The 113598-nt window shown below is 41.5% G+C and overlaps 5 protein-coding genes across 5 annotated transcripts; 3 read left to right on the top strand and 2 right to left on the bottom strand.

Annotated features, from left to right (window-relative positions):
• Nucleotides 1-25757: 25757 nt before the first annotated feature.
• On the bottom strand, nucleotides 25758-38569 carry LOC310932378 (transcription initiation factor TFIID subunit 4-like; the record flags this gene model as incomplete). The annotated part of the gene is given in 18 exon segments (XM_083895689.1): nucleotides 25758-25925; nucleotides 27067-27186; nucleotides 27275-27331; nucleotides 27569-27694; nucleotides 28747-28877; nucleotides 28986-29155; nucleotides 29599-29716; nucleotides 30013-30151; nucleotides 30246-30473; nucleotides 31354-31443; nucleotides 32625-32747; nucleotides 32840-32986; nucleotides 33926-34045; nucleotides 35149-35303; nucleotides 37370-38146; nucleotides 38308-38446; nucleotides 38449-38496; nucleotides 38498-38569. Coding segments are annotated over 18 exon segments (2928 nt in total).
• Nucleotides 38570-39227: 658 nt separating this feature from the next.
• On the top strand, nucleotides 39228-41396 carry lsm14b (LSM family member 14B; the record flags this gene model as incomplete). Its single annotated transcript, XM_083895742.1, has 8 exons — nucleotides 39228-39348; nucleotides 39437-39600; nucleotides 39691-39820; nucleotides 40239-40433; nucleotides 40588-40671; nucleotides 40753-40911; nucleotides 41023-41158; nucleotides 41216-41396. 8 exons carry the CDS (start codon nucleotides 39228-39230, stop codon nucleotides 41394-41396), a joined length of 1170 nt encoding a protein of 389 aa, XP_083751868.1.
• Nucleotides 41397-43889: 2493 nt separating this feature from the next.
• Nucleotides 43890-56305, top strand: LOC310931982 (calcium-responsive transactivator-like; the record flags this gene model as incomplete). The annotated part of the gene is made up of 11 exons (XM_083895236.1): nucleotides 43890-43958; nucleotides 44581-44657; nucleotides 44760-44844; nucleotides 45502-45634; nucleotides 47630-47890; nucleotides 50580-50744; nucleotides 53226-53327; nucleotides 53773-53868; nucleotides 55443-55586; nucleotides 55677-55804; nucleotides 56279-56305. The coding sequence occupies 11 exons, from the start codon at nucleotides 43890-43892 to the stop codon at nucleotides 56303-56305; spliced, it is 1287 nt and encodes a 428-aa protein (XP_083751362.1).
• A 3341-nt stretch (nucleotides 56306-59646) lies between these two features.
• Nucleotides 59647-64135, top strand: mtg2 (mitochondrial ribosome-associated GTPase 2). Its single transcript, XM_083895242.1, has 6 exons — nucleotides 59647-60088; nucleotides 61393-61540; nucleotides 61706-61821; nucleotides 61911-62129; nucleotides 62216-62354; nucleotides 63534-64135. The coding sequence occupies exons 1-6, from the start codon at nucleotides 59864-59866 to the stop codon at nucleotides 63923-63925; spliced, it is 1239 nt and encodes a 412-aa protein (XP_083751368.1). The 5' UTR covers nucleotides 59647-59863; the 3' UTR covers nucleotides 63926-64135.
• Nucleotides 64136-70086: 5951 nt separating this feature from the next.
• On the bottom strand, nucleotides 70087-80314 carry cdh26.1 (cadherin 26, tandem duplicate 1; the record flags this gene model as incomplete). The annotated part of the gene is made up of 19 exons (XM_083895016.1): nucleotides 70087-70326; nucleotides 70485-70559; nucleotides 70670-70708; nucleotides 71519-71599; nucleotides 71705-71764; nucleotides 72561-72635; nucleotides 72992-73116; nucleotides 74486-74707; nucleotides 74794-75024; nucleotides 75138-75280; nucleotides 75712-75983; nucleotides 77065-77250; nucleotides 77340-77468; nucleotides 77574-77743; nucleotides 78518-78665; nucleotides 78771-78932; nucleotides 79328-79420; nucleotides 79518-79577; nucleotides 80288-80314. The coding sequence occupies 19 exons, from the start codon at nucleotides 80312-80314 to the stop codon at nucleotides 70087-70089; spliced, it is 2538 nt and encodes an 845-aa protein (XP_083751142.1).
• Nucleotides 80315-113598: the final 33284 nt, after the last annotated feature.

Below are 113598 nucleotides of genomic sequence, written 5' to 3'. Positions count from 1 at the left end.
CTTCCGGGCCACCGTAGTTACCTCACCTTGATTGTCACATCCACATCCTACTTCTCAACATCAAAGCATGTTTACCGACTGTTACTTAAGGAAAAAAGGGGATAGAAAACTTAGAAAGGTAGGAAATAAATCTGTCAGGAAAGACGAGAAGAAGGGGCGGATGAGTCGAGCCTTATTCTGGATCTATCTAAGCACAGCAGGTCAATGAACCGAGAGCGGCCTGCGTCTCCTCCTCATTGATTAACCTGTCAGAGCACGTCGATGCACACGCAGACACGAGCAGCCCCGCTGTTACACACCGAACGCAAGGAATCCTCAAACAAACGAGAGAACCTGCTCCTGAACCTCTTTGCTTTCCCGCGCTGTGGCGTCGACACAATGAGTCAAAACGGATTAATTCCCGCTCGCTGTCACGTGCTCGCTGGAATAAGCCCACGCTGAAATGCGAACCCGTGTTAAACAACGCGGTGAAGTTACCTGCACAGCGACTCTCACTCTGCACATGAAGGTAATTCATTTTTTTCTCAAATGCCAGACTTGTCTGAAAAAGCAGTTTGCCGCGTGTCGGCAGGTTTGATGTGTTTGTTTCCTGGAAGTGAAATGAAAGCTTCACAGAGGAAGCACAGGAAAAGCTGTTTTCTCTGCAAATGCTGTCGTGATCTCTGACCTCAGGTCCTGGATGACATTTATTCAGTTTGGACTTTTGCAGAATTGAGGCTTTTGTTCCTTCTTTTTTGTTTTTTATTATTTTGTAGTTCCTCCCAGTATGTGTATACTTTTACTTCCTGTGGGTTTTTTTTTACACTTTCCCTCCACTTTAATGAGCTGTCGACAGAGGAGGCGACGGGGGTCTTCTTCTTCTTCTTCTTCTTCTAATAATAAATCTCGGCAGGTTGTACAGCGATAAGTTGAACGATGATCTCCACAGTTCAAAGGTCACAGACTGCTGCTTTAACCCCTGTTACATGCCAAACGTGCGCGTGCGTGTGTGTGTGTGTGTGTGTGTGTGTGTGTGTGTGTGTTTCTGCCTCCCCCCCCCTCCTTTCTGTTTCCTTCCCAGGTGCTAACAACCTGATTGGGATCCATCTGTGAAGCTGAGTTCCACCTGATGAGCTGGCCAATCAGAGGTGGACTGTTCCATGTCAAAAGGGCCCGCTGACAGGGTCTCCGCCTCTCTCTGCCACCTTGCCCTCATTGATTACGCTCAGTCTGGGAAAGTTTGAAAGTTTGACTTTCGTGTTGCTGTTGTTGTTAGGTAAGTTGGGTACCCTACATTTTGCAAAACGTAGGTTGGTATTTCTTTTTAAAGCTCCCATAGACCATAAGTTCTAAATTAACGCTGTTTTTTTGGTGTGTATCAGTGCCATTACCTTGTTTATGAAGCCTTGAAGTTTGGAAACAAACAGTGCTCCTTCGGTTGCGTACATTGAACCACAGAAGAAGAAGAATAACGTCCGTTGTGGAGGTGTTTCACGAGCGACAGTGTCTTCTGACTCTGGGTCAAAGTCATAAAAGGGACTGCAACGGGGAGTCGTGACGAAACTATTTTTAAACATTGTTAAAACAATGTTTTGATAATGAGTAGCAGTGCGTCCACCGTTCCAGAGGGGGGAGCTGCCCTTCTGAGAGCTGACGTGCTGATTACGTCACTTTCGGATATTGGCCAATCACAACACAGTCTGTCTTCTGGGGTTGAGATTTCAGTCTGAAACAGCGCGGCTGAGGAGAGCTTCAGCGAGGAGAGATTTTGATAGGTTTTGACCATAAAAACAAGTTAATGTATGTAAGTAGACCTCCATAACTCACATATATGTGCCATAAGACCACTCTATGGGAGCTTTAAAACCCTAGGGTTATTGGTTGGTGCGACACATGTATTTTTTGCCAAGACTCTTTGTTGATTATTAAGTTAGGCCTTTAGAATAGTAGAATAGTCGTGGTAGTTGTAAAATATATTGGCCTTATCTATTTCACTTTCCTGTATTTTCTGTCCATAACGTTCTTTTTTTTCCTCCGCGTGAATGACAGAAGTCATTATTTGCAGTTGTCACAGATTGATCAGGAACCACAAATGCTTTGATTCAGAACCAGTGCGTCGATGAATCACGCTATAAGTTTGGCTGAGTCCGCGTCCCCGCCACAGTCACGTTGATTAATTAAACATAGCAGGCTATGCTAACGACATCATTAATTAAGCTACTTAATGCCCTAATCTCTCTGTCAACATACTTATCATCATAAAACACACGAGTGGTACTTATATAAAACTTCATGTGTGAGAGTAATGGATCTAGATCTGAGACCAAATGATGCCTACAAGTGAAATCTGTCATATCAAGTGGTGGATTTAATTAAATAATGACGTGTGTGGATAAATCTGTTGCTGGGGGAAAAAAAGGCAAAGTCAGCAAAACATTAGATTTTCTTTTCTTCATCTCTCAACTCCAGAAGTACCATTTTTCCTTAAAGTAGACGTATTCCACCCTATTTCTCCAAGGTAACCTAGTTCCCTGGTGTCCTAATGAACATGTCTGTGACATGCTTTGGTCAAAATACCTTAAGGATGAAGCACCACAGCAGTTCAATCACTCTGCCAAAACAGCCCTGTTCAGAACGCTCTCTTTTCAGTGCCTGTCTCTTTAAATGCAAATGAGACACAGGAAACTACGTCAGCGTCACTGAGGCTAACGGCAGCTAACAGCAGTTAGCATTTGGAAAAGCCATCATTTGGCGACTCTAGACGGCACATTGCCGTCATATATAAAATGTAAATCCTCTGAGGCTGGAAGTTTGTGTAGAACTCTGTGCTGCACTGTGCAGCCAAGGATAGAACACTTCACAGGCTTCCGCTCTTCCGGATACTATTGCCCTCGCCTGCACTCGTGTTTTTTTAGGGACAAAGTGGAATCATTCCAGGAATCATTTGTCTGATGTCAGATACCCTGGGGAAGTCAACATCCCGTGTTTTATCTCCTGTACTTAGACTGAGGAGGACCACAAAAACATGACTGAGTCATCTTTTTTCACACTTTTGCCGACTCATAAGGCCTCCAGAGTCCCAAATATTAAGTATTAAAATGATTAAAAAGTTGATTTTGCATAGTATGTCCCCTTTAAGTATAAGTAGTAGTGCCACATAATGTATGCACTCTCTTTCATTCAAAATCGTTGGCTGGGGTCCAGACGTTAGTTGTCTGAACAAACTCGGGTAAATATGCTTAGCTGTGTATTCCACCATTGGATATGTGTGTTTTAGGATCTGAATATTGAATTATTGCACATAAACGCCAAGGGAGTCGCACGGCGGTGCAATGAAAACATTCCCTGCATGTTTGTGCAAGTTCAGTTACAACAATACAATATTTGCAGTTTATTCCCCAATGCGTGCATTTATCTTTTTTTTTTTTTTTACCACACCAAGATATTATTTCTACATGCGTTGGATAATTTTATCTGTATCAGTCATTGCCAGAGTTTGGATGGATGACAAAATATATTGGAATATTTTGTTTTTGACTTTCCCATAGACCATGAACTTCACATTTGTTAACAAATGTGAAGTTCAAAAGTTCAAAATGTTGGGGTCATGATACAATTTTTTTGTGTTTTCCATTAAAAGTCACACTTATTCATCAAAAGAGTTGTAAAACAAATAGAAAATATAGTCAGGACATTGACAAGATTAGAAATAATGATTTTTATTCCAAATAATCATTTTGCCCTTTCGTCAAAGAACCAGCATGTCTGTATATATATATGTGTATATGTATGTATATGTGTATATATGTATGTATATATGTATATATATATATATATATGTGTGTATATATGTATATATATATGTGTGTATATATGTATATATATATGTGTGTATATATATGTGTGTGTATATATATATGTGTGTATATATATGTGTGTGTATATATATGTATATATATATGTGTGTATATATTTATGTATATATATATATGTGTGTATATATATATGTATATATATGTGTGTATATATATATGTATATATATGAATGTGTGTATATATATATGTATATATATGAATGTGTGTATATATATATGTATATATATGTGTGTATATATATATATGTACAAATATATATCTTGCTTCTGGGGACTCTGTAGAAACAGTCCGACCAGTCATCCATCTCCCCATATGATATCCTCATATTCTCCATCAGTGACTTTCATTTCCTCTATTATAGCCTGAGGGTGTGAGGGACAGAAGAGGATGTGGGGGGGAAAAGACTGAATGGCTCAGGTCTGACTGTGTGAAAAACCATCTAATGACAGCTTTAGTGGACTGCTGTGCTGCCTCTGGACCCCGCACATATAGCTGTGTGCTATAGAAATAGCGGGAGGAGGCCTGCATCGTGACTCATCTGAAAGTAACATATTTACTCCAAACTAACCAAAGTGCGTTGCTCTGTGTAATAAGAATAAAACAAACAGCCTCACCCGCATTGACTTTATGGTCTCACAGCAATTGTGATTTATTTTACCCGCCACGTTGGCGCTATTGTATGTAGATTGCCTGATGCCCCTGTGGTGAACTCCTGGATCTAATCCTTTCACACAGAGTAACTGTACTGCAGAGGGAGGAGCGCGGGCTCTCTCCGGAGAAACGAGAGCAGGGTTCAAACAGTCAAGAAGAGCCCGCAAAAAAACATGCAGGGAAACAATCCTGGGAACTGTGCGCTGGCCTTTTCCACGGGTCACCGCGTCAACAAAGGATATCTGATTCGTACAGAGCTCTGTACAGTGTTGGTTGGTTGGGTTAGCAGGGGCAGGTAGGCACGATGAGTGTAACGATATGAGGGGAGTCGTGTCAGAGAGGCAGAGAGGCGTCTAAAAGCCCGGGATTGGAAGTGATAATGTTTCCTTCTGGGTCAGCGAGACCACACCCCAGAGAGAACAACGGCAGCTGACCACATTACGGCTGGCGAGGGACAGAGATAAAGGAGTGAAGCTCTGGGCCCATAGTACTCCCCTGAAATCAGATTTAGATTCCATTCCCGGCGCCGAAATCATATTACACTCCACAGCTATTCACAGAGTGTCTATCTATCACTCACACAGACACATACACTGTCAACATGATCCGACCATCTGTCAGTACTTACCTCGACAGAACCTTCAAGATATTGCCCTGATGGAGCCACTGCCTCAGCTGCCGTGTTGCTCCTCGATAGCAAATAGTATTAATAATAAATAAAACAATCCGCATCCACCAGACGATTTATTCCCCCCATTAAAGTGACACGCTTGATTTATGAGATCTTAGCGCCGGGAATAAACGCTTTGCTTTGGTGACGAAAATCTGCAACATTAATCTGGAGATACAGCGTTCGCAATTGTAGAGACGGACTGGGAAGACCCACGACAGTTTAAAAATGTTCTTATTGTTTTGCCCGGGTATGAATTGTCTCGCATCTCAAATCCCCTCTGTATTCGCACACTCGGCTCCAAATCTTCCATTTTCCTCATTACCATGCAAGATGACGCCTCGAGAGTGTGCGGTCTCCCTCATGAGGGACTTGACAAATTGCGTCTCTATCTTCCTTTGGCTTGTTTTATATTTCGACTGAGTTAACTAAATTTCATGATGGTTTGTGTAATCACCGCGGCCTCCAGGACAGGAAGTTTCGTCTTTTTTGTTTTTTTTTTATCCACGTATCTATTCCACATCTCCTCTCCCCCACTCCCCTGATGAAGATGTGCATCAAATCCATACTCCCCTCCCCTCCTGCTGTGTTTATGGCTGCGTCTGCAGTAAAAGGTCAGCTGTTGATTGGTGCACTGCACCGTGTGACCACATAATCAAGGAGGTGGATGATTTGCTCTGAGAAAGAGACACCATTAGAGTCAGGGAATAGGGTGCAGTATATCAACATTTTTTCCATATGCCTTTCCTTTATTCGTTGTGAAATCACACAAAGATGCGAGGAAACTGTCGTACTGCAAAAAAAATTCAATTGTAAATTACAAAATGAGTAGTAGACTCTAAGGAATAAAAGTGCCAAGTAGAACCGTATAAGGTTCTTCGGCTTGTCCTCATAGGAGAACCCTTTCTGGCTCCAGGTAGAACCTTTTTTATAAAGCTTCCACCTGGAACCCTTTTTGAGGGTTCCACCAAGAACCCTTTTAAAACCCTTTATTCAGGAAAGGGTTTTTCAGATGCAAATAGTTCCAGGGAGAATCTAAGCCCTTTTGGAACCATTTTTTCTAAGAGAATAGTAGTAGTAGTAGAAATGGATTTACAAATGTGAACTTTCATTCTCTTCACCACCTTTGGAAAAACACAAGCAGCTTGTAGTCTTGCATGCATCACAGTTTGCTCTAACATTTTTGAGGACAAAGTGTCCACAGAAAAAAACATTACTCCCGCTGTTAATTTGAACGTTTCAGGCGGCGAGCCGGCAGACATTACTTTTGTGCTCAATAGTTGGGTTTCCATTTCCATTTCCTCAAATTGCCCAGGACCTAAATATCGCAATGAAAACAGGTAATGGAAATGGCTACATTTCGGGAAAACCTCTCAAATATCGCGAACACGTTTAACCTCTCATGAGGTGGTTCTTCGGACGTGTCGATATAAAAGTTTATTGCGATTGCCAATGAAGAAGAGTTGATGGGACACAGGAAACACCGCCAGGAGATAAAGACGACAGGAAGTAACGATTTGGAAAGATCCAAACTCTCGTGAGAGTTTGACGCGTTCACTTGACCTCAGTTTTTAGTCATTCAAACCAACCGCAATCGAGTAGTGTGTAACTGTGTAACGACCCAACTGCAAACACATGTTGGCAACAGCCAATGAGAGTAGATGGGGGCACAGGAAACACTGTCAGAAGACGACAGGAAGTAATGGGAATATGAAAACTCTTGTGAGAGTTTGATGCGTTCACTTGACCTCAGTTGCAGTCAATCAAACAAACCACAATCGGGTGGTGAGTAACTGTGTAACTGTGTAATGACCCAACTGCAAGCAAATGTTGCCAACAGCCAATGAGAAAGAGTAGATGGGGACACAGGAAACTCAGTCAAAATACGACAGGAAGTAAGGGAAAGATCAAAACTCTCGTGAGAGTTTGATGCGTTCACTTGACCTCAGTTGCAGTCAATCAAACAAACAAACCACAATCGAGTAGTGTGTGACTGTATAACGACCCAACTGCAAACACATGTTGGCAACAGCCAATGAGAAAGAGTAGGTGTGGACACAGGAAACGCAGTCAGAAGACGACAGGAAGTAACGGGAATATGAAAACTCTTGTGAGAGTTTGATGCATTCACTTGGCCTCAGTCTCAGTCAATCATACAAACCACAATCGGGTGGTGTGTAACTGTGTAATGACCCAACTTGCAAGCAAATGTTGCCAACAGCCAATGAGAAAGAGTAGATGGGGACACAGGAAACACAGTCAAAATACGACAGGAATTAAGGGAAAGATCAAAACTCTTGTTGGAGTTTGATGCGTTCACTTGACCTCAGTTGCCGTCAATCAAACAAACAGCAATCAGGTAGTGTGTAATGACCCAACTGTAAACACATGTTGCCAACAGCCAATGAGAAAGAGTAGGTGGGGACACAGGAAACACCATCAGAAGACGACAGGAAGTGACTCTGGTGAGAGTTTGATGCGTTCACTTGGCTTCAGTCGGTTTGCCAACTGTTGACGTCTGTGATCCCTCATCAGGCGCAGTCATTAAATGTGTGATCCCCAGTCTTTCAGTCGTCTGCTAAAACCAGTCGATGACTGTGGACTCCAAGTCTTTTTCCAAATCGCAAACATCTGTGAAAGTTATCTAGTGTGAATGTGGAGAGCAACAAGCTTCCAAATGTAACCAGAGCCTGGACAGGAACCGTGCTGCTGCTGCTGCTGCTGCTGCTGCTGCTTGCCAGCGAGAAAGCACTGTTCGAGACCCTTTTTTTCTCATGTAAGAGAATGTGGTTTAACAAAGCCGAAGCAGCCATTTGGAAAGGCTACAGGCAGACGATAGCTGTAATTGATACACACTTGGCATGCTTTGTGCGTCCAGAGATTTGCAGAATCCATAAAATTAGATGTTGAGATAATTATGTTTGTCATCGTATAGTGAAAGCGGGAATCAGAAAGCTAATCAGAATGGCTGTCAGCTGTAGCACGCGCACGCTATCAGATCTCTTGTCCTCGACGATAACAATGAATGCGGGTCATTTTAACAGGTAACAGCTGCTCAGAGCTAATTTGTCCAATTATGCGCAGAGGATGCAGGCGGAGGTTGTTCCTTGGTCCTGAGGGAACCTCCTGTTTTCTCTCCCAGTGCTTCCAGAGTGAGCCAAGTAATGGAAATCCATATCCAACACATAAAGCATGTTGTAAAAAGCAGCACAAGTAAAAACGCTGGCTTCTACGATGAGAGCGGATGTTTCTGATGTTTTTAGAGAACAAAGTCAATGCTAATCAACTGACAGAATAATTACTGTGAGTGATCATTGGGCCCTGTTGTGGCTGCAGGTTGGAAATGCCGTCTCATGTGAGGTTTTTCCTTTATAAACGATCGACCGTGACCGGGGCTTTATGAGAGCGCCGCGTCGTACGTCCAGCAGTGACACGTTCATCACGAAAAACCACTGGATAGCCATTGCTGCCTTGCTGAGAGCGGTTAACGTCATCCAATAAACTGGAAAAATGCATTATGGGACGATGGTCATCACTCAGAATTGTAATGTTATTGTTAGCTGAGAGCCTGTTTAGCCCCAGATTGATTGAACGCCATGAAGTTTCCTCTGCAGCGTGGTTTTACGCTGACCTTTTCGGAGAAAGAATTTGATTTGGGAGCCCACCTCCTGCCACAGCTGCCAAGTCAGAGCAATTGGTAATCCAGACATTTTAAGTCAATGGCACAACTGCAAACAGTCAGTCATCAGTGGAAATAAGCACGGCCTTTCAAAACCCTCCAAATAACAGTTGTTGTTTAAAATCCAACAAGGGAAAACATGTTGAAAGGTTTGGGTTTTTTTGCAAATGATTGAATGCTTTAAAAACACAATCAACACCTCAATCATTACAGCTGATAACTGTGGCTGTTGTTAATTGTGCCTTTGTCTCTGATTTTCCCAGATCAAAAAAATACATTTGTGGACGACGTATTCAAAGGCTTGAATGTTTCTCGTTTTAATCCAAAACCCAAACCTTCAGATCTGACAGCTGCGCTCAGTCAAGTCTGACCCAAGTCGTTTCCCAAATTATCACTTTGGAAAGAAAGATAATATGTCTTAACGACTGTTTATTATAAAATTCCTTGGCGTCAAAATGATGTTGGTCTCTGCTTTTTTTCTTTTTGGCAGGCAGTCTGTGTATGTGTCATAACATTTCACTGCTGTGCTGCAGGTCTCTAACTGTGAGTTTATTTCAATAATTCAGTTATCAATTATTTATTTTGGTTAAATTTAGACAAGGGAGACACAATATTGTATTTATCTGTCTTCAAAGGTGCCGTATGTAAGAATGTGGCCAAAAAAAAATGGTTACTACATTCAAATTCAAAATACCCAGGTATTTTAGGTTTCGTTTTCTGACGTAACTGGCAACCCGTGGTTGCTCGGCAGCTGAGACTCTACTGACTGCAATGGTTGGTAGACTGCGGTAGGTGGCGCCACATGCCAAAACATGATTTCAAAACACAAAAAAAAAAAAAAATTTAATGCAAATATTTTGTCTGTACTGTTGTTGTTGGTGAGTTCAGTTTGTTATATGAACATTATTCCTGAGTCTCTGTGACATATTAGGAGGATTTTATGGCCAGTTGGTTTAGATTTATTATATAGTGCACCTTTAATGCCAGTTGTTGTCCAACTTTTTCGAGCTCACTTTCGAATGCCACTATAACAAAATCTTACTTTCCAGCAATAAAGCTTAGGAATAGTGCTCTCCGCTCACCTCGTCAGGCAGGGTTTGATTTTGAATCTCTTCATTTCCATTTTGTTTTCTAGTTGGTGTTGACTGTTGCTTTAAACTTGATGTTTTATTTACAGGGCATAAAAGGCATAACGCCCCCCCCCCCCCCTCCATGAGCCGGAGCTGGAGCTCCATCCACACCTTTTCCCCCTAACATCCCATTTCCCCCACTGATGGGAGCGGATTTCAAAATATAGATCAGCTCACAGTTGCAAGGCCAAAACCCTTTCAGGATGCCTCCTGATATCATCTGACAGAGGAGAGTCAGAAACAAAAACAAGCACTGGTGCTGCACCGGAGGGAGGGGGGGGGGATTTCTCTGCAAAACAGGTAAGCGCATCTTTTTTTCATGATGTTATCTAACAATCCCTGTTGGGGATACCTATCCATCTGTTCTGATCGCATGATAAGACTGATAACCAACTCTTTAACGCAGTAAATCACACATCACACAAAAGTTGAGCAGAGCACAGTGAGGAAAATATTGTCGACAGTAGTCCAGGTCCAGGCCTTATACAGTATGTGTGGTGCTTTTTTTCCGGGTTCTCCAACACACACAGAGGGGAACTGGACATTCCAAATTGCCAATATACAGAGTCAAACAACCATTTAAAACACTCGCGTTCACACCTTTGTTTAGAGTTTGAAACAGGCTGTTTGCACAGTACCCGTGTTTTTGACAGGTCACAGACGGAAAATCGCAGGTGTTAAGGCAGACCTAGACCAGAAGTTCCAATTAACTCTGTTTTTTAGTGTGTATCTGAGTCATTACCTTGTTTACTAAGCCCTGAAGGTTCTAAACAAACAGTTCAGCCACTGCTGAGAACGCTGTGTTTTATTGTCATCTCGTGCCCAGCGAGATCTCTGAAAAAACCCAGTCCGGTTACGAAAACATCGGTTCTCCTGAACAGAGGATCCTCCTGCTCCGGGCACTAGTCCGGGCACATCGAGTTGCGTAAAGAAGAATAACGTCCTTTGTAGAGGTGTTTCCCGAGCGACAGTGTCTTCTGACTCTGGGTCTGACTCCGGGTCAAAGTCATAAAAGGGACTGCGGCGGGGAGTCGTGACGAAACTATTTTTAAACATTGTTAAAACAATGTTTTGATAATGAGCAGCAGTACATCCACTGTTCCAGAGGGGGGAGCTGTGCTTCTGAGAGCAGGTGTGCTGATTATATCACTTCCGGGTATTGGCCAATCATAAGACAGTTGGGAAGGCTCTATGCTGGCTGGCCAATCACAAGACTCTGTCTTCTGGGTGAGAGAGTTGAGTCTCAAATATCATGGCTGGGAAACACCATCAGAAAACAGGATTTCTATCGGCACGTTCACAGCAACTAGGAGGTTTTTGACCATAAAAACAAGTTAAAGTATGCAAGTAGACCTCCATAACTCATATGTGCAACAGGACCACTCTATGTGAGCTTTAACAGTACATTAATGATGGCTAAGTTCCACCGAGCGCCCTCAGTATCAGGGCGCATGCCGTTCCTCTGTTACGCTGTCTTGACTCACATGAGCCGAACAGAGCCCTCGTTAATGAGATCCTCAGTGTTTTTCCTGTTAAAACGTGTCAAAATGGCTGCTGTGCAAAAGGGGTCAGTGAACAAACACTGGGTGAAGTACGATTCAAACAGGATTGCTACCGAATGGTACAGTTTGGAATGGCGCTGAATCCTCTTTTTGTCGTAATGTAAGGTGGCACAGTTTGGGCACCAGAGCCGGACAGGAACGGAGTACATTTACTTGAGTACAGCACTTAAGTACAATTTTGAGGGATCTGTACTTTTTCTTTACCCGAGTATAATTTTTGGGGAGTACTCATAACTTTACTCAAGTACATTTGAGAGGCAAATATTGTTACCGTTACTTCTTGGACTCCATGGTCATATTTAGTTGAGAGACGAAAACGGGGTCGTACCTATGTTCCCCGTTTTTCCCAAAAAAGGTCCTATGTTCCCCACTTTGTGGAAGCCTTGGTGTGGAGCTCCAGGGTATAGGGTTAGGGTAGGGTAGGGTAGGGTAAGGGTTAGGGCTAGGGTTGGGGTTGGGGTTGGGGTTGGGGTTGGGGTTGGGGTAAGGGTTAGGGTAAGGGGTAGAGTCCCATGTTCCCCGGGTCCTTTTGGGTGAAAGCGGGGAACATCGGACCCTTTTTTTAGAGAAAGGGTCCGATGTTCCCCGGTCACATACAAAGCGGGGAACATAGGACCCGGGGAACATAGATACGGTCCCCCGAAAAACAATGGATGAAGACGCAGTAGGTTCATCTCGGGAATGTACCAACGCCTGGCCCCACCTCGCCAGACTATTTCAATTTTCTGAACAAGTTTAATGATAGTGCCTACAAAAATTAATCTTCCAACTTGAGGAAGAATGTCAAGGTGCGTACATTGAAATAAACTTCCTTACATTTCTAAGCGAGAGCGTTGCCATTGTGCTATTGCCTTGTGGGCAAGTGAGAAATGTTAAATAAAACATGATAAAAAGATGAAAATGACTTATGATTCCTTTTACATTTTTCAAGGTATTTACATGAAAATGTTTCATAACTCCATGTAGGACGTTTCTATATGTAAATATAAGAACTGCGGCAGTATATGCAATATTTAGAAAATGTACTCTTGTACTCATGATACTCAAGTACTTTTTAAAACAAGTACTTCAGTACTTTTACTTAAGTAGACATCAGACTGTAATACTTTTACTTGTACTTGAGTAAGATTTAGCAAGGGGTGTCTGTACTTTTACTCGAGTAATGACGCTGTGTACTCTGTCCGCCTCTGTTGGGCACTTAGCGTGCCATGCTAAGTCACCAATACTACCGTAGCATGCAGATATTAGCATTTAATCAGCTACTTATAAATCACCGTGAAGCTAATGAGAATTCAATTTTGCCATCGGGGACAGAAAAATGTTGTTATATGCTCGATATTTTTGCAAATACCAAAACAGAAGTTGACAGGGACGGTGTACAGCTACGTAGCTGCACCAGAGTTAGCTGTAAGCTAGGCTTCATCTGGGCCAGAGAGAGAGAATAACATTTCTGATGGGCCTTGTTTACTGTAGACTGCAGCCCAAATTGGATTTTTAAGCCTATCCAGATTGTATCTAGCTTGGTTTTTTTTTTTTTTTTTTTCAGTCTGGACAGCTAAAATACACAAGACGTGATTTTTTCCAAAGCTGATTCAAAAGTGATGATTGTCTGTCGACTGTAGGTAGTCCAACAGAAGGGTGCCAAAAAGTGGAATGGTATGGATTAGGGTTGTTGTTTTTTTGAGTAACCTTTTATAAATTCTAAATTGCGTAAAATACTAAGATACTGAGTTGAACCGAACTGTACCAACAGTTAAAAAAAAATGAGGTTCACGTTGTTGGTCTCTCCACCACTATTGTCCTGACATGTCTATAATATTCATAATCATTAGAGATTGTTCATTGTTCCAGTCACCATGTAAAAAAAAAAATTGGGAAAACATTGGTGTTTATTGGTCTTCAGAACCCACAATTCATGCCACCTTGAATGGCCGTACTATCTAATGGCGGTGTCTCTAAATCCTGGTCGTGAGGACCTGCTTCCCTGCATGTTTTGGATGTTTCCCTTGCTCCAACACACCTGCTCCAAATGGTCAGCTCTGCAAAAGCCTGGTAATGACCCATCCATTTGAATCAGGTGTGCTGGAGCAGGAAAACGCCTGCACTAAACTTAAACCTCCTCAAATGATCCGTATTTTATTGCTTTTTATTTTTATTTTTTTTGTGTATTTTGTAAATATTTTATATTTTATCTGGAAATTATTTAAAATTTAAAATGTTATTTTATTTTATTGCTTCACAGTTGCACAGATGGATGTTTAAAAGTTTAGAGTTTATTTTTGCTGTTGTGTCTAGTTGGGTAACATAACCCTAGAAGTTTAGTACATTTGTTCATTAAAAAATTAATAGTTTGAGATTTATATCCCCTTGGATTGTCAGTTTCTACTTTTATTTGAGTATGCTTTTAGTAGGTTTTTCATCGACTAAGGGATTTACCAGACAGGATTTTCATTTGAGAGCATTTTCAAGCCTTTTTGATTTACATCCAGGTGTCACATCTGTTTCCAGCCATGTTTTCGGTGTCATTTCCTGTTTTTTTTAGTTGGCTGCATGTTTCACCTCTCATCCACCTCTCATCCAAGAAGCTTCTTCAGTTTCTGTTTTATTGTGAAAGTTAAATTCTTCTCGTACAGAAAATTTGACTTCATGCCATTGTTCCACTCCCACCAGTTGGATCGCGTGCCCCGCCTTGATTATTCCCACCTGTGTTCCATTAGCCACCTAATTACTTGCACTATTTAGTCTCCACTCACCATTCAGCCTCTGCCAGTCGGTCTGTTCAGTCATTCTGTGGGTGTTTTAGTTTTAGTGTGTGTTTTTTAATTTGACATTTTCTTTTGTGTTTAACCTGTGTCTGAGTGCCATAGCTGCTTTTGAATCTACTTCCTGCTTCATTTGTCACACAAGTCACCAACCATGCCTCAGCATGCCAACATTAGCATTTAGTCAGCTACGTATGTTCCCCCGTGAATTAAATTTTGCGACGGTATTAACAGCGTGGACAGAAAAATGTTGTAATATGCTAAATATTTTTTGGGCGAATACTGGGTACATAACAATTAACGGAAGTTGACAGGTGACTCGGTGTACAGCTACGTAGCTGCGCCAGAGTTAGCTATAAGCTAGGTTTCATCTGTTGTCTCTGGGCTGGAGAGAGAGAATAACGTGATTCTGATAGGAATTTGTTTAGACTGCAGCCCAAATTGGATAATCTAGCACACGTGTCAAACTCGTTATGTGGCCCGCGAGTGATTAATTTGTCTTAAAAATCTGTGTTAAAATAGGTCTATGCTGCTTTAAGGCGCGCGTAGACCATGAGCTACATTTCCCACAATGCAGGGCGATTGTGTTACCCGCAAAGTAACGGCATCCTGCCACTAGATCACAGTGTATCATTGCATATGCATCATGTGACGAGTGAAAATGAATGAGTACTAAATTCAGAAAGTTATTTAGCAATATGTTACAGAGTAGTTACCTTTATTAGACATTATATTTGGTTACATTTAGTTACATTTATTCTGTATGACAGTTACATCTGGCCCTTTGAGGGTAACCATTATGCTAATGTGGCCCTCAGTGAAAATGAGTTTGACACCCCTGATCTAGCATATCCAGGTTGTATCTCGCTTGATTTTCTTTACATGGGATCTGATTTGTCCAAAACCGATTCAAACCACATGCGGAACTGATTTCAAATGTGATTCCGATCAGATTTTTACGAATCTGTTAAATCTCGGTCGCTCAGATAGGATTTTAAAGTGTTTTATGCCGAGATTCCACAGAATACATATCAGTTACATTATCCTCTGTGTTGCGGTATCTGCTAGTCCCAGACTAGACGATAGAATTGGCCGGATTTTAGGTCCTGATCCGGGCCTTCCGACAGTCGTTGGTGCCTTACAATTTTAGGCCGATTTGGAACTGATTTTATGGCCAAATTGTCCTGTAGTGCGAGGGTTAACGCAATTTTTAGACACGATGAACTGCATGTGGCGTTGGTGATTCCGTCTTCTTCGCAGCCACAACTTTCTATCTTCATCAACAGAATTTTACGTTTCTCAGCCCAAAATCCCTGGAATCTTCTCCAAGAAGATGTGCGTGCGTGGGTGGGTGGTCCTGCGTACTGGATTGTCTAGTTTGTTGCTTTCTCCGCTGCGTGATGTAAAATACCCCTTGAGGTTTTCAACTAACATTATTGTAGTATGCAGGTGGGGAGAAATACAATATAAAAGAGTTTACTGATGCACCACAACTCCAGGGATTTATTGATATGTCGTCGTCTTCTTCTTCTTCTTCAGAGTGTGATTTAGAATGAGGACAGCCTCTGAAAAATGGGTCCATATAGTTCTTTAAAAGATTGCTTCCAGCAGCCGTGTTCATCGAGCACTGCAGCAGGAAACGAATGTAAGAAAAACAACTACATGACAAGTTTATTTGTTCATGTAACACGGCGGGGGGAGTTTAGGTGAATTTAAACTACACAAATATCATGAAGAGTGAATACGTTTTTATTAATTAAACCGTAAAAACCAGCTGCAGTGTCAAGCAACTTTGCTTTAACTTAGTTTTATTTTGCCCTATAGGTACCTAACATTTTTTTTTTTTTTTTATAAATACTGCGGCAAATTATTGGTTTAATCTCTTTATGTGCACGTATTATAATACAGAATGATGTGAAGAAATACTGCTACAGGTGTGTTTTACACACACTCTGCATCAGAGACAGTTTTCACATGATAAGCACTTCAATTTATCTTATTGTCCTATATTTTCACGGCACACTATAGTTCTAGTTGGCCTTGGAACAATAATCTGTGTTCCAAACTTTCCCCATCTGTTATATTTCAACCGACGCTATACGCACATCAGAGATCAACCGAGTTAGTTATCGCGCTGTTAGCCCGTGGCGTTTTCCACACTTGAAGAATATAGGAAAAATATGGGGGGGGGGATTTTATCCATCCATCTTAGTAGCTGTCACTCAAAGACATTATCCTGCGAGCAGCCCAGCAGCCGCTCATTATGCAAAATCAAACAAGACAGTGGAATTGAGTTGGGTGTCCCAGAGTAACGTGAGCAAACATAGCCTGACGATTCATATTGCACAAGACTTAAGACGGCGTGCCTTCGCCCGGATATCATGACAACCGAGACGGGGCGGGCGGTCCATCCAGAAAACGAGCGCGTGAGACACATTCGTCTGCTGAGGAGAATCGAGCAAACAACTCTCCGAGCCTCTGATCCAGCAAATCTGAGGAGAGTGTGTTGTTGGGAATCTTAACGGAGATGTCCATCTGTGCACAAAGAACTCTCTGATCCTCCATGAACCTCCACAAAGCAGAAGCCGGGATGTTCGGTTTGTGTTTGGAGAATCATATTGTCCCTGGTTTTCCTTAGAAACAAAAGTTACGGAAACGACAGCTTCATGACCCAGGTCACACGTGCTGTAGCAGCACACGCCTTGATCTCCGTGGTGACATGAGCGGTATCGTGAGGTGGTGCGACAGTGCCCTCCTGTGGAGCCGTGCTGGCTTACGCCCTGTGTTGTGTTCACCACTGACCAGAAAACATATATAAATGATGAAATCTCAGATAATTCCTCCTGACAGTCAACACAGTGAGATTTTAATAATAATAAAAAACAAGTTGAAATTTAAAACTTTGTTTCATAAATAACTGCAATTTTGAGCCAGTGCCTTGTCTCTACATCAACATAATTGCGCAGTTGCCAAAGAGCACTCGCTGTAGATGACTTTATAATATCCCAAATCCATAAAATGTCAGGCCTGCAAGTGAATAATGACGGTGGGAGTTTATAACTATCGCCCCATGAGCAGCTTCCTGCACTCACTCCCACAGTTCATGAATATTTCCGTTTTCTGCGATGACACAAAGTTGTCACCGAGATGCACCACCGTTCAAAAGCTTGGGGTCACGTATACAATTTGTTTGTGTTTTCCATTAAAAGTCACACTTTTATTCATCAAAAGAGTTGCAAAATGAATAGAAAATATAGTCAAGACATTGACAAGATCAGAAATAATGATTTTGCCCTTCCGTCAAAGAACCAGCAAAACTGTTTTCAGCTGTGCTAACATCATTGCACAAGGGTTTTCTAATCATCCAATAGTCTTCTAACGCCATTAGCAAACACAATGTACCATTAGAACACTGGAAATGGGCCTCTATACACCTATGTACATTTTCCATAAAAAACTAGACGTTTGCAGCGAGAATAGTCGTTTACCACATTAACAATGAATAGACCACATGTGTCAAACTCAAGGCCCGGGGGCCAGATGTGGCCCGCCACGCCATTTTATGTGGCCCCGCGAGTGATTAATTGGTCTTAAAAATCTGTGTTAAAATAGGTCTATGCTGCTTTAAGGCCATAAACTACATTTCCCACAATGCATGGCGATTGCGTTACCCGCAAAGTGACGGCAATCGTGCCACTAGATCGCAGTGTATCACACATGATATATACACATGATGCGACGAGTGACCGGGTCACATCTATAATGCATCATATTTGTAACTCGAATAAGTAATAAATACAGAAAGTTATTTAGCAATATGTTACGGAGTAGTTACCTTTATTTTACATTATATTTAGTTATTTATTCTGTTTGACAGTTGCATCTTGGCCCTTTGAGGGTAACCATTATGCTGATGTGGCCACATCCTTTGACACCCCTGGTATAGAGTGTATTTCTGATTCATTTAATGTTATATTCATTGAAAAAAAAAAAAAAAAAAGTGCTTTTCCTTCAAAATAAAGGACATTTCTAAGTGACTCCAACTTTTGAACTTGATTGATTTTTCCAGTTTGTTTCCAAAACAAATCCGATAACCAGACAGGCAATTAACTGCTCATCTTCTAACTAAATATATAAGAGAGGTTTTCAGAGACCAAATGATTAAAAATGGTATTCAATATGGAAAATAAAGCCTCCTTTTCATGCCGTTTTCTCAAGGTTGAAATTTGAAGTGCTTGGCCTCATCATTCTCCCTCTGTCGAAGGCATTCCACAACGAGGCGTTAAAAAGCAGTATTTGTAAAGCAGTTTCCATTTTGGCGACTCGTGTGAGCCACTAAAGACACGGCAGACTCTTTCTCTGCAAATATTTATGTCGTTCTGGAAGGGCTTTTTTTTTTTTTCTAGTGAGTGATGTGGTTATTATGGGAGCACAAAAGCCCAAAGTCAGAGATGATTTTAAGAATTAAGGGAAAAAAATAAATAAATATGAAGCACTGGAGCTTGTGAAGAATGGAAACCGTAAAATGATAAGTGTTCTTCAATGGAGGGGGTGTTATAAGCCAAGGGCCTGGGTGTCACAAGGGCTGATGTGCTTTTAAATGAGTCTGAGAGGAAAAGTCAGTGAAAGTGCTCTTTATGGATTGTTGGTGAATTTTCTCAATTTCAGTTTACAAAAGACCGAATATAGTCAATACAATATATTTTTGTTTTAACTGTGGAAAACTGCTACAGGAATAGGTTAGATTGTTTTGACATGATTTGAATGAGGCTATTTGTTTTGTAATAAAATTATTTCTAATCTTGTCAATGTCTTGACTTTATTTTCTATTCATTTTGCAACTCTTTTGACGAATAAAAGTGTGACTTTTAACGGAAAATTGTTTTGACATGAATTGAATGATTTGCTGGTGATGGGGTAAACTGATGTCAGATCAGATTTATATTCATATATATAAATTATATATATATATATATATATATATATATATATATATATAAAATAAATATATATATTCACATATTTCTGCTGTGTCGCTGTTAGACTACACTCTTAGACATAAGGGTTCCAAAAGGGTTCTCCTACAAGGGCTGAGGTTCTACCTGGAACCATTTGCTTCTGAAAAACCCTTTCCCGAACAAAGGCTTTTACAAGGGTTCTTGGTAGCACTAATGGTTCCAGTAAGAACCGTTTTGATCCAGAGAACCCTTTAAAACCCCTTTTCCTGGATAAAGGGTTTTAAAAGGGTTCTTGGTAACACTCAGGGTTCCTTATATAAAGGTTTCACCTGGAGCCAAAATGGGTTCTCCTATGAGGACAAGCCGAAGAACCTTATATGGTTCTACTTAGCACTTTTGTTTCCAAGAGTGTACTAGCAAGTAACCTACACCACTTCACAAAGTAAAAGTATAAAAAATATCTCCTGTATAGGATGTACATCACATTTTTGCATGAAAATTAGAAAATTATGATCCTGCAAATAATTTGCAATAAAAGCCAGTGTTCACATGCCTGCAGTGAGGTGTCTAATCATCAGTGTTGGTGTGATCTGTAGAATATACCAAGGTAACAACACATAGTATACAAATTATAATATATCATTTATGACTTTATGACTTATTATCAGATGTGGGAGGGAGGGTTAAAGACTACATTTGTAAACACAGCTGATTGTATCATATACATCAAGAAAATAAATATATATAAACAAAGAAGTAGAATCATTTCAACTTATATTTCTGCAAAAAAATAAAAATGATTTGATGGATATTTAAAGCTGATATACAAAGGGAATATAGGAAAAAGACAAGAGGATCAGTCACTTCAACAGGAAGTGAAATGTCACTCTCCCATCATCCTCCTCTCCAATGTCACCAAAGAGACCCCTAGTGGCAGAAACAAGATATTCAGTAAAATCTGATAAATGGGTTATTATTTTAGCTGAAAGAAGAATATGTTCATGTACTGGAGAGAACTCAAAGACCAGACGTGCAACAGTACTGAGATATTATAGAGATATTTAATTTTTCGAGAGAGAGCGATCGTTCTCTCTCTCTCTCTCTCAATCCATTATAAAATAGCAATTTAAAAACATCTCAATTCATTTATATTTACATATAAACAAGTGGCTGTGCAAAAAAAATGTACATCACATTGACAACAAAGCATCATATATTCCTCTTACATGACACCACGTGTAAATGACGACAGGTGTGTTCTTTTACAATTTGGAGTAAAAGGCAAACTTAAGTATAAATAGTCATAAAAATCTGTCCGTGAACATTCTTTCTGCAAAGACAAAAAAGGGTAGAAAGATCCAAATTATAATGATGTGCATTAAAAATATAAATGTTTGATCCTTTGATTGACTTGTTTTTTTTTAATATATAAAATTGACCTAACTTTGCATTCCATGCTCAGAATAACTAAACTTCACTCATTTATTACTAATTATAAATTCATATAAAAACAAACTTTTTGTGTTAATCACTAAAAATGTCTCCATTTCTAAAAAATACAGATTAGAGCACATGAGCCAAACCGTGCGGTTTACTTCACATCTCAGCCACTTTGACGACTACAAACGTACGACCAATAAAAACACGCTTTTTTCGTCAGATGTCACTTTGACATCGCAGGTCTCGCGTTTTTAAACTAAGGCTGCGTAATGTGACATTTTTTTTTATTTTTTTTTTAAAGTCGGAAAATGACTTTTTGTTTCTTTGTTCACGTGATTCGTTTCATAATTTGAACGTGTCGTCGTTCTTAGATCTAACTAAAATAACAAGTCGGTTACCTTGGCACCAGGGAAATCAAACGGGCTTCTCTGTAGATGACAGAAAAAATAGATTGTATGATTCAGAAAAGATGGGACAGGAATGTATATATGTAACCTCTGCAGTAAATGAGCTAGTCAAATGTCACTAAATATCAACACCTGTGATTAAACCGTGCACAATGCATGATATACACTACTGTTCAAAAGTTTGGGGTCACTTATTTTTGAAGGAAAAGCATGTTTTTTTTCAATGAATATAACATTAAATTAATCAGAAATACACTCTTTACATTGTTAAAGTGGTAAATGACGCATATGCAATGATACACTGCGATCTAGTGGCAGGATGCCGTCACTTTGCGGGTAACACAATCGCCATGCATTGTGGGAAATGTAGTTTATGGTCAACGCACGCCTTAAAGCAGCATAGACCTATTTTAACACAGATCTTTAAGACCAATTAATCACTCGCGGGCCAAATAAAATGCCGTGGTGGGCCACATCTGGCCCCCCGGCCTTGAGTTTGACACGTGCTCTATACATTGTTAATGTGGTAAACGACTATTCTAGCTGCAAATGTCTGGTTCTATTTAATCCTTACTGACTGCTAGAGGCGGTGCTTTAGCACTGAATGTCTCCATCTCGCGGATGCTCAGGTCGAGTGTTTATACCAACAAAGTCACACTTGACCCCTGATGACGCCGGCTAGCCTATATCTTCCGGTGACATCAGACGATCTGTTCCCTTTTCATCTTCTCGCTTTGCAGGCAGACGCATGTCAGCGAATTCTAGCTGAATTAAAGCGTTCATTGCCGCTTCGTCGCTGGTAGCCTTGCGACAATCTGTCGGAGCTGCGAGCTGCTCGCCCTCCAAGGGCTGCGACGAGCGGAGACGGAAGGTTCGTCGCGGTTTGCCGCGGACTCTCCGAAACAGAAGTTTGGATCAGCCAACGCTACTACGGGCTGAGTATACTTGAGGATATCTTACTTTGTTAATAAAGTCTGTGAAGGCGTTGTACTCGCTCCCTCTCCCGACATTTTCTGTTGTTGTGTTATTTGTTACGGGTGCTAGCGGTTAGCATTGCCTGCTTGAACTAGCGTCTGTATAACCGGTACACAGTTGGTGGTACCCGCTTTTTGTTGTAGTTATATGTTGGAGAGGCCAGTGTACTCGCTCCCCCTCCCGACATCAGTACTTCTACTATCTGTGGGTAGTTGTACAGCGTTTATCGCTCTCGTTTTACTTTCCAGCGTCGGTGAAAACAGCGTGCGCTCGCTCTCTCCCGACGCCTGTGCTTAATTACGGGCGTTCTATATATCGGTAAAGCCAGTGTACTCGCTACCTCTCCCGACATCAGTACTCCTGCTGTATCCGTGAGTAATCTTACAAGCGCGTACGGCTTTTTTTGTTTACTTTTACCAGGTCGGTGAAGACGGTGTGTGCACTCTCTCTCCCGACATTAAGGCTTTACGGCGCTAAAGGTTGATTGCCTGACTTATCATCTGTGTAATCGATACACCGCCGGGGGTACCCGTCTTCAGTTACGTACTACCGCTACCCGTGAGTAAACGTACGGTACCGGTGTGTTTTCTACTGTTTTGACCGTTAGCCTTGAACAATCTACCATCTACAAGCTAACTGTACTAAATGCCTGTTGGTGAAGCCAGTGTGTTCGCTCCCTCTCCCATCACAGGTGTATACACTACCCGAAGAGAGAAAGAGCGGTAACAGCAGCATATCGAGCTGCGTCTGCTCGGTGGTGACGGTCTGTATTTGGCGCAGCAAGCTGGTGAAGGCAGTGCTCTCGCTCCCGCTCCCAGCATAGGCGGACGCTGTTGGCCTCATAGTAAGTGTGAAGAACCACTAACCCTAACTACATTCGGCCGTGTGACACCTGTTGGTGAAGGCAGTGCTCTCGCTCCCTCTCCCAGCATGTTGCTTCTCCCACTCTACAGCCGCCGACTGTCACCATGCTTGGGGACCACTCCTGTGCGACCTGTATGGCCTCCCTGCAGCCGGAGGACGGTCATGATAGGTGCCCTCCGTGCCTTGGCCTCGAACACCTGAGGGAGGGGCTGACGGAGGATCCGTGCATGAACTGCAGCTTCATGCTCAGGGCAGTGCGGGTTGCCAGACTGGCTGAGGTTGAACACCTGCTGGGTCATGTTCCGGAACCGGACCAGCTGACCCCAGCCCAGCGACTGCCACCAGCACACCCTAACCGACCTAAGCGTCGGGCTGCAGAGGCTGTGGGCGCCTCCTCCGGGAAGAGGGTCAAGGAGTCTAGACTGGCCTCCAAGGTGGACCAGTTGACAGAGGAGTTAAACCAGATGAAGACCCTCTTCCTGGCCATCCAGTCTGGGACCAGTGCAGTGGACGTGGGTGCTCCTGCTCCCCCTGCCACAATGTTCGAACCAGATGAGGACGTGCTCTCTGTGGCAGCTTCAGCCACCGAGTTCACAGACTATGGGGCAGACCTGGTTCCCCAGGATGCTGCCTCTCATGCCTCTGGGGGGAGCTCCTGTTCCTCAGCTCGCAGTCGCGGTGCTGGGTCAGGGGATGACTCCATGGGTACCATCATTCGCATGGCCCTTGCCCGCCTGCAGGTGGATATCCCGCAGGCTCAACCGGCTCCCGCCAGTGCCTTTTTCAGGCGTGAACCAGCCCCTACCACCTTTACTGTGCCTCCATCAGATGAATACCTGAGAAAGCTGCACGCATGCTGGAGAGATACCAGAGCGCACTCCCACACAACAGCAGATGGCCGGGCCCTGGCAGCCATGCAGGACGCAGCCAAGTTCGGCTTGGCCCACATGCCTGCGGTCTAGCCAGCTATAGCGGCTCTCATTGTTTCACCTGATGAGGCTCTGAGACCGGACGCCAGATGCCTGCGTCCCCAGTGTCGGGCTACAGATGACCTGCTCTCTAGGGCCTACGAAGCAGCAGCATGCATGGGACGCATTAGCAATTTCCTGTCCCATCTGATGCTTGCTCTCTCAGCATCCCTCTAGGAGGCTACACTGGACTCTTCCATCCAGAGCCTTAGCGATGCATCTCTACAGGCATTTGGCCTGGTGTCCAGAGAGCTGGGGCGCCTAATGTCCACACTAGTTCAGGCTCGCCGCCAGGTGTGGCTGGCACAGTCACCTCTCACTGAGGCGTGCCGGAGAACCCTCCACAGCATCCCAGTGGAACCTGGTGAGGTCTTTGGGTCAGCCGCCGTACAGGCGCTTGAGCGCACAGTTCAGGCCAGGCAGACTCGACAGCAGCTCTCTGGGCTTCACAGAAGTATGCCTCCTCCAAACAGGCCCAGGGTCTCTCCAGCTCCCCCCAGGCGCCACTCCCATCCACAGACTCTCCCCAGTGGCTACCCCAGGTCTCGGCGACCGGTTCAACAGCCAGCTCAACGAGGGCCTCAGGCCTTTCGAGCCCCCGAACGATTGCCCCCTAGATATTCTCAGACCTTCGACGTTGCCCGTCGTCCCCCCAGGGCCCCTAGAGGCTAGCCGGCGTCATCAGGGGTCAAGGGTGACTTTGTTGGTATAAACATTCGACCTGCGCATGCGCGAGATGGAGACATTCAGTGCTAAAGCACCGCCTCTGGCGGTCATCCAGGATTCATAGAAACGTAGTTACATACGTAACTTTCGTTTTTAATGGAATATGTACATAGGTTTATAGAGGCCCATTTCCAGTGTTCTAATGGTACATTGTGTTTGCTAATGGCGTTAGAAGGCTATTGGATGATTAGAAAATCCTTGTGCAATGATGTTAGCACAGCTGAAAACAATTTTGCTGGTTCTTTGACAAAGAGGCATTATTATTTGGAATAAAAATCATTATTTCTATTCATTTTGCAACTCTTTTGATGAATAAAAGTGTGCCTTTTAGTGGAAAACAAACACAAAATGTGTATAGGTGACCCCAAACTTTTGAACGGTAATATAAATGTATCATTTGTATCAGGACAAAAAACAAAACAATAATGTACACAATCTCTCAAAACTGAAGGAACTGTTGAATCGATCAAATGTGACATACATTCTAATCCATATGGCTTAATCTAAAGAAGGCAACTCTGCAAGAGAGACGAGTCCAGATTAGTCTGTGTAAAAACGTGTGAAACTGTGATGGACTAAAAAAAAAATGTGTCATAAATAAAATCTGACATATCATGAGGATAAGAATTACTGCTGTTTTGTTAAAAAAAAAAACCTCACACAGTGAATCCCCGCAGAGATTCGCTGCTACAACTCTCGATTGTTAGTGCAGTGACACCGACGAGGTTTCTCAAATGTAAAGGGCTCGGTTCAGTCGGAGGCTTTTGTCTTTATGTGCAGCATGATGGAAGTGCGGTGTGGTCTCTGTAGAGCAAACAGAGCCGAGACAAAGGCTGAACTCTTAATATTTGCTCCGTCTGTGCTAGAAGGGAAGGGAAGGGAAGGGAAGGGAAGGGAAGGGAAGGGGGGGGCTATGCCTGAAGAGGCTTTTTAAAAGCCGACGTGTCTTCGTTGTTCAGGATAAATTCTCTCTTCCCAAAGACAGACGTCTTCCACATCCTGCGGTGAGTGATCAAAGAGAGCACCGGCAGAGTGGGACTGAGCCGACAGTCTTTCGGCGCCGCTTCCTTAATGCCACTGAGTGAGACGAGTCACTTTTTACTGCAGGTGCTATTTGAGGAAGCCTTTATAGAGCAGGTGTGAGTGACTGGTCCCTCTTTCATTCTCCAGGCAGAGGAGCAGGTCCCTGAGGTTGACTCTGGTAATGCGCTGTCGCATAAACTGTCTGGAGCCGGCTCCACCGGAGCCTGCGGGCGGGCACGGCCCTGATCCTGAGCCCTGGAGGGGGAAAACAAACAGTTAGTCATGGGTTCTTTTTGTGTGAATTTGATAAAAACAATGTCAGTAATTATTTATTTAGTGTGATGAGCACTGCGACAATTAATCAAAAAATGTAGTGATTTTAAATATAAACAAAATTAGTCTTACAACTGAACTTTAAATAGAATTTTTTGTCAGGAAAAACCTGGCGAGATAAACGAACTAAACTGTGAGGTGAAAAAAAAAGAAGAAGGTTAGCGTGAATAAAACGAGCGGTTTTGTCTCACTTTAGTGTGACTTGGCATTAGCGCTGAAGCTAAAGAGCAGAGACAAAAGCCAAAAAGTCTTTATTCTTCGTTTCATGAGCAGCAAATGACTTTAAGCAAAAACGGGCTCTCTGACTTACAGAATATTGTGACTTTACAAAGGCTTATTTTTTATTTCAGCTGAACAAATGTTTTCAGGCAAAACCTGACGAGATAGACAAAGTCAACTGTGAGGCAAAGGAAAAGGCTAGCGTGACTTAGCATCAGCGTTGAAGCTAAAGAGCAGAAACAAGAGCATCTAAAACGTCTTTATTCTCCGTTTCATGAGCAGCAAATGACTTTAAGCAAAAATGACTGTTAACTTATAAACTTAAAGGTGCATTACATAATAAATCTGAACCAACTGACCATAAAATCCACAGAGACTCAGGAATAATGTTCATATAACATACTGAACTCACCAACAACAACAGTACAGCCACCACAAATCATCTTTATGTTTTGAAATCATGTTTCGGCATGTGGCGCCACCTACCGCCATTGACCAATCAATGCAGTCAGTAGAGTCTCCGCTACCGAGCAACCACGGGTTGCCAGTTACGTCTGAGCTACAATGACGGAGAAAACGAAACCTAACCTAACCTCGGTATTAATTTGAGTGTAGTAGTTTTTGGCCACATTCTTACATATGGCGGCTTTAATTAACTTAATTTGTCTCACAACTGAACTTAATACAAACTTTAAATATGATTTTTGTAAAAAAAACACACTCTTTTAATCATAATTTCAAGATACTTTCATCATGTGTTGTTGAGTCGATTTGCTTTATGTCACGACAGCTGGAAACTGGTCGAAGTCTGACCAGCCGACATATACTCTGACGTATAACTCACCTCTGCACTGGCGCCTCGAACAGGAGAGTGCATTTTCCGCTTTTTCCTCGGGCCGATTGCCGCCAGCGCCGTGAGGTTGGCCTCTCTCTGCCTGATCTGAGCCAGTTCCTGCTGCTGCATCTGAAACAACGCATCACACACGCACACACACACGCGCGTCAAAATACGAAAGCAATTCATTAAGTCACGTTTAGAAGCATTTATTTACCTCTTTGGCCTTCTGTTTGAGTCGCAGCTGCTCAGGATCCTCTTGCCGTGACCGAGACTGCAGCAAAGTAGAGGACATTTTAATAATTCAAGATGGATGTGTTCAATTTATTCCCTCAATTGTTTTATTCATTCACTCACTCAAAGTTAGCATATCTTATCTGCGGCAGCCAAGGAAATGCATATTAACGACGCTGACCCGAGATCACTCACTTAGCTTCTCGGTGCAGTTCTGACAGTTTAGTATATAGTAATTACTATATATAGTGACGTGAGAGAGAGAGAGAATAGCTACCTTGGCAGCTTTCATGAGGATTTCTCGCTCCTGCTCCTCCTTCCTTTGCTTCTCCATCTGATCCAGTTGCTCAAAGAACTTGAGCTGACCTCGCACGTCGCCGACTTGCTGAGAGCGCTCGTCTTCCTGGATGGGTTCAAAGGGTCAGAAGGAGCAAGGAAGGACATAACATTACGACATGAAAACCAGAGGCACAGGAAACGGCAAACTCTGAAGACACTTAGTCCTTTCAGCCCTTAAAACACTAAAAAGAAAAAGACTTCTGAAGTGAACTGAACTCAGACCTACTTAGCAGGTGGTCTAAGTACAGTTCACTTTGGCTTTGTGTTATGGTTCACCTGTGCGTTGCGAAACACAAAGAACTCCAGGTTGACTTTTATCATTTACCAGATCGCATGTTTTTGCACTGGCACTGAACTCAAGAGGGCAGAGCAACAACAGCTGCAGCTCATGGAGTCTTCTGTGCTTCTCCAGATAAAAAATAAAATAATAACAACAAAAAACGAGGTCCACCGTCTACAAAGCACGATGAAACACAATCTTCATAAACAGCTATCAAATCTATCTATATGACCTAGGAGAGAGGGCAGACTGAGGAAGACGCACAGAAAACACCTCAATTGGGTGAGAGGGATATAACATACACCAATGTTCAAAAGTTTGGGGTCACCTATACAATTTTTGTTGCGTTTTTTCCATTAAAAGTCAGACTTTTATTCATCAAAAGAGTTGCAAAATGAATAGAAAATATAGTCAAGACATTGACAAGATTAAAAATAATTATTTTTATTCGAAATAAATCTGTTTTCAGCTGTGCTAACATCATTGCACAAGGGTTTTCTAATCATCCAATAGCCTTTTAATGCGATTAGCAAACACAATGTACCATAAGAACACTGGAAATGGGCCTCTATACAACTATGTACATATTCCATTAAAAACCAGACGTTTGCAGCTAGAATAGTCGTTTACCACATTAACAATTTATAGAGTGTATTTCTGATTCATTTAATGTTATATACATTGAAAAAAAAAGTGCTTTTCCTTCAAAAATAAGGACATTTCTAAGTGACCCCAAACTTTTGAACTGTAGTGTATGTATAATCCGTAAGAAAACTGGGGAGGAAAAGTCTGTGAGTCTGTTTTGCTTTGCTCCACTTTACAAAATTAACTGTCACCTTGAAATTTACGTTCTTCTGCTGCGCCGCCAGCGACACCTTTTCCAGCAGGTTTTGGAGCCGCTGCTGCGTCGCGTGGGAAATGAGGTTGATCACATCCGAGCCCAACTCGCCGATGCCAAACTTCTTACCTGTCACGACACGGAGGAGTGTGGATTAAAGCTTTTGCACAGAGCGAAACGGCGTCGACCTTTAAAACCCAAGAACGCACCGTTCCCTTTTCAGTTAATGTGCCTCACCGATCTCGAGGGCTCTCCGGGTGAGTAAGGTGGTGGAGAGGAAGGACTCGTCCTTACAGGAGCGAGTCACCGTGCCGACAAGTTCAGAGCTGGTTGCTAAGATACGGGCGCTCTCCTCCGACAAGTTGACTCCCGCCATGGAGGCCACGTCATTGATGTCGTCATCATCCCTACGAGAAACAACAACAATGAACACAAGTCACAACTGCTGTCGGTGCTCTCGAGTAAAACAAATACTCGCATAATAAATTTAGAGCTGTCTATTATTTTCACGATTAATCGATTAAATGCTCACAAAAACCAAAATGATTCAGTTTTAATGATTTCTTTATGTGGAGCAAAGAAACAAAGTAAAAATATTCACATTTAAGAAGCTGAAACGATCAGAAATCTTGTTTTTATCATGAAAAAAGCTTCAAACCGATTATCAAAATAGTTGATGATTAATTTAATAATTGATGAGTTGTTTCAGCTCTAAATAAATCGTACAAATTTTGGCAAAAGAGGAAGTGATTCTACGGACAAATACTGTGTAACGTGCCAAATTATTCTCCCTAATCATAGTATAAAAAACCCTGCACAAAGGCACCAACTAACTGGACTTGAGACACACCTGAAGGTTCCTCCTCCTGCTTCCTTCAGCTTGTTCTTCTGAGCAGCAGTGAGAGCCATCTGACTGATGAATTGTCCTCCTTTTGCCGCTGGAGCCAACATCTGTTTCACAGCTGGAACTGAAAGGAACAGAAGCCGGTTGAGACTTATGCCGATACGTGACAACAACGCCACGTTCATGCAGTGAAAACAGTTTAAAACGCCTCCGCAATATCAATATAAAGTCAGAAATTGGCATCTTTATCAAATACTGGATCTTATCCTGCAGTTATAGACAATATCCACAGGGTGGCAGCACTTCCATAGTGTTCACAGCAGCATTTAAAGAGACTTAAAAAGGAGCTTAGAGCATTTGCAGTGATTTGACATGCCCTCCGGTTAATAATGGAATAAAAAAAGAAAAAGGAACACACACCTGTCTGTAGTTGTTTGACGACCTGCGGCTGCTGACCCACAACGATGCGACTTTGAGGTTGTCCTCTCAGCGTTACCATGGGAGACTGAGCAACTGTCATCTGTGGCCTTGCCATCGCCCCCTGTTGTTGTGGCGCAATCTGACAAAAGAATGAGAAAGAAAAGAAAAATCAGAAGGATACACTTATATAAACTTCCACCTCCACGTGTCAATCACTGCAGAAATAAGATTACCAATCCTGATTTGCTGTGAGGCGTCTGAGTGAGGCTGATGACCGTGGTCTTGGTCGCAGCGGTGCTGGTGGCTGCAGTAGCTGCAGTGGAGATCGGCGGTCGCAGCACCACAGCGGCGAGGGCCGTAGAAGCAGCCGCAGCGGGCCGGGCGCTGGGCTGAGGCAGGAGGCTCTGCTGGATGAAGGCCTCAGAGTCTGGAGTCATCTGACGCAGTGCTGGGAGACTTCTCTGCAGGTCAACAGGCAGAGGGAACACAGACTATATGAACAAGTCTGCATAAACATGTTTCCTCTTCACACATATACACTACCGTTCAAAAGTTTGGGGTCACCATTGCACAAGGGTTTTTAAGGGTTTTTCTCATCATCCAATAGCCTTCTAATGCGATTAGCAAACGCAATGTACCATTAGAACACTGGAAATGGGCCTCTATACACCTATGTACCTATTCCATTAAAAACCAGACGTTTGCAGCTAGAATAGTCGTTTAGCACATTAACAATGTTTAGAGTGTATTTCTGATTCATTTAATGTTATGTTCATTGAAAAAAATAAGTAATTTCCTTTAAAAAAAATAAGGACATTTCTAAGTGACCCCAAACTTTTGAACGTTAGTGGATATTAGAAGATAGTGGCTGAGTGAGAACATGAAAAAATAACGATGGAATAAAGACGTTATTTGAAATCTAATTTTTCAACACTTGGGAAGTTTGTCAACAACACATTTTCACACTTAACTTCCAAAACAGTTCAACATATAACTGCTCAACGCTGCTAGGACAATGATTACATGACATAAAATTAAATAATAATACATAGAGATTGTGGTACAGAATATTTAAATGTGGAAAAAGTATGTATTTAAGTGCAAAATGGGAAACAAAAACAGCTTATTAGTGATTTAATGTGTGATTTTAAAAAGGTAATGTGCTACAAGAAACCTATCTCAATCTAACATTTGGCAATTTAACACAAGTTGCCTTCAGGCCTTTTCATGTGGCACTGAAACAGAAAATCTCTACAGACTGTACAGTCGAGCTGAAAGTGCCTGATCAGTGCAGTGTTTAGTCTACGCCACAAAGTGTAGAACATGTTAACCTGAACTTACCTTCAGGAAAGGCACAAGGTATGGCTGTGGTGAGGAGTTGAGCTCCTGGTATAACCTACTGGTGAAATCTTCAGGCTCTATCTTTCCTTCCTGTTGATCAAAAGAGAGAGAATCACATTTTTAATGCGACAGTCGCAGAGGAAAGAGACAAACCAAGTGCTCAAGTCGAGGCAAAAGAAAAAGGAAAGGTTTGTCTAAAATGTGTTACTTGATTGAAATTGCTTGTCACACTGTTGTTAGCTGTGGTTTAGCTCTGGAATTAGTCCCAGACCAGTAGTCACCTGCTGTGTTTACTCGTATTACTCTAAAAAAAAATAAAAAAATATCTGGCAAAGCCAATGACAAAAGTAACACAACACTATGACAAAAGCTTAAATTACACAAGCGTCAGCAATCACAGTGCATCACTATGGATGGGTGGACTTGTGTGTCTTCTCTCTATTGGCACGACTGTCTTTAGGCATGAGGAAGTGGCTCATTTAGTGATATATCTGTTCCATTGCCACCACATCGCACACACTGGTGCTCTTAGTAAGTCACATGCCAAGTTTGAACATTAGGTGAACATTATTGTGATTTAACAGATGGACAGACAGACGTTTCTTGAAATAGTAGACGAGTGACATTACGCTCCTTTACATCGAAGCTAGTGCTGGGCACTAGGTTAACGCATGGCGCGTTTCCATGATGATGGACCGGAAAAGGCGCCTGTGACGTCATGTTCACGTGCCGCGACACCGGAGTCCAGGCACCGTTTACCACTTAACCTCGTTAGCTGCATTAGCTCGTTTAGCGCCATTAGCGCACCTACAGTCGAACTGGAGCGGTCTGTTTATGAAACGAAAAGAGCAGCGCTACAAATATCCAGCGTACCTGTGTACTGCGTATGTGTGCCTCTGTTTTCAAAGTTTAGCGTGACTTAAGAGACTCATTTTAACAATCCGGAGTCACATAAACATAAACTTTTTCCAGTCGGTCGTCATGGAAACGCCTCATGCGTTAACGCGTTAATCAAAGCTTTATTAAAAACTATAAAGGACACTGAGATGTTTTGGTATTGGCACCCATAAGAAAAATGACTACCATCTTGATAATGTGCCCTTTAAATAACACTGAAGTGCTATTATGCCACTAATTACTGTCGGTGCCAGATTTGTATTAGAGAATCGTGATAGCTCTGTTGTGCTTGATGCTGCTTTTTGACAGAGTGTGAGACACGGCCAAGAGATTGGTAGATCGTGTGATGAAGGGCAAGTGGAAGAAAAACAAACCAGCAAATTTTTGACCAGCTCCTTCACGCTGGCCGTCGTCTCCGTGGACTGTTTCCCATTAGACGCCAGCTTAATCAGCGTGGACAGAAAGTTTCGGCATTTCTTCACATTCTCCAGCGTCTCCTGCAAGAACAGAGCGCACATTATATACACGTTAGATTTACAGTTGAAATTTATAGAACAAAACATATCTCCACCAAAGTTTTAGCACTTACAGCTGAGACAGCTATTGGAGGGGGGGCTGTCCTCAGGGGCCCGACCCTCGTCGTTACTGTAGTGGCTGCAGATCCAGCCTGTACGGTAGTGGACGTGCCCAGTGGCTGTTCTGGGGTGGTCGCCGCTCCTCCCATCATGATGGTATTCTATAAAAGTCAGTGAATATACAGTCGTGTCATCAGGACATCATACAATGTTTGATTTCCAAGTGTTATACATCCTTGGACGAGCGTGATATTGTATGTTTGCTGTCACAAAATGGGATGTGCAAGACAATTACACAATGGTATACACAAAGGTATTTGCAGGTAAAAACCGTATGACCACACAAACAATGAAACTGAAACTCAGAATTTAGGAGATGCAGAACTTTTCCCAGTATATAGACAAAGATCCACAAATAACAAAAACAGGAAAAAATTAAAAACACTTTTATCCAAAATCACAAGCTTCATCAAACATGTGCTGCAAGTTTTGCAGAATAATCCAATTTTGCAGTACATATTGTTGGCAATCGTAAGCGAAGCAATGCCAAACTGCCACACAGTGAGCGCAGCGACATTTGTGGACGATCCGTGGGAGGTGAGAGGGAACAAAAACTAAAAAAAAGGTCCATGAGTGAAACACTAGAGTTTAGGGAAAGTAAACCGTTAAAATGGTCACAGAGAAAAAGCAAAGGGAAATTATAAAGTTGATGCAATTATTATCAAGCTATGGCCTGATTCCAGAAGAGACAGGTTAAAAATTTTGAGTAAGAGGGAAAATGTACTTTATTATCTTATACCTCATACCACTGCCGTTACCATTGCTACAGTGCGCATTAAACTTTGGTGAATTATGCCAACAATTTAAGACAAATTTACCACTGTAAACGTGTGACAGTTTGCTTTATATTCATTGTCCAAGAGTGACAGACTCCCCAAGCCAGGTTTGATGTAATAACCAAGTCATTAAATAGGCATTAGTTACCATTAGCTTCTTGGTAACTAACTTCTTGAAGATGGAATGGACAGTAATAGTGGATTAATTTGATTTCATATTAAAAAAAAAAAAAACTGTCAAAGGAGACGTGTGATGTGAGTTACCTGCAACACAGGAGGCCTCTGCAGTTGCGTGGTGGCTGTCACAGAGGTCTGGGCTATGGACGCTTGTTTAATGATAGTGGTGGGGGCAACCGGACGAGTGAGCAGTGACGCAGTTGGAGCCTATAGGGATACGACATGTACACATAAGAAGTTGAACATTAACCAAATATAATCTGTTGCTGTTGCTTCATGTGAAATTAAGGACACTTTTTTTTAACAAAAAACATTGTCAAATGTCTCCCTGACACTTATCTTTTCAATGACCTCTTATGGTTCGTTAACTCGTTTGAATTTGAATCGATGAAACCACTCAGCCGTAGTGTGCATCAGCCAAAATGTCATTACATCAGACAATAATGTAAAATGTGTTTTTTATTTTTACTTTTGCACGGAGCAAAACAAAGCGTGTTTTTATATAGTGACAGATAGTTAAATGGCACTGAAACATTCAGTTCCGTTCAGTTCAGTTTATTTCGAACATGTGAATAATAACAACAACAACAACGAAAGAAGAAACATTGACTATTGATCACTCAAGAAGGTCAGTCAGCAACCACACTCCATCTATCCATCCATCCTTCCATCTTCTACCACTTTATCCTTCACATGAGGGTCACCCTAGGTTGCCAGTCCATCACAGGGACACATATAGAGACAAACAACCATTCACTCTCACACTCACACATACGGTCAAAGAGACGGCCCGGAGAAAAGAAATGTCCTTATTTTTGAAGGAAAAGCACTTTTTAAAAAAAATGAATAGAACATTAAATAAATCATAAATACACTCTATACATTGTTAATGTGGAAAATGACTATTCTAGCTGCAAAGGTCTGTTTTTTAATGGAATATGTGCATAGGTGTATAGAGGCCCATTTCCAGTGTACTAATAGTACATTTGCTAATGGCGTTAGAAGGCTATTGGATGATAGGAAAGCCCTTGAAAACCCTTGTGCAATTATCTTAGCACAGCTAGCTAGCTTGCTAATCATTCTTGTCATCTTGTCAATGTCTTGACTATATTTTCTATTCATTTTGCAACTCTTTTGATGAATAAAAAGTGACTTTTAATGGAAAACTTGGAAAAATTGTATAGGTGACCCCAAACTTTTGAACGGCAGTGTACATCTAGTGTATGATATTTGTGCATCACAGTCTAAAAGCTACGAGTCATATTCTGTGATTGTGACTGGGGCCATGCGTTCCACATCAGTACCGGTACCTGTAGAGAAGCGATGTGCACGGGCGGAGTGCTTGTGGGGGCGGCGGGTCGTGGCGTCATGGCGTTTTGGGACTGCGACTGCGCCTGCATCTGAGCCAAGGTCTGCTGGTGTATCATCAGCAGCTGCCCACTCTCACTGCGAACCAAGACCATGCCTGCAAACAGGCACAGGTCGCAGAGGGCGACACGGGTTAATGCTTCAACGTTTCTGACACGAGAGAGAGATTAATTACTCCAGAAGGTCTATCGATGTAGTTATATAAACATTAACAAGCACTGAAAAGTGACAATGAAATCTAGTTAATGGAAAATGCTATATTTTCTTTAACAGTGAGGAAAGTAATTAAGATGATTATGGTGAATAACAGGAAGCATAATGTTACTACCAATACTTTGAAGGAAGATTCAGCAGACTATAATTATCTCCTCAGGCTACAAGCACCACCTCCCATGTTGATGATTCTCTATTTGATTATTCCTTTCAAAAGTGATTTTTAGCTCCTGGAGCTGTAGCATCCTACTTTGATCATGTCCTTTTGCACAACAGAAGGAAAATCTAAAATTGACAGGGCAGAAAATAAAAACGGGTACAATGCCAGGGGGGGGGAGAATCTCTGTGTGTTAACAGTAAACAGGCACAACATTGAAACAGATAATTGGATTTAATGTTGTGGTTCATGGGTGAATACTGTTATATAAATCAAAGGCATTTAAAGCCCTGAAACGATGTGTAATTTCAGGGCACAGTTGAAAGTAAAAATCTACAACAAATTAGTACCAAAGAACAGAACAACAAAATTATTTAGTGCTGGGTTGTGGGAGAAAACATGCGTTTTAATATTATGCAAAATGTTTTTGAATAACAGTGTTTGTGGTTGTAGCATATTATGGTCTGAAGAGTCATTCTCTGGGTGGTGGAGGACACGATTCCGAAACCTGAACTCATTTCTAGCCACTAGTCATTTCTACATTTGTGTCACAAATTCTTAATTATTCCATTAAAAGCAAAATCTGCAATGTCAAGCTCTAGCGTTAGCCAAGATACAAGAGGAGTCTGACCATTATTCAAACTAAAACACACATGTGGGAGAGATGCTTAGTTACATAGTTCAATGCCACAGTTTGCCATTGTCTCATGGGCACGGTCTGTCCTCAAGGTTTCTAATCTGTTCTGCAGTTAGTACCTTGGCCATCTCCAATCTTTTATGTGTAGCCCTGGAAGAAAATCTATTCTGTGTCTTCTCTGCTTTCCACAATGTGTCTCAAACTATCTCTTACCTATTCGCACAAGAGAAACCAAGTAGAAATAAAACAATGGATGGTGCATTTGTGTTTAGAGTTAGTTTACGACCAAATTATTGCCTACAGGGGCTAAACCGTCTATGTGACATAGGTCATAGGCGGACCAAACAGTAGTCAGATTACAGGTGGATTACTGTCATGATAAATGTCTTAATCCGATTAATAACCTCTGAATAGGACACTGTCGTGTAAACAGCATTTACTGATTACCATAACCTGCATATGGTTAGACTCCAATATAATAATCAGATTATGACACATTCAAATGTAAATCACATTGATTAGACAAGTTTGCATTTGAATCAGATTATTGAATCCAATTTAAGATATCACAGCACTTGCCATAATGTAAACTGAGTCATAATCAGACAATGATATTCATTCATCTATGCATCTTTGCCAGACTGTAAAGCATTATGTATACACAGAACATGTAAGCATTTTACATTAGATTATAATGCATTGTGTTGGCATGAATACATCTTTTAATCCTTTTGTAATATCCTGTAGGAATATTCACAAGAATAAATGTGATTCATCAAAGCACTCCTGCTCTGAGACATGAAAATGCGTGAATGCTATATATTCTATTAGTAACTCGTGTAAAACAATGACGATGATGTTTTAAATCTTGCTTGTCCTTGTAATGTTGATGCAGTCTGATTGTTTGCGTCTGTTTCAAGTGTTTTATACTTATACTGTCTTTGCCTTGTCTAACCTTTTGCTTTTGTTAAGCACTTAAGATAAACTCCTGTTGTTATTAATGTGTCAAACACTATGACCTACATGTACTTATCATGTAAAGATGAATATGAATGGAATATTCTATTAGCAGTTCATAAAGATTAGAATCTGAAGCATATACTAAGGTCAGTAGTAGACAGATAATTGTTTTCCATGTAGACATAGTTAAGTTTACCTGGAGGCAGCTGGATGTTTTGGATATTTGGAGCGTTTGGTGCGTTTTGCTGAGGCTGAGTAAGTCGAGGGGCCAGCACCTGTGGAGCAATGGATCGGGCTACGCCAGGAGAAGGAGCAGCGATGGCTGATGGTACTGAAGTCCTCAGGTTCTGCAATACAGTCGGGCTCCTCATAGTCGCGATTGTCTGGGTCAAAACCGTTGAAGCGACGACGTGGGCACCGGTCTGCGCTACAGTCTTTGCGGAGTTAGCAACAGATCCAACCGTGACAGGTGCAGTTGTTAAGACCGTGGTAAGGTGCGAGGTGTTGCTGGGAGTTTGCATAGGTGGCCTCACGAGCGTGACCGTGGGAACACTTTTCACTGAGGACTGGGACGAAATCACAGGCGAGGTGACCGTGTTCTGTCCAGTCGAGGCTGGAGTCTGAATAATAGAGCAGTGAGGTGCTGCGCTGCCTTTGATCGCAGACGCGGGTCCGTTGTTTACAAGCGTGACAGCTGACTGAGAGTTGCTGTCACCGCTGCCGTCAGCTGGAATGTGACAGTTCATGACCACGACACTTCCATTTAAAGTCTGGACACCAGTCCTTCCTGGTTTCCCAACACAAGACGTTGCATCTGGTCCTTCCGAAAAGACTCCGCTCGCCGTCGCCGACTTGGACTCACTTGGCGGGGCTGTGGTGCTCAGTCTCGCCGGTGATGTTGTCCCGGCTGCTCCATCCATGCCTGAACTGCGGGATCCCGCACAGTTGACAACGCCGCCGTGCACTCCCGTCCCTACAGCAGCGGAGACACGTGAAAACAACCGAGTGTCCCAACACAACTCTCCGCTTCGCATTAGTTTCGGGAGCCGACACAAGTGAAGTTAGCTACAACCAGTTGAACAACGTGACCAAAATAAGCTAATGTTAGCTAACCGGAGCGGGCAGCTATCTTACCTGCCTTAGCAAGCTCTTGTTGTGAAAGTCCCATTTTTTTGCTGCACTGAACATTAGAATTGTTCTTTCCGACGTGATTCGCAGCACAGTGAATTCTCTCTGTTGTGCTGACGTGATCCGCGCACGTTAGCTCACACCCAACAACAACCCGACCACATTTCTAACTACTTTTTTCGCCACCCTTCGCGTACAACAAAACATTCTCCAGCGAATCGGAGCCCGCCGCCATCTTTGCCGAGCGACGCTCGCTCGCGAGACGCATGCGCCGATTGGATGTGGACTCAGTGACGTGGCCTCGCCGGGCGCTGTGATTGGCTCGTTGAGGAAAATAAATGCTGGATCCAAATAGTTGTGAGCTTCAGTCTGTGTGAGCGCAGTGTTACGGTAGTTACTGTACCAGGAAAACGACACCCAGCGTTGGCAGAGTTGCTCCCGGCGGGACTTCATGACAACGCGAACACTGTCTCGGGAAGTTTCTGTTCGGTATTAACACATATTTGTGGGGATTATGTATCGTATTGAAGCATTTGACTTTATCGTAGACGACCCAAAATGGCTGCTATTTTTTTTTTCCGGACACCCTGCAGCTGTCCCGAGCACTCAAGCTGTCATAAATATTATCCAGAAAAGAGTCCGAATAAAGTACTCCACACATGCTGTCCAAATAAATGTCACTGTTACAAATAATTATGACTACATTAAAAAAAAAAAAAACATAATAAATGCATAAAATGTCCAGCATCCGCAGTTACTGAGAGTGAATTAGTGCCAGGTGCGTTTCAGCCAATCAGTGGGCGTGGTTTCAGGTCACCTGTTGGACGCCTTTAAATGGTTCTGGTTCACCTATTGTTTGGGTGCTGCCACATGAGGCGGGTTGTTGTTGGAGTTTGCTAGCTAGCTGGCCTAACAATCGTGTAGCCATGACTTCAGTAAAGCCCTTCATCGGCTGTAAAATAGGGTTAATTTCACGAGCCCAAAATCGCTACGAGGGGATTTTGTACACAATTGATAAAGTGAACTCGACAGTGGTTCTGGCGAAAGGTGAGTGCTTTAGGCCCGTTTGCAGCAGGAGCGATATCATATCGCCGCTGGAATGTGTTTCTCAAAATGGCTGCCTTGTCTGCCCAAGTCAAGTGTTTTGGAACGGAGGGACGACCCACTGACAGACCCACGCCGCCCAAAGATGACATCTACGAGTACATCACGTTCCGGGGAAGTGATATTAAAGACATAGCGCTGTGTGAACTTCCCAGATCTCACCACGGCCTTCCTCCAGATCCTGCAATAGTACAGGTATATAAGAACAGCATTGACACACAGTGGGGACACATTGTATGAAGAGCCAGATGGTAAGAAAAGTAAAACTGTAACATCCCGGTTCAGTCATCCAGCGCAGGGTCTTCAGGCGTGTACTCGGCTCATGGACCGTTTAGCCCCATGAGGATGCCTGCCTATAACCAGCTCGCTGCCAACTCTCTGCTTAATCAACAATACGCAGCAGCTCTTGGACTTGGTAAGTCAATGATTACAAATTGTTCCTAATGGCTATATGTCCTGTGCAGAATATGTTACCATACTTTTACGATTAAGATGCACTCTAGTTCGGGTTGTATGAGATGTTGACACTATCAACAATGACTTTGCCAAGCGTGCTACCATTTCTGGAGAGCAGCCTTGGACAAGAACACCAGCATGGACCGAAAGGCTCAGCTAATAAAATCTAAGCCCTCTTCAAGACTGTGATATCTGTAAAGTATGTTTTTTAGATTTTAATTAAATTAGCTTTTTGTTAAGTGGCTCAAATTTGTTTCCTCTTCTGTAACTGCCGGTGGCCATGAGCAAGTGTGTGGGTCCCAGGCTGGTTCACGGAAATGGTGGCTTGCTCGAAAGTTGGTGTCCTCAACTCAAAAAATCAGAACTGTCCCCTTAAGGGCCTGTGATTCCTGGCTTGCATGTCAGAAGAGCCCCCATGGTGGAAAAGGCTGTTCAAACCCTCCAAATGGAAAGGTCTAGGCAGGGGAGAGACTTGACTGTATCCCAGGAGCGGGACCAGTACCAGGAGAGGAGGCAGCCCCAGAGGACCAGACGAGAAGGTTCCAGTCCCAGAAGGCCCACTGAAACCAACTGTAAGCATGGAGAACTGCAGTAATGAAAGGCAAAATTTAAATCTCCACAATTTAGAGCTTATTTTATTTTTGGCTTTGCGTGAGGACTTGAAGATCCTACGTTTGTGTAATTGCAAACCGTTTTAAGAGCGTAATTGTTCTCTTTGATTTCAAGTGAAGCTGGGCCAAGTTGGACCCAAAGCTCGCCAGGAAACTTGGCAAAGGAATGATGAAAATAGACCACCGCTCAGAAGACAAGGTAACCTAATGGAGACGGAGTCAAAAAAACACACTTTACTCATTGTAACCTCTTCTTCTCTAACTTTTTAATGAACCCTAGGACCTCGGAGGCGTAGGAACCGCAGTAGAGGACAGTTGATGGTGGCTAACACTCCATCAGCCACTCTGAAGTTTGACACAGACTTTGATTTTGATTCTTCAAACGCACAATTTATTGAGGAACTGGAGAGGGAAGGGCAGGACAAGATGAATGTGAAAGGTTGGTCTGTCAAAATCCTGCATTTTAGTTAAACCAGTTGTCATTCCAGTCAATGTTCTGAATTGCAGGTTAACTAACCAGTTCTCATTTAAAAAATACTTGTGTGTACAGGTGCAACTCAACAGGTAGATGAGAAGTTAAAGGAAGATTTACATTTGACCACAGACGACGATCAGTTTGGACCAAAGTGCTACTACGACAAAGCAAAGTCTTTCTTTGACAACATCTCGTCTGAAAACAAGTTCAGGTAAATTAGTTGTCACTTCCCAACGCTGTATAATGTGCTACTGTTGTGGAGCTACAGGTTGGTTTGTTTGTTTTTCAGATTAACATGGGCAGAGGAGCGGAAGCGCAATCTGGAGACATTCGGTGTCCCCGGACGCTTTCTGCGGGGCCGAGGCTTCAGAGGTGGATATACGGGAGCGAGAGGACGGGGCTCGGCTCAGATGTTTCCTTCTTACAGATCCAGAGGTGGACAGCTATAGAGGTTAGCATCTGATACCAGTGCCCCAAAGCCATTACTGTAATTATTTCCCATATGTACGACTGTAAGGGTTATTACCCAGTTACCTTTTCAGTATTTTTTTTCATGATGAGCACCTCTGTATGCATTTCTTTTTCCTACACGAGGCCAATATCCTGCACATAAATTACCAGGATTTTTTTTTTTGTGGCTCACTTAGTGGTCCCCTCAGGATATATTTGCTTGAGGACTTTTTGTTTTGTTTCCTTTTTTATTAAATGGGAGTTGGCTTTGTTTTGTTCTGCTTGTCAAATCTGACTCCTAAACGTGTCTGATCCGTGTTCATGACGGTGTCTTTTTTGGAGTGTGCATTATTATTTATGTTCCTTTTCGTGTAACAAATGTTGTAAACTGAATATCAACATCAAATGAACTAAACTTAAATGTATTTAACTGATAAATCTTGGCTAATGCTTTATTCTGCCCTACTGAAATGATGTGAATAAAGTGGATGATGCTCATGCACTTCTCATCTTCTGAGCCTGTACTATATTCTCCATTACAGTAGTTTTGGAAATAAATCTTGAGTGGACCTTTTAGAGAACATGGAGTGATCAACCATAATATTAAAACTGATTATCTTGCTGCAATAGAATTCCCTCCAGTGACAAATATTTAAATTTTGTGTTGCCATTTTATTATCACCCATTATTTTTATTTTTGTGCATCTCATGCTAATGTCATTTTAAAGCTATAATGGAACACAGATGAAGAGCGTTAATTATATTCTTGCTACACATGTATTTTAAAGTTAAACATTTTGAGTGCAACTTTATACTTCCGGTTCCATCTTAAAGATCCAGAAGGACGAATTGGTAACGTCTGATGGTGAGACCAAAAAAAACGGAGTACAACCTTCCCTTTTCCAGAGTTGCTATGTCCTGGAACTTCATTAAGACTCTCCTTCAAAATGCAAATTACTGGTTTGTCCATTTGGGCTGCTATAGGAACAAGGCCTTTGTCTGAAGTACACATGCATGAAAGGCTTATTTTAAGGCTACAAAAATTAATTTAACTTTAAAGCGACTATACGCCTATGGACAGTATATTCAATTTGCATCAATAAACCCTCAATCTTACTTACTGGTTATTTATTACTTTTTCCCCTTGTAAATGTCATTTATGTATATGTATATGTGCATATATATGTATATGCGCATATATATGTATGTGCGTATATGCGCATATATATGTATGTGCGTATATGCGCATATATATGTATGTGCGCATATATATGTATATGTGCATATATGTATGTGCGTATATGCGCATATATATGTATATGTATGTGCGTATATGCGCAAATATATGTATATGTGCATATATATGTATGTGCGTATATGCGCATATATATATATATGTATATGCATGTGCGCATATATATGTATATGCATGTGCGTATATGTATGTGCATATGTGTGTATATGCATGTATATGTGTGTATGTATATATACGTACGTGTGTATGTATATGTATGTGTATATGTGTGTATGTGTATATGTATGTGTATATATGTGTGTATATATATATATGTGTGTATATATATGTGTATATGTGTGTATATATGTGTATATATATATGTGTGTGTGTATATATATATATATATGTGTGTATGTATGTGTGTATATGTATGTTTGTGTGTATATGTATGTTTGTGTGTGTATATATATGTATGTATGTGTGTGTATATGTATGTATGTGTGTATATGTATGTTTGTATGTGTGTGTATATATATGTATGTATGTATATATGTGTGTATATATATATATAATATATATATATGTGTGTATATATGTATATATGTGTGTATATATATATATAATATATATATATGTGTGTATATATGTATATATGTGTATGTATGTATATATGTATAATATTTTCCCATAAGATATTAGATAAATGTCTAATAGACAGATAATTTATTTAATTTCACTTTATCTGATGCTTTGTAAATGTCAGATAACAAATATGAGCCTGTGCCATTAAAATGTGACATTCCCGTTTTTCTGCAGGTGCGAAAAAAAAGAAATTATAGCTACTCCTCGGAGATTTTGCGCACAAAGTGAGCTGATTGGCTTTCATGAATCAGAAATATACCCCAGACTATAGCCTACAGAGCAGGGAAGTGGTAGGTTACTCACTGTCTGGGCTGTACCATAAAACAGAGGGAGGGGGATTCTTCCCCTGTCTAGTAGAACTTTTATATACGCGCCATTATTTCCACGCAGATCATAATTAACACATTTCGACGAAGATTCTGTTTAATTACGTTCAAATCAATGCAGTTTTCCCCCTGTATTTTCTTCACTGGCCGCATATGAATGCGTTTCCAAAACCCGCCCCCCCCCACGTTTCCCACACAGTGGAGAAACTGTGCAACCAAATAGAGGGCAGCGCTCCAGATAATAAATATTAGAATAAAAGACGCGCTTTTATTTCACATATGACAAAATGTCGGTGGCATTTTCGTCGGCGCGCCCCAGGAGTAAAGGGGAGGTGACGCAGCAAACCATCCAAAAGGTAAATAAATAAATAAATAAAAACAATACATATTTATAATTGACACAGGTGGATGCGTTTGTTGTTGTAAGATGTTGTCTGTGATGGGAGTGAGTACGTGCTCATGGAAGTAACCTGTGGTGGTGATTATCACAAGAAACGGTTCGAAGGGGTGAAGCAAACAAAGCCATGACGGTGATGCAGGCGCTCAGCACTCATGGATGATGGTGAATGATGATGATGATGATGACTGTGATGCTATACTGATGCTTCTTTTATCTGATGATTAATAACACGCGTTTAAAAGTATTTTGTACAGTACAATATTTAATTTCCATTGCTCCCTACATGACATGGACTTAATGTCAAATGTGCAAATCATCTCCTCCTGTTTTATTTATTTATTATTAAAGGGCACTTATACTCATCACTGTGAGAACCTGCTGCTTTTATTTGACTCCATTATATATACAAAAGAAAAAAAAAAGGAGATGAAAGTGACCCAGAAAATTGTTCTAGGCTGGTTGAAGTTTCTGAGAATCCAGGACAACACGACTCTCTCTTTAAAAAAAAAAAGAACATTATGTTCAGAGCACTGTGACTTTACACCTCCATCTGAAGTCGTTTTCATTGTCTCCCGAAGATGTTGGACGAAAACCACCACTTAATACAGTGCATCATGGATTACCAAAGCAAAGGGAAGACGGCTGAATGCACACAGTGAGTGCTCCTCCTCTTTTGTTGCCTCCCTTGTAAAAATGTGTCATATTATCTTAATCGGCAATTAAGTCGAGCTGCGTTTGGTGTCCTCCCCTTTGACAGGTATCAGCAGATCCTGCACAGAAACCTTGTTTACTTGGCCACGATAGCGGATTCAAATCAGAACATGCAGTCGCTGCTACCTGCGGTGAGTCCTAAATCAGGCATAAATCTGGATTTGACAACACAACTGCTGTTCCCATCATCATTTCACCCCCAAAGGCACATCATACTGTAGACTTTATTGTTATTACAGAACATAAGCCAGTATTAAACTGTAAGGTGGTTCTCAGAAATGTGTTCCATCCCCTCATATGGCACCAAATTAAACACTTTATAAAGTACACAGAAGAGTTGAAAATTAATGGATGACCGCAAATATAAGGATCCGGCCCCTTGCCCTTTGCAGATTAGAGTATTAGATGAAGTTGTCCTGATTGTGATAAATTAAGAATGCAATAGCTGTTTGCGTCCCTTTAATTTAGCTTCCACTGTAACTGATGCCTAGAAAAACACCTGAAGAAGTTTTATTGCATATTTTTTTTTAGTTATGTTCTACTCTTGTTTCTGGTCTGTGTGTCAAAAATAGTGGCATTTTATAATAAGGGCTGAAAGATTTGTAGTTTTTGATGTAAGGCAGCTGTGCCAGTTTTTTTTTTAACTGGCATAAAACACTTTTATTTTATGTATTTGGATTGAAAATATTTGCCTAGACAGACAGCGGCACGTTTCAGTTACAGACAGACTGTGTTCAACACTGACATTTTGACTGCCACTGACACGTGTCTCGACCTCGACCTCCCAGCCTCCCACTTCCAACATGTCCATGGGTCCTGGAGGACTGGGTCCGAGTGGAGGACATGTTCCGAGCAACCTCAACGACGCCATGGCGCCGCTGCTGCCCCCCGCATCCGTAATGCCGAGCCCAATGAGCAACGGTGAGTTTCAACACAACTGTGCTCAGACCCAGACTCCATGTGCAAAGCTCTATGTTGTCCTGCATGCTTGTCTGACCATGACTTTGCTTGCATGACCATCCGTTCATCCCTGGTACTGTATCTGCCTCTCCTTTTATAATGTCACCATATTGCATGAAACTATCTGCAGTAGGGATGTCCTGATCCTGAAACTGAAGTATTCAATCTAAGATTATCTGGACATTTGATTGGGGATTGGCAGTCACTCATGGTATTTATGCCATCTGTAGGGATTTCCACAAATATTCATATGGCTTTGTGTAGTCTGTTCCTCTTTCCAGGGTATCCGCGGGGTCTTAGAAATCCAATAATTTGAATTTAAGGGCTTAAAATGTATTAAAGGTGCATTATGTAATAAATCTAAAGTAACTGGCCATAAAATCCTCCTAATATGTCACAGAGACTCAGGAATAATGTTCATATAACAAACTGAACTCACCAACAACAACAGTACAGCCAAAATATTTGCATTAAAATAAATATTTTGCAGACTGCAAATCATGTTTATGTTTTGAAATCATGTTTTGGCATGTGGCGCCACCTACCGCCGTCTACCAATCATTGCAGTCAGTAGAGTGTCAGCCAGTTATGTCAAAAAACGAAACCTAAAAGACCTCGGTATTTTGAATTTGAATGTAGTAACCGTTTTTGACCACATTCTTACATATGGTACCTTTAAATTCTCCTAAAATCTCATAAAAGGTCTTAAATACAATTTTAAAAAGTCTTAAAAATCTGTTAACGTGACTTTTATTTAAAACATGCATAAACTTCAGTCTTGTTTTGAAATGTTTCTATTTTTGAGGATGCGATAACATAACTACAACACGGAACTAAAGTAGGCCACCTGTGCTGCCCGGTGACAATTTATCGAGCACCACTAGCTAGTGTGGTGTCCGCGCGGCGTGGCGTGCTACAGCTTAGCATAGCAGCGGAGAAAACTTAACGAAAGCCCACAGCTAAGCCGAATTGCTTGCATAAGATGGATATGTGCAAGTTCAACAATTTGTGGCTCCAATTTTAATTCATGTCTTTTGTACTTTTTTGCCAGTATGGATTTGAAATGAGTCTTAAACTGTATTCATTATGGTCTTAAAAAAGTCTTAAAAAGTCTTAAAGGTGCATTATGTAATACATTTAAAGCAACTGGCCATAAAATCCTCCTAATATGTCACAGAGACTCAGGAATAATGTTCATATAACAAACTGAACTCACCAACAACAACAGTACAGCCAACATATTTGCATTCAAAAAAATATTTTGCAGGCTGCAAATCATGTTTATGTTTTGAAATCATGTTTTGGCATGTGGCGCCACCTACTGCTGTCTACCAATCATTGCAGTCAGTAGAGTCTCAGCTGCCGAGCAAGCACGGGTTTCCAGTTATGTCAGAAAACCTCGGTATTTTGAATTTGAGTATGTAGTAACTGGTTTTGGCCACATTCGTACATATGGCACCTTTAAATTTGACTGAAACCTGTTGAAACCTGCAGAGACCCTGTCTTTCTCAGGAATATTATTTATTTAACTGTCTTTCTGTCTGCTAATCAACTGTCCTACGGGTCGCTTGAAGGGCACCATTGTGTTCCTTGTCCTAAATGTGGTTAGGTTCAGAAATACCAGAGATATAAGTAAAAAAACACAACAACTGTGCAGCTCTGTTATCTGAGTCTTATTAGATCAGGACACAGAAGTAAAAAAGATTGGATCAGGGGCTAAATAAACTGATTGGGACATCGCTAATCTGTGGTCTTAAGTTCACCTCGCAGTCCAATCTCTCAACTGTTTGCAAGGTAGAGCAACCTTTGATTTCTTCACTTTTTCAACACCTTTACTTGCAAACCTTCTGTAGCTTCCAGTAAAGATGAACTGAATGTAGGGCCCGTGATTTAAAATGACACGGTAACGCGTCAGAATAACTGCTGGCTGCTGTGACTGTGCGTGTGTGTCGTCAGGCCCCAGCCATGCAACCACGCAGCAGCAGCAGCAGCAGCAGCAGCAGCAGCAGCAGCAGCAGCAGTCGGGTCAGGTGCAGTCGTCTATTCCCTCGACATCCCTCAGCAGCTACTCTAGCTCAGCCGCTGCCTCCGGCTACAGCCATGCTGCACCTTCATCCCAGGGCAGCATGATCCAGGGCCCTGGTCCTGGCTATGGCTCTTCCTCTACATCCTCCTCTTCTTCCTCCCGCAGCAACCTCAACGTGCAGTCCAACCAAGGTGAGCCAGGTGAAGAAGAACTAAGACGTGAATTGGGAAGCGAATACAAACACTTACTTATAAACCATACTGTAAAAGTTGTAATGCGAATGAATATATGTGATATTTGAAGGGGACATATTATGCAAAATCAACTTTTTAATCATTTTAATACTTTAATACTATCAGGAGGTGACTTCACAATGAGACATTTCTGGAATTTTTATCTCACGTAGCTGCGCTTTGTCCCTAAAAAAAGCGAGCGTGCAGGCGAGAGCAATAGTATCCGGATGAGCGGAAGTCTGCAAAGTGTTCTATTCTTGTCTGCACAGTGCAGCACAGAGTTCTACACAAACTTCCAGCCTCAGAGGATTTACATTTTATATATGACGGCAATGCGCCCGGCTAGAGTCGGCAAATGGTGTCTTTTCCAAATGCTAACTGCTGTTAGCTGCCGGAGCCTCAGTGACGCTGACGTAGTTTCATGTGTCTCATTTGCATTTAAAGAGACAGGCACTCAAAAGAGAGCGTTCTGAACAGGGCTGTTTTGGCAGAGTGATTGAACTGCTGTGGTGCTTCATCCCTAAGGTATTTTGACCAAAGCATGTCACAGACATGTTCATTAGGACACCAGGTTACCTTAGAGAAATAGGGTATAATATATATATGTATATGTATAATATGTCTCCTTTAAGCCTTTGCCCCAAATGAGTTTACAAAATGCACATTAAGCCAGAATCAGCTCCACATGACTCTCACTGTATTTCAAGCAGTTTAATCTCACGTCACCCGGCAACATTCCTGCACTTTGCACAGAAAGTGATTAGTTTTGTGTCACAAATGAAATGACAAAAGGCAAAGAGGAAGCACTTTGCAGAGCAGCAAAGCGTTAATAAAGTGAGACGGCTGCAACAGCAGGTGTTGGGAACAGCAATGCTGCGAAGAGGAGCCCCATGAAAAAGTTTCAGAAGTGGATTTTCCTGCTCAAGAACCCTTCTAGCGACTGGGTTGTGGAGGGAGTGGGAGTGGTGCGAGATCAGATCACTGAGACGTAAATCATGTTGAGATACTGTCAGCGTTTTGGTCGTGACTCTGTCACTCCCCTGGGGAACTCTGGTGAACTACCAAAACACTGTCAGTTTGTTGGTAGTTAACCAGAATTCCCCAGGGCAGTGAGAGTTTATGCACAGGACGGTTTTTTTCTCCTCACCTGCAATCAGCATCTATCCTGTCAACCAGGTGTTTTTGAGCAGAAGGATTCACTTCGTTACTTGGGCCCAGCTTCGTGTATTCAGTCATACTCCAACCTGTTTGCTTGCTTTACTAGCGCAACATTTAAGATGCACCATGCATAAGTGCAACGTGTATGGAGTAAATTTGAGAGTTTCTAATGAAATGAATGCAGATCAAATGTTCAGGGCGAAGAAGGAACCATGTCATGGCTCTGAAACGTTTGCTAACATGCATTGAACATTCACTGATATATAAAAGTCCAGTTTGACAGTGTAATCATCAAAAAAAGACAACCCAGACACATTCAGTTCATCATGAGAGGTGCTGCTGCCTCCTCCCTCCTCCCTTCCACCTTTACTTACCCTAATCTCTCTCCCTGACTCTGACCATGCAGCCTCCTCCCTCTGGATGTCTGTGTATTTCCTGCACCTCTGTTTATGCTCTTGACCTGCCTTGGCTTACTTTGCTTTTTTTTTTTTTTAGTTCTGACTGCCATGGACCCATTTTTGCTTTTTTTTTTTTTCCTTGATAGAGCTCCTGGCAAAATGCAGTCAAAGTGATCAATGGAATATGGACAGATGCCTTGTCTCGTGATCACTTCAATATCTTGTTTATTTTACATGCTTTTATTGTGATGTCTCAGCGTTCTGTTAGGACAAGGGAAAGTAATCAGAGAGCTGAAGCTCGCTGAATCTGGATCCTCTCCGGATATATAAATACTCAATCTTAAGGGTCAGATACATTAAGTCTGTCAGGTTCTATGATCTATTACCCAGGGTTCGTACACTTTTTTAGCAATAGTTTTCCATAACCTTTCATTGACTTTGCCTTGTGTTTTTAGCTTCTCCGTTAGCTTTTGTGTGTTAGCCGGCGAAACCCACACGCCAGGACTGAACGATCGTCTCCGTACGCCTTATTTACATAGACGCAGTTAAATCATATCACACTCGTTGAAACTACACATTTCCTGGCATTTTGTTGTTGAACAGAGCATCTCAAAATCCATGTGAGGACTGGAGGGTCGCTAAGCACGGCGCCAGTGATCTGCTTACTTCCGTGTCAATTTAAATTTTAATCGCATTTTAGTTACATCATTTTATTTATGTTGTACGCATCCAAAATATTATCCATGCAATATTTCCATGACTTTTCCAAAACTTTACAGGAAATTTAGTTTTTCATTTTTCATTTTTCATGACCGTACGAACCCTGATTACCTGATCTCCCTGGGTTTAAAGTGTGCAGTGAACTCTGATGGCTTCAATCTGTCACTGGTATTATTAATTAATTAAGTTTTTTAAACGACTGAGTTGCGTGATGTCCAGATTCTCTACTCGTGTTTCCATGGACTTTCTTCTGCTTATTTGTCAGTAATATTACGCACACGTCTGCCAACCTCACTTCTCTAGATGTAGTTTGTCTTTTTTTTATATATTAACGTATGAGATGTGTCCATATAATCCCACCTCCTTCCCAGTCGCCGTGATGCACCAACAATCTGCCACTCCGCATTACTCCTCAGCTCAGGCCGGGGGCCAGCACTATCAGGGACAGCAGGCCATGGGCATGATGGGACAGAGCGGTCAAGGAAACAGTCTGATGTCTCAGAGGCCCATTGGATCTTACCGCTCCTCACAGCAAGGTAAGTGGATCAGGCTAATGTAGTTTGCCAGTGGGGCTCAGTGAGTCTGTGTTTGTGGTACGGCTGCACAATGTATTTCAAATGTATCATTATTGCAATATCAACTTGTGCAATATACAGATATGTAGTGGAAAAGATATACTCATAGTATCATTTTATCCTTAGCTAGTTTTGTTTGGCTAAGAAGGTACCATGAAGGAAGATAGTTGTTTATGTTGTTGTTTGTGTTGTTATTTTTAAATCATTTTCTCCCAAGTAATGTTCAGCAGTTGTCTCCGCCCACTCCTGTGCTGCCACTGTATATACACAAATCCCCCCCCCCCCCCCCCTTGATAGTATTGCCTGTTTCAGATAGATGTAGCATTCAAATATCACCAAAACCCCGGCTACAACACCCTCTACTTAAATATTTGTTTGATTATGTGAAGTCTTATTGTCATTGCTATATTCACAAGCATTATTTCATGTTGCATATATATTATTGTGCAGCTCTTGTTTTGTGGCGTGTTTGAGTGCTGAAGTTTATTCATGAACAAGGAAGGACTGCTTGGACTGTTCCAAACGAGGCTCTGAGTACAGGTTTCTCACTTTGTTAGAACTGCTAGCTAGCTTTTGCTGTGGACGGCGCCCTGATAATTATGTTTTACTGCATCGTGGTATAAATTAAAGATCATAAAGTGAGCACGATATTAAAAGTCTGCAAAGTAATTCATCCCAGTTGCCCTCCTGCAGCTTTAAGATGTATCACTCTCATCACATTAGGTTCCTGACTCTGTAAGTCACTTGACTTGTGCTGTGTCAGCATGTGCCTAATAATAGCTGCATCAGTGTCCTGTTATTCCTTTTGAAGGCGAGGCACATAGTAATTCTGATATATGACAGGAATGGGATATTGTTACCACGGTAACAGGCTGTAGTTGTTATGTCCTCATTTGACCTCGGACACTGTTATCCCCACATGACTGGGTGAAGAATTGTTTTCTTTTTTCAAGAGTTAGTTCTTGGGTGACTTGTCGATCCTCGTGCATGATTGGTTGTGGTGCTGTTGCCATGGCTCCTCTGTCATCTGTGGCTCCTTGGTCATAAGTGGGACATATCAGATATGTCGCCATGAGATTGTTTTTTCCGATTACAGCTGAAGTGAAGATGTTTTTTTATTCGTCCCAAAGCATGTTTCTGCACTACTTTTTTAAGTCCTTTGTGGTTTGAAGACAGTGCAAATGTCTTCAATGCATCTTCCTGTTTTTTGTTCTGCTGTGTTTGTTCGATAAAAGCGAAAAGGGAGGGAATGGAATCTGGAGTTTCTGCACACCACCACCAAGCAGAGATCAGGTTCTCCCCAATAACCGGCTTATTTAATCTAAGTTACACCCCGTACACTTTACTGTAAGGTACAGTGTCTTATACAGCTGACTGCTTTGTGCGCAGCCATAGTGCTTAAAAAGTGCACAATTGGAAACATGGCTGCCAATGGGGACACAAGCAAAAACCAATTTTAGCAAATTATCAAAAGGCTCACCTCAAAATAGACATCTATAGAATATTTTTGCTGCTTTATTTCATTGTAAGTCATCCTGTTGTGACTGCAGACAGTTGTGCGCTGTTTTGGCGAATTTCGACCATTCTCCACGAAACAGGAAGTGCCCTATAACTTTGGCATACATTGACCAATCACCTCCAAACCTTATACGTGACACAAGAGACCGAACACAGCTATGGACACAAACTTGACCCAACAGGAAGTCACAGTCACTGTTTGAAATTTACCTGCCATTTCACCACCAAAACAGGAAGTGCTCTATAGCTTGGCCGTACATTGACCGATTGCCTCGAAACGTCATACGTGACACAACAGACCATCCCTGAACATGTATACGTTATTATTGTTCCGTGGCTTTGCAGTCATTTTAGAGAGGGTTATCAAATAATAGTGAAGACTGTTGAGTGAGGGCGACAGTGAGATCAGGGAACTGTTGCACTACCCGACTTGCATGGGGGACACTTGCGTTCGGATGACTGTGCACAGTCCTAGTTTCACTTTGGACTTTGGTGAGGGGAATAGGAAAGAAAGAGCAGTTTACAACCTTCTTTCTGGCTGTCTGAAAGTGACATAAAGTGGCAAACCTATTCCTCATCAAATCACCAAATCAGTATTGATAATGTATTAATATCTTATACAACAACACAAAAACTTGAACTATCCCTTTAGCAGTTTTCTGTCATCTGACAGTCAGCTGTCATCACCACTAAAATTGGACTTTTACAATCAACATATACATATTGTTTATTTCCGTTTTTGCTCCAAAGATGACTTCTAAGAAGGTTGTCAGTAATGTTGTGTGTAACAAACTTTTATTCTTATTCGTATTGCACATAAATGCTCACACATCCCTTCAGACTGCCTAAATCGGCCCAAGTGACCTGGCGCGACCCGTTAGGCTCCAGCTTTTTTAACTTACCGTGGTGTCGCCTGTCTTGCAGGATCTGCACAGCAGTACATGGGACAGGACGAGTTCTACGGCGAGCAGTATGGACACACTCAGAGCTCCAGCGAGCCCATAAACCAGCAGTATTACCCTGATGGTAATCGTGCACGTCCGTAAACGTTGTACACCCAGCTCTCAAACACACAACCCCCCCCCCACGCTACAGCTCATGCCATTTCCTTTTATCACAATCCCACAGAGCTTCAGCTCTCTCCCCACAGTCATTGTCTTTTTCCCTTTTTTGTGGGAGATGAAAGGATTGAAAAAAGGCAAAAGACTACTAACACTGGTCTTGATTATGTATCCTCCCACTGTGTCTGTGTCCATACTGTCCCCTTTGGTGTGCCGAAATTTCAGATTTCAGAGAGTGTGCTGTAGCAGTGTGTTTAGGAGAGAGAGCACATAATCAATCCTAGGTGTTTTTATTTATTATGTTGAAGTGAGAAGCTTCAAACTCTTATGATTGATGTATCCTCTGTGTGTTAATGGGTGTCACCTTTGCAGAAGAGTTTTCGCATGTGTTGAATCATGTTCCTCTGCAGGTCATGGAGAGTACTCTTATCAACAACAGTCTACGTATGGTGAGCAAGGCTACGATAGGTCCTTCGACGAATCCTCACAGCATTACTATGAAGGAGGTAATTGTTCATTTTACTATCAATATGTTTTTATTTCTATTAGGGATGCAATATATTATCGGTACAATATCAGTATTGGCAAAAAATTTTTTAAATGTATTATCGGATATCGATAAACTCAACAGGATCTGACCTGATTCAGACCTGAAATTAGTGCTGTCCACATATGGCCAGATCATTCAGGATGGATCTTAATACCCGGCCTGACCCTAACCCTACCTACCTTTGAACTAAGTACCCTCCTACTTACCTTTTGACTGAAGTACCCTCCTGCCTACCGACCCTTCGACCTACCTACCTACCTACCTACAGTACCTACCTTTCGACCTAAATACCCTCCAGCCTACCTACCCTTCGACTTAAGTACCCTCCTGCCTACCTACCCTTCGACCTACCTACCTACCAACCTACCTACCTACCCTTCGACTTAAGTACCCTCCTGCCTACCTACCCTTCAACCTACCTACTAATCTACCTACCAATCTACCTACCCTTCAACCTAAATACCCTCCTGCCTACCTACCCTTCGACCTACCTACCTACCCATCAACTTAAGTACCCTCCTGCCTACCTACCCTTCAACCTAAATACCCTCCTGCCTACCTACCCTTCGACCTACCAACCTACCTACCTACCCTTCGACTTAAGTACCCTCCTGCCTACCTACCCTTCAACCTAAATACCCTCCTGCCTACCTACCCTTCAACCTACCTACCTACCAATCTATCTACCTACCTACCTACCTACCTACCTACCTACCTACCTACCTACCTACCTACCTACCTACCTACCTACCTACCAATCTATCTACCTACCTACCTACCTACCTACCTACCTACCTACCTACCTACCTACCTACCTACCTACCTACCTACCCTTCGACTTAAATACCCTCCAGCCTACCTACCCTTCGACTTAAGTACCCTCCTGCCTACCTACCCTTCGACCTACCTACCTACCAACCTACCTACCTACCCTTCGACTTAAGTACCCTCCTGCCTACCTACCCTTCAACCTACCTACTAATCTACCTACCAATCTACCTACCAATCTACCTACCCTTCAACCTAAATACCCTCCTGCCTACCTACCCTTCGACCTACCTACCTACCCATCAACTTAAGTACCCTCCTGCCTACCTACCCTTCAACCTAAATACCCTCCTGCCTACCTACCCTTCGACCTACCAACCTACCTACCTACCCTTCGACTTAAGTACCCTCCTGCCTACCTACCCTTCAACCTAAATACCCTCCTGCCTACCTACCCTTCAACCTACCTACCTACCTACCTACCTACCTACCTACCTACCTACCTACCTACCTACCTATCAATCTACCTACCTACCTACCTACCTACCTACCTACCTACCTACCTACCTACCTACCTACCTACCTACCTACCTACCCATCAACTTAAGTACCCTCCTGCCTACCTACCCTTCGACTTAAATACCCTCCAGCCTACCTACCCTTCGACCTACCAACCCACCTACCTACCATTCGACCTAAGTTACCACCTACCTATCCTTCAACTCTATAATTCACAGACCTAATAAGTATGTATTTCTACAGGTAACTCTCAGTATTGTCAACAGCAAGCCCAGTATCAGCAGAGCTCTGGCCAGCAGCAGCAGCAGCAGCAGCAGCCGCAGCCGCCCTTTGGCCAGCAGCAGTACTCCTCTCAACAAGGCTACGCCGGTCAGACACAGGGATATGGTCAGAGCCATTTATATCATTGAGTATTTTTGTGCATTCGCATAAAACACAAATCTAGCAAATCTATTCAGTGTAATTTGTCCTCCACAGGACCTGGCCAGAGCGGATCCTCTCAGTATGCTCAGTATCAGCAGGGTCAAAGCCAACAGTATGGTTCTTACCGCTCATCCCAGGGAGGCCCTGGTGCACAGACGCAGAGGCCCTATGCCTATGAACAGGTACCGTGATATGTTTAAGTTTGTAAAACCAGTCAGTCAAACTTTAAAATCGTAGTGTGCAGCGTTTAAATATAAACAAAAGTCTGTTGCATTCAAACCATTGTCAAACAAGTTCACACAATCTGTTCCACATTCCCACGCTGCACACAGGAAGTGATTTTTTTTGTCATGGAAAGACAGAGTTAACAGCAACATTATGCGAGTAAAGCAAGACAAGTGACCTAGATTATTGTAATGTCCTTTTTTTATATGGGGTGCAAATCAGGCAATAATTAATCGCCTCTGGCTGCTGCTTGCCAACTGACACCAGACTCGGAGGCATGAGCACATTTTGCTGATTCTGTCTTCCCTATGCTGGCTCCCTATAATTTTTTTTGTCATAAAACATAAGGAAAAGTAATGCATGTAGTGGACAAAAACAAAAATGTGTGAAATCAAGTCCAACCTCTGATTGTTAATCATTTTACGTTGCAGGGTCAGTATGGAAATTATCAGCAATAAAGTACAACGTTGTTTTCCCTCCTGGTGCTGAGCTCAGCTATCCTGTGGATTAGAAGATCTGGCTGCATCAGATTTATTATCATTTCATTGATCACGAGTCATCGGTTTTGGATAATTTGTCAAAGGAAATTGGATTTGTATCTGTTTTGCTCACTATAAGGTTGTAGCAGGTAGACTAAGACTATTTAAATCGTGACTGGTTACCAACAAAATATCAGGTAGCTTGTACAAACGATGCCCTATTGATCAAGTACAGTTATTGACTTTATCTCCTGCTTTTATTCTCTTTTTTACAATCATTCGCCTTTCTAATTTTTGGTGAGCATCTGTGGTCTGTGTCATTGTAGCTATAAATAGGAAAATTGCCTTGAAGGAAAATGCTTCATCAAATCTGGCATTTATTCCTCGTGGAGATTGGAGATTTGTCTTGTGAAGATGAAATCGTTAAATCTGACTCGATCAGGTCGCTTTGTCTGTGTTCTTCTAATTTGTGATGTGCCGCTGTGTGGTCTAACATTCCGTGTTGTCACTGTCTACATTATATGTCCACACAGACTATAAAGTGACTGAGCAAGACTTAAACGTGTACATCATTGTCCAGCAGAAGTGTTGCACTACTCTGATGCCACTCAGTCAGGGTTTTTGCATAAGGAGACATTGTACCTTTGTTTGCACTTTATTTTGCAGTAACAGTATATGTAACGTTTGATATTTATGTCTTGTGCAATAGTTTTTATTTTTTTATTTATTTATTTCTTTTTTAAACAAATGATCCTCAAAAAGCCAAAGCAACACAGGAAAAGTAGTTACACGTCCCACACCTCTCCCTCAATAAGTGCAATACACTCTTACACTTGGTTCTTATGAACTTGTATGAAATCTTTCCTTTCGTACCTTCTCGACATATAACGAGCATAGCGACTGTGGTTGTCTTGTGTTTTTTTTAATGTTATGTTGTGGAATTCAACTGACATTTACTCAAAACGTTTATTTTACCTATTTATGAGACCCATGAACAGATTATTGTAATTGAGATTATTGCCAATGAAAACTTTAACTATCTGTGTCTGAATTAGATGAAGGAAATAGTGACAAATTGGTGAAGGTTAGTTATTGCACACTTGTTTTACACATGGATCTGTACCTACCTACCGACCTACTTACCTTTGAACTAAGTACCCTCCTACCTACCCTTCGACCTAAATACCCTCCTGCCTACCTACCCTTCGACCTACCTACCTACCTACCCATCAATCTAAGTAGCCTCCTACCCACCCTTCGACCTCAGTACCAATCTACCTACCTCTCGACCTACCTACCTACATACCTACCTACCCATCGACCTAAGTACCCTCCTACTTACCCTTTGACCTAAGTACCCTTCTACCTACCCTTCAACGTAAGTACCCTCCTGCCTACCTACCTACCGACCTACCTACCCATCGACCTAAGTACCCTCCTACTTACCCTTTACCCTAAGTACCCTCCTACCTACCCTCCAACGTAAGTACCCTCCTGCCTACCTACATACCGATCTACCTATCTACCCTTAGACCTAAATACCCTCCTGCCTACCTACCCTTCGAACTACCTACCTACCTACCCTTCGACCTAAGTACCCACCTACCTACCAATCGACCTACCTATCGCTTACCTATCCAACTACCTACTGTTCGACCTTAGTACCCATCTACCTACCCTCCTACCTACCCTTTGACCTAAGTACCCTCCTGCCTAACTACCCTTCCACCTAAATATCCACCTGCCTACCTACCGATCTACCGATCTACCCTTCGACCTAAGTACCCACCTACCTACCCTTCTACATAAGTACCCTCCTACTTTCCCTTCTACTTAGGTACCCTTCGACCTACCTACCTACCTACCTACCTACCCTTTGACCTACCTAACTACCTACCGACTTACCCTTCGACCTATAATGTGTGGCTTGATTTGATTATTTTTTATCTGTAATAGGTCAGACACATCTTCATTCACTTTCGTGGTTTATCAGTGTGACTGTGAGGGTTCAGCTTTGCAGTATATCCTGTCGTAACTCAACGTACCTCAGAGAGTTCACTAACACTTAATAGTTGCAGTCTTTTTTCCAGGGTTAAAGACAAATGAGAGATATCTGGCTGTCAAACAGCTAAATAACTATATGTCCCACTCAACAGTGACAATCATGGGCTTCTCTATACTACAATGAATCTGTGTCAGTGTTTTCATTTATTTTTATTTTTATTTTTTTTTACTGTGGCCTGAAACATATACGGCAAGTCTATTCCAGTTCTCTGTAGTGTGTGATCGCTGATGTGGATTGTATGCTTTGTTTGTGTGTTTTGCATGAATGCTGGAGAGAGAGCGAAAGAGATGCAGTGAGTGGGAGAAAGTATAAAGTTTGGTGTGTTTAATCCAAATATGAATGTTCTCTACTGTACTTCTCTATTGTAAGACTGCATTGCCCGATCTTTTCTGCTTGTATTTTGTTACTGTTTGTTATATAAAAAATAAACCTGACATCCACCTTTTGCATGTCTGCATTTGTCTATGTATTTACAGAAAGTCAAATAACATCGTAACATATTAATCAGCACACTTACCATGTCAGTTCTTTAATGCTAAAATCCACAATTTCCTTCTATTTAACCTTTTTATTTTGCCTCCGAAAGGTGATAACAACAACAACAACAACAACAACTGATAATATTATGCATTTGTTATATACTGCAACATTTTCATTTTTGGTCACAAAATATGAAATATGAGTAGGATGCAGAGCCTGAATATTATCTTCACAGGCTATATCTGCATTATTAATATACCGTTACAAAGCCAAATAGACATCTATTTTGAAAATATATGATTCTAAAATGTCAAAAATCCTTGATTAGATGTTAACTATCAACCTCTCTTTTATTGCTTTGATATTTTGAGCACCTTTGCCGTCATTAATGTTACAATCAAAATGCCCAAAAGATAATTTCTATGAAAAACGAAGATGCCTGACCTTTTGTTTTATCATTGTTTTCTTTTAAAGGCCAACCATATTTAGATTTTTTTTTTTTTTGCTGCCTCTCTTCAGCACAAAAGGCTTCCTGTCATTCAAATGAGTCAAAAATATTTTTAGGGAATATAACTGGGTTCATAAAAACTATTTGTTGATTATATTTAATTTCACTATTTTTTATGAGATTAAATATCTCCATTCCAAAGCAGAATCAGTATAGTAATACTAGATTTTACCTGCGGGGGGTAGCATTGTGCTTCACGGCGTACAGCCTGCCGGAAATGCATGAGAAGAAGAATGTTCCCTTCCCGGATTCCGTAGACGTGAGGACTACATGTAAATGTCAAACGTGCCTGCCCTGCAGTGAGTTATTGGACTTTTCTTTTCAAGAAATGAATGTCCAAACTGACCTAACAACAACATTTTTAGTGTTTTCTCATAAGAGAACCGTGTTTGACTCGTCACTATTGATGTGAGCGGAGGAGAAAAAGGAATTCAGGCGACACCGTTACTCAAATGTTAGCTAGCTAACAAGCGACTTCACAGTAATGTTGGCGACTTGGTCGAGGGTTAAACTCCCTCGTTTGCTTTCTCCGGAAATATTGTCAGGATCCACTTTAGGACAGACGTTTAGAGGAAACGGACTGAGCTTGTTGTTGTTTCGTAGTTGTCCACTGAAAAACACCGCTGGTGTTAGAAAAGTGTGCACCTCATGTACATTGTGCGCTAAAGTCCGAGGAAACCAGAAGAGTGAGATGTCCGAGAAGAAACTGGTACGTACTGAGCTTTTTATTTTTATTTTTTTAATGTTACCACACTAAACCAGAGTATATACATTTGTGAATTAGTATTAAAGAACAAAATAACCAAAGAACCGAATGACATCATTGAGTTATTGTACCATATTCAGATTTATGTTTGGGAGAGTCCACTGATTTTGTTTTGTCCCCATTATCAAAGCAACATTGGTTTGTCCTAAAGCACAACTGTTGTATTTTTACTGCTTGTATTTTTTTTATTTTATTTTCGCTGCTCGTTTAACCATGTACTGTAAAGTGACCTTGAGTGTTTTAAAAGGGTCCCATAATTATAAATATTATTAGTATCTGCCAAATACCAAAATGTGTTAGTAACTGTGTTTACATCATCAGTCATATTTCAATAAAGACACTGTCATGTTAACTTAATTTTTTGTTTCATTACCCAGATTAGGATAATGCTGAGAATTAGCAGTAAGCAGTAGAAATCGAGTGTAACAGAAAAGTCAAACATTCTATTTTCCTTTGAATTATTTTGTAGGACTGGGCATCTTCACTGATTTTACAATTTGATATTTGAAATGCACGATATTGGACCTTTTTGTCGATATCAGATGTAGCTTGGGCCAATAAGCCATACAGACATACAGTGTATACACGCTTTCTCCCTGTGTCCAATTGCAGAGTTAATTTAGTCTCTTTAGTGAAATTCACACAATAATTTACATAATCATGTCGCAGCAGATGTCGATGTACATTTTCTTTATTGAGCAAAATAAATACACAAAACAAATAATAGTTGTTGAGGGCGCCAGCATAGAATTCAAGCAGCCTAGTATTTACTGTAACCTGCTGTTGTAGTCAGGATGTGCTGATATCTAATAATACATTTTTATGTACTGATATCGTGCCAATAATATTGTGCATCCCTATTTGATTTGATTTGATTTTGATTATCAGTGTCAGTGATTAAATTTTCACAATCCTCCCCAAAAAGCACACAATTTTATTTAGTTCAATTTTGATGTAATGTGAATTTTTTTTATTATTTTTTTTTAAAGCAAACCTTTTGAGTTTTCAGCATATTCCATGTGAATATTTTGTGGTTTCTTAGCTCCACATAAACACAATAAATCATCAAAACGGTTTCATTTTGGTTCGTAGACAAAACATAGACCTTAAAGAACATCATCATTTGAAGTATGGAAAACACAGATCCATATTTTTCCAACATTGTCTGACGTTTTACAAATTAAATGATGAAAATAATGGTTTGTTTCAACCCTGGTCTAATTACTTTTTTGACGTGTGTCCCACAGACTCGTCACTTTGTAGACCATCGCCGTGTGAAGCTCGTGGCTGGGTCAGGTGGTAAAGGTTCCTGCTGCTTTCACAGCGAACCCCGGAAAGAGTGGGGGGGACCGGATGGAGGGAATGGGGGTGATGGAGGAAGCGTCATTATTAAAGGTTAGTTTGGTCTTCATCTGTGTAAACAAAAGTCTATATGCCATGTGTATACTACACTTTTTTCAAAAAATGTCTTTACACACTGTTCATGAGTTACATTGAAATTCATGCACCATATTCAATACACATTCCCATAAATGTATTTATGGTTTGTGTGGATTTTAGCTGATCGATATGTCAAGTCATTGGCACAAGTAGTTCCGATTTACAAGGGAGAGAATGGGGAACCGGGTGGCAACAAGAACTGTTACGGTCGGAACGGCAGCTCTACCTACGTTTTTGTGAGTCCGTGCATTTGACATTCATAAATTGATTTCTACAGTGCTTGGTCAGCCTCCTGTCTAACTTTACCCGTGTGATATTTTAAAAGGTACCGGTAGGTACTGTGGTGAAGGAGCAGGGCAAAACTGTAGTGGACCTTTCTAAACACGGGCAAGATTTTTTAGCTGCATTTGGAGGAGGCGGAGGGAAGGGGAATCGATTTTTTTTGTCCAACGAGAACCGCGCCCCGTTGACCGCAACTGCAGGAGTCCCAGGCGAGGAGAGGGTGCTTCACTTGGAGCTACGCACCATGGCACATGCTGGACTGGTGAGAAAAATGCTCTGTAATTTGCAAAAAAAAACAAAGCTCAATTGATTTAAGGTTTTCATTTTAAATTTATAATATCTCATCAGGTGGGGTTTCCTAATGCTGGGAAATCCTCTTTGTTGAGAGCCATCTCCAATGCCAGACCGGCAGTGGCCGCTTATCCTTTCACAACACTCAACCCACATGTCGGAATTGTCAATTACAGGGATCACGAGCAAGTTGCAGGTACCTGGTATTTGTTAACATATCATTTATTATTTTATATTTTATTACACTTGATTTTCCCTTTACTCTTTATTATTTTAAAACATAGTAAGATTCATTAGTATCTTGTTTTGGAGCTTTTATGAGTTAAAAATAACATGTATGTTCCGCTTTTACTAATTTTTCATACACAATTCGCACACAGACAGGACATACACTCGAGCTGAAACAATTAATCGATTACTAAATTATTTGTCAACTCTTTTGACAATCAATAATCGTTTTGAAGCTTTTTTTCATGATTAAAACAAGATTTTTGTTTGTTTTAGCTTCTTAAATATGAATACTTTCTTCGTTTCTTTGCTCCACATAACAAAGAAATCATTAAAACTGAATCATTTTGGTTTGTGGACACAACAAGACATAAGAGAACATCGTCATTTCCAGGTTTGACAAACGCTGATCAACGTTTTCGGACATTTTCTGGCCCAGCCGATTCATCGATTAATCAAGAAAATAATCCACAGAGTAATCGATTACGAAAATAATTAGTGCTGGGCGCGTTAATGCGTTAACATGGGTTAATCACGTCAACGTTCACGCACAACGCGTTTCCATGACGACTGACCAGAAAAATGCGCGTGTGACGTCATGTTTACGGGACCCCACGGATTGTTAAAATGAGTCTGTGCTAAACTTTAAAAACAGAGGCACACATACTGATATACTGAAAATGGGTTCATTCATTCAAAGGTTCATTTCAGTGACATCTAATGGTGAAATGGTAGACAACACTGTGTTCAGCTGATTCAGTAGACATATCTGGGATTGGGGGAGGGTGTGCTTTAGGAAACAAAAATCAGTCATAATTTTTGGCTCCTCCCCTAAATGAAGCAAGCCTCGATACGCGCTTCACGGAAACACCCCCTTCATTACTCGACACACGCTTCGAAGCCTCGACGCATCTGTGACATCACTAGTGCCTGGACTCCGGTGTCGCGGCACGTAAACATGACGTCATGCGCGTCTTTTTCCGGTCAGTCACACAATGAGACTTAGCAGGAGCAGGAGATGAATAAAACAAAACCTAGCATAGAAAGCAAGGGCAGGGAAAAGAAAAAAACTACTGAAGTAGGAAGTTCTCTTATCTTATCAAATCAAGTTCAAGTTGGTTGTTTTATTCCTACTTTCTCTGTGTAGTTGCTGATATCCCTGGCATCATTCAAGGAGCTCATCTAAACCGAGGCTTGGGCATCTCTTTCCTGCGACACATAGAGCGCTGCCGTTTCCTCCTCTTTGTTCTGGACCTGTCGACTCCAGAGCCCTGGACTCAGCTGGAGAACCTGCGTTACGAACTGGACCAGTACGAGCCGGAACTGTCCCAGCGACCCAAGGCCGTCGTAGCCAACAAAATGGACTTGCCCGATGCCCACGAGAAGCTAGAGACTCTGAGGAGCCGTGTCACGGAGCGGGTCATCCCCGTGTCAGCTCTAACTGGACACAACACAGAGGAGCTCATCCTTCATCTCAGAGAGTTGTATGATGGATACCATCAAGCACAAGGTAATAGGGAAGGAAAATTAACCACATAGTTGTAAAATTTCATCTGTAATATTTTCTATAGAATGCATTTAAATTTATTTATTGCTTAATAAATAGTTAAGCAAGACAAAATGTAGTGTCTTTTATTAATAATCTGACACTTGTTGCTAAGAAGAGATAGGTCATGAAACCTGAGACCCAGAAACACAGTTGTTTTAGCCACTTAACCAAATACTTGCCTCATAAAATGTCATCCTGTACTCCTGCCTAACCTGTGATATTGCTTTTATCTGCACCAAAGTCCATAGAGAAAACCAGCATTTTTAGCTCACGGGGACACAGGAGCTGCTGGTTTACTGCTGCCTTTTGTGATGACTTTGTGTCACAGAGATACATTTAAACAAGTGATTTCAAACACTTAATACAAAAGAAAACACATTTGATTGGTATGATGGAGACAGCAATGGATTAACTAATCCTGTGTGCTGTGATCTAAAATTGCGGATTTTCTCTATGGACTTTGGTGCACAGGAGAGCGGTTGGATTTACAAATACATGTCAACGTTTAGCCCAATAAGACAAATAATTAAAACAATAAATCCAAGATATTAGTGGACCTTTAGAAGAGAAGGATGACTTTTTCTTCTTCTAGACATTCAGTACATTGGGGAGATGAGGTTGTATTGGGAAACACCATGCTTCAAGTACCCAAATAAACCAGCAGAGGGCATGATGCATCATCATTTTGAAGAACAAGTGCATTCTGCTTATTGTACACATTTCCAGTCAGCCATAACATTAACTACGATGTAACTGTTCTTTGCATATTTAGTTTCAAATATATTTTTAAAATTAGTACCTAAGGGTATCGGGTATTACATTTAATTACATTACATTACATATAAAACATTAGACAATAAAACTAGACAGTTTGACACAAATTTCATTACATTGACTTTGTTTGTTTCTGCATTGGCCCAAAACACCCGTAACTCTATCTACTGAGTAAAATTATTGACAAAGAAAGATAGAAGAAATAAATAATGAAGAAAAATATTACTTTCTACATTATTTACATCATATTATTTACTAATTTGTATAATTTTCTTCCTTTGCTGTTTTCATTTTTTGGGGTTTTCTCACTTCTTTGACTCTTTTTCATAAGTATTCCAAGAAGGATACCTTCAAGTTGAAACCGGTTAGTTTTAAAAAGATATCCATGTATTAATAAAGAGTATTACTGATTGTGATAATCTTGTAATTACAGTAGTTTCACAGTGAGGAAGTGAGAAAAATGAAAAACCACATGACAAATAATCTTCGCCAACTCTCATAGTCCCATGTTTTGATGGAAGTAATATGACGTAACACGAGTAAACATCAGTTGTAGTATATACAGACTACTTTACATGTTTTCTCAGACCTGTGCATATGTACCCACATGAATACTCAAAATAAAAAATCTTGCACACATGCAAGAACAAACAAATAAAAAACACAAACATAAAACACGCTTGACAAGCTGCTCGTGGCTGACTGTAATTATCATCGTGCCCTATTTACACAGTGGATAACTGCTGTTCAAACGTCTTCGCGACAACAATTTTGTCGTCAAACTGAAAACGTTGGGCCCAGATTGTGTGTGCGTGACAGACGTGCACAAAAACTCACACTAGGCTCGAAGACACCTGACGACATTACGATGGCATTCATTTCATTGTGCGATTTGAATAGTGCATTTTCCCCCCCCAACTCTGTTCACAAATCTTGTTCCAGGGAAGAAGAGCTTATGTGTTTATTTTTAATTCAACATAGTAATCGGATGAATCATCTGATCTGACATGAAACAATTCACATAATAAGTTATAAGGTTAGGCTAACCCTAATAATGGGGCAGGTTACCATTTTCCTCATTAGCTTGCATTGTTCAACTATTGTTTTCCTGAATTCTTTATGATTTTATTGGGAATGCTGAGTCGGCTTCTTTTTTTTTTATTTTTTTTTTTTTATCTTATTCTTTCCAGCTAATTTTTTTTACTATTCATAATATCAAAATGTTCGGCTCATTCTGGACATTTGATAACCTACTGCATGTGTTTATGCCGGGGATGAGTAGTTTAACATGTGTTGTCCTCTTACCTGTTTGATACTGGCAATTAAACTCCTGTGAATGGGTGTGCATGGTATGTGACAGGAAAAGCGCCACAAATGGAGAAGCACGGTGTGATGTGTGTTGGGTATGTGCGCTGCAACTTTATTGAATCTGGCAGCTCTGTATTCTGATAAACAAAAAAAACAAGTTTTGCAGCTTCTGCTGACACATTGATGAAGTTTTGCTTGTGTTGCAGAGCCGGTGGTATCGTTACATGAGTCATATGCAGGGCGAGGGAATAACCGTGCTAATGATGGCGTGAATTCAAATCAGATTGTCTCTGTATAGTTGCAATTTGCTTCACAGGTCTTAAAGCAGTAGTAGGCGGGATCCCAGGAAAGTCTGTTCAGTGTAGGGCTGCAGCATGGATGTATAATATGAATTGGATAGAGCACCGTCCCCTCTGCCTTGAAGACAATTTTTACATGGTGGCCACTGTGGGTACTGCAACAGAAAACCCCATAAAAGCCCAAAATCCCAAAAAGTAATTTTCCCATTGACCGCAATAGTAAAAGAGACGTCTGTAAAAGTGTCCACAGGACACCTCGAGACATGGACATGGGCTTTTATAGATCTTTATATGGTAGTGACACTACTGCGCATGCTCTATGGGCCCCATAACCCAGAAATAAACGCGGAAGTAAAATAACTTTTTTGGCATATGCGCTGGGTGAGCAGCTTTATAGGAATGAACGGAAGCGAAGGGGCGGTGCTCTATCCAGTTCATATAATACATCCATTGGCTGCAGCTATCGAGAATTCTACTTGAATCGAGGAATAATCGGTAGAATGCTCGATTACGAAAATATTCGATAGCTGCAGCGCAGGTAAGCTCCATTTAATCAGCTAACATCAATGTTCACGTTAGCGTGTGCCAGCGATAGCAACTGGATGCTTTGGGCTCAAGACGCTGAATCATTGAGGACGTGCTGTTGTGGTACGCTAGTTGTAGCTTACGGTTACACTGCACCTTGTTGGCTTCTTGTTTAAGCGTGAAATGGTCCCACACTTTGGACATTTTCTGCCTTTTACAGGCTGTTTCACTCTCCGTCTCCGCACAGCGCCAGCTGAAATCCAGATGTGCAGTGTGCGTCTGCTAAAACGGTCCGTGTGAAACAAAAAACAAACAAAAAAAAGCTGAACAAGCCGAATAACGCGCGCCATGGGAGATAAACGTCCGTCTCGCTGTTTGACGTTTTTTTGATAGGGCACCACCACTCGGCAAGTTGTCCGATTGCATAGTCAGACTACGGTCTTTGCTCGATTGAACTGATTAAGCTCTGTGATAGTGACATAATGTTCTTGTCCTAGAGGTTTGTTAAGCTTTGTCGTGTTTGAGCCTGTGCTGGAACATAACGTGATGAGATTGTCTGACGGCGCTTCCCCCGCTGCTTTGGAAAGTTGGAACGTTTCTCTCAACTTCTGTTGAACATAATGCATCCAAAGTGAAGCAACAGATCCACAATGTACTGTAGTTTGCCCAATACTTGACACTGCTCAGTTCGTGAGAGTAGGCTGTTTATCATTATTACAGTTATTACATCAGTCACAATTACAAACACCATATCAATGGGCTCAACACTTTATTTTTATTTTATTATAATAACCTCAACACTTACCCCTGCTAAATAGATTTACAAAAACAAAAGACAACCAAGTGCTGCTACCATTTCTTTCATGAGTTTTCTGCCCATCCCTCTTTCCATACATCATTTACAATAGGCCACCGTTATTTACATCGTACCACTCTGGAACAACAATTCAACACATTTCTGCTGGCCTTAATCCAGACTTATTTACAAAGAGACAAACGGTAATCTTATCTAAAAAAAAAAAATCATAGAGCATAAACATGTCGATGTTTACAACTTGCTTAAAGGTGAAGTAAGTAGTTTATAGTGCCATCTAGAGGAGAGGCTGAAATTTACAAAATCTGCTCACCCCCTCCCTTCCCTGAGCGCTACGGTATCCGCAGCTGGTCAACTGTCGTCCTCGTCGTCTTTCTCCGTGTCAGCAGATGAGGTTCGTGAGGCGAGGGAGAGGGCGAGCTACCGCGGCCGTAGCAGACGAAGCGGAGAGAGTGGAGGCGGGTCTTCCGCTATAAGTAAAGAGACGCTTGATTTGTACTCTCGCATTTGTCCTTACAGGCTCCGGTAGAAACATGGCGTCTCGCTGCTAACAGTGGCTATGCAACCGCGGCCCCCGACCATGTTATTTTACATGACTTTTTGAAACACTACGAAAATGAAATGTTTATGTTTAAAGATTCTAAATTGATTAGATGAAAATAGCACTCCGTTTCCCATCACTATCGTGGGACGGGGACACTCTGCGAAGCTGCAAGCAAGCTTTTAAGTGCACTTTGGATTCCCTGTACCAGGGAAGAAGTTGCTTGGCATGACCCTCACATATAGCATAACAATGATGCTATAAGCTGTGCAGATTTTATAAAAAAAAAAAAAATAGAAATACAACAAATGCAATCACCCTGAGTTAAAGGAAGCGGAACACAATAGCGGACACCAGCAGCTGACCAGCGCACACTGCACCACTGAAACAAACTTCCAGTCAATTCTGAATGGGCAAAAATGAATAACCACATCCATACCCTGTTTCATTTCAAATCACTTACACCATAGCAGAAACGGAAAGGTCCACTTTTTGCCAGGTATGTGCAAATTTTGCTTAAATGTAAAATGCTTTCTTGGATTTGCTTGCGTTTACATTGCCTTTCCCCCCCCCCCTCCCAAAAAATATAAAAGCTACCTAATCTTGCAAATACTCAATATATTTCATGACGAGAAAGTGTACTGTAGACCCTCAATTTGGCGCGCTGAATCAATTTTGAATCAATTTTGAATCAGATTCGAATCAGATTCTCAAAAAGAGTCACACCTCATCAAAAATAACACTGTCCTGACAAAACCTGACGAGAGCTGGAAACAATCTGCAGGTAACCATTCAAAACCTAACCTAGTTTAAGAACACACCCAGTCACGGTCGACATTCAAAATCATCAGAGTGCGACGAGGCAACGTTTGTTGAATGTTCAAGCAAGTAAACTAGCTCTCGAATACCCTTTGTTTTCTAGAAATACTCGGTTACATCCACCGTTTCCTGCCAATCACTTTTGGTAACTGAGCTATTTTAAGCGGTCACACTCATGTTGAAGATATTTGAATATAGCTGTAGTGTTATGTCGTTCCAACTAGCTTCATGTTTTGTTTCCTTAATTATGACTGTGATCGCATATCATTTACAACTATAATTATTTGGAACTGTTTTGGTTTTGGAGTCAGTTGCTTCTCTGGAAATGTAAACTGCCAAAGGCAAGCTCACATTTGGCTCTCAGAGTCTATTGTGGCCTAATTAGTGAAAGACGCCCTGCATGTTGCACAATTATTGTTACATTTTTAGGACTCCAACGATTCACTGATTTAGTAATCGTCTATGTTTTATTGCATGCATTTTATTCCACTTCACGCCAGTAAGTGGTTTAGTGTTTTTTTTTTTTTCATAATCTTATATGTGAATTTTCTTGGAATTTGGTGCAGAAGAATGATCAATTTACAAACTTAAGTCTTGCTTTTAAAATGTCTGTCCCACAGTGAGATAAAGCACTGAACATCCTCTTAATTCTCTATACATTCAATAGTGCAGTTAATTAGGGTTATTATAGGGTTATTAGTTAGGGTCATGAAATAACTACAGCAATAATGGTACGGTTTCCCCACCCATTCATTCACCATCACATTATTATACACTGCTGCTAAAATTCATCACACATTCATTAAATATCTATATGCCACTAATGATTATCACTCATAACTTCCTTGCACAAGTGAGCGCCAGAAGCTGCAAATTAAGATACGAAAGGCAACAATTCATAATAATGGCACCATTCCTGAAAAGGATTGTAGGCAGTGAAGGGGATTTTCTGCAGTTTCTATATTTAGACTGTTTCTCTTGACGGACAACACAACATGGTGTATGTCATTGTCCAGGTTAGGTCGCGGTCGCAGTCAGAGACTAGAAAGTGCCCACTGTACGATATGCAAATCATACTCCAGTTGTGTTCTTCAAAGCCGCGCGTTCTTTTTCTTGAATTGCCCGGTGACAGATGTTGCCCAAAGTCTTGAACTTGGGCTCCAAGTCGTTCAGAAACTGCAAGTCGTCTCCCAGGTTGCCGAGTGACAGCTTATCCAGTGAATTAGACTTGCTGCCCTCTCCCTCGTAGGCATACTCATAGGGTCGGTACGAAGGGTAGTTGACGTGGCCTCCATCCATCATGTGCAGTTTCTGTGAGTTGAAATAGATTTCGTTTAGGTTTTGCATGTTCTTTCATTGCTAAAGGTAGACATGGGGGGGGGGGGGGAGTATGAGCACAGCACCTACTACAGTGTATTGAATTTGATCGTCAGTACTCTGGTGTTAACTTATGGTATGGGAGGTCTTACCTTGTCAATGTGATCTATAATGTGCTGCTGCGACTGCAGGCTGAAAGAGCGTTGATACTGTGTTGGGCGGCCTTGCTATAAAATATGTGGAGAAATGAGGAATGGTTAATCACAGCCAGAGTCAAATAGTGATTATGCCTTATTTTATTAATGGGCCAAACATAAACCTAACTAGGACTACTTACCTGCATCGAGTTGGACTTGTTTGTACTCCAGGAATAATACTAAAATTAAGAACAAAAACATACGTTTTAGTCAGTCCTGGAACCTTGTTTGATGTAATTAAGCAGCCACAACATATGTGTGTATATATATATACATATATGTATATATATATACATATATGTATGTATATATATATGTATGTATATATATATGTATGTATATATATATATGTGTATATATATATATATGTGTGTATGTATATATATTTATGTGTGTGTATATATATATATATGTGTGTGTGTATATATATTTATGTGTGTGTATATATATATATATGTGTGTGTGTATATATGTATGTATATATATATATATGTTTATATATGAGTAGTTTTCAATAAAACTACTCATATTTGGCTTTGACTTTGACTGAACGTTTCATTTCACAGCTCTCACTTTGCGGAAAAAAAATCGAGATATATATCGTATATCGTTTTTCAACCAACATATATCGAGATATGACTTTTGGTCCATATCGCCCAGCCCTAATATGCATGTATATACATGTGTGTGTATATATATATATATACATATATATGGTTATATATGTATGTGTATATATATGGTTATATATATGTGTATGTATATATATATATATATATATATATATGGTTATATGTGTATGTATGTATATATATATATATATATATATATATATATATATATATGGTTATATATGTATGTATATATATGTTTATATATGTGTGTATATATACTGTATATATGTATATATAAATACCTATATGTATATATGCATATATGTATACATATATATATTAATTAATTAAGTATACTCATAGTCGTATACTCACCCTGTTACGTCTGCCGGCGCCTCTGAAGTCCGAGTCCCTTTGATACGCTCCCATTGAGCTGTTGCTCAAAGTGTTATTCAGCTGTGGGCAAGTCATACCACACTGTGAAACATTCCTTTAAAAATCCCCGTACTTCCTTGTCTTAGATGTCTTAGAAAGTGAAAACTTAAAATAACTATTACTCACTTGTGTTAAGCTGTGGAGGACATCTTTCTTCACGATCGCCCCTGCATCCGTTTCACTGACCTGTTTGAGCAGAGCACATTAATGAAGCAGAGTGTAGTATTATAGTTCTGAATATAAATAAATCTTCGCTAAATTCAAACCCTGATTAAGCCTCAACTCCACACCACTCTCTCATTCTGTTCCTCAGCAGAGCATTGTTTAGATCGTGCGTCTCCCAGAGACATTCCCACATTGGAATGATTCCTTTTATGCCAAGACAGACAGACGCAACCGTAACATTGCGCTAGTAAAGTCAGTTTTTTCGGCATGTTTGACAAGATAAACGCTGTATCCATGAAGTCAGATCTGATAATATTGAGTCTGTTTTAAGATGAAAGACAATTAGCTTTACATTGTTTCTGTTCACTAAGATTAAACAGTGGCAGAATAGCGACATCAACAAATGTTACACATTGCATAAGTACAAGAGAAGCTTCTGCCAACTCCAGCTGTGGAAATGCTGAAGGCAATCTGAGATGTCTTCTTTGTGTCGTGCGAAGCCATACTACACATGCAATGCAAACCCTGTAATTTAAGTCATGAATATGTCTCCACCACTATTTTTCATCATAAATCATGTACCTGCCGATTTCCTGCTGTATGAAGCCACTAGCTTATAGTGTTGTTAATTTACAGCAGGTTTAAGAGTCCTATTTTCAAAAAACACAAACAGTTGCCTACCTTTTTTTGACCTGCCTTTTTTAACATGCCTTGTGATCCATGCTAAAATAACACCTGCACAAACATCTTGGGGTGTGTCTGTGAAAATGTCAACCACCACAAAAGGAGAGTGATATATATGGAGGGTGAGGAGTACCTGCCTGGTGGCCTTTTTTAGGCCTTCCGTCACAGCTACTGCATTTGTAGGCGTCGAGGGCAGAACGGGCTTTGTCTGGCAGAAAGGAAGAGGACAGAATAAGTAACAGGGCAGACGACTGTCAAAAACACATATAAGAGTCATAATATAATATTGCATTTAAGACATTTAAGATAAGACCCTCCATCTTGTTAATCCATGTGTCTACAGTAGCCCAAATGGACAAACTAGCCAGTGCATGCATTTCACATTTTGGGTTACCGTTTGGGGTTTAGTGTAAACTTACGACATCAAACAAAGATGATATAACTTCTATTATGTGAAAGCAGCGCTAGTTCTCTACAAACTGCTGTCTCACCACAAGATATCACTCATCTATACACAGTGGACCTTCTATCCCTCTAAGTTACATACAATAAAACACAATTCACCATGCATTCAGAACCTCCTCCTTCTTGGTTGTACTTGATCAGCGTCTGGTTCCCCTCGTCCAGCTTTATGGGGCCGTGATTGAAGGCTTTTTCCCCACACTGACACATAACGATGAGGAGCAGTACTGCAGGAACACATCAACGTGACATCATTATCAAGCAAGAGTGTACATGTTTTTCCACCTACAGGCAGTGGTAAACTTTCTTGAGAAACGAGTAGCCGCCCATGCTTTTCCCTTGACTACCACCGTGGTAATTAACCTTCAGACAACATAAATAAAATGAAAACAAATATTTGATCTGCCAGAGATAAAGCAAACATCAAGTTGTCTTTTGTAGGCGTAGTCTTTAAATGGAGGCGCTGGTTTGTATTCATTGTAGTAATTGTTAGGGGTGGGAATCTCTTGGCACCTCACGATTTGATTCGATTACGATTCAGAGGTCAACGATTCGATTCTAAACTGTTTATCAATGCATCTCGATGCAACTATTTTTTACTTTAATACTTTGCTACTCATTTAAAAGTAAGATAAAGCAACATAAAGTGGTAGTGCCCCCTCATCTGGTGCAGACAAACGGACCTTTTCTTTCTGCGCACCGCCCCTGCGCTGTTCTCTTCTCCCTCTCCTGCGCCGTTCGTCGCTCCTCTGCGTCTCCAAGCGCTCATTTCATATCTAAGCAGACTGGATCCTTTCTCTACGTGTTTTATCCCCACATAAAAATAATGATCTTTATGACGAGGATGGAGTACAGTCGTGATGAAGTGCAGGTATCTGAGTGAAACGTGGTGACAGACTCTGAAGAGCAGAGCACTTTTCATCGTTTTCACTCCGTGAAGACGCTTTAACGCTGCAATTACGGGAATAACAGATGCGTCAGATGAGCTGTTCATAATCTGTGCCTCACGCAGCCAAGTTTCACTTTTGCGCAGAGACTTTCCAGCGTTTAACAGGTGCTGTTCCACCGTGTTGTAGCTGTGTTTCGACCGCCGAATTATCGGTGCATCCCTAAATATAACATCTTTATTGACAAGATCGATGTAACCGTAATAATGACGCACTTTATAGTGTGACTTGGGTTTCAATCGGCACCTGGACAAGCGTGTGCTGCGCGGATTACATGGGGGAACGTGCGCTCTTGTTCCCCGGTACAGAAAAAGCCGAGGTGTATAAAAAAATATATATTTTAAATAAATAAATAAGCAACGCAAAGCTTGGCGGCCCGCTAGGCTTATAATACACTGGGGGAAACCCTGGCTCTGCAGCGAGGCGGAAAGAATGTTGCAGCAGGCGAAGTAATTTAATATTTTTAAATTCCGATTATTAACTTATCCGTATCGATTCGGAATCGTTCTAGAGAGAATCACGATGCACCGAAGAATCTATTATTTTTCCCACCCCTAGTAATTGTTACGTTGCATTACATCCAAACCTTTCTATAAACGTGGTTTGTGTATGGTTCTGTAAGCCCATCCACTGATTGCCATATACTCACACAAAAATAACAACAATCCTGCGAAAATCACTCCAATACAAGCTGCCCCGCCGCTGGTTGAGAGCGGCACTTTCCCACGGCAAACGCTTGCTCCTCCACAGTCGCACACCGTCACTTCCAAAGTGCTGTTTCCACCCACACTCTGTTGGTCCTGAATCGTCAGGGGCACTGTGTAGTTGCCATAAGGAAGTGTCTTCAAGCTAACGAGGCCCCCTTCCTCCCCTGGTTAAAGAGTGTAAAGAGAGGTGTACAGTGGATTTCTGGACAGGATTGATTTTAGTGACATAAGTGAAAATGTCTGTACTAACCTACGGGAGGGTCTAGTTTCCATCGCCGCTTCACAGTTCCATCATTATCCCTCAAAGAGAAGATGAAGGGCCCACTGTAAGGACGGTCATCCGAGTCTCTGGCAGCTACCATGACTTTGTTTACCTTGTTGCCACACATAACGACGCGCTTGTTGACCAGCTGAGGCGTATTGTCGTTGATATCCGTCAGGTGGACCAGCAAAGTGCATGTACCTGTGGCTGGGGGCTCACCTTGGCAACCAAAGCAAAATGTGTTTCAACTGTCAGAGTGTAGTTTATTAATGGACCATATTATTATTATAGCCTGTTTTTGACGTGCATCATACAGAAGAGCTCGTTCCTACCGTCATCTACGGCACCAATGGTGATGTTGTAAATGCTGTCCTCAACGAAAGGTGACTCTCTGTCCATTTTCTTAATTGTTTTGACTTGTCCTGTTTGCCTATCAATTTCCAACCATTTGGCTGGTTCATGTATCAGCACATATCTGAAGAGGAAGAGGACATATTAGGTGAAAACTGTTAAATCTTTTTGCAGTGTTCTACATTCAAATTGTATTCAAAATAATAATTTTTCCCTTCAAACTTTGCTTTCGTCAAAGAACCAGCAAAAACAGTTTTGAGCTGTGCTAACATCATTGCACAAGGGTTTTCTAATCATCTAATAGCCTTCTAACGCAAGATGGCAATCACTTAAATTGTTATCTGGATTTCAGTCTATCATTATCAAAGACATGTTAGTAGTAACATGTAACAAGTATTCCGAACTTCCGAACAGTTACAATTTTAGTTTTCCAACTGTAAAATCTTCCACTCATTGCACGGCTAAATGTTGACAGAAGTGACAAGCTAGATTAGTTGGGAATCTATTCACAAAGCAGAAACAGGTTCAGTTGGCATACACTGTTTGGACACCAACCTGATGTTCTTGACGTCAGAATCAACATCGTGAACCTCTGGTGTGAATAGTAGCTTTCCCGGCTCCTCCTCCTCCCTCTGGTACACATCGGTTGTTTTTTCCTTGAACTCGGGTGGGTCGTTGAAATCAATCACTTTGACGTTGACGTCGACTATAGCTGGAGGAGGAGCTTTGACGGCGCCAATGGAATTGTCTTTACAAATAAATAAGGGTTCCTCATTCTCGACTCCGATTTGCAGTTTGGCAAAAGATGTTTTCTCAAAATCCTTTTTCTGCAAGAAACAACAAAGTTGTAGTTGGGACATGCACTGCAAAACCCAAAAAAAGTATCACACTTTAATTTTTTTGTTTAACAGCGTTTAGCTTCGATTATTGCGGTCACTTTTATCGATATCCGTTCATATTTGGAGGGGAAACATCAAACTTGAAACTTAAAGGTCACATAGAGTGGTCCTGTTGCACATTTATGTTAGTTATGGAGGTCTACTTATATTCATTAACTTGTTTTTATGGTCAAAAACCTCCTAGTTGCTGGAATCGAGCCGATAGAAATCAGTCCTTTTTGAAGCACTTGTCAGCCGCGCTATTTCAGACATAAATCTCGCCTGAGAAAACAGACTGTGTTGTGATTGGCCAGTACCCCGGAAGTGACATTCGGCACACCTGCTCTCAGAAGCGCAGCTCCCCCTTCTGGAACAGTGGATGCACTGCTACTCGTTATCAAAACATTGTTTTAACAGTGTTTAAAAATAGCTTCTTCACCACTCCCCGCCGCAGTCCCTTTTATGACTTTGACCCGGAGTCAGAAGACACTGTTGCTCGTGAAACACCTCCACAACGGACGTTATTCTTCTTCTGCGGTACAATGTAGGCAACCGGATGTGCCCGGATTAGTGCCCGCAGCAGGATGATCGGCTGTTCCGTAGAACCACTGTTTACGTAACTATAACGGGATTTTCAGAGATCTCGCTGAGCCCGAGATTACAATAAAACACAACGTTCTCAGCAATGGCTGAGCTGTTTGTTTGTTTTCGAAATTTCAGGGCTTCATAAACAAGGTAATGACGCAGATACACACTAAAAAACAGTGCTAATTGGAACTTCTGGTCTAGTTCCGCTTTAAAAACCCATTAGAGTACAAAATGTACAGCCTAGATGTGCATTACAGTATATTTAGGTAGTCGGCCTTATATTCTTGACACACGAAGTAATTAGACCTGCCCAACTGAAGAAACTACTAAATGAAAACTAAATGAAGTTACCCTAACCCTGCATTTTAAAAAGATATTGGACTTTCGGCTTGGTAACGTATGAATGGAACAACGTGTCTAGTAGAATGAATAGCTGAGTTACCTTAATGACACTGAGAATGCCCTCATTTGTTTCAGGGTCAGTTTCAATTTGAAAGGCTCCATCCTCATTCCCTTTAATGAAGAAATATTTGGCACGCCAGCCCGGAGTATTTGGAGTATCTTTGTCCTCTACTGCAACTCTCAAGATATCTCTTTTAATGGTCGATTCGAACACCTCACCTTGATACTGGACAGGGAAAAACAGTTTCAACTTTAACATGATACAACCTCCAAAAGAGAAACTTTATTCATGGTGATCGTGATGACAACCATTACCTTAGCCTCCTTGAACACTGGTGGATGGGTGTTTGAGTCAACAATATCGAGAGTTACAACAGCAGTGGAGGAAAGGGATGGGGTTCCGTGATCTTTTGCCTGAACAATCACTACGTAACTCGTTACTTTCTGGAACATACACAGACGGGTGTGAATTTTCTGATATCATATTTAAAAAAAAAAAAAAAAAAGATTGCGAATGCATGTATGAGCTGCTCGGTCACCAAGCCTCACATCATAGTTGAAGCATCCTGTAAGTGTGAGCTGGGCCAGCCTGTCATCAATCTGTTTCAAACCAATCACAGGCTGTTGTGGTTTCTGTGAAATCACACTCATGGTGACGTTAGAGTTGGGTGTGCCTCTCTGATCTCTGTCGGTAGCCTGTAGCTGCACTGACAAATACCCTTTGAAGAAATAAAAAAAAAAAAATAATACATCAGAAATGTGTCACAAAATAGCAGTAGAAATCATATTGCAAAATTTCAAAAATAATGACCACCCTTTTGATCTGAAAGGAGAGTCCAAAAAGATGCTATCTGAGAATATATTTGAGGTTAAAAACCAACATGAAGCATCAGTCTTCTGTATCAGCTATCTCATCTCATGGTAAACCACCTTCTTAAAAAAGACCTGCCCTTTCCAAAGTTTCCCCTGTAGTTCTCTTAACCAGCAGGGACATTCCAATGCTGTGCTTGCAACCACTGCAGCGTGTTTTCAGAGAATAATTTTCACCACTAAGGCTTTGCTAATTGCAACACCACACATTTTTAGGTCTAGTCCAAACAAAAGGTGGGTATTTTTTTCCTCCTCCAATTTTAATATATTCCTGTCCACACAGGCTTCATACAAGTACTCAAACCATCTTTGTTAATTTAAAGGGGACATATGCAAAATCAACTTTTTAGTAATTTTAATACTTATATTTAGGACTCTGGAAGTCAGCAAAGTGTTCTATTCTTGGCTGCACAGTGCAGCACAGAGTTCTACACAAACTTCCAGCCTCAGAGGATTTACATTTTATATATGACGGCAATGTGCCAGCTGGGGTCGGCAAATGATGAATGGATCTTCCAAATGCTAACTTCTGAACCAGGGCTGGTATTTGACCAAATTAATGTCCCTCTTGCACTTAAAATGTCCATGTTTGTAATGGGTCAATTGTATTACTTTATACTCACCCTCTTCTGAGTTTTCCTTTACTTTCTCTTTGATTCGGGAATTGGCAAATGTTGGCGGATTGTCGTTGATGTCCATTATTTCTACATCAAAAGATAGTTCATCGTCTGCTGTTAAACCAGTCACTTTGTCCACGATATCAAACTTGATCTGTGGATAAAGATGCACATAATATAAGATGATTTCTGTTCATTAAAAAAAAAATATTAGTATACTTGTTATTAAAGGAACTGGAAGTCCAATAGGGAATCTTACTGGGAAGAGGGCGTACTGCTCTCTGTCAACAGGTCCATGGGCATAGACATGTCCAGTATTTTCATCGATAGAGAAGACTCCACGTGGCTCTTTATTCACACCCATTCCACTTATTACATACTTTTGGTTTTTAGTAGATTTGTCCTTCTTGTCATTGTACATCTATAGTCAAAACACACACAACTAAGCCGTCATTGTTTGAATGTGGGATCTGGCCATGAATGCTTATCTGTCACAAATGTTCTGTTTTATACACTGCTGTTCAAAAGTTGCAAAATGAATAGCAAATATAGTCATTGACAAGATTAGAAATAATAATTTTTATTCAAAATAATAAGCAAAACTCTTTTCAGCTGTGCTAACATAATTGCACAACGGTTTTCAAGGGTTTGCAGCTAGAATAGTCGTTTACCACATTAACAATGTATAGTGTATTTCTGATGAATTTAACGTTATATTAATTGAAAAAAAGTGCTTCTCCTTCAAAAATATGGACATTTCTAAGTGACCGCAAACTTTTGAACAGCAGTGTATACACAATTAGCTTCTGTATTTACCCGTGAAATTATTTTAGGGTATGGACCACGGTCTTCCTCTGTTAGTTCAATGGTGGACAAGACCCATCTTCTTTTGGAACGCAGCAAAAGTTCCTATTTAGAAAATCAGTATGAATCGTAGCTGCTATAATTGCCCCTCCAAGCAAAACTTTACGGCAGGAGAGTGCAATTTCAAACATAAAACAATTACCCGCTTGGCTCGAGCGTTGCGGTTCCCACTGTGAGACTCTGACATGCAACCCACAAGAACCTACAACAACAGGAACAACAATGTCGTAATGCAGCATCATTTCAACACAGATTACAGGTTTTTCCTTCATATCATATTTAAAGAGATTCACTCATACAGTCATTTCCTGCCTTGGACTTGCTGTTTACCTCTCTGACTGACCCACATTTACTTTTGCTTTGTTAGTAAGATTAGATCTATGTGCCAGCATGCACTGGGTGATTAACAGGCACACACCCCCTCTGATGAATTGATAACATCAGGTAGGAGCGGCTTATAGAGTATTTTACAAATCAACCCCGCATAGAAATATTTTTTTACTAAAAACAGAAAATGGTTGACACATTATTTTGAATCGTTACACCTAAATTACATTTATTTCCACTACAGTCAGCAAGTTAGGTAAAGACCACTGCCTAATTTTGGTTTTAATTCATTGAATGAATTCCTTTGTGTGTTAACAATTAAAGTCATATTTTTTGTTGATCTGCTGAACTTATATAAGGAAGCATAATAGACATGAAACTGGTTTTGCTTGATGACTGTTTTTGCATTTGCCTGCACTTTACTGGTAATAATAATAATAGTGATGCGCTGTAATTACAAATATTTTGTGCTATTATTTTCAGTTTGCCATAAAAAAAAAAAACTGTACTCTGTCATTTACGTACAAAGCTACCTGACGTTCTGCTTCTCGTAAGAGTGGAGACAATTCAGAATTCCTCGCTTACCAACAGGAGCACGGGAAGGTTCCTCATCTTGACCTTCTCTGCCCACGATACGCTCCGTGAGGTTGGTCCAAAAAGAGTTCAACGCAGCTTTCGCTAGACGGATGACGACCCACAATGCCTCCAGGTAGCAGGTCGGCTGAGTTTGCAGTTCACAAAAGGCTGCTCGTCCGTGTTTATGCAGCTGTGCGAGGTGATATTTGAATGAGCTTGCTCAACCTATTAATTTTTGAGACCAATTGGAGTTGTGCTTCTACCCTACATTGCCCGCCCCATTTGTTGTGTACAAATGTATTCTGTAAACCATGTTCCTGTGAACACAGGTTTGTATGATGAAGTCGAATAGGCTTGACTTGGCTCAGTGTGGCTGCTGAGAGGCATTGTGCGGAGCACGTGAGCACCCCCCTCAGGCTTCTTAGCTCAGGTTACCATGTCTTATTTATGCGTGGCACTACTCCACATCCAAAATCTGACTCAAACCAATAAAAACGTTTTTTTTTTTGGGTTTCTTATGGTACTAAATATAATACGTGTAGTGAAAGACCAGGAATTAGATTATGAAGAACCTAAGAAAGCCTCTCCACTTCTGTACATACATTTAAGGCTATAAGCTGCTCAGATGGTGCAGATTCCAGTAATGAATATCTTTCACAAACCCTAACCCTAACCCTAATGCTGGGGACATCCACCCCCCTTCACCTTCCATGGAAAAACAACCACACAAACCGTAGTAGCAGCTTAACAATACCTCAGTTACACAACCAAACCCCCGCTGGCAAACACATAACACACGCACATAAACACATCAACACATCAACATTTCTATTGACAGAGCAAAGCAAAAGGTAGTAAAACAATCAATCAAACGGCACAGTGCGGGTGGAGAAACGCATTCGCATAGTGCGTTACTGGGTGCAAAATTCATATATGCCTACGTCTCCATTTGCTTCAGTCCAACTATACCAAATGTATTTACAACCCAAAGATGCTCTTTTTTTGGTGTCCTTGTTTCAAAATACTTTGCCCAACCCATTGCACAGTTTCTCACCACAAACTATGATTTACTTACACATGAAATGTTTTTGCTGGAAACAAGGCTGACATGTCATAAATAATATTGTAGTCTTGCCTGTCACCTGTCTGCTCTGCTGTATATTTATAAATAAAAAAAACAAAAAAAAACACAATTTGTTTGTTCTATTGCTGTTAAAGCTGCAGGGTCTAACCTTTTTTTTGGGAATTTTGTTGTCGTTATTCTCCTCCACTGTTTGGACTTTGCGAGCGGAAAAAATGACAGAACTGTATTTGTGCGCGGCGGCGTTCTTCTGAACCAAGGTTCCGTTAAAACATACTGTCAGAAGTAGATCAAGGGAGTGTTTGTGTGTATACAGCAGCGCAGCAGGGGCAGGCTGGGACGCGCTGAGATGCGCTATCCCGTCAAACGGCGAATTTACTAGCACAGTGTTGCTTTTGCCGATGTCAGTTTTGACATAACAAATCACTTCCCGCGCAATATGGGATTAACAAAGACTACGACTGACAAACTCGGAGAGGGTTGTGTGGAGATGGTGGGATTAACCGGCAGCGTGTGAACTCATCTGACAGTGGTTGATGATGTCACAAGCGAAACATTGGGAATTGGGTGGAGCAAAATTTCCAAGAATGATAAGAGGGTTCAACCTGATGACATAGAGCGCCAAGGGAGTTATTGTAGTCACAAACAACATCCTTTATTTCTGGAGTGTGTTTGTGCACTTATTTAGGGAAACCAATTATTTTCATCGTCGATTCATCTGTTGATTATTTTCTTGATTAATCGGTTAGCGGTTTAGTCCACACAATGTCAAAAAACATGTTTGATCTGTGTTTTCCAAACCTGAAATGACTTTCTCAGATGTCCTTTTTTGTCCACACACTGGAGTTTAATTAGTAATTATGGATTACTTAGACTTTAAAGGTGCATTATGTAAAAAATCTAAAGCAACTGGCCATAAAATCCTCCTAATATGTCACAGAGACTCAGGAATGATGTTCATATAACAAACTGAACTCACCAACAACAACAGTACAGCCAAAATATTTGTAACTCATCACTGTTTTATACAAGAAAGAACACGCTGTAGATATTTTATGATTCATTTATTTATTAGAAGCAAGGTTAAGACCTTATTCTTAGAATATGTGACTGACAGCCGGTCTTTAATGAGTTCATACTAGTTTTGTATCTCGGAATGTATAAGTTGTAAATGTAAAGAAGGCCATATAATTGGGTTTTCCCGTAGGGTAATTGATTAATAATTATATGTTGCATCCCTACACTTATTTGCAATTACCTTTTTATGGATTTGCCAACTCCCTCAAATGTATAAACATTTATGCAATAGTTCAACTTTATTCTGCTTTGTTTTTGTAAGCACAATTGAACATTTGCATCAAACTGAATTAACCTGTGACTGAAAAAGAGGCGAGCTGGTAGAGCCTATTTATCAGTTGTTTTGATAGCAGCGGTGTTGAGACGTTTCCTAAGATTAAGGCTTGGCAATAGGACAAATCTTTTTTTTTCTTTTTTTTTCTCAGTTAAATAATAACAAAAAGACAGTTGTGTGTGTCAAATGTCACACAGGCCATTTATTTACAGACCGTTGCACAGCATCACCACAGTCCAAGAAAGAAATTGATTTAGGATTCATTTGTTTTACACAAAAAATAAAAAGTTCCTCTGTACATTTCAGTCTCGTTGAAGGTCGTGCTAACCTTTACAGTCTATATAGCAAGTGACACTCTCTATCCTTAGACACTTGCAAGCCAAAAAGTTGGCAATAATTTCATTTTCTATGACATATTGACATGAGTAATATATTAAGCTACACTTGGGGAAAAGTATGGGCCTACAATTTAAATATCCAGACTTCTAAAGTACTGTAAAAACAATCATACCTCCACCAAACAGAATGGGTTTTCAGTTGTGTTAGTTATCTTTTCTGTGTGTGTGTGTGCGTGTGTGTGTGCGTGTGTGTGCGTGTGTGTGTGTGTCAAACTCATTTCTGTGGAAGGGTGGAGTATCAGCTCATGAACAAAACCTGTACATCTGATCCAAATGAGAGGGTGGATGCAGCGTATTCCTCTTAACATTGCAAGATAGGGTGTGGGCCGTTCATAGCAGCATTACAAGGAAAACAATAAAAACGCTGACAGGAGGACACTTTCCAGTTTGTTACATGTAAAGGTTCTATATGTGAGAAACGTATTATATTATACACAGGCATAAAATGAGCGTCATCGATAGAAATGGAAGAAGCATGTTGAAACTGAAATACTGCGAACAATGGTGGAGCCAGTATATTCATGAAATAACATTTCATTAGCAGGACACAAACTGTGTTTTATGTTAAAAAAAGCCTCACTAAAAAGCCTCACTACCCCTCTCAAAACATCTCAACAGATAGCCTGCAGTTGGAGATGGTGTGGATACTTTTCTCCTGCACAGGGGAGCAGCAGGAAACTTCAGCCAAGGTCAGTCAACACTCTCTCTCTTACACTGCTTTCAATCTGGATTGCAGTAACCAAAAGTTGCTGTTACATACAGTATATCACCTTTAATCATTCAGTGCATTTTAAATGACTCAGGACTGAGACAATACTTCAGGTTTTTGTCATGCAAACACATAGTCTGACTAAAATCAATCTAGTCCTAATAGGAGTCATAGTCCGATTAATCCTTCATGCTTAGTCGGACTGGAGCGCACTTGTTGTTCTGTGCATACACCAACATTTCCATTCTGATTGTCTGACAGGATGTAGGAGACAGAGGTGGAAAAAGTAATAAAATATTATTAATAATAGTACTCAAGTAAAAGTACCAATACTTTGATGAAGTAGAAGTAAAAGTAGAAGTAAAAGTAGTCATCTGAAAATGTACTCAAGTCGAAGTAAAAAGTATTTCATTTGCAATGTACTTTAAGTAAAAGTTACTTAGTTACTTTGCATGGGGTGTGAGGGTATAGTAGAAATATGACAAGGGGTCAGAAATCCAAAACTATTTTGGAGCTCACACAGGATATTACGTCACTTTTGGTGAGCGCCCTCTATGTTCACGCGCCAGTGCTGGTGCTAATCACATCATCATTCGTCTGGTTCTGGTGTATATTTTCCCCCTGTAGGTCTTCATTGTGCTGAATTTTTATTTTTACTCAGTAACGGATAGGATTTATAAAGTAACTAAGTACAATACTTGAGTCAATACGTACTCAAGAAGTAGAAGTAGAAGTAAAAGTAGTCATCTTTTCAATACGTACTCAAGTAAAATACAAAATCCTGATTTTAAATTGTACTTAAATACAAAATACACAAAAAAGTATTCAATACAGTAACTTGAGTAAATGTATTTCGTTACTTTCCACCTCCTGTAAGGAGACAATGTATAAACTGCAGTACTGTTGTCGGATGTCATACAAATCTAAATTGTATTGCAATTAGCATGTAGAGAACAGCAGGTACAAAACCAGCAGAACCGCAGCACGATCCATCTCACCGTTCGCTGTTTGTTTTTCTGTGACTTAAAGGTCAACAGGAAACTCATTCAATACGCACTAGCTTATAGTGAAACACAGCGCCACCTACGGAGGCGGAGTTGACGTACACGGCCGATAAAATGCCGCAGCTTTAGAAACATCAAATCAAATAATGATTTAATGTCTATGAGAAAGGCAAATAAATCATTTGTAGAACGTGGTAAGAAAAACTGAAGGAAATAACACAGGTTTACCCTCTGCTTTATTATCATTCAATCCACAACAAGATGCCCAAACGGAGAAGAACACAACATGTATAACACTGAAAGCAATGTTTTGTCTTGTTGGCGATCCACAACCGTACACACACACACACACGCCCATATAAGGACGCACCCATTCAAACTGACATGAAATGTACAGGAGGAGGAAATCACTCACTCCAGGGTTCAACAGGCTTCACCTGCATAGTTCATGAACAGAGTTGTAAACATACAAAGTACTCGAGAACAAAATGCCATGCGTTTACAGACCACAGCACTTGTGAACAAAATGGCACATGCACACAGCAATGGATTAATGAGAAAAGAGTTTCGGCACGTCTGCGCCTCGTTTTCCTATTCACGTCGATCTCCTGGATGAATGTGTGTCATTTTCTGCTCGCTTTGTCATTTAAACTGGACTGGCAACAGCGGTCGTCCTGAAGTCTTGGAATGTTGGAATTTGTAAAGCTCGCCAAAAAAGACACCTGGCTAATGAAAAAATAAGTGAATGTACAACCGCAGAATGACAAATTAACTCACAGCAGTTCCATGTGAACCAGTTCACGATCACACATTGCTTTTATGAGTCAGTTTGAAGGCCTTGATTGAGGGGGTTGCTCCGCATTGTAATCTAGATGCAAGTAAATCCTAAATTCAGCTATTCAAACTATTTCCTTTGTACACATTTGTATTTTGTTCAATGAATATGGTTCAGTTTTTTGCTCTTTTACTTGTCTTCATGTGTTCTGCTCGGCACCAGGGCTTTGTTTCAGGTCACAAAGTTGGCAGGTGGAAAGACCAAAAAAACTTCAGCTGACAATCATCTCAACCAGAACATGTCAGCGCATGGGGCGATGTGACTCATTGCCATAAAACAGTTCGTTAACTTAAAAGAAGAAGTAAATGATAATTAAGCAATAGAAAAATCCCTTGGTACAGCCAAGTCAACCATGCCAAGAATCATCTTAAAAAGAAATAAATCACTCGTGAAGAAAGACGATAAATAAACTCACTGTCCACTTTATCATGTGTCATGTACCTAATAAAGTGGCCACTGAGCATTCTTACAGAGGATTTATGAGGATTTTCTTTCCTCCTCGTCTTCCTCCTCCGTTTCTTCATCCCTGGTTTGGGGAACTGAGGTCAGCAGCAGAGTGTCGGCGTGGACTTCTTCGTCGTCCGACTGGATCACGGGCGTGTCGGCGCCGGCCCCGCTGGTGTCGCTGGAGCCGGACGACGTGGACGACATGCGCGACTTCGAGCCGCGGCGAACCTCGTTCTGTCGCGTCAAGGGTGCGCGCTCCCTGTACACGACCTCTGCGTCTTCATCCTCCTCGTCTTCATTGTAACATCCTGGAATGAGCAGATAGAACGTCGCACGTGTGATACTGTAGTCATGTCAGTAGGGTGCACCTGTTTTGTTAAAACAAACACACACTAGAATATTTAGTTGGACCACCAGGTGTACGCTTCATTCACCTCCGGGTGACTGGATTTATATAATTTGGATTTGACACTACTGTTGTACCTGGTTGCGGAGATTCGCACAGCTCCCCCCACAACCCTCATGTGGAGGATCAATCGGTACACTCTTAGAAATAAAAGTGCTAAGTAGAACCATATAAGGTTCTTCGGCTTGTCCTCCTTGGAGAACCCTTTTAGTTTTTTTAAACGCTTAGTGTTACCAAGAACCCTTTTAAAACCCTTCATTCAAGACACCAGTCTATCATTGTGCTCTGAGGTTCATCACTGGCTGTAGTCGCCTCACCCATCACTGTGAACTGTATGCTAATGCTCCCATGTCTTCCCTGTCTGTAAGACGCTACACACACTGGATGACTCTGGTCTATAAGGCTCTTCTTGGCTTGGTTCCTGCTTATTTAAGCACTTTTCTTCAGAGAACCAGAAGCCACTACGCTTAAAAAAAGAAGACATTTTGCACTTGTCTGCTCCACGTGTTCGGACCGAAATGGGGAAAAGAGCTTTCAGTTTCTCTGCTCCCGCTGCTTGGAATACTCTCCAAACTGAACTTAAAATGCCAGCTTTTATTTCGTTAGGAGCTTTCCGCTCCATCTTAAAAGACAGACAACAGAAATCCTTTGAACAGTGTCTATGTTCTTAAATTGTTACTGCGATCACAACTCCTGCATTTTATGTTTATCTAGTTGCACTTTTATATTTCAATGTTTTGTTTTGTAAATGTTGCATTTCCTGCTTCTTATTTAACTTTTGATGCGTGCTGCTGCCTTTCTTGGCCAGGTCACCCTTGCGAAAGAGATCTTGATCTAAATGGGTCTCTTATCTGGTTAGTAGTGAAATATTGTGAAAAAAAATTGGGTTTTAAAGGGTTCTCTGGATCAAAATGGTTCTTACTGGAACCATTAGTGTTACCAAGAACCCTTGAAAAACCCTTTCTTTGGGAAAGGGTTTTTCAGAAGCAAATGGTTCCAGGAATATCCTCATCCCTTGTAAAAGGACCCTTTTGTAGAAGATGGATGAATGGATTGTACCTGGTAGCGGTGATGCCAACGCTCCTTCATCTACTCCAGAGCTTGAGTTGAGAAACACATCGAGAGCCTCCTGGTCAGATATGTCCATGAGGTCCATCTGCTCCAGGACGTCCACATTCACTTCCATAGATGAAATACTGCCCATCGGTGCTGGATATACATGAATAAAGCAGCATGTACACTACCGTTCAAAAGTTTGGGGGTCACTTAGAAATGTCCTTATTTTTGAAAGAAAAGCACTTTTTAAATGAATCATAAATACACTATATACTATACTATACTATATACTATATATACATTGTTAATGTGGCAAACGACTATTCCCCAAACCTTTGAACGGTCGCGTATAACACACAACTAAAGCGTGTAAGCATCTTAAATGGTGCATATGATGGCTTATGAGTCATTGTCTCTTTGATAGTTGTGCTAATCTTTTAATCTTTTCAGAGATAATTGGCAGTTACCCATAAATTTCATTTATTCCTCTGTTTTTTGTGCATTCTGAAATAGTAGTATGTAAGGAGACGCGTCGCTCACGTTTCCTGGAATCGATCTGCAAGTGAGACGAGGGCAAGTAGTTGTCAATGTCGTGCTGGTAGACATCTTCAAAAAAGCGCTGTCTCTCCTTCATCTTCATGTGCTGGGCAGAATCGTTGTCTAACGCCCTCTGAGAGTTGCCCGTCTCCGCTGACCGAAAAAGACAAAACACAAAAAAGACAACGTTTAAATAACTTTTAAAGCGCCCAGTGTATAACTTCTGTAGCCACAACTCTGCTAGTGTTGACTGCCTTTTGCAGCATTTTGTCCTTCTCTGGTATCATTTCATCTCATCGTGGCATGGTTGTTGTTCTCACCTGTGTTATTTTGGAACCATTTATCAGACGAAGGAAAGAGGTGAATGTCAACGAGCAGCAGTATGGGTTCATGATTCATAGATTTTTTTTGTAGGGAGTGACCAGGGTGAACAGGATTGGACAGCTCAGGTTTGGAGATAAAGTAAGTGAGTCAAGGTTGAGATGGTTTGGTCGCATTCCTGCAGTGGGATAGGATGACATTGATGGAGACTGAGGAAAAGCGGAAGACCACAGAGAAGGTTCATGGACATGAGAGCAGTTGGTGTAGCAGTAGAGGACACAAGAGAGATGTGGCAAGATAGTGGCAGATGATCCTCTAAAGGGAGAAACCGAACGTTGATTAAGAAGAAGAAGAAGCCATTTATCAGACGGTGTCATGTGTATGCAATTACCCCCTCATTCTTTCCAATCAGCCCTCTTTGAAAATTTTCTGAAAGCAAAGAAAATGTGCTCATGAGAAGAGTCTGATCTGAAGAAGGGTAAGGTCGACAGGTCCGTGCATGGCTTGTACCCTTGGAGAAAACTTGCATTAGAAAGAGCATTATTGTGTCCGTAACAGCAACAATATCCGCTAACTTTGCACAAAACAATATCTTATGTTGGTTCTTTGTGTTTATGTGTATTTTGTAATTAATGTTATGTCTTTCTGTTTAGTGCCTTTTGAGAGAAAATAGTTATCCTGAGAATTAGTTATCATGCCAAGACTGTGGTTGTTCTGGCAAGATGTTTGGCTTTTGATTGGCTTTTTTTTTTTTTGGTTGGCAGTGGTCGCAGTGTGGTTTGGAGAACATTCCTCAACATGATGCTCCTGTGAGCTCCCTGTTCCAGCTCTTTATTTGATGTTTGCAGACCCATGGCACTTTTCCACTGTGGTCCCGCCTCGGCACGGCACGGCACGGCACGGCACGGCACGGCACAGCAGGGCACAGCAGGGCACGGTTTAGGTTGGATTTTCAGTATGTATGCATACATACAATAGAACCTACTCAATGTGGGTGGCGTCATCATAGCACGGCTGCATGAAACTTCAGTGTCTTGGTTTTAAACGTGACACACACACAGACAAGTGACTAGTGACTTGTAAAGCAGTTGTTTTCAGTGTAACTGAATCATCAGAATCAGTTAATTCAAATGTCTTCCTTCGTCTGACACGGTCTCTGGACTGAATTACAGATCGCCGCTCGCAATTAGCAGCAGTGTTGTCTCTAAATACACCAGACTCCTCTGTTAAATATTGAGATTTTAGACATTTCCCTGGTAATTGTTGGTGATTCACCCACATTTTTAGGATTGTTAAATCTTTTTGAACTGATCTACAGTTCGGCATTGTTCGGCTTGTTTCTTGTGTTGGACGTCTCTTCCTGTGACGGCACTCTGACCAATCAGTGTCCGGCAGTCTGGCGACATCACGCTCGCTTGGAACCCTCGGCAGAGCAGGTACTAAAAAATAGTAGCTGGTAACCTTGCATTCTGCTATACTGCGTGCGTTTGTTTACGTCGTTGTGTGCAAATGCAGACATAAAAATTGATAGAGCGTAAGTTGTTATAGGTTTTCCCTCCTCTAGCATGGACCTCTGCCTGGCCTGTTCAACTGTGCTACAGCCTCACCACACGTTATGCTTTCCTGCTCTGACATGAGCTGACATTTTGACTCATGTTGCCAGTGTTTTTTTTTTATGGCTGTGGGTGTGCACGTGTATCTGCATGAATCTCTGTGTGTGTGAGCATTTTCAAAGTATGTCACACATGTCACGTTTCTATCTGGATACATGTGATCTACTTTGTAGCTTATGGTCATTTTGTCACGCACAAGTTGTGAACATGCAAATCCAAAAGCTCTGAGCTGATGCAACTTAAATTTCACTTCTAACGAGAGGGCTGGTGTATGACGATCATCATTCAGATCGGTTTTCAAATAACCCTTTAACACCTGAGCCTCAAGCCTCGTTTTTGCTTGTTTTAACAATAATATGGCCGGAAATGTCCTGTGAGTCAGTGCTTTTGCCCGCTTTCTAGAATACCTTTCAAAATCAAAATTTATTGCACTAGTGCAGTGCCTGTAGGAAGTATGTAATCCTAATTTTTCAGTTATGGTAATGCAGGAACGTAAAGGCTAACATAATACACCAGTAGCTACGCTAATGCTAATCCGAAATTCAAACATTTGCCTCAGGTTGCACAGTGTTTGTATTATGTTAGCTCTATGCTAATGCTAATCGTAGCCTCGCTAGCGTACCTTTGGAAATAGGTTAGTCAACGTAGACGGAAAGTAGTAGCATGCTAATGCAAAATAAATATGTGCTCGCGCATTGGTGAATGGACACGGACTTCGTCGTTTCAGTGTAACACCATGTTCTGAAGTGAACCGTGTGAAAATTCAAGGCTGCACACTATCGGGCCATGCTCAACTCATTTCCAAAATCTTAGGGCGATCTAACTAACGGTCAGCCAGATATGCAGCTTGCTTTATAGATAGATGTTAAAATACCGTTTTAACAATTTTAAATGAAAAAAGCACTGTAGTAGTATATGAACACCAGATTTTGATAACCCTAACCCTTTGTCTCAATGTCCAAAAACAGGCCAAAAAAATCCAACTCTTTGAAAGTCACAGACGTGGAAGAGGATAGTTGATAGTTGACAGCGAGGGGATGTGCAGCGTTTCTTTACTACATAAGCAGCTTCTGCTTCTACTTTATTAGACAGAATTAGACAGTACTGGACGTGTAAATTCCAATCAGATCAGATCTTTTCAGAAAGGAAGACGTTGCAAACGTAGCTTGTGTGTTTAGAACGTTAGAATCTCCCACGACCAACACAGATGCCATCTTCATTACATCACCGTGCAAACTCTTTCCAGTGCTGCCTTTCTCCTTGTTTGTTTGCCAACAAAGACGACAGGTCATCGCTGTCCCCCAGCCTTCCTTCTTCAGAGACGGCTCCCTCTCTAGAGAGAGACCCTGTGAGTCAGTCTGTCACTCACCCTTCCACAGCCCTGGGGGCGTGTGTGTCCACTGTCATGCACCAACGACAGCCCTTTATTGTACCATTCAAGCTGTCTGTGGAGACGAGAAACCTCTGACTGATGTTTATGCAGTTAACACAGTCGGTGACATTGCGGTTGCCCTTTATTAACATTATTCACTGTCTCTGCCCTAACTTCTGGTACTAACTCCTATTTGCTACTCTTAGTTAGCCAGTTTGTTGTCTGTTGTTGATTAAGCGCAAACGCACAAGACACCAATTCCCACTCTGCTTCCCAACATCATCAAAATAGGTCTTTTGTTAGATTTGATTTGGAGACCCCTAGCAGAAATGACATATTGTGTTGTTTAAATACTGAAGCAAAAGCCAGGGATGCGGCGCCCTGATTGTAGTGTATTTGGATTCTATTTGTAATAGTCTCATTTAAAGGTGCCATACATAAGAATGTGGCCAAAAACGGTTACTACATTCAAATTCAAAATACCGAGATCTTTTAGGTTTAGTTTTTCTGACCTAACTGGCAACCCGTGGTCGCTCGGCAGCTGAGACTCTATTGACTGCAATGACTGGTAGACGGCAGTAGGTGGCGCCACATGCCAAAACATGATTTGCAGTCTGCAAAATATTTTTTTTAATGCAAATATTTTGTCTGTACTGTTGTTGTTGGTGAGTTCAGTTTGTTATATGAACATTATTCCTGAGTCTCTGTGACATATTAGGAGGATTTTATGGCCAGTCGCTTTAGATTTATTACATAATGCACCTTTCAACTTTATTTATGGCTTAATGACCGTCTATGAGAAGACAAATGAAAACAGATGTGGAATAGCAAAGACAGACCAATGACGATTCAAAACCAGGAATCATGTCGAACATCCCAGAAAGCTGTAGGTGCCAACGTGTTAAAGTGACTGGTGAAGCTAAGTGCTCATTTTACTGTTCATCAGTTTGTAAAAGGTTGGAATAAATTACATGTTGCCGATAGATTGCGATTGATTCAATTCCCGGGATAATACGTGGCTTAAATAATCACCTTGTAATGTGGAGTTTGAAGCGTCCTCGTAAACCAATCATAGTCATTAGGGTTATTATTTTTATGGTCATGAATACTCGGCAGTCACCTAGCAGCGGAAAGCTTGAGACAAATAAACTAGTTAGGGGTGGTTACACCTATGACAAGGCTTTTGTTGATGATGGAACTACATAGCTTCAGTTGTTCCTAGTGGCTGTATGCGAGTCGCTCTTCGTCGAAAAGTCATATTTCACTACTCGGGTAGAGATAGCTTGTGGACATGACCAGCCCACACACACAGTCAACGGTCTAACCCCTGAGTGGGAGAAAAACATGTATGTTAAAAGCTGATTCATCCAGATAACCCCCTGCTGGGGAAGACATGTAGGCGGACTCCACAAACGCACTGCAGCTACTTTACTACCATGCTTTGTGAGACCCTGATGTGTTCACAGGCTCCACAGGGGAATCCCTTGCCTTTGAACGGGGCTATTACTGTAACCACCGACAATATCAAATAAAGAAAGAAAAAAAAGAAAATCACATTAATTCTTGAATTCAAGGTTACCTAAGTCTCTCCGAGGCAGAAAGATAAGTGGGAAAATTAGTTGTGTAATAAACAGCTGGGCCAGCCAAATAGTGTCAGTCATGTTTAAGACAAGTTTGTGCAAGGAGCAAATAATCCTGTTGTTCTATAAGATGAGACATTCCCTTCATATGCTTCTGGTTTGACCTATTTAAAGCTGTGAAATGCAGGTCACATGGAAATGATTTACTGTAGGTGGGTGAGTGGAGTCAAAACGGTTGTGATGGCTGGATCCGGGGCCTCAGGATATGAAGAGACAAGGCTCATATTGGAGGGGAAAAAAAGCAGATGAAGCAGCTTAATGGTTTAATGGTTAATTCAGTACTTCTACGATGTGCAAAACTGTATCTGGCAGTGTCTAACAAACTTATTTTGCAAATGAAAGCCCAGGGACAGAGTAGTTTTGTTACTCTTGAAATTGAGTCTCGCCCAAAGTCTTGGGGGGGGGTCTGATGGCTTTTGCAGTGATTCTGTAAATTTCCCCGAGATAACATTACGTTTTATGTAGAAACAATGGCATGTTTTCTATGTTCTAATGTTAGCATCCACTTGAAAATGCAGTATTAACTCAGTGGAAATTGGTCAACCTTTTTTTCTGGGTTTAACATGAAACTTTCCCCACTAAAGGTCACATTATACTTCTCCGACTGCGTAATGCTTTACCCGACTATGTAACCACGGAGACACCTCGAGCCTTCATACTTCTGCGTCATGGATGGATACGCGCTGCAATTTCCCGCCCGATCAAAGTTGTGGTTTTGGCTACAGTGAGCAATGGCGTCCGAGAGAGAAAAAGAGAGAAAGACTGTTGTTGTTGTTGAAACAGTGGCCGTTTCTCACTTTTCTGTGTCACGGAACGCAGTTTTAAGATCATTTGAGGCGAGAAATTGGCCATTTAGAGTCTAAACATGTGCTGTGTGTATTCAGATATGACGTATTTATAGTTTGGCAGCGACGTTGTCGGCGGTGATCAGCTCTGCCTCTGTGGACGCTCGGTGCGCACTGTGAGCCGGCACAGAGCAGCTTAGCTCGGCCTGTCCTGAGGACCAATCGCAGCTCTTGCCGTCTCCGTTGTCCCTTGACGGAGTGACAGACACTTAAAAATTATTTTGTGCAGTCAGAGACTACGCAGAGGCTCACAAGTTTACGCAGGAGTATAAATTGGGCTTAATGCTAGGTTTGTACTGCAGGTACCAACCAACATGGTAAACAACCTGACATGCTAACATCTGGGGCTTATAACTTACCCCAGTAGTTTTTTTTTTTTTTTTTCAAAAAGTCTTGGGGCAACATCACAAACCAGCCTCATCTATAGGTTTCCAACAACAACTTGACAGGCCGGTCGTCCCACATTGCTGAGGTTGGCTGAAGTTGCCTGCAGGGACAGGTGAAGGCCTCTTGACAAAAGGCTCACCTCATAAAACCTGCTTAAGTCTATGATATTTTATATGTACAGTATAATGTATGCCAGTTTTCCCACAGTCTAATAGCCTTTTTAACAACATACTTAAGTCAACTGAGAACATTGAGCAACACACAGGAGTTACTAGGGGTCAGATGTGGTATCTTGTGACTGTGGTGTTTGAAATCAGTTTACTTCCATGACACAAACTCATGAGAGCGTAACTGATTTTAGAAAGAAAATATTGTAGACTGTAGCAAGTGTATTAAGTTCACGGTTGGCCTAGCGGTTAGCACTCTTGCCTCTCACGACCCAGTAGAAACAAGGGCTTTTCTGCATGGAGTTTGCATGTTCTTCCTGTGTTGACCATGGAGTGGATGGTTGTTTGCCTCTAGGGTTAGGGTTAGGGTTAGTGGGCGTGTCATAGTCTGAGTTGTGAAGTAAAGGAAGTATTGAGATTTTGCCGGTGTTGTGTTTACTACCACCTGAGTAACGTAGATTAAGGTCCCCCCCTCTTTGGTTCCTCTTAAACTGGTGTGAACATAGTGGGGTTCGCCAGAAAGCAACCAAGGTTATGAGGTTCCAGAAAGGCACAAGAACCAGAACCGTGCCTGTCTGAAAGCCCTATATGTGGCCCTGTGACCACCACATATAGTGGCGACCTGTCCAGGGTGTACCCCACCTGTTGTCAGCTGGGATTGGCACCAGTGACTCTCATGTCGGGGATAAAACGTTAGAGATTGGATGGATGGATGGATGGATGGATGGAAGCCTTCTGTTCAGTGGGTCAAATCAGTTTTTCCTTCAGTCCAAACAACCCATCCGGTTGGATATATTCCACAATAAATTCAATTTAATCCTCCATTATGAAACTTAAGAGATACAAGCACAGTAAAACTGAAGCAGCTTTAAACTATGCTGGAAAAAAAATATATATATATAAGATGGATGATTTAGTTCTGAGTGAAGACAGGATGTCAAATGTTGTTGAGGTCACTCACTGTGTTAATCCCCGCAGTATTTTGAGGCCAGCCTTGTTGAGATTCTATGACACATGTGACCAGGACCTATGCGGCCCCCTACCCAGACATCCATCTAAGCCCACACTGAACCATAATTACCTGAGGCTTATATACTGTTACATAACGCCGGCACAATCCTTCATCTCTGCACCCTGTAACGCTGGACTGCTACTCCGCTGTGGTGCATAACTGTACAGCTTACTGATTTATTTAATTGCTCATGCATGCGTGAATGTGCGATGTCGGCTCAGTTTGTGAGAAGTGAGAAAGAAGAGAAAGTTTGTTGAAGGAAAGTGTTTACTGTGCTTTAATCCTGGTCCAAACTATTGTGTCGTTGTGATTTGAGGCAAAGCTTAACAACTGCGTCGGCTTGCCCCGAGGTGAACCTCATTCTCAAGATACGAGGGCACGCAGTGATGCCATGCCATGCATTTTTGGGGGGGATTTAAATCATCTCGGTGCTTAATAGTAGATAAACTTCCACACATTTTCTGTAAGGAAACATTCAACTCTAAATCCACACATGCACCGTTGCCTCCTCTGTGTCATTTAATGGTGCAGCTGTAAATAAAGAGTCCCAGGAACTGAACTGGAAGCGGGGAACAAATGTTTCTTTTGAACCACACAGAGTCACATGTTGGAGCAGTCGATCCCCCGTGGCAAATGGAAACAAATCCCATGATCATCTTTCTGTTTTTCTGTGAACACAGAGGCTCGGTGTTTATTTGTGCGAGACGGAGCTGGTGAGGTTGTTGCACACCGTGGCCGGTCCCATTTGACAGCCCATTAATCTCAAACCCTGTTTCTCCCCCCCACCCCCCTCCGTCAGGCCAAAGATGGTGTGACCCGGCTCCCAGCCGCAAACAGCCACATCATTTTTAGGTATTAGTGTTATTATTTACTGAGGCAATCGCTCTCCTCTGCCGGCCTCGGAGACTCAGCAATCCATCAAGCGTAAATCATTTATGAGTGAGATCACTGCACCACAGCCGCCACCTCCCCCACCACCACCACCACACACCCCCCACACTCCCCTCACTTATCCATGAACACACAGTAAATCCAGACTGGTCACTTGTGATCACACGTCCAACCTAGTGCCATCGGAGCCTTATCATCTCATCATACTTTCTTAGACTGGGGAGAAACTTAAAGGTCCAGTATGTAATAATTTGTGACATTTGATCGTGAGACTGCAGAATATACACTACCGTTCAAAAGTCAAAAATCAATTTTTTTTTAAGGAAAAGCAAATTTTTTCAATGAATATAACATTAAATGAATCAGAAACACACTCTATACATTGTTAATGTGGTAATTCTAGCTGCAAACGTCTGGTTTTTAATGGAATATGTACATAGGTGTATAGAGGCCCATTTCCAGCAACCATCTCTCCAGTGTTTTAATGGTACACTGTGTTTGCTAATGGCGTTAGAAGGCTATGGGATGATTAGAAAACCCTTGAAAACTCTTGTGGAATTATGTTAGCACAGCTGAAAACAGTTTTGCTGGTTCTTTGACGAAAGGACACAATTATTATTTGGAATAAAAATCATTATTTCTAATCATGTCTTGACTATATTTTCTATTCATTTTGCAACTCTTTTGATTAATAAAAGTGTGACTTTTAACGTAAAACACAACCAATTGTATCCAATTGTACCCATTGTATAGGTGACCCCAAACTTTTGAATGGTAGTGTAACAAATGCAGCAAGCTTGCACTTGCTCTGAGTATTTTGTCCTATTAGGCTGCCGTAGAAACACGGTGGAGCAAGATGGTCGCCTCCTAAAAACAGGCCTCACAATACATACCAGAGTATTTTCATCTTAAAGTTATAAAATACAACCTGCTTTAAAATAATGGGAAAAGAGCAAGACTATATCATATTAGTGTACTTAAATACATAGAAATCAGTATTTCTGTTCAAGATAATGGACCGTTTTCATTTTAGTCCTTCACTTCTCTACCCTATAACTTCTGAGGCAGAGCCCCAGGAAACATCAAGGAAAGGTAATATTCTTTACAACCAGTGAGCTAGTGTATTGTCTTTTTTTTTTATTGTTTGTATTTATCACAAAATCGTTGCCAGTTTCCCAATGTATACACACTACGTCTTAGGTTATTGTTTTGCTTGAGAGACGCCAAGTGGCATAAATTACCGTTTACCTTTTTATAGTTACACAAACACGTGTTATATCTATGCCTATAAAACCTCCTAAGTGTTGCACACTGGACCGCTAACGGCAATAAACACTTCCATTACACACCGTGCTTAAATATATATGCGATTACTCATCGTCACCTTGAAGGCTACATCTGTATCGCCAGTTCGCCGTCACCTTCGCCGTTCCTATTATCCCGACACGCGGTGCATCTTGAACCTTTGCCTGACCAACCGCTCTCTAAGTGTTTGATCAGATTGTGTATTCCCAGGCCGTTTCCCATTCCCATTCCCAAAGCCATTACAGCACTTCACTCAGGGCTAAATGCAGGCATGACCTCCAGCAATGCCCACTGCACCCCATTAAGGTCAATCAAAACAGGGCTTTCAGTCGTCGTCGTTGCAGCCTTTTCCCCTTCCTTATACATTAACCGCGCGCGTATGTATGGTCTGTACATTATCACCCCTTCACACAGACACTTATTCATTAAAGCAGCAGCGAGACAACGGCAGATTTTCCTCTCAGCAGCAAACGGCTCTCGTGAGACAGCTCCATGGTGCGAGACACTTTCTCCGTCAGGCAGGTAGCAGTTAGTGTCTCCTCCTCCTAAGTACAGACCTTCTTCCTTTATTTTAGTCAGACCCTTATAGGAAGTCGCGGTTGTCCCTTTGCTGTAATTAAACGCCATCTCGCTCAACGTTGTTGTGTCACCACCGTGTGCTTATTTGGTTAAATAAGGTTTGGACTGTTGTTGCTTTGGACAGTTAGATCTTCACAGGAGCAGAGTATGAGTCATGGCTTACTTAGATGTTGTATCACCGAACGCAGCAAGTTGTAGTTGAAATTAGAGCTGAATGGATTCATCGTTTACTAAATGAATCGTCAACTATTTTAATCATCGATAAATCGGGTTTGAATCTTCTTTTCATGATTAAAACAAGATTTCTGATTGTTTTAGCTTCTTAAATGTGAATATTTTCTTCGTTTCTTTGCTCCGCATAACAAAGAAATCATCTGAACTGAATGATTTTGGTTTGTTGACAAAACCAAGACGTTCGAGGACATCGTCATTTCCAGGTTTGAAAAACGCTGATCAAGTTTTTTTTTTTTTTTTTTAAACATTTTCTGACATTTTATTCATAACTCGAGCTGCAGCTAACAATTATTTTCTCAATTAAAGGTGCCATATGTAAGAATGTGGCCAAAAACTACATTACTACATTCAAATTCAAAATACAGAGGTCTTTTAGGTTTCGTTTTCTGACGTAACTGGCAACCCGCGGTTGCTCGGCAGCTGAGACTCAACTGACTGCAATGAATGGTAGACGGCGGTAGGTGGCGCCACATGCCAAAACACGATTTCAAAACATAAACATGATTTGCAGTCTGCAAAATATATTTTTTTAATGCAAATATTTTGTCTGTACTGTTGTTGTTGGTGAGTTCAGTTTGTTATATGAACATTATTCCTGAGTCTCTGTGACATAATAGGAGGATTTTATGGCCAGTTGCTTTAGATTTATTACATAATGCACCTTTAACCGTCCAGAAAATGTTAAAAATGTTGAGGCAAAGAAACAAAGACAATATTAACATTTAAGAAGCTAAAACGATCAGAAATCTTGTTTTAATCATGAAAAAAGCTTCAAACCGATGAACCGATTATAAAAACAAAAGTTGATGATTAATTGTTTCAGCTCTATTCATGACAAATTACAAACACTTTGCTGTCATGACCAATGAGTTGTGATTCAATATAGAGGTCATCGTAGACAGTTTAATATCGGAGCTTGACTTGGAATTAAAATCATAACATTGACGAAAGAAATGACACAGAACATAAAGTTACACGTCGCTGTCTTCTAACACTTTCTCATCGCACACTGTTGATTACTTACACGCCAGTCGTTTGTTGTGGTTGGCCGAGCCAGTGGACGACATGATCCAGTGTGGATGTGGGATCGGTCGAGGGTCGAGAGAGTGTTCTTGCCCCTAAAGTGAGAGTGGATTCTTCTCGTCCGTCCTGTCAAGAGCTCCAGGACAGGATGCTGGCGTGTGTGTGCGGCGGTCGCTCATCCAGTCATCGCATCCCCCTGGACTTTTGTGGCACCTGAACTATCAATCACAGTCGATTCTCATCACCCTTTTACCTCCCTTCGTGTTACCTTCTTCCTCTCTCCCTCTTGCCTTTTGTTTGCTGACGTCCTCTCGCCCTCTCTTTTTGCTGCTTCACAATGCCATCAGCTGCCTCTCTGTGTCTCTCTCTTCCTCACAAACACACACACACACACATGCTGTCTTGCCTTCTGTGTCAGACAGGCTCACTGGGGTTGTAAGGAGCTGTGCAGCTTAGGGATGGGGGGACGGTGGGAGTGGGAGTGGGAGTGGGAGTTGGGGGGGTGGGAGTGAGTTGTAGTGGGCTACAGCGCTGTGGCCTGTACCAAGTTGTGACACCATGGGGGTCAGCAGGATCAGAAGCAGTATAGGCTTTTTATGTAATGAAGAGGACTAAACCCCTCCCATCTCAGCTCACCACAGCTTATTTATTTATCTATTTTATTGACTTTGTTGAGGAATTAAAGCTTTAGGCGTGATCTGTCTTAAGAGAGAAGGTGCTGCGGAGTTGTACTTCATTATACTTACTATTTATATCACATGTAACGTGTAGTGCCTCACATTAAAAAAGAAAAAAAAACATAATTTATCCAATCCAACTTTATTTATAAAGCACTTTTGCAACAACAACAACAAAGTGCTGTACATCAGAGATAAATAAAACAAATAAAAGACCCGCATAAGACGTATAAAACACACAATAACACATTGGAAATTAAACGAACAGAAACAAACAAGTAAATACAATAACATTTAAAAAAAAAAAAAAAAAAGATAAAACCAATGTCTCTTACGTATAAAAAAAAACGTCCCAAAAAATGAGCAGAGGAAACGCTGTCTCACCAGTTTGTAAATGACGAGTCACCAGAGGCAGAGTCAGAAGACAGTAAGTAAATAAGAAAATGGAATAATATTAATCATAATAACAGACTGATAATGAGCAGAATGAAAATGCCCTCGATAAGCTGAATAAAAAAGATATAAATCACTCAAATAAATTATAGAATTATAGAATCTAAATATTCTGTAAAAACAGCCCCAAAACAAAGCAGACTCCAACTTAGGGATAAATATGTATATGCATCTTTATTTAATTTTTACGTACAGCAGTTATTTATTTACTTTATACAGTCGTATATGCAGAGATCTACAGTACATTAACTAGAGAAATACATTAAAAAATATTGAAATGATAATAGTAATAATAGTAAATTCACTTAATATCCAGGCTAAAAAGTTACATTTTAAAATTACATTTTAAAGTCGGTCTATGTCTTTCTAAAATCTACATATATTTGTGTTTGTTTGTTTTACATAGGCTGTCATGTAAAAGTGTGTTTGTTTATCTATTGATCCTTTTATTTGTATTTCATTTTCATTTTGTCACACTTGAAAAAAGGGCATTAAAAAAAAGGTCTATAGTCTCCTATTAGTATAGTATACTATTTTATGGTTTGGTCCCTGTGAGGCTCATATAAACACTGTCTTACATCAGTTAATTTGCCCAGTGACTGAAATCTAATGCTCGACATTATCAAGTTAACAGAGTTCGTTCATTAGAGACAAATAGGTCAGCTGTGGCTGCTGAGAATTCCCTATCAAAAGCCTAATGGTCTTCCCCCCTTTCAGTTGTTTAATTTAAGATCCTCGGTAGCACAAAATCCATTTGGCCGCTGTGTGAATTCTCCTGCCAGCGTTGCTCTTCCTCTCAGCCTGCACTTTAATGCAATAGAAGCACCGGCCTAATGGAGCGTTTCATCACTTATACCTTCTGGAAAAGAGACGGCAAGAGCGTCCGCATCGTATGGACACTGACACTGACTGACACTTGGTAGCGAGGTTAAAAATATGAGAAACCCACTGGCCTTTATTAACGATTGGATAGCATTTAACAGCTTATTAGAAAGTAAGTAATCAATTATGCATTAATACCAGCGGAAGCGAACTCTGTCCCTGACATTTTCATTTTCCTCCGTGATGCTTTGTAGCTGAAAATAATATTTAAAAGTGCAATTTTACTGAGTGCAATGTTCAAAGTCAACGAATAATGCTGCACAATTTCAGAGGCTGGTTGCAAAGATTACTTCCCGAAAAATTACTTTTCATGGACAAGTGTTCACATTTTTCGCTGGTGGATCGTAAACCAGATTGTGGGTATAGCTAAAAAATGCAAAAAGAAGAAGAAACAGGAGCAAGAGACGAGAAAAAGTAGAAATAGAGTAGTAGTAGTAATATTGGAAGCCATCAGGACCATTTTTCTCGTCACAGAATACAACATTCTTGCACCTTCCAATGTCCCATGTTTGGTGACTTCCCTTGCAAACTGCAAACGGGCAAGTTTGTGTTCTTTAAGCCCTTCGTAGGGTTATTGGGCTACAGTCAACAAGAATGTGTCTTCTTGAGTACTTTTTTTGGACACTTTTTCTTCTGTTCTTGAATTTTTATAGCTATGGTGGTCTTAAACCTCTGATCAGCTGATGAACAGCCGCTTTGAGTTTAACTCATTGGCTGCCAATGACGTCTGATGGAAGAAGAGAGTCTGCTCTTTATTTCAGTATTTTTGGGTGATTACATAGTCGTAGCACTCATTGTTTTGCGGGTCTTGTCAGTGAAAATGCATTAAAATGGAGTTAAATAGAACAATCGTACTCCAACCTGTTAGCAGTGCAAGGTCCTGTATAAGATAATGTCAAATGTAAAGCACTTCCTGTGTGCAGCGCGGGATTGACCGCCCGACCGAACGGGATCCAGACACTTGTTATTTTGAGAAACGCGTGGAGCCGAACTCATTTGGCAGGGGTTTGAATGTAGGAGTCATTTGTTTGTATTTATAAGTTTTGCACTCGAGCTTTTATTATTAATTTGTCATATATATACACCTTTGCAATTTTTGCTGTTTTCCATTAAACCTGTGCACAGTTATAGTCAAGACATTGACAAGATTAGAAATAATGATTTTTATTCCAAAAAATAATTTTGCCCTTTTGTCAAAGAACCAGCAAAACTGTTTTCAGCTGTGCTAACATCATTGCACAAGGGTTTTCAAGGGTTTTCTAATCATCCAATAGCCTTCTAACGCCATTAGCAAACACAATGTACCAGAACAGTGGAAATGGGCCTCTATACACCTATGTACATATTCCTTTAAAAACCAGACGTTTGCAGCTAGAATAGTTGTTTATCAGAGTGTATTTCTGATTCATTTAATGCTATATATATTGAAAAAAAATAGCTTTTTATTCAAAAATACAAACATGTCTAAGTGACCCCAAACTTTTGAACGGTAGTGGATATATTTTCTTTGTAAAGTCAAAGGTTTCTTTAATGTGAGCCTAAACAGCAGCATACATAACTAAACTGTAATTAAGCACGTGCACGCGCGTGCACACGCACATGCTGTAACTGTCACACAGGAGGGGGGGATTTAATAGGCACTTAGGATCATAGAGTCGTTGGTCTTGACTCCCATCCCTCCTCCCCCTAATAAGAGGCTTCTAACAGCCAATTGCATCACACTTTCAGCTGGAAGTGTCTGCTCCAGTCAGGAGATAAAACGTGGCGTTCAATTTCAGGGCCTCGATCTCCTCGACGGAAAGATGCTTTCATCGCTTCACAGGCAAAACTGTTCAGATGTGAGAAAAAAATGGAAGTCAGGTGTGTCCGATGAGAGTCCAACACTGACGTTTGACAAGTGTTGACTGTGAGAATGTGGGATTCTTTTTTTTTTTTTTTTTCCCATTATCACCGCCTCATATTAACTTCACCAGTGAGTGAATATTGACATCTGCTGGGGAAGATTGTGTATTACAATGTCGGGGGCCCACACTGGAGAATACCTGCTGGGTGCACTCGAGCACGACGACTCCTCCAAAAGAAATGACACTCTGACACTTATACGGCAAAAAAAAACAACAACCATGAAAGGACCGATTGCACGGCAGCCATTTTGACATTTGCTGACATTAAAGACGATGGCAAACCCGCATGCACCCCCCCCCCCCCCCAGAAAGGGAGGAAGCTAAATGTCACTCAGCCGACGTTCTTTTGACAAGTGACAGAGGAGTGATTTTCCTCCCGTGACCTCCTGTCAGGGCCTAGGTTTTGTTGCTCGACGTCAGGAAACTTCAGGAGACTTTGTCGTGAAAATCATGAACACTCTGCAAAGATTTTTTCCACGTTTCATTCATTCACGAGCGAATATAAGGGGATTTTCAATGACCACGTGTGCACGTGCGCGCATGTGTTGCGTGCATGTGTGTGTGTGTGGGTTGCGCCTGTTGCTCTCTGAGCTCTGTCAGTGCACGGCTTCCTCTTTGAAACTGTGTTGTCTCATTTTTTTTTTCTGCAGCACGGACTCTGATGTGGCTTGTGAGTCATACTGTGGTAAATATACACATTTGTGCACGCACGCACACACACACACACACACACACACACACACACACACACACACACACACACAGTGCATTCACACCTACACACACACACACACGCACACAGTGCATTCACACCTACACACACACACACACACATACACACACACACAATCACCATAGTTATTATCCCAGATGCATTCATTTGAGCCTGTTGACATGAGATGATGGGGTTTCTCAGGTGAACGACTCGGAGCTCTGCCTTGGCAACAGACAAAAAAAAAAAGAAAAAAGTTGACATCATCACTTCACATCTTCTCCGCCTCGCCAGACAGTAAAGTCAAAGCTCTCATACTTTATTAAAAATATCACATTGTGCTGTGTGGGGGATATTCTTGGGGTCACCATGGCAACAGACATCCAAGTGCCACACACACACACACACACACACACACACACACCTGCCTGCCAGTTTTTTTCCATCATGTGCCTCTGAGGCTTCTTGTTAGACAGCATTGAGAAACGCAGTTTACAGGACAGAAAGGCAACAGTTGCCTGAGCCTTTGTTCTCGCCGGCAGCGGCGGGCAGAGGAGCACATGGCTCCGTCAAGGTGTTAATTAGCCATTGTGCGGAGTAGAGAAAGTTGTTCTTCAGCTGTGAGATGCACAATCTTCTGTGCGAGACATTGTAGAGAATGTGACACAGTGAGTGGCAGCTTCCTTTTTTTTTTTTTATATATCAGCACAATCCGATGAATATACAACCAAACACACTCTCATCCCAGTTACAGTATGTACCTGTTATATTCTTGACAACTTTCTGGCACAAAGTGGAATATGCCACGTCTCAGGTGCGTTTTTTTTTGGTGTCTTCCTGCTTCTCTGGACGTGCACATTGTTTAAGTTCCAGTTTTTCGCTGAATGAGGTCTGGAATCGGAAATAGTCGCATCTCTCTCATATTGTGCAATGTGTTTACACACGAGCTGTGAAAGTGTGTATGTGTATGTGTGTGTGTGTGCGCAAAAAGATCAGATGTGGGTTAACATGATGGTTTGTGATGTCAGTTTTTTTTTTTTTTTGCAAGCGTGTGCAGTGTTTTTTTGTTTTTTTTTCGGGCCGTCTCAACGCGAGAGCCTGTGACTCATGTCGAGAAAACTGGCTCCTTGGACGGAGCGACTGTGACAGTATCGGTTTGACTCGTCATGCCGAGCGTTGCCACTGATAAACAGCACTGAACTTAGCGTTTTTTTTTTTTTTATGGTGGATATTAGTCAGCGCCCAGATTAAAAATGCAAAACCACACAGCAAACGCTGGCCTGAGTGACCTGCAGATATAGTGACTAATTGGGCTTTGTGCGTCTTCTTATGAAACTTTGTATTTTGTGAGTCGACGCAAACAAAAACACATCAAAGTCTGTCGCGGCGTAATAATACTCAAAGTTAAGCCACTTAACCATTCACTATTGTAGTAATAGTAGGCCTTTTTTTGTGTGACATGAAACTACTGCTTCCTTTGACATTTAGGTTAATCTCGCTTACCTTTTTCTTTAGACTTTTGGTTTACACAGCCAACAACTGACAAATGCAGGATAAAACAGTATAATTACGAGGAGAATTATATTCTTAGGATATTAAAGCTTCCATAGAGTGGTCCTATCGCACATATATGTGAGGTCTAGAAGTCTGCTAACAAATGACTTGTTTTTATGATCAAAAACCTCCTAGTTGCTGTAAATGAGCAGATAGAAATCTCTCCTTACTGAAGCTCTCGTCAGCCACGCTGTTTCAGACTTAAATCTCACACCTAGAAGACAGACTGTGTTGTGATTGGCCAGCCAACAAGAGCTTTCCCAATTGTCTTGTGATTGGCCAGGTACCTGAAAGTGACATAATTAGCACGTCAGCTCCCCCCTCTGGAACGGTGGATGCACTGCTACTCATTATCAAAACATTGTTTAAAAATGGCTTCGTCACGACTCCCCGCCGCAGTCCTTTTTACGACTTTGACCTGGAGTCGGCCCCAGAGTCAGAAGACATGGTCGCAAGTGAAACACCTCCACAACGGACGTTAATTCTTCTTCTTCTGTAGTTCAATGTACGCAACCGGATGTGCCCGGACTAGTGCCCGGAGCAGGAGGATCTGCTGTTCAGGAGAACCGATCTTTACGTAACCGGACCGTGTTTTTTCAGAGATCTCGCTGAGACCGAGATTACAATAAAACACAACGTTCTCAGCAGGGGCTGAACTGTTTGTTTCGCAACTTCAGGGCTTCGTAAACGAGGTAATGGCGCAGATACACACCAAAAAAACAGCGTTAATTGGAACTTCCCGTCAATGGGAGCTTTAAAAGACTTAAGTAGACATAGATTTTATCATATACGACTTTCAGTAAGATGCTACAATGTCTTTTATGACAGGCTCCCAGAAATCAGTGTTTTATATCAATATCTCATAAAACCACACGGAACTATCTGTGAATGCCGCCAGGCTGTGTGTGTGTGTGTGTGTGTGTGTGTAGTTTTTTTTCTTCAAAGGTTTGTTGTCAGTGCTGTCACACGCTTTAAATTGCTTCATTATTTACGTCTCAGATTGTCTCCCTGGGGTTTGCGTGTGTAATGGTTCATGTTCAGAAATGAAATAAGCATTAAGACGTTTCTCACTTTGGAACACACACACACACACACACACACACACACACACACACACACACACACACACACACACACACACACACACACACACACACACACACACACACACACACACACACAGTTGGTGTGCATATACTGTGTGTGTGTGAATGTATGCATGGGTATGTGAGTCACGCACCACTATCCAGCCCCCTGGGCTTTGAGTTCTGATGCCCATCTTTCAGCTCCGCTGCTGCACACTGAACCCTGTGAACCTGCTGTTTACACTCTCCCCCTCCTCTTGTTTTCTCGCTCTGTCTCTATTTATCTGTCTCACACACACTCATCTACTCTGCCTCCGTCTCTCTCTCTCTATATATATACACCTCCCTACAGTACATCGCTCATTCTCACGCTCCCTTGTGTTCTTGTAGTCTTTTCACTCATAGCCCTTCCTCTGTCTGTCTGTCTGTCTTGTCTTTATAAATGCACCTCTGTGTATCGAGACATATTCAGACACCGACAGCCTCTTAACTCTGCGGGGTGGTGGAAAACACTCTTGAGTCCTCTTGTGTACAGAACAGAATACATGTATAGAAAAACGCTTATTGGTGCTTCTGCAGCTGAAGATGCAAACATCATGAACATTATCCTCCACCTTCTCTCCCACAGCTGCCTTCCATCCTTCCTTCACACCCTCATTAGCCACATTAGCATCCTCGCCGTCGTCCTGCTCTCACACACAAACACACACACGCTCATTCCATCAGGTTGCAGAAAGTTTCCGGCCTCTGCTGCCCACACTGAGCCCCCCCCCCCCTTCTAGTAACAATGTGTGTTTACTTCATCCGTGCTACATGAACGTCACCATTGCAAATGTTTTGTTTTTCATGAATGAGGATGTGTTTGTGTGAGCAGGTGTGTGTGGTTTAGTCAGGGATGGAGATGAAGGAGGATGTGGGGGAGTGGACGGGGGGAGGGGAGGAGTGCATGCACGCCACTCATATCGGCTCTTCCAAGACATGTGAGGCTGCGGATTGGCGTAACAACAAAGCATGATGTCATCTTTAACCCCTTGATTTAAAAAGACAATAATAATGCTTTGCTTGCACTTCTGCAACTGGCGTTGTGGAACTGAAACATGCTATTAGTGAGTGTGGTTGAGTGTGAGTGAGTGAGTGAGTGTAGGTGCACAGAGCTTCAAGGTCCACTTCATAGTGTCAAGGAGGTGAAAAGTGGAATGTGCGTCACACGACACGGACCTCCGCGAACGGAGCGCGCCGGTGCGACACAGCAGTTGACAGCCTGTGTCACGTCACGTGAGCGTTGGGTGGTCGCGTGTATTTTTGAAGCTGTATGTGACTACTGTATATGAATTATGTGCACCCTTGTGTGTATGTGTGTGTGCGTGTGTATATACATTTGCCATAAGTCACAGGGTTCATTCCCATGCACCAGCCCAGCTGTTTCTGCCTCACAGTGTATTGAAGATGATACATCATATGTGAAATAGGTACAACGGTGACCTTAAAGGTTTAAAGGACTCATATTATAGCCTATTTTCTCTAAGTGAACCTAGTTCCCTGGTGACCTGATGAACATGTCTGTGACATGCTTTGGTCAAAATACCTTAAGGATGAAACACCAAAGCAGTTCAATCACCCTGCTAAAACAGCCCTGTTCAGAACGCTCTCTTTTGAGTGCCTGTCTCTTTAAATGCAAATGAGACACAGGAAACTACGTCAGGGAGTTTCCTGTGTGACAATCGGGGAGACAATCTGAGGCTAACAGCAGTTAGCATTTGGAAAAGCCATCATTTGCCGACTCTAGCCGGCACATTGTCGTCATATATAAAATGTAAATCCTCTGAGGCTGGAAGTTTGTGTAGAACTCTGTGCTGCACTGTGCAGCCAAGAATAGAACACTTCCGCTCTACCGTATACTATTGCCCTCGCCTGCACTCTCAAATTTTTTCGGGACAAAGCGGAGCTCCGACAGACAGAAATACCAGGAATGTCTCATTGTGACGTAGCAATGAGCGCTGAAGTCAACATCACATGTTTTATCTCCTGTACTTAGACTGAGGCGGACCACAAAAACATGACTGAGTCATATTTTTTCCACACTTAGCCGTCTCATAGGAGTCCCAAATATAACAATTTCATTATTAAAAAGTTGATTTTGCATAATATGTCCCCTTTAAAATGGCGACTGCAGTTCAAAACATTGTAGGGCGTCGTTGCCAAAGTCTCCCAAACAAAGACATAAGAAGCAACACTTATACCTGACATCACACAGTACACTGTCCCATTATCTGCTTTATTTCTATAAATATTGAACCTCTCTGTGTCAGCAACAGGCGTAGATTGAAAGTGAAAGTGCAGCAGTGGAGAATCATCCCATCATAAGAGGCGACGACAAGGCAAAACTAACAGACACAACGTAACAACGTTATATACATTACTGAAGCTTCCTGTTTTGTGTATCTGTCTAGGAGAGAAACCGTCATCTGTCTTAAACTTCCCCTTTGCTGTCTAAATTCTAGTAATGCATCTGCACTGCAGACTCTTGTTTTGATTCTCATCTGATTGAGATGTTTTATAGAGGGGCAGCGAGGCTTTTTGGGTTCGGTAGTGTTTGGAATTTCTGATATATAGATGCAGCCCAGTCTGTTTTGTGCGTTCGTCTACACCAGTTTTCTCATTTTTTGACGTGAAGGTAGGGTTGGAGATCCTGGAAAAACAGTTTGAGCAGGCTACATTTTGAATTCAAAAGTCCAAGCCCCTTTCTTCAGACTTCCCTGCGAAGCTCCGCCTCCAGAGCACAGGGACGCGCAACGAACACAGATTCACGAGCACCGCGCAACGTCTGTCATTTTTCGTACTTTTCAGTGACCCTGAGTTTCTTGGATACTTGTTCAAATGACAACGTGATGATGAAAAACAAACAAAAATACTCTCAAAAGATCACAAAGACAAGATAAAGTTAGCCTACCGGTCCAGTAGAAACGGAGCCACCATGGCATCACTTTGCCGCTAACTGACGCTAACCATTCAAACACAGCACTCTGGTCTTGGATCGCTTTTTCCTGGCAGTAGCGTGCTCGTAAAAACTGTCTTTCGTTTGCAACCGACATCTGTTGTCGGCACCTTTTTCTACCATAACGTTGCTGCAGCTGCATGCTAATCTCGTTGGATTTAGCATGCTCCATAAGCTCTGGCGCTGTCTTCCGCACGGGACCGTATCACCGTATCTATGTTCCCTGGGTCCTATGTTCCCCGGGTCCTATGTTCCCGGGGTCCTATGTTCCTGGGGTCCTATGTTCCCCGGGTCCTATGTTCCCAGGGTCCTATGTAACCGGGGAACATAGGACCCTTTCTCTAAAAAAGGGTTCTATGTTCCCCGCTGTTCACCCAAAAGGACCCGGGGAACATAGGACCCTAGCCCTTACCCTTACCCTAACCCCAACCCCAACCCCAACCCCAACCCCAACCCCAACCCTTACCCTTACCCTTACCCTAACCCTACCACTAACCCTAACCCTTTACCATGGAGCTCCACGGCCAGGCTTCCACAAAGTGGGGAACATAGGACCCTTTTTTTAAAAAAAGGTCCGATGCTCCCCAATCGGGGACATAGGACCCGGGGAACATAGGTACGACCCCCTTCCGCACATGTGCAATTAGCGCACAAAGAGCCGTACGCGCACAGGGGGGAATAATGCATTGGTTACAATTGTGATCTGAAGAGGATTTTAACAAATACAGTAAGAAATGCTCCAGAAAATAATCTCCTACCCTACCTTTAATATAGTACATTTCTTACATACAGGCCCTTTACAATAACATCCTTGTCCCTTTAGCAGATGCCTGTTGCTTGGTCATAAATGTTGCGTTGTCTTTGTTGTATATAAACCTACTCCGTGGTATTTGTTTAGATTCTTTCATGCCTTCTCTCTCAGGCTTCTTGGCAGTGTTCTGCCACTTGGTGGCACACACGTTGGGAACCCGAGGCCGGGTCACGGATAGCATACACTGTGTATATATATATATATATATATATATATATACACTGTACAATGGCTAATCGGGTATCAAACCAGCAGAGAGGAAAAAGCGCCTCCACTCCGTGTCTCATTCATTATTCACAGCCAGCAAATGAAGTTGGTACAGTGGGAGCGATCAATTATACATGAGAGAAGGTAGAAGGGGGGAAAAAGAGAGTGAGATGAAGGGGATAGAAAGAGAGAGAGAGGCCTGTGCTGCATGCAGCAGAGCTGTAGCATGTCAGTGATCAGCACAACGGCAGCCTGCATGCACACAGCTGCTCAGGTGATGGACTCAGGAGGCCCAGGATTCTGCGTAGAGCGAGAGAGAACTTAAGAAGCGTGCATGCACGAGTGGTATAGCACCAGCTTAGCATTTATTAGCTTGTAAGTCAGCATGCTAGCTTTGAAGTGCACACATATGGGTGCAAATGTGCTCCGGCACAGTCATAGCGAAACTACATTTGGTATTTTCGCAAAGGTTGCGCGACGAGTCATAACGTCCCCTCAGGTTGGTTGCAGCGAGCTCAGAAAAGAGGATATAAAATTGGTCCTCATGTATATATTTTCGAATACACACACACACACACACACATAGAAAGTCTAACAGGTTGACTCATGTTTCAGACTTTTTGTTTGTTCCTTTTTTCTTTTCATTTTTTTTACTCCTTGTAGCTTACAGCACCTATACAGCACATCCACCAAACCACAAAATCACTATGCTGACAAAAGTGATTCTAGGAATTTAAAATAACAACATACGAAGCTTTAATCGGCCTCAATATCGCACTCTTTCAAGTATGTTGTCATTGTCGTCTTTTTGAAACTAAAGCAATAACTTTGATCACATGTTTAATTTGTTCGGGACTTTCCTGGACGATTGTGCATTTGGGTGCACGATGTTCACGGTCTCCATGTCGTTGAGACTTAGACACAGTTTCATAACTCCAACCTGTGGCACTTACACAGACATTTGCATTCACTGTGGGGCTGTCCCACACACACACACACACACACACACACACACACACACACACACACACACACACACACGCACGCACACACGCACGCACGCACGCACGCACACACACACACACACGCACATCCCACTGAGCACTGTGCTCGATCTCTTCAGCAGTCAACAGCTTTGCATGCAGCTGCTTTCAATGACCCTTCATTGTTGTGATTAGAAACTCTAACTGTGAAGCATCTGTTGGAATTTTTTTACTCAGTCACTCTGTCACCTCACTGCTTGTTAAATGTCAGATATTCACTTTGTGGAAACTGCTCAATTTGTGCCGTCTGTATTTTTTTTTGTGTTTGTTTGTGCGTTAGTGTGTGCGTATATATGCTACTCTCTCTCTCTGTTTGTGTGTGTGTGTGTATATATATGCAAGTGTGTGTGGGTTGAGAGGCTGTTTGAAGTGAGTCAGATCCAAACCCAGGCTGGTTTCTCTCACATGTGTGTGGGACGCATCCAGATGGCTCTGCAGGACTGCACAAATGTCACTCTGATAATGAGACGGCACAGCCTGTCGAAGTACAGGTAGCAAGGCTGTGGTGCAAGCCTTTATACACACACACACACAGTGACAGACACACACACAGTGAGAGAGAGGGAAACAAGAAAAAGGGAGGCCGTTTGAGTGCAAGAAAACAACAAAAATATCACTTGCAACAGACCAAATTAATTAACATTAATGTTAAAATTATGAGTGTCAGTTTCCAGCATTCCAGGTTTTAAAGTCCCCTCTGCCCTGCGTAACAGTGCTTCAAATAAATTTCTTTATGCCTATGCAATAAAGAGTCTTATTTGATCCAATATAGATCATGAAAAGAATCTCAGACAATCAGATACAGAATACGCTTCTGACTACAGCGTCACTTGTTGTGGTAAAATACCCGATCAGTTTCTCTTCTGTCGTCTTTGATATGTCTTTGTTTCATCGCGAGCGCAACGCACTCAGTATTTCAGTCCCACTGGTCCTTTGTCGTTCCACTTTACATTCGACCGTGTAGCCTTCACAACACTGCATTTTGCATGTATGTTTATAAAAAGAGGGTAATTTATTTCATTAAAAAGAGACCTTGCACAAATGATGATTATTATGATTATTATTATTTCATTCAAGTGTGTCCTCACTACAGACACACACACTAGATATTGAAGTACACAATGCATTACGCATTTATCACTTTGCTCGAGTACCGTCACAGTAAAATGCTCATTATCCAACTAATTCGCAAAAAAAAAAAAAATCACATCAAGGTTTCTAAACTAGTGTCAAACTTATACCGTATATTAAAAAAAATGGCCAGAGTTGGTTGGTTTCTTCGGTTTCCAATCAGGAAATGAAAATATATTGACTAGCCACTAGAGGGCGACTCCGCTAGTTGCAAGTAGAAGTAGAGTTTAGGGAATTTCTTGCTTAAGTTAACATTTTCCCTCGATTCGGACGAGTCTCCAAAGCAACAATCCCCCGGGGGGAAGTCCCTCCAACTTTTCAAAGCCTCTGGTTAACTGCATCATATTCTGCCAATGCAAAGTTTCTCCTCTTTTCTCGCACATTATATGTGTGAGAAAACACATTATATGTGCGAGAAAATAGTTGCTGAGAACATGTGAAAAAAAATGTATTACAACTGTAGAGTAAAGAATTATGGAGTAAAGACAGTGTTCTCTCCAGTGTTCGGGACTTCTTTAGGGCGTGTCTAAAAAATATGGCTCGATGATGCACCAGAGCCATAGTTAGAGTAACTCCTCCTCAAATTAAAGGTATAAAAACCCACAGTGTTATCAGCGATTTACGCGTTCTGTTGGGAAAAACTGCACTTTCTC

This window comes from Microchirus variegatus (assembly GCF_963457635.1).
Source record: "Microchirus variegatus genome assembly, chromosome: 9".
Taxonomy (NCBI): domain Eukaryota; kingdom Metazoa; phylum Chordata; class Actinopteri; order Pleuronectiformes; family Soleidae; genus Microchirus; species Microchirus variegatus.
Note: the sequence above shows the minus strand (reverse complement) of the source record. Positions and strands in the feature narration are given on the sequence as shown.

Bases quoted from the DNA above. Each gene is read 5' to 3' on its own strand.
- mtg2 (XM_083895242.1), top strand. From the start codon at position 59,864: ATGTTGGCGACTTGGTCGAGGGTTAAACTCCCTCGTTTGCTTTCTCCG. The intron at 61,541-61,705 runs GTTAGTTTGGTC...TGTGGATTTTAG, and splicing joins AGGAAGCGTCATTATTAAAG to CTGATCGATATGTCAAGTCA. The intron at 61,822-61,910 runs GTGAGTCCGTGC...ATATTTTAAAAG, and splicing joins GCAGCTCTACCTACGTTTTT to GTACCGGTAGGTACTGTGGT.